The sequence below is a fragment of the Perca flavescens genome, chromosome 12 (genome assembly GCF_004354835.1).
Source record: "Perca flavescens isolate YP-PL-M2 chromosome 12, PFLA_1.0, whole genome shotgun sequence".
NCBI classification, from domain to species: Eukaryota; Metazoa; Chordata; class Actinopteri; order Perciformes; family Percidae; genus Perca; species Perca flavescens.
Genome location: NC_041342.1, coordinates 17,273,810 through 17,415,056, shown reverse-complemented (window position 1 = coordinate 17,415,056; position 141,247 = coordinate 17,273,810). Strand labels below are relative to the sequence as shown.

The window sequence follows — 141,247 nt, the reverse complement described above, 5'->3', positions numbered from 1 at the left end:
ATAGCGCTGCTGCATGTTCACATAATGCTTTTCAGTTTGACATGAACCCTGATGTGAATTATGATGTTTACATTTTCCACCACATTCTTCTCTTCACTGGAGCGCACAGTGAAAGGTATTGGTCACAGTAGGGTAGGTGTCGGGTGTGGCCAAGGTCAATAAGAGCAGATTAATAGCAGAGAGTCATCAGCATATTGTTTAAACTTGTCCGATTGAGTCACTTGGCTTTGTTTTAAATTCCTGTCTACTACGTAAAAGTCTTACTTCAAGCATTAGAACCAATGAAATACTGTTGGTGCTAAAATGGATCATACATTTCACATCTACACAAACTCAGAAATATACCTATACAAAAGTGCACACTAATTATTACCTTGCTCAAAACTTACATAGCTTTCTCTTGCAGCTTTTGACAGATTTATTAAGATGCATCTAAAACAGCTTGAAGGAAGAACATAAGCACTGAAGGTACTTACATGTATATGACAAGCTGTTTACAGAATTTTGCACGCAAGAGAAAGAAATGTGATTCTCCCCTTTTTTATAGTTTTCTTAATTTGCATACCCTATTTACATTGATGTAAAGATTAATAATGACTTGATATTTGTAAAATATTTTAATCTGAATTTAATCTGAATATTTCTCTCATCTAACCGCTAAAAAGAAGTTGGCAGGGGCTCAGTGTTTTGGGTCATGCATTGGTCCCTGTAGGTTTTGTGTTTCTTGCTGTCATGCAACTTCAAAGTTTTAAGATTAAACTTTGTTGACCTGGTAACAAGTTTAGAGTTGCTTGCAATGGAAGGTTGTGGTCGACAGTACTTTTTCTTCTTACCTGGCTCAGTCGGTCTCTGCCTGCCTGTACTTTTATTATAAGTGGCATCTGAGTTAGAACCTCTCATTGTCTTTTTCTCCCAACCAACCTCCTCCTCTCCTCATTTTGCCTTTTAAAATATGTATATATATACTGCTTTATTCTTGGAACACAGTAACAGTTAAACGGATTGTTTCGTAAAGTTCTACACTGCTACATATGCGCTGTGCAACGCTACATACATGGGTATCACACATGGGCATTGTGTTTAGTGCACCATGTGCCGGCGGGGGAAAACACACTAACAACTTTTACTAGAGATTTGAAAAATAAAGGATATCTACCCCGTGCCCCTTGCCAAGCCTGACCACAGTCTGTCCTCACCTGTCATGGCAAGGTCTTCAATCTGTCCTTGGATCAGTGTATCATGGTGCCAGCCTGCTTCATAACATCTGTTATCATTCCGGTCCCCCGAAATGCAGAAGAGTACAAGCCTGAATGACTTCTGTTGTCATGAAGTGCTTTGAAAGAGTCATCTTGCAACATCTTAAAACTGTTACTGACTTTCCAAGACCCTCTGCAGTTCACATACAGAGCAAATAGATCTGTGGATGATGCCATAAACCTGCACTACATTCTTACAGCACCCTGAAACACACACACACACACACACACACACACACACACACACATATGCCCACATACTGTTTGTACGGTTTGACTAGGCTTGACTTGAGCAATAGAGCTGGGCGATAAAACGATCACAAAACGGAATTGCAATAATATTCAGGTCGATAACAATGAAACACTTATTTACCCGATAACACAACTGCTTCTACACTACACTAATGATTGTACAACGGCCAATGTGTCAAACTTTTTAAGTTTCTGGATGACACCACTATTTCCTGAGACAACTAAAGAAATTTAAACTGAGGAAGGACTACTGTATGCCACCTCCACAGCTTCTTCCTTAGGCCATAACTCTCATAAACCCCCCCCCCTTTTCCAATCTACAACTTGCACTCCAATACACAGACTGACATGTCAGTGTTACCCATCACAATTCCTTGATCTCCTCCATTCCCTATAATTTGCATGTTATGCATATTGTACTATTAAATAATGTTGCACTGTGTATTAATATAAACCTCTGATTGCACTGGACTTATCTGATAACATTAAAGCACACTACTGTACATATGAACATTACTTTCTCTGTAAACTTAGTTGTATATATTTATTTTGTGTATTTGTATATTATTGTGTAATGTTTATTTTTTAAGTATTTACAATTGTTGCACAACTTTTTTTTTTAATCTCCTTTAGCTATCTAATCTTATTTTTCTTATTTTTTTATTTTGCTGTTCTGACACTAGCACCTAAACAAATTCCTTGTGCACATGGCGAACAAAGTCCGATTCTGACTTCGTAAATTTGTTCTACAATTGTAACCAGTATTTGACAAAATGTCTCAATGATCAGAAGACTTTAAAATAATTGCTGTCCAGAGATTACGCATGGAGAAAAATACATGAAACTGAGCCCTTGTTTCATGGTCTGCTGGTTAACATGAATCATTTTCTCCAGAATGTTTACATTCATTTACTTCACTGCCATGTGGTTGAATATTATGACATGTATTATTATTATTATTATTATTATTATTTTTAAACGTAATCTAATTCAGGTGACAAAGATAGTTTGCCTAACTAAAATCTGGTCAGTTAGATGTTGCTGTCTCCACTCAGTGGTTGTACACACAGTGTAGGGCTAATGGAGCCCAATCGCCTCTGTTTAAGTGTTTCCATATTGCCAGATTGCCTTTAGGTCATACATTTTACATTTGACCTTTCTGCCTTGCCAATTCACGTACCATTTAATACTGGGACAGCTTAATGTTTCTTGGCACTAGAACACAGATAGAATAAAATGGCTCCATTCTTATTTGTGAGCATGCTGCCAGAATATCAGTGTGCTTATGAATTTCAATGTGCAGGCCTGATCTTGATGATTTATTGACCGCTCTATGCTTCCAGCGACATTGTTTATAGAGTCCTTTGAGGATTTCTCATATACATATTATTTCAGTATACGGGTGTGGAGCTACTGACGTGTAAAACCAGAAGAAAAGGCAAGCTTTCCTGAGTGATGCACAGATGGACACAGGGGTGATAATTAGTAGAAAAAAAGAAAACATATTTTTTACATGTTTTACTGGTAGCTGGTAGCTGCTATGGTAAACTTTCATTTAAATGTTTGCCGCAGGATAGCTGCTGGTGGGCCACTCAGGATTAAAACCTAATGGTAGACATTAAAGGGAAATTAAGGGGCCCACTTGGCCCTTTCACTGACTTGATCTCCTAGCTAGCCAGCGACTTTGGTCTTTACTCAGAAGAAATTTCAAAGTAGAGGACATCAGAGCATAAGCAGCACAGATCCATAACTGGGAACAGAATGAACTGGAGCCACACTACTCCCACAGCAGCTTGTTGTTTCTCTCTTTATGTTTTTACTGCGCCAGAGTTTATTTGATGAATTGACACATTGAAAACAGTTTCTTTGCAAGAAGCAGATGGTGCTGAGCTGAAGATTTCAACACAAAAGGCCCCTATGTAGAATAACTGCAGCTGCCACGGCAGCTAACTGTTTAACTGAAGCCCAAAGATGTGATGACACTTAATCTGCAATACATTTATCCTAAAAACTAGATGCAGAGTGAAAACTGACTGATATATTGTGATGAAAATAACTAGGCTAAATACTAATGCTGTTCCTGTTCATACATGGAACCTTTTATACTCACACTGTCAGATTATCTGATTTGAAGGAAAGGCTTTTCAGATGATGAAGGGTTAACACCTGTCTTGTTCACTTGTCAGTGTAACAGTACACCGGTTTATGACCTGTTGCTGACATGCTTTGCTGTATTCACTGTAGAATCTTAATTAAAAGGCATGATATGACATGAGCAAGTGAAATTTGGGCATTGCTTGCAAGACAATATTTAACTGAATCCATCCAATCCAATAAAATCCAATAAATCCACCAAAACAATAAAAAACTATGTTTCATAGCAACATGGAAGGCAACATTTTGCAATGTTTTTTTATTTTTTTTGTTGCTAGTTTTTGCAATTAAAACTACTCAAAACTGACTTAAACTTAAAATTGTTTTGCTCATGATTAATGGAATTTGTAGCGAAACATGTTTAATAAAGACCCTGTGTGTTTGTACCCATCATTATTTCCTTGGGCTATTTTTGTTTCTTTAAAAAACTGAAGATACATTTGCTGATTGTTTTATCATGTGGTCAATGTGATCAGCCTAAATGCAGTTTACTTTGGTACTTTGGAATGAAGATTCAGTTATATGTTTTACAACATAAAATACTACAATATAATTATTTCATCTAGGTTGTGTGATTTAATTTGATGTTCCTATTTGCTTCTTTCATTTTCTTGTGTAACATAAGAAAAACATAAGTTTCATGAAAGTGATATCTAAATTGTTACAATTATTTTCATTAAATAATTATTTAAGTAATGATGACCACACCTGTTCTGTTTCAATAACCTTATGCTTTATGAATGTATCTGTGCCAACTGACTTTACCAAAAATTGAGTCACTGCTAACAGCTCATCTTGAAATACAAGAATAAACCACATAATAATCATCTTATTAAAAGGGGTGTGCATAGGAGTCGGTCAAAAGAGCAGAGCAGATGTTTCTTTTTATGCTCTTGGTACACAGGTACCCAACCTTGCTTTAACATTTATAGGTGGAGCATCCTTTCTCCTAAGAGGCTTAGTCATACTGTGAAGTGAAGACCTGGAAATTAACTGGACACCTCAGTGCTGTAAAGTTCCATTAACAAAACTTTAAGAAGTGCTGTTGCGGTTTTAAGAATCATTGTGAAGAGGCACCTGAAACTGCTGATGTGTGTGTATTATCGAGTTGTATCTCTTGCTAATAACCTGACAACAAAACAGGACTGTCACAGTCTCATCGGGAATTGATGAGTGTTTTGTTGTCAAAATCTGAACATCAGCCTGATATTCGAGTAATGGTAGAAAATAATCATCTTGCGAGGACATGTAAGAAAGTTTTGCATGGCCTAGTTAGGAAGTAATTTTTGGAATTACTGTTTGTATATGAACATCAAGATAATGTGTGTGTCTTCATAAACTGCTACAAATCCTTGTTGAAAAATAATTCTGTTGTATGATGTGACAATGCTATGGTTAAGGTTTGGTTAGGTTTAGCAATAGATTGTTATTTGGGTTCAAATGAGTAAGACGTTAAGGTTATGGGGAGTTTTACAATCAGAATTTGAACCATTCGGTTCAATGCCATTTGGAAAGTCTAGAAGAGCCGTACTAAATAAATCATTTTATCCCCATTTAAGTTAGCCTGAGCACTAAACCGGAAGTAGCCGGCCTCGGCCGGTAGAAGTCACTAGTGCTCCTGTTCTATGGGCCGCATAATGAGAAACGTTGCCGATCCTCCAGGTATTTTTACATGCGGCAGTTAAACTTTTTTGGCTTCATTTACCACTGAGCAACTCTCATAGAAATGAATGGGGCTCCAACTCCCAGTTTTTATTATACATCCATGATCTTACCTGGTCATGTTCCGATTTGCAGTCATTGGTCCTGGGATGTCCTAGGGCGGGGGGAGGGAGTGAGGTTTTTTGCCCTTTGTTTTTTGATTGTCAATTGCTGTGGCTTGTTTTATATTGGTTAATATTGTACATTGTCTTTTTCAAAAATGTTGAACACAAACATTTGATAAAAAAAAAAAAAAAAAACAAACAATGTTGACTCAGTTGGAAATAAGAAACTATTAGAGGTCTCCTTTGTTAAAGTCCAACGTTTTGTTGACCTATCTGCAGACTTTGGCACTCTATAATAACGCTTTATAATAATAACTTGCCACCATAATAACTTGGGCCACTAGAGGGCTTTGTCATTTGAACATAAACATACTGTATGCAGTTTTGGGGCATTAGCTATAACAACTTATGCTGCTGTTTTTCTTGGGAGAAAAGTCTCTTTTTGACTAGTAATCACAGAATATGTGACATTCACAGCCACATATTCCTTTGATGGAGTTTGGAGGCACTAACGCCCTTTAAATCTGTGGTTCCCAACCACTTGGCCATGGCCTGAAAACACAGGGATTGCATGACAGTAGTTTTGTGTTCCGTAATGTGAAATCATTTTAAAGGCTACCAAAGTAAATGAAAGAATGTAAACACAGTCACTGTGGATAATATAATTACAGCATTATTCCCATCATGTGCACAAGGTGCTATCAATGGGCGAAATGGCAGGACTCCCGTTAACTCCTTGCAGTGAAAATAAATCCAACTTTATTGTTTCAATTAGGCAGCTAACATTAATAAAAAACAAAAGTCACTGAGAGTTTTTCAGAGGAGTTAGGGGAAATGAAACACATGGTGTGTAATAACATTCAAACATCTAACCTACTTATAGCCTAACCTTATTTCAGTCATGAAAACACCCTCCTACCTCATTCCTGTCAACCAGTCTGCAAAAGCATTGTCAGTATAAAAATAGTCTGGATCAACGGAAGTACATTTCCAGGATAGTTGCATGGCTGACAGTTGCATGGCTGTCCCTCACTTTCCACTTTCCATGTTTTGCTGTTCTCAAAATCCCTTTGGGAAACAACAAACTTCAAGCTAGCAAGCCACATGCTGAAAATGAAAAAGTTTCAAAGAAAATTTGGATCGTGCAACAAGGCAGGCCTGCTTGGTTTGACTCTTTTTTTTTCTCCTATCCTGGAATGTATGTGTGGTGTAGCCAGAACTTAGTCCACGACGCTGTGGAGATAGGTCTGGCAATGCGAAACTTATATAAAAATGATCCAAGTTGCAAGAAAGGTTAAGGATCCCAGTTTTAACTGTTACTTTGTAACAGGGAAAAAAAAAAAAAAAAAAAAAGTAATATGATGCTAAATACTAAAGTTGGTTATGTAATCCTATAATTTAGTATCAAACAACATGTTAGTGGTTTTGAACCCATTTGACACCACAAGCATTTCAGTAAATCTGATTCTCCTCGGAGCATGACACTTTCATTTTGGCATTTCCGTAAAAACAAAAGCAAAATTTCACTTGGTCATTTGCATCAGGAAGTAATGCAGAAAAGGAATGAGAAAGATACTCTTACAGGACAATACAATTTTTTTAAACAAGAAAAGAAAAGAAAAGAAAAAGACCCTCAGGGTGTTCACTCATCACTATATGAACCAATCAGACAGTTTTTCTCAAACACAGACAATGCATTTGATTTCAAATTTGTATTTTTGTGAAGATTAATGAGCTCCAAAGACAAGCCCTGAGGCTTTATTTTAAATGAAACCGAAAAAAAATGACGCTAGTACGTATAACCCCCCACCCCAGCAACCATCAGTAGTATTCTATGGGTCGAGCTCAGTCATGGCAGATACAGAGCGACAGAGAAAGACAAGGAAAGAGCGCGAGAGGCAGCGATGGGATCCCTTCTCTTCCTTTGAGAGGAGTGACATTTGGAACAAAGAGGCCAGTTATGTGGGCAATTCTGACTGGGACCGGCAGACTGACAGAGGCCAAATACTCCCGGCCCGCCAAATCAACCGCCCACGTAGGGTGGGGTCACTCCGGGATGACTCATTCACTCACACACACACACACACACACACACACACACACACACACACACAGTATATACTGTTCATACTCAAAACTTCATTAAAAACATCCGTTCTGTCAGCCAAAGATGTTCAACTGTGCAAATCTGCAAGGAAATGTTTAATGGAAACGTCAAAGGAAATACATTTCTTGCTCTCATACATTTCTCCCAGGACTTTTGTCTGCAGCACAGGGGAAAGTGTTCCTGGTAGGACTGCCTGTCTGGTTGTCTTTCTCTTGTCACTGATACTGTGTGCGTAGGTAGTCTTTGTTTTCACCTGCCATCTAGGCAACCTGCCAGACCAAATAAGACTTTTTTTATACTTTGTTTCTAGAGTCCTCCTTTGTGAGCTTGCACCTTATATGGCTCCTTGGAAAGGCTTTGTCAATACTTCAACATCCATTTAGTTACAGTAAATTATGCCAGCCAGACTAATAAACACTATTTACTATAGTTTGTGAGGCTTTGGTATCACTGATGGCCAGGTGAAGTACCAGCGGCAGCTTTTGCATCTTTTCCTGGAACATTACTTTGTTGTGTCACAAGCTCTGTTAAGAGAGGAAATGATGAGATTTGGCATATATGTTGCTGACGCTCTTGCTGGGCTGTTAATGTTAATTTGATAAGTTCTATAGAGCCGGATGTTCCCTAGCAACATAATATTTGGCCATAAATAGAAACTAATGGACAAACATCGCCCGGCTTGGCTACCTTCCAAACACCACCTCTGGTTTCAATGTCAATTTTTATGAATGATTACTTCTCAAACGCTTGCATGTATGAACTTTGCAATAATTGTGATATTAACATAAGCCAGAAGAAACTCACTGGAAAAGGAAATATTAAACAGCCGAGGAAAGGAGTTGTTTGTTTTCACACCTTAGCTACAAAGTCGTCAGTGTTGAGTCTTCCTTGTTTGCTAAAGTATATAGGAATATTCAATGCTGAACTTCACTGAGACTTTAAGTTGAGTTTTTGCAACATTATAGTAGTAGGAGGATGTCAAATTACACACAACTACAAAGAGTCAAGTAAAAGATACTTATATTTTCGGCTCAGTTTGTCTGTTTGTTGGTTTGTTTGTTTTGTCTTTGTTTGTCTGTCAGCAGGATTAAGGCAAAACTACTGGCCAGATTTTCATGTAACGTGGTGGAAGGGTGGACCAAGAAAGAACCCATTACATTTTGGAGCAGATCCCAAAAACTTTATTTATTAAAAAAAATATTTTTCACTTTTGTTAACATTGCAAGAAAGGGCATGTGTGCTACATTCTTGTGGTTTCCGAATAATCGGAAAAATTACTTCCCGACTGGGAGAATTCACACTGCATTAACATTGTGAGATATTAATAGGGCATGCCTTGGCAGAGGTCTGCGCTCTCCGAGTGCCCTATAAGTTCCATTGTAATCATTGATTTAAAGCTATTAAAAATATGCAGGAGTCAAGGTTCTTGGGTGACATGGTAACAAACCAACACAATTTATGTATACAGTATATACAAAATCAAAATCAAACAAAATCCCTCCAAGTCAAGTCATTAAACCTACCTTTTTCAAAAATGTACTGGCTACTTATTATTTTAATGTGTCTAAGGTAACTTATCCCTCTGCCCCACAGAGCTTGATTGATTTCCGAAAACTATTAAAACACATCAATGTGCCACAGTGTGACACTGAGTGTCTTTATTATGATGAACATGGACACTGTACTTTATTTTGAGGCAACACCACATACACCATGCTGGTGCTGTATATTCACTAGAGCGCCAAATGTGAGTTAATCTGTCACTAAAAATAGTCCTTAATAAAAATTGTAAAAGAACTGCATTTATACAGCGCATTTCTACACAAAATTATATATTCAAGACCGATTTTTAAAGATGTACTTCCTCAGTAGGAAGAAACAGGCTTCCCACAGACAGGGAAGGATAAACAGAAAGTATCGAGAGACTAACACATTGTTGGTTTTGGCCTTTAATGGGATTTGTTGAAGATAATGAAAATATAAAACATTGCCAACTCTATCCTTTAAGGGGGAAACATTTAGTCATTTTAGACAGCAGGAATTGTTTTAAAGACATGGACTAGTTTTCCAGGAAACGTATTGTTCCATGTGAGTTTTGATGACTTTAATCCAAAGCTGTGTCGAACTAAAATCTATTTAAAAAAGGTAGAACGTGGCACAAACACTGCCACGAATAGGGGTTTGATGCCCGCCAAGCCCTACTTTGCACTCAGCGCATTGTAAAACCCCTTCAGATGAAAGCAGCCACCAAAGGGCCTTATGTTATGTTATAATAAAGTGAGATCAAATAAACGGCAGGGGCAGAAGAACTGCTCTGGGATCGCACGTGTTTGATTATGCCTACATCAAACAGATGTAGGCATACTGTATGATTACTGCATTATAGCATGGATTGTATACCCACTCAGACAGGAAAGAGATGACAGCTGTTAGCCATCAGTGTGGAGGCGCAGGCAGCCCCAAAACTTTAGGCCACTCCCGTGCCTACAAACACACATTAACATATGCACATGTTTGCAAATGTATACGTCGTGCAGCCGAATGTGCAGACACAGAGGAGCGTGTGGAGGCACGAACACACACACAAACTAATCCCTTTTATCTCGGTAATCCGATGTTTAACGTCAAGGCCCACCGTACGCCTACCGCCATCTTATAAAGTACAGAGCGTCTGCCAAATAACATAAACATCCTGAAATGACCGCTGCTCTGCGTCATAATTTTCTTTTCATAACAAAGCTTACTGCCTGGTGATTTCAGGGCCCTGGCTGACCCAGAAACCATAAGTTTCCTCACTCCTCCTCTCTTGTTATTTAAGGAAAACTTCAGTGTTTCCATTTCTGCTCTGTGTGTGTTTCTCTCTCTCTTACTGGGTGTGGTTTTCAAGAGGCAAACTTGTGTGAATGATGTGGACTCTCTTTAGTCATAGCTTCGGCTCAGTCCACACCCTTCCACTTAAAGAGGAGTTTGGAGGAGGTGGAGCAAAGCAACGCTCGGAGCACAGTTTGAGCTTGGACTTGAGCTTGGACTTGAGCTTGGAGGCTTTTGCAGGCAGCATGTCCATACCCTGCGACCTGTGTTGTCTTTGAGCTGTACTCTGTGAATTTTGGATCTCTTCAGTTTGAGCGTGTAGAGGCATCAGGTTTTTCTTTAAGTGTCTCTACTCAAAGTTGGTTTGAGTTTGAGAGCAATTTCTGCTTCAGTAAAGTTTCAGAGGTGAGTGAAGTTTGCATGTGGTGGCTGTTGTGAATGTGAAAATGAAGGAGTTGAGGGAGAATCATGTGTTTTGGAGAGTTGTGCTAGTTTAAAACTGTTTATATGTGTTTTTTATAGTGGTGTAGTTTTAGGGAGTTTAAACAGTGTAATTGCAATTCTGTCACTTCATATTTTCATATGGATTAGAGAGAAAATCATATATATCTTATCCCCAGACTTGTCAAAATGAATTTTTTCAGAGGTGATTTATTGTTTTTAGCTGGACAACCTTGATATATCTGCATATTAATTCATTTATTTTTTTTATTTTGTTTGTTGGTTGCTTATTTCACCAGTAAACACGTGCGTGTGACTATCTGTGAGGGATCAGGACCTGATTTTGCACTACACAATAGAAATTAAAGTTTAACAAACTAAGAAAACTTACAAAACCATTTTGAAAACTGTAAATATGAATGGGTTTCTCATTTCATACTGCTTGGTTGTTCTGTAATTTCTGTACTGATATAAACTGGGAACTAGCAATGAATACAAGAAAGCGAATGAGTGAGGCCCATTTTAATGTTGTCTGTAACTAGATGAGTAAATAATCAGATCCAAGGTGTACGTGGCGATTGTTCTTCTTTTTAAGGCTGCTAAATGTCTTTTGTTGTAATGTTCATATAAATAGCTCTTACATTCAAAATCAGAATATATTTTTGGCCCTGTTACTGTTTTTTTTTTTTTTTTACCAAAACAGAGTTTCAATTGGAGTGTAATTGGCTTCTCCATTCATAATTTTTTTGGCCATCCTCAGCTTTCCTCGTCAATAAACAACTTAATTTTTTTAACAGAATCTGCTGCGTTTCATGTTCAGTGTTTAACTGGAGTGACATGATTTTTCAAAGGTAAATTGGGTACTGACAAACAGAATAGGAACCATGTGGCTTCTCCTCTCTCACTTTCTTTTTCTTTCTCACTCTGTCTTCCTTCCTCTCTCCATACGTTAAAAGTTGGCACAGACGGAGGAAGTGTTTTCCACCTGACATCACTTAGCCATTACACACATGTACATACACACACACAATGGACTAACCCAATTCACTGCTGCCCAGTTGGCTTTACTAGTCTATCTGGGTTTCCTCAGCAAGCAGTAAAAATCTAACTGATACTGTCCAGAAAACCAGAGCAAAACACACCAAACTCGGAGTAAAAAAAAAACACCTGCCTCAGTCTATTTGTCACAGAGAGTGTGTTGAGACTGTCCAGAGTTGGTTTAACTTGTCTAAAAGCAGTGTACAAAGAACTAATAGAAGCAGAAGCATGCAACCTTGACAATTACTGTTGACATGAAAATATGTTGTAATGTGACCTTTGCGTTGTGTCATATCTCACATAAATGTTGATTTTTAAAAGCATGAAAAATCCTTATTTTTTTTTACAATTTTTATGCCAGCTGTGATACAAAGGGGAAGGTCTTCCCCCATCATGTTACGGCCAGTGTAGTGAATCCCAACTGAATGTTGACAAAACTAACATTTCTGATTCTCTCTTACTACAGTTTATCCTCTGTAATAATACACTTTTTTTACAATCTTATTTTATGTTTTTATTTGTGTTTTTCTCAATGACACACAAAATAGAAGAAAAAAAAATGTCTCTGCAGCATGCGCTGTATGACTGCTTTACATCAGCTTTGGATCTAATAAAATCTAACACATCAGTGGCAGTGTTCTGAGACAGTGTCCAGGCCTTGCTGATTGAATTTTATTGAGGCTGATATTTAATGCACAGAGCAAAACCCGGGAATAAACGCTCCCAAATCAAATATGTCATGAGGCTCTTTTATGGATTATAGACGTTTATAAACACCAGCTCAACATTTTTTGGGAAATAGTGTGATGTTCAGATGCAAAGATTTTCACAACTAGAATCCAACAAGAATTCACACGAATGTAAATAAGGAAGAATAATTTACCATTTAATTTAAATAAGTGCAACTCACAATATATTCTCATTAATAGCATTCTTTAAATCTGTCACATCCTGTTAAATATAATCTTTATAATTTGTCACTACAAAAACTAAATAAAGCTGTACCAATTTTTTAAATAATAGTAAAAAGTAAAAACTGCATCATGAATTTAGGGCAAATAGAAGAAGTACATTTACATCAGCAAGGTGCTTTGTGGACAAGTTGGGGAAGGAAGAAATGGAGAGCGAGAAGGAAGAAAGAGTGACAGACTGGAAGAAGAGACAGAGAGGCGAGCTAAGAGAAAGAAAGCTGAAAGTCAAAGATCCAAGGTGGAAAGCAAGGCAAAGCAAGGGGTGGGGGGGGGAAACAAAGATGAAAGGCTTATTTTAGGCGGCAGGAGAGTGTTGGACGAGTGTGAGAGGATTTGTTCTCCTCAGTCTTGTTTACAGGAAGTTCTTTTAAAGTTCCACAGATGGCTGCATTCACAGAAAGGCTTTTAATTGCATTTTTCCGAACCACATAAACTCCCTATACCTTCATTTATGTGTGGGAAAGTATGATTGCTGCTGCTGCTTGGCTCAAGGTTGGTTTCAGCTTGAGTTTTCATCAAAGTGAATTGCACAGAATGGCGACAGTCATCACCTGTGTGTGTGTGTGTGTGTGTGTGTGTGTGTGTGTGTGTGTGTGTGTGTGTGTGTGTGTGTGTGTGTGTGTGTGTGTGTGTATGTGTGTGTGTGTCTGTGCGGCATTCACACACTTTACGCAACAAGTTAATGGGTTTCTTAAGGTCAGTGCTTTTAAGAACAAACAAGAAAAAAAGAAATGATGTCATCGTCCGATCGACTAACGCTGTCACACTTATAGCAAAATACACAACCACTACAGACATCAAACAACACAATGTTAGAGCTGTGGTTCTAGAAAATAATTCTGCATACATATATATATATGATGTTGGCCTAATTGTGAAGCCTATATATAACGTCCAAATATGTGACATCATTTCTTAATATTAAGACATTTAAGTAATTACATTTTTAAAGTTATATGTTATATATATATATATATATATATATATATATATATATATATATATATATATATATATATATATATATATATAACTAAATGATTAATGAATAATGTAATAATAGCATTTTTCCTTTGGACTAGATCAAAAACAAAAACCAATTAAAACTGGGATTTCTTTTTTTTTTAACAAAATTGGCACACTGAAACTCCCTTCTTATTATCATTATCATTACCGCCAAAACAATTAGACCTAATTGATTATCGTTTAAGTATTTCATCAAGGAAACTTAAGCTACCAAATATTTGCTGGTTAAAGCCTCTCAAACATGAGAATTTGCTGCTCTTCTTATCTTTATATCACTGTTGCTTAAATATTTTTAGCTATTATTTTAAAAGTTTTAAAATAATGGTTTGTTGTACCCTTAATTTGCATGTAATATACATTTTAATATAGAATATTTATAGGAGGTATGAAACCATCCCTGCTTTGTAGTATTTTTGGACATCCCCTTTTGTTGATGTATAGGGTCGGTTTGGTTCCAGAGCATTAATTTGGTCTTCCAGTCCAGGCCTGCTCCCACACTGAGCCCACAGAGGGCCCTTTAAAAGGTGCAAAGGCCTACCTTCCCCTAGTACCATGTTGAGAGGTAAATAAAGTTTAAGGGCTCTGTCACCTCCCGATGTGAGTCGAATGCAGATGTGAGTTGCGCATGCTCAGATTTAAATGGTTTACGGCATAGCGCCAAGGCTGTGTCATACTGAAATTTGTGAAAACCATAAAATAATAAACTTTTCTCATTACAAACAATAACAGAAGATGGAAATCATTTCAAAAACGTTTTAGCTATCTATGATTGTTTGATTGCTAACGTTAGCTCAAAACGCCATTTAAGTGACAGCCTTTGTTGTGTTTGATTGCTAACTCGTTATGTAGGTCCATTTTTATTGTATTGACATAACAGAAGTCTCTTGTTAGCAGGTTCTTGTAGGCTACTTCAGCTTCTAATCTAGAACGGACATCAGGGATCATGCCGTGAAAATGTGATGCCTTACGCTAAATATGAAATTACTGCTATGTAACGTACCTATCTCGTTATTCTGTTGCAAAGTGACGCATGCGCAACTCACATCTGCACTCGACTCACATTGGGTAGTGACAGCTCCTTAAAGGCTGTTTTGCCTCCAGATTGTTTGGTCTGTAAGAGATTTAGTGGGCAAGGAGTTTCTGCAGAAGTGATTTGGCTGCAGTGGCCAAACCTCAACCAAATTATTTTTGTTGATTTATTTCACAGGCAAATGTAAACCATCCAATGGTATGTAATGAGGCTTATTTTCAGGCCTTTTTATTTCGTTTTATACATATGTTGACGATTGAGGCTATATCTTGTAAAAGATATATACGCTTTAGGTTATGTTTGGATGCTTGGTGGCTGAAAATCTTCAAACAATTGCCAGAGGACAACATGCATTTAATTATGAAATCATTATGTTCCATTTGGAGTATAAACATCAGGAATGTTAAGAAATGTCTCCTAACTTTTGATTTAAATAACTAATAATAAGGACATGGAAGACTTTGTCCTAAAAAACAAAAGATCAAAGAATATTTTTGAGCTGTTTGTTCTTCTGAAATACTCAGTAATCACCACAAAGTTATTGTTTTGTCAAAGTCTGTCAGATGCACGGTTCATATTGGGTAAAAATGTAATACTGTAAAATGACATTAAAATGACTACATAGGATAATTAATAGTTTCAAACTTGTGGAAAAAGAGGACATACAGCATTATTCATTATTCATTGTGATGACTTATACCAACTATGCAGTTGCCAGGGGGTACGTGGAAAGATTGTAATGTAGCTCAGCTAATTTAATTAAATAGATGTAATAATAAAAACTAGGATTGAAAAGAATAAAAGAAAATCCACATATTGAATCAGCTACAACCCTTGATAATCATGAGTTGCAATCAAGAGTGCATTAAAATAGTTAAAAGTAATGTATAAACCTTTAAAATAGAAAATGTCAAATTAATGTCAAATATCCATATTGTGTTTCCCCTAAATTCATTCTGCAGCGCAAAACCGCCATGAACTGCAGCGACGCACTGCAGTAAGTCCATGAACAAGGCAACAGTCTGTGGTTAGTTCACATCTGTAAAAGCAGCACAGTTGAGTATGTTATCTAAAACTGCTTAAGTCAGTAGAAACATGGTATAGCCTACCGGTTACAAACAGGCACGGTAAAGAACGACACGCTAATGTGCTGATATGGATTCTGAGTCCTTCTGTTTTTAGGTGAGCTGGACCAGAGAATATATGCTGTTTTGCCTTTATTGTTGTCCATGGAGTTAGCTGGAAGTGATGTAAGGTAGCATTTCATGTGCGCCAGACTCCGTTTAGAAAATAGCCTTCTAAATGCTACATTGCTTGTGAGGAAATACTGGGAGTAACAGGCGAACCAGCTTAAAGTGATGCACTTTCTTTTTTAATAAGTGCTGTGCGGTGGATCTAATTGATGCCATGTGTGTGGTTCATGTGCATTTCGAAAGGTAACTGAAAAAATATTTAAAGGAACTTTAAAGTGTTAAATTGAGAACAGAATTTGATGTGGTGGTAATCCAACACATTACAGACAGTATAATGACATCCAATGACTGGGCGACATGGAGAAAATCAGATATCAGGATATTATTGACCAAATACCTCAATGTCTATATTGCGAAGATATTGTAGGGTTGACAATTGGTGTTTTAACAAAATATTTCCACAATCAGATTTTAGATAAATAGAAATGGTCATCATTAATGTGGATATATTGACTAAGTGGTTAAAGGCAAATAATATAGCAGCAAGAACGGTCTGGTAAATTCAGAAAATAACATCACTTAACTGTAATGCAACCTTTAAAACCAGGAAAAGACAACACCTACCATATAACGATATTACGATATCCAAAATCTAAGACGATATCTAGTCTCATATCACAATATTGATATAATATCGATATACTGCCCAGCCCTATGACATCCAAAACACAACTTTCACTTTTTAAAACTGTATGTTTTTTATGTTTGTATATCGAAAACCAGTTGAAACAGCTGAAAACAATGGATAAACAGTTAAAATAGTTTGCTAAAAATGATGGCTAAATGGTTGAAAAAGCTGTAATGGTTGGATCATGGTGGGTGGGGTCAGTGAAGGGTACTTGAGTTCATCTGGCAGGGCTGTGGGGGTACATCAGACAAAAAGGTTGGGAACCACTGGCCTACAGGATGTAGAAGTCAGGGTTGGTGTCTTCGGCTGATATGCACATTTTCTTCTTCATTTTACTAACAAGTCATGAATAGTCCTGAGCAATGCATGCTGACTTGTCAGTGGTTTTGGAAATGCTGTGGAAAAGTAGCTCCAGGTTATCTGAAGTTAAATCTCCCCGTCTCGGAAGCTCCTCTGTTCAGGGCTGTTAAAGTTCTCACTGTCTGCTAATACGTCATGTCTCCTCACTCTGACTTCCCTCTATTCTCTCTTCCTGTGTCTTGCCTCTCTCTCTGCCTACTCTCCCCCCTCTTCCTGCCTACAAGTCTGTCCCTTCTTTACGCATCGGACACAAAGCCATCTCTAGCTGAGGGAACCCTCCCATAGGTCCACGAAAATGAAGTGTGTGCTTTGTCCACACAGACATGGACACTGTGGTGCCATCACATGAGTCACCAGCTCTGGAGCGAAGATTACGATGTTGACAAGAGATCGATTTACAAAGTCCTTATCCTTTGAACATTATGAGCAAAGTGGCAAAACTGATCCAAGCATCCAGCTGTTTTGTCATTGCAGTTGTATTACCTCAGGTTACTGAACGCCGCAGGTCAAACTAGGATAAACCAACTATGTGTAAGCCCCAGACAGACCCTGACCAATCATGTGTGCCCTTGGCCTGGTCCCAAAAAAAGCGTCTAGCCAAAATACAGCGCAGCTGAGGCTGTTAAAATCACGGGGTAATCACAAGAGAAGGGCCCTGGCCGTTGGCTTTCCATAGAGTGAAAATGTAAGCTGAGGAGGAGCGGAGATTGTCTGGGCTCCCACAGATGAGGCCTATATGTGTGTTGAGTGTCAGGTTAATGCATTCCCAGGTTGAGGTGGCAACTGCTGATGTTTGTGCCTCAAAAATCGCAGCACTCTGTATAAAAAAAAAAAGAACATGCCAGGACTTGCAGTTATAGCGATTCAGTTATTATTTTCTGCTGAGATAGCGCAGCAGACATGCTTGTTGCAATCACCATGTTTTTGAGGCTCTTAAGTGAAAAAAACTTTTGGGAACAGAGTGGATTTCCTTTCTCCAGAGCTTGTCTCAGAAGAACACTTGTAACCAGTGGTGGAATGTACTGTACTTAAGTTCAAATTTGAGGTACTTGTACTTTACTTGAGTCTTTTCTTTTCATGCCACTTTCCACTTCTACTGCACTACATTTTTAGAGAGAAATATTGAACTTTTTGCTCCACTACATTAATCTGACTGCTTTAGTTACTAGTTACAAATGAAACTTTTTGCACACAAAACACATGTAGTTTATAAAATACAATGTTTTATTATAAATTAAACTACCCAACAACATAACAAGTACAGCTGAAATGATCAGCCAATTAAACACTGAGTTGATTGACAGAACTGATCGTTTCCAGTTTCTAAAATGTGAGGATATTTCTGCATCGAGTACTTTTACTTTTTCCTGATGATACTTGCATACTTTTACTTAAGTAACATTTTCAATGCAGCACTTTTACTTGTAAGTTAACAGAGTTTTTTTACAGTGTGGTATTAGTACTTTTACTTGAGTAAAGGATCTGAATACTTCTTCCACCACTGCTTGTAACTGTCATGAGATGCCTCCATTTAAGCTCTGAAGGCTGATAGGCGATTCATTAACTGAGCAGAGCACTCGTTACAATTTGATAAAACAAATATGTCATGAGGTGAAGGTTAAACATATGTCAGACCCTAATTTAGGCTTGTTATGCTCCATCTTCTATATTTTGTCATGTGTTGGGATGGACAGTATTTGCCCCTACGGTCTTACTTGTAACGTGAAGAAGAAAAGATGGAAAAAAAACAGAAAAGAAAAAAAAGAGAGTGGAGGGCCTAAGTCATGTATGTTTTTGAGTAGCCCGGCAGCCTGGAGCTCGGCCAGGCCAATTGTTGCTCATTTAGCTGTCAAACAGCCATAGCCCGGAAGCAGCCGCAGACGAGGAGTGAACAAGCTTCATGGTTGAAACATAAGACTTTATTTTAATGTCGTCATGCGAGTGTGTTTTTTGGAGACATGTAATCGACTTGGATTTGGATTCTAGCTTTAAATTGTCTCACTTTAGGTGCATCTGTTTTTCGGTTTGTTAGTGTCCTAAAAAAAATCCTCCAGATGGACGTACAGGCTCAACAAGCCCCTGTGTGCAGGTTTGTCACTCTTGCCAGCACTAATGCAGTACCCCCGTACTGCATAAGTGCACAGCACTATCTAAAAATACCACTCTGTTGGCGGTTAAATAGAGAGAGTGAGATGGAAAAGTAGATGCAGACAGGCAGACAGCACCGAGCTATTGAGTTACCGTGACTGGCTGTCAAAGTTGAGCCTCAAAACAGACTAGCTTGGGGCTATTATTTTCAGCCAGCTGTGAATCCATAAAAACGTGAGAACTACTGCAGCACTGAAACCAAGAGAGACAGACATTGATCGCAGGATGCTTATCACTTGTTTCCACTAAAGTAAGCAATTAAATCTGCATTAACAGATTTTGGGTGGATAACTTGTTCGAAAACAGTTGCAATTTCCAATATTCACTCTCTTTTTAACTGTTTGGTCTCCACCAACTCCTGAGGGAAATATCTGGCTCTATTATCTCCACTATGTTCACCAGCTAGTCGCTAGGTAATAATAATAATAATAATAATAATAAAAATAATATTATGATAACGTTTTTATTATGTTTAAAGGTGTTGGACCACCTGGTTGCCATTATTTACCTGTTTAGCTTAAACAGAGTGTGTGTGTGTGTGTGTGTGTGTGTGTGTGTGTGTGTGTGTGTGTGTGTGTGTGTGTGTGTGTGTGTGTGTGTGTGTGTGTGTGTGTGTGTGTGTGTGTGTGTGTGTGCTGAGACAGCAGTTTCTTCCCAAAGATCACTTACCTACAGTACCACCCACCTCGCTCTGTACATAGATTAATAGCAAACTCTCTGTGTGATTGAGTGAATCTGCATTAGCAATTCCAAATGTAATGCCGAGCAGCAGCAGAAACACGAGAATAAGTGAGAATATCAGTGTCAGAGGGAGAGGAAGGCTGCTGTTTATTCTGGATCGGCATATTTTCTGTTCTATCAAACACTGTGTTGAGATAAATATTTGCAGAAGCCAGCCACGTGGACCCCTTGACTCCTGTTTCTGGGTTGCAGGTTGACAGTGTTTCCTAGTAGTCAAACCATATTTTCTCCCCTTTTTGTGTCTTCTCATACCTAAACAATGAGGCTGTGGTTGTCATTGTCAATGTCAATGACGAAAGTCAGTTTCAAAACCTGTTTAAAAAGAATAAAGAACTCCTTTCTTACATAATTAGTTGAAAGTCATACTGAGTAATGGATGCCCTTTTGCCTATTTGACGTTGCTGCTGCATTACTGCATGAGCTCTTCTATACTTCCCTCTTTTTCCTTCTGTCTGTCTAACAGCTTACTCAAGAGCTTTGTGACTGGAAGCTTGTGGTGCCAAATTCAGGGACACCATACGTCGCTTTATTCTGCACCGTGTGAAAAGAAGAGGGAAAATCCTAGCCCTAAAGTACCTCTGATAAAAGAGGGGACTCAAAGACAGAGCTATAAAAACAGTGGTTAAGGATATACTATGTTATACAATCTGTTAAATGTCTAATAGTCAGTGGGTCCCAACCTGGAGGTCCCCGCAAGGGGTCGCAATACAAATTGTAGGGGTCAATAGAGGATTAACAGGATATGAGAGCAAAAAAATTGTTTAATTTCTTTAGGCTTTCCTCAATTTCTTGTTGTTTTTGTCTTGTTATCTACTCATTTTACTTTGAAAACATTATTCAAATAAAACAAGGAAAAACGATCACTCTTTGGTTGAACTCATCACACGAGACACTGCTTTGTTTTAAAAGGGATCACAGTGAACGTCAACAGTAATGTACATCACGTTTTGGATCAAAATAAAATCAGTTTTAGCCTAATATTACTTCTGTGAATCCCGTTAAGTTTTACAGATATCACACATAGCTAATGAACAATTCCAGATACATCACACATTTTGCAATGTGCATCTCACATCACATTTTCACTCACTAGGACCACTACTACTGTCATTATTAGACATTGTGCCAGAATATGAACAAGAACATCGCTGTCAGTGGGCTTATTTGCTAACGACAGCTACCGTTAGCTCCCAAAAAATCTTGCAAATAGACGGTACCTAGGTACCCTTAGTGTCTCATCTGGCATCTGATAAACAGTAAATTCATCAAATTCGGTGTCAATAACGCTATTTTCCAATATACCGTAGCTGTCCTATTTCACAGGACGCCGTTTGTCATTCAGGCATTGCGCTGTTGTTTATTTGGTTGCTATAACTTTGCGAGTGATGACGTCCTGCCACTGTTCCAGTTGCTCACCCTCAAACCTGTAACTAACACAGTCCTGCAATGCTCCAAAACAGATGTATGTATAAGCTTGATTGATGATTCACACACAATCTCACAAGCAAACCAGCCTACGTGCCTACACTCAATGACAGCCTATAGATTTCAAATACTTTTGTAATCCAGGTGCGTCAATGAAAGAAAGACAACTCGGTCAATTCCGCTCAGAAGCATGCGCAGGGTGTGTGTGTGTGTGTGTGTGTGTGTGTGTTAGAGAGATTGAGTGTGTGTATTTCCCATAATTACATAGTGATGAGGGAGTAAATGTGCTTTGCCACGCTGTGTGCTACTATCTTCCTCACTCTGTCCTCACCTTCGACCTTCTTTCACCACAATATGCCTCACAATAAGTCATTTTCTATTTTTTCATTTCTATTTGTCATTCACTCACAGTCCCCTTTTCCTCCTTCTCCTCCGCCGCCTCTCCGTCTTCCCAAACATACTGAATGGTTGGTTTAGCTGGAGGGATTCCTGGCAGAGTGATTTGTTTGTGATGTAATGTAAATCACATTGCCAGGGATTTCCAACCAGCTACAGCTGAAACCCACACCAGTGTCCAACACCTGACGGCTGCTCGGCGACTCCTAAATGTTTTCACACATCCCTTGCGACATAATCTTGCTTTTTGAGCGCTCTACATTAAATAAAGCTACCGCAAGCAGCTGGTTAGCTAAAGACTAAGACTGGATATAGACTGGAAACAGGTGAGAAACAGCTAGCCCAGCTCTGTCCAAACGTAAAACGATTCACCAACTAGCATATCTAAATCTCACAAATGAACACATATCTTGTTTGTTTAATACTATCAAATAAAGAAGCGTAAAAACCAAACGTTTTGGTCTTATGTGCCAGACTATTTCTTGGCCAGTCGCAGTAACTTACTGAAGTTTTCCCTGGTTATTTAACAAGTTATAAGGTGTTAATTATTGAGCTTTAGAGGTTCTGGTAGGTGGACTTTCTTACCTTTGGACAGAGCCAGGCTAGCTGTTTCCCCATTTCCAGTTTTGCTAAGCTAAGCAAAACCAACTGGGTGCTCATGATACACAAATAAGAGCGATATCAACCTTTTCTTCTGACTCTCAGCAAGAAAGTGAATAAGCGTATTTCCCAAAATGTTCAGAGTTTGATGGAGGGGCAGGACTTAGCTCGCTCCGTGAACAGTTCAGTGAAAGCCTGTGTTCACAGTGGCTAAGTTCCGCTTCTCTCAAGCCTTTCCAGCATTTAACTCGCACCGTTATATCAGCTGGAAGAAGTCAACATGGAAGCAAAGGTTTTTATGAATTTGTGTGTAACACTTTTGTATAACTATTGCTTATAAATGGTAAATTGACAGTTAATTAAACTCAAGTTAATAGTTATTTTACTGTTAACAAACAGTGAAATGGTAATTAACAATGTTTACTTATTATTAGTAATGCTATCATTTATATTATATTAACAGTTTATTGTTGCACACAGCAGACAAGTTTATATTATATATGTATTTGTTAATTATTACCAAATGATTTGCAAACTATTAATAACCAACACTTGGATGGCTATTTTAAAGTTGCAACTGATGATTATAATACCTTGTTAATGGTAAATAAAAACTTTGTAAAGCATCAATAAACATTAACATACAACATTAATTAGATGGCTATTATCACTGCAAAAATAATCATTATTAATCTTTTAAAAATCACCAAATAAAGATTTATTGGGGCCAAATTAATGTTACTTGAAGCTTTATAAACCCCTTATTAATCATTGCCAATTATTATAAGCATTAGTTGCAACTGTATAGTATACATCCAAAAATTGTGTATACATGGCTTACAAAACAATGATTGACCATTGACAAAGTATTAACTACCTATCTAAATTTATAAACTAATAATTTTTTATTACACTAAACTATTGATAAAATAACAAATTAAAGCAATACTAATAATTAGTAAACTGCTCATTTCATTGTTTGTTAACAGTAAAAAAAAAGCTATTTACTAGGGATGCACCAAATCCAGAATTTTGGGGTTTGGCTAAATACCGAATCCACTGGCTAAGATTCTGCCGAATCCGAAACCGAATCCTACTCCCATCCTCAGTCCATTAACACAGTAAACACATTAACGAAGTAAACAACGTCCACAGCCTCTAAAATAGTTAAATGTAACAACTTAATGTTGAATTCACACGCTATTTATATCGTGGGAAAGCACATCGCTATCGCCAGATGAGTGACAATTTTGTTTGGGAAATTTTTGCTAACCAGTGTATGATGATGGCATGTTGGGTGGGTGAAATTAGAAAGCTAACGTTAGCTAACAAGCAGCAGCCGGCTGTTCGGTTGCTCCGCTCTCACTGTAGGGACACTCATTTACAGAGAGAACGGCTGAAAGCCCGGGAGAGGCACTGTCTGGTTAACACAAGTTTTTAGCTGTGACTGTCCTTCCTTTTGCCGTACCTGAAGTTGCTGCATTTTGGCTGCTGTCTGTAGATTCCTTCATGCACAACTCATATTCTTTCGGATGTTTCATACGCAAATGTTTTAACAGCGGCGATGTTGTGTATTGTTTAGGGTCCTTGCCACAAATCGGCATTGCAAATTGAACATGTAGCTCGACTTGAATCGCCTTCTTTTGACTGAAAGTACTGCCAAACACTTTTTCTGCTCACGAGTTCCCTTTTCACTTTCTCACAGCCTACTGCATTGAACGGTCCACCTACGTAAACGCCTTCCCGTAATCAATGGCGGCGTTTTACGTCGACCAGCGTAGCGCGCATAGTGCAAGTTTGGCAGAAACCGAACCCTGTCAAAAGGCCCAATATCCCGCCAAAGCCGAATCCTAGATTCGGTGCATCCCTACTATTAACTAAAGTTAAATTAACTATCAATTTACCATTTTGTAATTTTGCTTATTATAGTATTCTAGTGTTACCAAATCACGTGCTGCGATCCACCATACAGAATTGTAAGCGGCTTAATTTCGAGGAGGTGAATACAGAACATATTGTTGGGTTTAGTGGTTCATCTTCACACTCACCAATAACGAGAATGGTAATATATATACACACTGTTTAATTGAAATTTTGGTTGTGTACCTGACTGATACTGTTGCAGAGCATACAATGTTTCCTTACAACCCATTCATGTCATGGGAACAAGCATCATGGTTATATACTGTGTGTATATACACACACACACACACACAGTGCATGCACTCTCTTTCTTCTTTGACCATCCCTTTTGTCTTTTCTTGACATCAGATGGAGGAAAAACAGCATAGAGAGAGAATAATTAGACAAGGATCCTGCAAAAGAGAGCTGGGTAAGAGAAGGTGGCAGGGAAGGGAGGGCTTACTCATACAGGAAGGAAGTACAGGAAATGTCCCATCGGGAAAACAAGCAGCAATTTAATTGTGATTCCTGACCTCATTTACTGTCTGGGTGGTCGTGAAAGCAAATCACTGATTGTGTGTGTATCCATGCGTGTGTGTGTGTGTGTGTGTGTGTGTGTGTGTGTGTGCCATTATCCATGTATGGTATGGAAGGAAAAAAGTGAAAGAAACTTACATACTTTATTTCTTGATTGATTTTATTACCTTATTGTTATGCATGTTTAACGTCATACTGTCTTACTATGCTTTTATATTTTTAATCCTGTAAAGCACTTTCTTAAATTCAGGTTTTGGAAAGTGCCAGAAAAAAATAGCTATTATTATTATTATTGTTTTAAGTCTTCAAAGATAACAGAGCAACAACGATTTAGACAAACACTGTCACATCAAATGAGTTAAATAACAGTATAAATCCAATTGCAGAAATAAAGAAAAAACACAGTTCACCTAATTTACAAAAGGAATTTTGAAAAAAGAAGTGTAATAGTGGCCATAGTGGTATCTAGCTTGCGTGTTTTAAGATAGCGTCTCTTAGATTTCAGCCTGCTCCTCCCAATATACTGTACGTGGCTAAGTGAATGGAATATGGTGCTCACAATGGTTGTGTTATGTGGATTATTTGGTTACGAATAGCTTGATAATTAAAAAAAAGATGAATGTATTACACTTTAGGGATATGTGTAAGAAAGACCTTTTTACGTATCCAGACTTGGTGTGGCAGTATAAAAGGTTGTTTTCATTCCTTGTGGTGAAAGTGAGGTGGTGCAGGTGCCTGGGCTCAATCTCCTGTGCCTACTGAGCTGATAACAGTTTGATGTTAAACAAACACTGGCTCAGTTCAGCAGGAACCGGAGTTAGGCCCTCTAAAAACACGGATGTGATTAAAATTCAAGATGACATAATAATATAATTGCTATGTGTCTATGTTTGCCATAATACTGCACATCCATGAGATTTGCATCTGTAGCAATATAGATGGCTTATAAGTTGGGTTTGGTATCGTTTGGAATTTTACAATTCCGATTCCTAAACGGATTCTTGAAAAACTGAAAAATGTAAAATTTTGTTTACTAGCGATCACGTGCAGTGAATGGTTAATATGCTTTTTAGTGCTGTCAGTTAAACGCGTTATTAACAGTGTTAACGCAAACCCATTTTAATGGTGTAAATGTTCTTTTTGGCCTAGCAAACTTTGTAGTTTTTTACTAGTAACGTTAGAAAAACAACACCACACCGGATCTAGCTAGACCGGAAACAAAACAACAGGCACGCCGCACGCACTTGTTTGGGCTTGCGAGCCGGCCAAAGAGTAGTAGGCTAATGTTACGTTTTGAGTGGATGGCGAGCACGAGACGCCGAAATGGATGCCAATAAGATTCTGAATGGAAAGCTTACTTTTAAAAAGTTGCCAAATGGTTCCATTGACAAGACCAAAGTGATCTGTGTGTTTGGTCGTTGTGAACTGAGCTACCATCGCAGCACGTCCAGTCTGAAATACCACTTGATGGCCAAGCACACAGCTGATGCGAATTCTCCGCCCCCTCGTCAAAGCCAGGCAACAATGGATGACTTCAGACCATTGACTATAATATTAACAGTCTATGCTTCAGACAGAAGCACATGGATACCACAACTAAGAACAAAGTTACTGCAGCCATAGCTAAATGGGTGGCTACTGCATGAAAATGAGATAAAAAAAAATTAAATGAGAAAAAAAATAATAGGACAAAAAGAAATCAAGGGACATTTCGAATAGAGTGTGTAGTGTTTGATTAATTGCGATTAATTGCGAGTTAACTATGACAATAATGCGGTTTTAATCGTTTGACAGCACTAATGCTTTTACGTCCGTTTTGGTAAGCCCAGAGGGAAAATATGGCATTTTAAAAGTAGACTACATTTACGGTAGCTAGCTAAAGGTAGACTACAGAGAAAGTGTGATATTTTTACGTCCGTTTCAGAGTGACAGAGGGAAAATATTTCAGTCGACACACTAAGTGGAACCGAAATAAGGAACCGAAATTTGCGTTCTACTCCAGTCCGATTCCATAGTGGAACCGGGTTTCGGTACCCAACCCTACTTATAAGTGTTTTCTCCTACTGAGTGTTTCATTCTTTTTTTTTTTACAGTTGTAAAAAGGCCTTTAGACTTTTCCCACAAAGCCCCATCAAGGCCAATTCTCCAGAGCTGAGGAAGCACAGAACTCACATAAACGTAGCCACACATCCTCTCTGAATTTAGACCTCTCTCAGTAAAGCTTGTGATGGAGGAAATCTGCTTCTGTTGGTTTTGTGTTCATAAAAGATCACAGGAGCAGAGTTTTTCCAGTTGTACTCTGCGTCGGACTGCACGAAGGTTCCAGGAAGACTCCTTTGGGTGTAATTGAAGTCATGTGTTGCATTTCAATAATAGTTTGACGAGCCTTCATTCAGTTTCTTCCGGCACTTCTAGCAGCATACGTCAGACTTGCCCTTGAACACGCCAAATCATCGAGAATATTAAATTAAAATTACTCAGAAGAGTTACATTTATAGATAAATCCTATGTTTATAAACATCACTTTGTCTCTGTTGTAAGTGAGTTATAAAGCATTTATTTACTTTTATTTCTATTCTCAACTGTTAATACATTGAAAACTTCTATGTCATATCATTAGGATTACAACTGTTATTTTATCAAGCTTTCATTAACAGTTTACACCCATTAACAGTTTACACCCAGTTACCAGTTACTGATGATTTATAATGCCCTAAATATCTTTATATATCTGCTACATCATAGTGTGTGATAGTGTTTTATCAACATGTATTACCTGATAAGATACTGCTGACAACTGAATAAGGGGGATTTAAATAAAGCGCTATGTTATGTATTTATGAGTAATGTTTGTATCAACCGTTACAATGCAAATAAAGATTAGGCAGGTGATGTTGATTGTTCAAGATTATTTTCCTGCTGTACACAGAAAAATGTAATCATGATCAAGAAATATTCAGTCTTAATTCATCTTTGAAAAAACCTGATTAAATATTCAGTGGTTGGTGGTATATTTTACTTCAATTCAGACCATATCTCATCTAGCTGAAAGGTGATTTTATCTCCTTTAAGTACTGTAGAATCTTTTTGGCTGGATTTGTCTCTGCCATCTTCACACTTTTGTTGTCTTTGGCAAGCATTATTTTATTCTCTAAAATGAAGCAGCCCATCAATGTTGCTATGATTAACCCCAGAGCATTGTTCCAATCTGGACACTAACTGAGTACTGTAGGGTTGGGTATTGTTTGGGTTTTTTCCGTTACCGGTGCTAAAGCGATACTTTTAAACAAGTTTAAAAAACAGAAAAAAAAGAGCACAAAACGACATTAAAGAACAGCTTGTTTATTGCTTAACTTATTTCACCAGTAAATTGCTGTTAAACAACACACACGTGGCCAGGTTGGCTCAGTGGGTAGAGCAGGCGTCGAGGCTTATGCCTCGATGCAGAGGTCCAGGGTTCTTGTCCCCCTCTCTCTCCCCTTTCTCACCTAGCTGTCCTATCAATTAAAGGCGGAAAAAGCCCCAAAAAATAATCTAAATAAAATAAAAACAACACACACAACCACCAGATGGGAAAAGGGTATTTTACAATAACTTTGAATGCACCACGAGGCTTAGGCTATCAGTTTCAGTCTGTGTTGTTTTTACAACAACGGCAGCTGCAGACTGTTAACGTCCCGCTGTTTGAATCCTCTACAGTGAAATACAGTCACACTTCACAACGTTTCCCGTTTGCTGTCAGCATTTTAACCGCGTTTAATCCAGCTACTAGCTAACGGTAAGCTAACGTTACCTGCTGCCAAGTGTAGTCTTAACTAGCGTCATGTGCAGCGATGCTTCTGTTGCCTGTAACCTCCATTTTGGATCATTAGAGATTTAGCACAGGCATTTCAGTGGCACCGTTATGAGGCACCGAAATCCGCGTTGCTATTCGGTCCAGTAGATACCGATCGTTAGGGCACCAGTGCCACATTAGCACCGGGTTTCGTACCCAACCATATAACTGAGCCCTGTTTATTATTTATAAATGCCTGGTCATTATGTAAGAGCTTCTTTGGACATCACAATACAGCACTTAGTACTAGAGACTGCACCTCCTTATTGCTCCGACCAAGATTTTATTCTCCAAATATACTGTATACTGAGAACGGGTTGACGTAACACTCAAAACGTACAGCAAAAGACCGTGCAAAACATTTCAGACCGTCCTGCCAACCTGTATTCATTTTAACATAAATGTACGCTGTAACGTTTTTTTCACTCTAAAGTCAATGAAAGCGACTGCTGTTTCAATACTGTTGTCTCTCTGCTGCTCAGTTCCCCCCACGACTGACGCACACACACACACACACACGGTGGATGCAAGATTACTGCAGATGAGACGTACAGGATGACCTAAATTGAGAACAGCTACGCTCTTTATTGTAAGTGCAAAGATAAGTTAAAGTCCAATAAGTACTTTATCAAAACGTATGAATGTGTGGCCCAGGCCAGCATAGGAATTTAACTAACAATGTAAAGATCAACCAGCCACTGACACATATGTTCAAATTTGATTAATTCAGTAAATTATTATTTTTTGTCTTAAATCCACCAGCCATTTTCATATTATACCAACATTTGCAGCATCCTGAGCCTTTTTGGTTACTAGGAAAACTCAGCCCTCAGAGTAACTTCATTCTCCCCAAAACAAGTTTCCTTTTTATTTTTAAAGAACTATCAACAAAAACAAAACAAAAATTGCAACTTTTTTTGCAACTTTCACTGTCTCTCGCAACTTCACTGCAACAAAAATACAAAAGACATCACAACTTTTATCACAATTTTTTACAAACGCTCCCGCAAAATTAGGCATTTTGGGCTGCAACAATCTCTAAAAAAGACCTCGAAATCCTGGAGGGACTGGCCAATGAGTCATGTACCTGTTTTGTTTGGCATCTGGCCTATTGTATCAGAACACAAATTCTTCACTTTAATGTCTACACACAAAAATGTATACACACCCACATCCACACAAACTCCACTCTTGCATAACCTGTAATTGTTTTGTAGTTATTTTTTAAAGATTATTTTTTGGGTTTTTTTTTCTTTATTAGATAGTGACAGTGGATAGACTGGAGAGAGAGAGAAAGAGAGGAAGAGAGGGGATGACACGCAGCAAAAGACTGCAGGTCTGATTCGAACCCGGGCCGCTGCAAAGGACTCGGCCTACATGGGACACACGCTCTACTGGGTGAGCTAGAGGCCGTCCCCTTATACTGTAGTTCTTTACAGGTACATGCAGTTTACCCAGTCCAACAAGCTCAAACTGTAGATTCACGCCAGCTACATACAAAAGGCTCTACATTTTTTTTGCGAGTGAAGACAGGAAAAACACAGCACTAATGTTAAACTGAAGGTGAAACCAGTTTGCATGACAACAGATCATCTTCCCTATGTGGGTGAAACCACAGCAGCAGCTGTGTGTGTGTGTGTGTGTGTGTGTGTGTGTGTGTGTGTGTGTGTGTGTGTGTGTGTGTGTGTGTGTGTGTGTGTGTATCTCCAAATGTGTGTGTGTGTGTGCATGTGTTGGTTGCAATCTGTGTTCACTACAAAAATAAATCATTTGAAAGCGTGTGTCAAGCTTGTTTGTGACAGCCTCAAAGCCAAACCCAGCATGAGGTCTCAAATTTCGATAATTAGAGTAGACTCACACACAACACATAATACTTTACTGGTTCATTTCAGAAACCATTTCTCATATGAAAATTAACTGGGCCAAACCTGTCAAATATAAAAAGTGCTATGACTGCTTTTAGACTTAACAAATATGGATTTGGACAAACCCAATGAGACCGATGCATGCTACTTTTTTAACATCTGAATGTCTAGTGAAGCAATCTTCTTTTCCGGCGGCACCTGAACAATCGTGGAAATAAAATGTTGTCGATATAGACTAATGGCTTTCTGACCTGAATGGATCTGTACACCAGAGGTTTTGTCTTCTTAGCTCTGTAAGCTGGGTGACCTTTGTATGTTTTACTTGTTTGTTTTAATGCTGATATATTTGAATTCAAGTTCATAATCATGGTCAGGCTTGGGGTTCTTACTAAAATGGAAAAGAACGCTGTGAAAACAGAGTGTGCGCACAATTGCTATAGCTTAAGCTCTGACTTTATTACTCCCCAAAAGCAAACTACAAGCTTAGCACAAAATAAATTAAGGAGTGATGATACTAACTTTTTTACTCTTGAGGAATGCCTAGATGGATGCCAGGGTGAAGGATTGGGCTTACAAAATATGAAGAGATATATACATACAAGCAGCAATGGTAGCAGCAAGTGATTGAGAGCATTTAAATGGACATGAGTATCCAGTGTATGATCAAGTTTTTGTATGTTTTCATACGTCTTGTGTATTTATGTAACATGTCACTAGTTCAGAAACTCGGATAAACCCTTATCCCGGTCTTATACTGAGCCAATAGGACCTACACCTGCAACCACCCTGGGAAAAATGTCTCAAAAAACCCTAGGCCAAAAGCTGAACATGATAATTCATATTTCACCAGGATCTAAATCATCAGTGTGTTAACATCATACTGCATGTACCAAAAGAAAAAAAAGAGCCCAGTCACAATTAACACCAATGCACATAGGTTTTTGACAGCAGCATAAGAGCATGAATTAGCAGGAAGACAGACGCCATGACACCTCGATAAGCAAATCAGTAGGAGAGCCATAAAACTAAAACAGGCAGCCGGATCAGCAAACTCTTGACTAGCTGGTATTACCAAGCACAGGCACCACATATCAGTTCACAATGTGCTCCTAACCACAAACAGGGAACACTTAGTTAAGCATGGTGAAGTGAAGCAGGGAGGGATCACTAAAGAAGCTCTTTTGAAAGAGGCGCCTTTGCCCAAAACATCGTCCGACAGCAGGACACGAGGAAACATGCATCTGAAGCTTCAAGTGCATGTTTGAGGCTTCAAAAGTGTGTTTGTGGCCCTCTGATATGACACAATTATTCCTCCGCAAAAGCTATCCTAAAGCCACATTACTGGACTGTTGGCAGGCGAGCACGCTTATTAAATGCTATACAAACAACAACATTGGTAGCTAGCAGCAAGTGATTGAAGCAGGTACAGCAGAACGTTATGTGCAACAGCAGAGCAAAAGAGTGTGCAAATCAGTTTAAATAGGCCACCTCATTGCAAAGGGCGCGTTTCAGATATAGCTAGGCCTACGGTAATATATTTTTCAGGATTAAAAAAAAAAAAAAAAAAAAAAAGGTAGTAATATGATATCCGAGGAGATTAGTTCTGGTCCCTGCATTACAGAATGATCCTTCAGCTAATTCTTGTCTATTTGTGGTGTCATTAACAGTAAATTCATCAAATTCCATATCGCTATTTTCCAAGCTAGCTAGCTAGCTGTCATTATTTGCGGGACCCACATGAGAGTGGTTTCCATGCTAACACGAGCCTTAAGCCTTAGTTTAACCACCACTGCCAACTCTGTTTTGCTCAACGTAACGTTACTTTTGAACAACCACTACGCAAATCTGCATTAAAAGCGGTAGCGGACTTACCGTAGAGCTGCATGCGACCCCCGTCTCTGTGCTGAATCTCCTAAGGACCCTGTCCTTCCATACTTTCAGGCATTTGTGTGAGGTCTCTCTCGTGCATGGCGCATGGACCAACGGTGGTCAGTGAAGACGTTCCTCAATACTGAAAAAGATAAGAAATGTTCTCACTTCCAAGATCATCTGGAGGCTGAAGTAAGTTAGCTAGTGGTCCACTGACAGCCACACAGGTTCCGCGAACCAATGATGACAGGGCGGTGCTCAAGCCACAGGGCTAATGTTAGCTTGGCCTTCTATCTTGATGTCGTCCCCTTCTCCTCCCATAATTTTGGATTCCAAGTTACACGTAACTTTATTTTTCTCTGTTGAATTTCCTTGAGCCACTTTCTTATATCCATGATGATTATCAACCATACATTAGCCTATTTGCTAATGCTAGCTCCCAAATTATTTGCGCTAACGTTATGTTCTCTTAATACATCGATGAACGTTACACGTTTAACCCCACCCTTGACCTCACGGGTCATCCTTTATCTCGCAGTTATGTGTGAGATTTATTGGATAACTGCCTTCCTCCTAAATCAGACTGCTAAATCCCCCAAAACACATATATTTTACAATTTGTGGCATACGGTTTATCCTGCTGTAATATTATTACCATATCCACACAAGTTTCAGCTTTGTCAGCTGTTTATTCTAAACATTATTATGCACGTAAGATGCCGCGCACATTAAGGTATCCAAAGCAGCACAGTTATCAGTTATACATTTTTTCACTGTGTCAGAAAATGTAGACGTGTTGTGAGAGCTGTGAAGTGTCAATGGTGTGGGAAGCCATTTTAAAATGTAATGAACAATACTTCTATCTGTAATTACATTTTAGATATTCATAACAGCATTTCTTCTTTAATTGTAGTCAAAACTTGTCAAAAATGCTTGCTCTTGGGGGAATTACTAGAATTGTTGGGACTTTATAAATTATAGAGTGTGGTCTAGACCTACTCTATCTGTAAAGTGTCTCGAGATAACTCTTGTTATGATTTGATACTATAAATAAAATTGAATTGAAATTGAATTGAAAACTACATTTAAGATACCTTTAAATCATTTAAAAAGTAGGCTATAAGTGGCCGTTTTTACATGTATCGCTAGACTGGATATTTCTGTAATTCAATTCTTCCTAGTCAAAAAGACCATTTCATGACATTCTGGACAAATTACGTCACTTTTGCTATTCATGTGTATTGGGCTTTCAATTTCAGATATCCAAAATTATATTTTTCCAATCCAGAATGAACATTCTGAATATCTGCATAGATTTCTTACCAGGAAAAACTCCCATTTCAGATCCAATTATAGTCATAATTTTAATTTCAGCTATCAAACAATGATTGTGGATTTTTATTTTTATTTTAGATATCTGAATTAAAATAATGGCTAGTAACAATTGGATTGTAGATAATTGAAATGGTAGTTTTTCCTAGCAAGAATTATTTTGCAGATAGGAAGAATGACATTGTGGATATCTAAAATGAAAAGCCCAATACACACATGAATGGCAAAAGTGACGTAATTTGTCCAGAATGTCATGAAATGGTCTTTTTGACTAGGAAGAATTGAATTACAGATACCTGCAATACATCTACAGTCCAGCTATTAAATGTTGCCATAGCCGACAGTATACACCAACTAGCTCTGCCAGTATTAACCACGTCACCAAGCTTCTAGCACCATCTTTTTTGGGAGGAAGCATGGAACTTCACTGTGCTACTCTCTAGTGTGACCAGACACCAGAACTGTGATGCTTGGTTCCTACCGTGTAGCAACAATTGCACTGGCAATAAAACACACTCCTCTACTTATTCATCAACCTACTTTTGTAGCAATGACATCAGTCCCCTCAGTGTTTCAGTGCACTGGGGTTTCTTCACCGGGTGGGGGGGAGGGGGGGGAAACAATCCTAACTCAGCTACCATGTTACCTGGCTCTCTCTTCACTATGGAGGAGCAATAACTCTGACGGCCTTCTGCACTGCTGAGCTCCACAGATAAAGAACCCCCTGTGGAAAGGCTTCATTTCAGCTTTAATGGCCAAGTACGTAAGTGTCAACACTGAACACATATAAGGAATTTGAGTGACAATGAGAGGGATCCAACATCACTTTGAAATAATAATAATAATAATAATAATAATAATAATAATAATAATAATAATAATAATAATAATACAGCACTCCAAAAATAAAAGAAAAACATATTCATTTAAAAACCAGAGCTGAGAGATAATTATCTGTGGGTTCATCAGTCCTTAGACATAGTCATTTGATCTTCTTCAATATAAAAATATTGATTTAAGCAGCTTGAAGGCTTCAAGTAAAATCCAGGCACAGACGCAAGGTTTCACATGACACAAAAATAAAGTCTGAGGAGCCTGTTTACACTTGGCATTAACATGTTCTGGGTGACCAGATTACAAATTGCAGGTGTGAAAGCACCCTAGATTTGGTGTTTGGTGTTTGGTGCATTTTTGGTGCATTTTGAGTTTTAAAGCTTTATCCAATATGCAAATACACACAATAATCCTCTTCTCTATAGCAGCACAACCACAGATAAAATGTGCAATGGGGAAGCGAAATCTAATCCAAGCGTGCATGAGATCAATTTCATACAAGTTGTGCTGCCGCCTGTTTGTGATGAATTATCTACAAACAGTCAGGATATGTGGATACTACATCTCATAGGGCCAGAGAGAGAGGGAAAACAGACAGACAGACAGACAGAAGAAAACGGGAGACAGTTTGGTGTCTTAAATTCCAAAGTAGCTACATGTGAGATGAAAACAAAAGACTTCAACACCTCACTCTTGGCAATCGGCTTGATACCAATCCCCACACAAAACTGGATGATGTCCTTATCTGTCTTCATACCCTGGAGGACTAAAGACTGATTGTGTTGATTGCCAAAGCTGAGGCGGTGATGTCATCTGTTTTAATCTCATCTGCATGTATGAGCAGTTTTAGACCATGAAAGGCAAGATTTACTCACTGCAGCCTCCTTTCCTGTCTGTTTTTGTCTTCCTGTCTGTCTATGTATATATCTATCTGTCTCAGTCTGTTTCTATGACTCACACACTTCTACTCTGTAGAACTAACACATCACTACTGAATGAACATCGCACAGTAGGGTCACAGGGATATCTGAAACGCAAAAAAGCCTCTGACTTTAACGTTTCTTAAAATTGGTTTCTTATCTTTTTTCATTTAGGAAATTAAGTTAATTTCCATGATGCACTTTTCAGAGAGTTACTCGGTTTAAATGTGTCAGCTAAAAGCCAGCAACTATACTGTACATTCATTGCAATTTTCTGTTTCGACTTCAAATGTATTCTGCTCTTACCTAAAGAAATAGTTCAACATTTTGCTTATTTGCTTTAAGAGTTGGATGAGAAGATTGATAACTCTCTCCGCATAGCTTGGCCTGGCCAGTGAGTTATGTTTACATTCCATCACTCACCAAAATGCATTGTGTGTCGCTGTGAGGTCTAACACACGTGTTGAATGCATTTCCTTCCTAATAAACATTTGCAAAGCTAATTTTAGGAACATTTGTTGTTAACATTCATGTTTACTAGCTCGCAGTCTGGCACATTGCTACGTTTCTTCTCTTCCTGTAGGTCAGTGGAATAGTGTGAAACCATTGGCAGAAATGTGTATCGCATTACCCACTCTTCCTGTGAGTGTATGAAACAAACAAAACAGGGACCCAACCCAACCATTAAAAATACTACTATAGCACGACTAAAGGTCAAAAACTCCACAGGAGGAAAGGAACACAATATATGGTGTACAAAAACACAAATGTAAAAACAACAAGTTGTTGCTTTACTTGAGGCTTGTTATGTGCTGGACTATTTCTTGCAGTGTCTTCCAGTGCTGGTAGGCACATATTTTACCTTCAAGTCTTTATGTTAAGCTAAGCTAAGCTAAGCTAACTGCCAGCTGGCTGCAGCTTCATTTTCACAATAGAAAAATGAAAGGGGTATCGTGATTTGTAATGTGCATTGCAGTAAATCCCTTTCACTGCTTAACATTAACATACACAAAAATATTCCACCTAAAATGACTCTTTAATAACCTCAAAGTTAGCTCAATATTTTTTTCCACTCTGTCTGACTAAACCTATACTGAAGGAAATCCAAAGTGACATTTTCTTGGCTACTTTAAATGGAAAATGATGTATGCCTTTTTTTTCTTTTGATGACATTGCCCTGTAATTCAGGCTGACATATTTGCTATTTTTTGGAAACTGTGGCAATTTGAGCTCAAAATAAAGTTCTGTGTGTTCAAACAGTGTTTGCCTGTGCAGTTTGAAATGAAACCAACAAATGCTCTATTGGGAGATGAAGGACTCCCCCATGAGGCAAGGCAAGGCAGTTGTATATACTGTATATAGCACGTTCATTACAGGTAAGCTCAATGTGCTAAAGCAACAGGGGACATGATGAGAATATAATGACAAATACCTAGGTCGTAAATCATCCCATGTCGAATCATGACGAGAGATGAGGAATTTTGTTTTGAAACAAAATTTTGAACTGAGCCATGTTGGTTTTTGAAAAAGCGGACTTTTCAGGATGAAACGGATCATCTTAGTCGATTAGTTGACTAATCGGTTGTTTTGATCTTAGTCGACTAAGATTTCTTTAGTCGATTAGTCATTTTTTATGCTTATTCATGCTTAATTACTTATTTCCAAGAAACTTCTGAGCACATTTATGGTAAACACAAGATTTAAAGTGGTGCTTTTGCAGGATTAATTGTGGAGAAACTCAGTTTTACAGATGGTTAATTAACTACATTTATATTGTGCTTTTCTAGTCTTAACCACCTCTCAAAGCACACAGCTCTGTCAATTAAATCAACTAATCGATTAGTCGACAAAATCGTATAAGTGTTAGTCGATTAAGAATTTCTTTAGTCAAGGACAGCCCTACAAATACCAAACCTCCAAAAGATAAACTACACAGCCATGCCACAGCAGTGTGGGAATAAATTATTGTACAACTTAAATACAACTACTGTTTAACCAATGCTTTTGCTGAACAAAAGATAGTTCAGCAATGGGCGGAGTTTAAAGCAAAGACAGTTTCCTGCTCTTTATCGCGCTCTAACTCTATTTGGTAACCTATTAGAGAGCACCCTCTAGTGATTTATCCTTTGAAAATGTAATTTCACTACAGGTCTACTACAGCAGGCAAGCTGCTCTCGGTCATCTTAACTCTCACAGTCACAGCTATCTGCAAAAGGTTTATGTCCAATTTTGAGATATTCTTGTTCGATCAGAAGGAATTAATTACAGTGTTTTCTCAAATCAAAGCCCCCTGAGGCAAAGTTGTGATTTTTGATACTGGGTTTTATAAATAACATGTCTTGCAGGTATACAGTGAATTAACGGTTTGTGTAAAACTATAAATCAAACAGATGGCACCATTAGTTGGGTGTTTGCCTCGAAATGCAGATTTAACCTTAGCACCATTTTTTTTATGTGGGCTGCAGGCTGAGTCAGAGGAGAGTGAGTAATGATTTAGTCATCCATGTGACCTTTTTTTCTTTCACTTTCACACAATACACATACACACAAGTATCCTTTAATTGATCAAATTTATAACATTAACCATTTTGTGGGGCGAATTTTGGATATTCATATCAGTGTATGTTATCCTCGTGGCAGTCTTGTATTGAAAAAGGCTACAGTATAAAGGCATGTCGGTGTGTGTACTCTATGTCTTGACAAATTAGTTCTTCTGAAAACCCTTAAATGTGCTGCATTGTAAATGTAGATGGTTTAGCAGTTTTCTCTGAAAAGCTGAAACAATGGTTAAAACAGTGCAAACAAACATTCTGTGGAGATGAAAATCCTTTCCTTTGTTTAAAATCAGAATTATTCAAGCTACTTTACTAACTCAGTTTGATTAAAATGTGTCTTTTAACTCCTAAAACTGTTCTCCTGTGCCTTTGATTGATTGGTACTGCACTTTTATTTCCTTCATTTTATTTTTATTGTATTTTTAAATATCGCTAGCATACATGTCTTTGTCTTATTTACAAATTGAATTGCCTTTGTCTGAAGTTGCTAAAAAATTTGCTTTGCTTGCCTGCTTTATGAAATAATGGACGGGATGTCCAGTTTGTCCTTCAACTTCTGTATAGTTATATTCCCAATACAGTCAGTGTGACTGGCTTATATGACAAATTAACATTACATACATTTTATCTAAGTTCTTATGCTTTCAAGCTATTTTATTTTGAAAATAAATATATGACTCATTTTTCTCTTAACCCCTTTTATTTTGAAATCAACAACCCGGAAACCTCATGCCACTTTTCTTCATGTTGTTTCCTCCTATGGTTTTCTCGCGTACTTTTTCATTACGAAGAGCCAGAGACCGTTTGAACCAGAACCCAGGCACTCTTCGTTATGGCTCAGGCGGGACAGAAACTCATTGCAAAAGTACCAACTTTACTCGGTGGTAAGCTTACTCGCCCTAATTCCCACGTTGTTACAGCTTGTTAACAGCTGCACACCTTTAGTGTGACCTCTGGTAAGCTCAGGTGTCAATACACGAAACAACCACTGCAACAACAGGTTGTTAGAAACTTGTGATTTTCCAATTTTTGCTGTAGGCTAGAAGATAGTTGTTAGAGAAATGCGAAATGGCTCTGTGGCTTTTGACTTTGCTGCTCCTGTGTTATTCACTTTGTGTTTGGATCACTTACAGCCGTTGTCACATACTCCAAACCCCGACTGGCGACCTTCTGGCACTATGCCCGGGTGGAGCTTGTCCCACCGTCCCCTGCTGAGATCCCTAAAGCCGTAGAGGCAGCATCGAGCCTCATTAAGAGCTTCCGGGCAGGACGCCTGGGACAAACTACAGTAAAAGTGAGTCCGTACAAGTTTGATTACTTTTCTTGTCGTTGATGTGTGTGTAAACCCTGTTAAAAAGTCACCAATATCTGAATAAATTGGGTTTTTTGGGCTAAATTCTACAAACGTATACACATGCCTGAATTAAGAACAGATACACTATAGTTTGTTATAAATACAATACGTTTTGGTCTGTTGGGGGACATAAAGGTATATATATATATATATATATATATATATATATATATATATATATATATATATATATATATAAATAAACTATGAAATGGCAAAGCCAAAATGCCAGTTTAAATTAGTTGCACACTGGTTACACAAAAATAACGTTATTTTACAGAATAAGTAGTAGGACTGTTAAAACTAATACATCTGGATGTGACTGAAGTTGTGCAGGCCAAATACAATATATGGTTAGCCCCTTGGCTGAGATGTCCAATCTTCTGTGTGTTGTATACACCAGTTGTAGGGTTGAGTTTATCTGCATATACAATAGAAATGACTGAATAATTGGATAAGACAAAAAAAAGTTAACTACACGTGTAGGAAGATAAAATGCCATCTTAGTTAGTTCAATGGAAAATCTGTGGAAAAACACTCCCAATATAACAAAATCAAGTTATTTGTGGAAAGATGTCAGACGATGTCAAAAGTTAACAATTACACAAACTTTATATACAACAGGTGAAATAAAATGTGTGTGTGCGTGCATGCTCATAGTGTGTTGTCTGTGACAGGTAGTGGGTAATTGTATGCATGGGAAGGGACTCATTTTTGCACTCTACAATTACTCTTTCATGTTACATTGTCAGGCCTCATTAACATATAAAACTATCATAATTCGTTATCTAATTCTATAGACTGTCATTAAAGCAACTGTCTCGAGTTAAATTAGATTCTTTTTTTGTTTTTTAGGATGCCTTAAGGAATGGACTCGTGGCCACTGAGGTGCTGATGTGGTTCTACATTGGAGAGTGCATTGGCAAAGGAGGCATTATTGGATATGATGTCTGAATGTTGTACTGTTCTTTCTCCTTTTACACTTTTAATTGTCACATTCTCAGCAACCTGCACCAAATTTTCAAAATAAACAATGTCTATAGTCAAAAAAGTATATTTAGTGTCTCTTGAGTACTACTTTCCAGTAGCCTGACAAGCCAGACCCACATCAAGATGTTGGGTCTGGGAACTCACCATTGACAGGGCTCAATGCGAGGGGCGGGACAAATGGTTGTCTTTCAAATTCCCTCTGCATGCAATAGGATAGCGCTACAACCAAGCAGAGCAACGAAGAAGGTAGCGGAGCTAGTTGATAGATTAAACTTTTGCTGTATCTGGTCGGCAAAACTCCGAACACATCTTTCTTTTTTAAGAATGATTTCAGTGCTGTACTTTTCTCAAAGAAAAGCTTAACTCCAAGTCTTCCAGAAGACCACTGTTCCCAGCAGCAGCAGCCATTAGCCCGCCCACCGACTCTATACACGATGTGATTGGCCTGACTAGAGTTTGGTTTTTCCAACTCGCAAGTCAACGGAGAGTCCCTAGACCCCCCCCCTGGCTGCAAATTAAATTTGCTGCCACCAGGGTGCGTCTAGATTTCTAGGCTAACTTTCCGGAGAAGGTTAGGTCATGTTTTATTCACAAGACACAAAATTCAAGACCCGACACCCCCCCCCCAAAAAAAAACATCAAACAAAACCTGTAGTAAAAATTTTTTGTAAAAAACATTGCCAGGGGTTTTGGAAGATTTCATCTACAGCGGACAGCAAAGATGTGTAATTAATAACTTTAAAATGGGAAATGTTGATGAATGTCACGTGAACAGAGATTGCTGATGACAAAAAATGTCTTCATTAAGCTGCATATTTTATAGATTTTGTTGTTATGTAATAATGGACATCTCCTCTTGCTCTCGGCTTTCCGACATTGTATTTATAACATTTCCCAAGTATTTGCGGAAAGCTCGCCCCACCTCCTCTGGTTCCTCCTCCAGGTTGCAGTAAATAAGTGGCAGTCTGGCCAAATGTGAGGCTGCATCAAAAAGAATGAACATGTTAGCCCAGACATGGTAATAAAGCATACAACAGCTTTGGGATTCTTGCAGTGGAAATACCTAAAGGCAGCCGTCCATCTTCTACTTCACTGCCAGGCTTGTGGTGAGCCACGAGTAAACACTGGTTGTCCTGCAAACCTTGAGAGGAGATGAACATCGAATGCCACGTCTCTATTTCTTTGAGGTGACTTGGAACGTCAGGATTAAAAATGATCACCACACCGCTGGATTCCTTCATCAGTGCAGGCCAGCATGATTCAAATCTGTATGAAGAGAACATATTGTATATCTACATCTGGGTATTATACACCTAAACAAAACCAATTATAAAAATATTGGAAGTGTTTGATATTAACTTACTTAAAATCTCCTGAGCAGTCCCAAAGTTCAACCTCGCATTTTGCGTAGTCACCACTGCCTTCAGGTTGCGATTCAAATTCCAGTATCCTTGAAACAGAAGAAAACCGCTGCATTTTGTTTTTCTAACTTCTGACAATAATACCTCTCATGGCAAAATAGATACATGATATTACTTCAAACATCTAATCATGAGTGTAATTGATTACAAAAAAATGTAAAATGATGCTCCAAACATTCTGCTAGATCATATTATTTCCATCTTCTCTGGGATTTGATAAGTTTGGGTAAACTGTGTACCATGAGAAAAGCAGTAAAGTTGATAAAGGGTTTGTACCTTACTCCTTGAGTAGGTCTGTATTCACCTCCAACATTTTCTGGTGCTGTGTCTGAGAGAAAATTAGCAACAACCGTTTTCCCACTCTAAAAAAAACCAAACAGACAAATGATTTTAAAAATAGTCAAATCCGTTACAATCAGAACATAAACCATCTTTATTATGATTTCCTACTTTTGACATGTATGTTAATTTTACTGCTAATAGGCCTTTTTTTTAAACAGCAGACATTTTGACTTGTCATAGTAGGAAAAGCACAGGTGTTACTAATAACAATGGATGCATTCTGTTTAAATGTTCCAGTTGCAGGGCTTGTGTAGGAAGGTACACTTTTAATGACGTTTTTTTCTTGCAGTGGAGTAGTGTTTTTTTTTTTTTTATGGCAGCCTTTTTAACACAACAGGAAATTCATAGCTCGCTGTATTTAATAACCATAAGAAAGGCTACATTCCAGTTAGGTGTGGTTGTGCATACAGTATGGCTTATTGAAACACCCAAAGGGAACAGAGGGTAGGCTACATCTCAAGTCTCTTAGTCACACCTGTGCTTTTCCTGCAACACAGTAAGCAACACACACAGGCAGAAGTATGGTAGAAATAGTACCCAAATGTACCACAAGTAAAGGCAGAATTACATCTTACATCATCTCAGTGTTATATGCATTGTAATATCAGATAATTATTAAGCAGCATTTTAATGTTGAGGCTGGTCGAGGTGGAGATAATTTACATATTCACATAATGTTAGCCAGGTAGTTTAATCTATAACAACATATCATCGCTGTTCATATGTTTGTTTATGTAAAATGATAGCCTGCAAAGTCACATAAACGTAGTGGAGTGAAAAGTATAAAGCACAACAGTTTAGGGCTAAGTAAAGTAACGTTAATGTAGGATTACCTTTAGTAGAGTAGCTAATAATAGTAAATGTATTTAACACAAGTTACATTCACGTTCCAAACAGCACGCTTCTCAGTCAACACACACACACACACACACACACACACACACACACACACACACACACACACACACACACACACACACACACACACACACACACACACACACACACACACACACACACACACACACACACACACACACACACACACACACACACACACACACACACACACACACACACACACACACACACAAAGCTAGTCAACTTTTAAAACTACGTAGGAGCTCTTTATGGTCCAACCAAGCATAGCTACATTCTGAACATATTAGCTAGCTAGCTAACGTAATAAAACATGTCTTTTCACTGTTGAAGCTATTATCTAGCCAGTTACCAGTAACATAAATAAATAGGATACGCTACTGTGGGGGGAAAGGCATTTACGTACCTCAGTGGGTCCAATAAAGAGTATTTTTGCTTTGAACATTTCCACTCGCCGAACATTAACGCTAACGTTAGCTAGCTAGCTGTCCAGCTAACTTCGACTGAAGAAGCTCTGGCAGAGCTAAGGTACGTTACGCCACCAAAACAAGTTAAATAACACTGCGTTTTAAACTGAGTGTATATCTGAACAATGCTATGCTGGGTTTTGAGTTTCACTCAATGAAATGTACAAACTGTTACTAATCTTCGTAACTTGAGGTTACCCAAACATTGTTTGAGATAGGAGATACCAAAGAATTTCTAATATAGGGAGAGGAGATACCAAGGCAGCAAACTCGAGTAAACTTCCTTTTCGTTTCTATGGTTTCAACCAGTCCCTTTGCTTTCTTTTGTTCATTGGCTGTTCGCAACTTAAATCAAACTTAGTTCCGCCTACTTTATCCGTGGGGGACAAATCAGCAGCGAGAAAATAAGTACGTTACACTAGAGCTAACCAATCCGGTTCGACCTTGTAAGAGGGGGCACTTCAGTTTGGAGTAGCGTTGTTCACTCGTAACCGACACAAGGTAAGCGCAAGTAATATTTACATTGTTTTGTTGTTTTGTTAAGGATTGCTATGTTTTAGTTTTAATATCCATAATGTAACGTTAGATATCAGAGGCTTTGCATGGTACAATCAGCATAATGCTTGCTTTCTTTAATCCAACGTAAATTTAGCAGCCACTTCCTGTCTGTTGCTATGGAGTGGGCTTAGTTAGCTTGCTTGACAACCTCATTTATACTCTCACTGCCCTTCATAATAATGTGCAAGCTAGGCTATGCAGTGTAAATAAACTAATTTTACCTTTTCTTTTCCCTGTTATCTGTATTTTAGCACTAACTTGTACTGTATGTTGTTTTGTCAGTAGTAAGAGCTATGTCTCCAGAGGATGAGCTCCTAAGCCCCCCCCTTGGTTGCAGCTCTACCAGGGAGGATGTCACTCTGAGCTGTGGTGATTTAGCTAGCTCTCATGAGCTGGGGAGAAGGAACAGAGCACGCAGCATCCTCCACACAGAAACCCCAGAGGCTGACATTAATTGGTGAGGTCTTAGTATGCATTAACATTTGAACATTTGAGTAACAGCATGACTTGCGGGGCTAAACAACCACTCACTAGTAGCCACAGCCAAACTAATTTACTCCCTGTTTTTCATTTAGTCATGGAGACTTTGCCTATGGAAAAAGTCCTTTACTGAAAACACTGATGGATGCAGAAGCAGCTGCCAACTCTGCTGCCATACAACTTGTGTCTTTTAAAGATGCCATTGAAGATGATTTTGCTGTATGTTTGTTGCTATTTAAGCATACATCAAGTTTGGTTCAAACATAGGTACTCCATGTAGGAAACCATTCACGACCCGTTATTCTAACTTCTTCTCTTGTAATTTAGGATTCAAGACATTTGGCCGTTGATAAGCGCAGAATTGCAAGGCAAAGAGGACTTTTGCTGGAGAAGTTGGAGGATTTTAGACGAATAAATAAGTCTGTTCGACAGAAACTGAAACAGCTCCAAGATGTAGAGGTTGGTTACAATAGTTCCACCTTGCATATTGCTCAGGATACTTATCCATTGGTCTATATTTGTAGTAGTACTGTACATTAATTTACTTACAGTTCATAACAGCACACAAAACACTCTGACTTAAATGCTTCTTAGAAATGTGTGAAAATGTGTTTTTCCATATAGGCTGATCAAATTGAAGCCAACCACCAAACTGACATCTTATTGAAGAAGATCACACAGGCTGAGAGTGAAAATGAGGTGATTGTATGTAATGACTCAAAGGAAAGAACTTAATTTAAGTGTAAGCGAATTAAGCTTTGTGCTTAAATTGTGGCAACCTGGTTTAGGTTTAGTCTGTGAAAAGGTTTATTCTTATGTACTGTATTCTGGTTTGAATGGTTCAATTGGTAAGAACTGGTCAAATAAATATTGAGGCCGTGTCACCCAACACCCAACATTGCCACATTGGGTAGTAAATGAATGTGATAACTGAAAGACATGACGTAAATGCATCTCCTGTATGAGACTGAATGCACTTAATTGCAGAAGAGCTCTGAAATTATGCAAATTCTCATCTCAAATCATCCTGTCATTTTTCTCCTGAAGAAATTAAAAAGAGATTTGAGTGAGACAGAAAGAAAAGTTGAGGAACTGATGGATCAGCGGAGAGAAGAGCAGGTAAGCACAGCAGAAGTGACCATATAGATGTGCTTGCAGACTCTAAAAATGCAAAGGATGCAGAGTGCATTTTAAAGCTTCTGTCCATACTTGTCATCACAGGAGAACATAAAGAGTGCGGTTCACATGACCAAGTCTGTGGAGGCGACTCGTGCTCACCTGCAGGGGCAGCTTCGCAACAAGGAAGCCGAAAACAATCGCCTGACCGTACAGCTACGGGTACAAACATCTTTATCAGCTTGTTACTCTCTAGACAAACTGCTTTAAAGAAAATGTGTAATTTTATAGCATATCTCTTTTTTTTCCTTTTCAGACTGTGGAGAGAACGCTGTTCGAGCAAAAGATGGAGATTGATGATTTGAAAGGCTCCATCACCTCTTTGACTGAGAAGGCAGCGCAGGACAAAGAATGTCTCAAGAAAGCCACCCGAGCACAGAAATTGAGAGCTGAGAGATTTGAAGCCGCTATTGAGAAATGCTATGCGCAATTGAGGGAAAAGGTATGAAGTCAAAATGGCTAGGATTTGATGGTTTTAAAAATAGTGTCTTTTCCGTACATCGTTGCATCGTTTACGATCTTGCTTTGACTTTCTTTTCTCGGTTGGCATCCAGGATGCTGAGCTGGCCAACGCCCGTTTAGAAAGAGACTCCAGGAGACGGCAAAAAGAGCGGGAGGAGGATGAGAAAGACAAACTTGTATCTTATACAGAGTTGTTGAAAAGGTTGGTCACTTCTCTTTTCCAAACATTACTCTGTCACCAGAATTTTATAGTGGAATGTCAATACACACACACGGCAACTATTTCACTGACTCATTTTTTAATTTGTACGTGAAATGTGTATTTCAATGAAGTCAAATTGCAGACATGACAGCGAGGCTGCAGAAGGAGAAGGATGAGCTCACCGCAGCTAATGAAACTGTGATGCAACGGCTTGAAAAACTCAGCACTGAAAATGGAGACCTCAACGTCAATAATGCAGCACTCAAGGTACAAGTTGCCAAACAGCTTGCGCTTGAAAATCGTTACTGTGAAAGGTATAAAAAAAGTAAAAACCTTGCTGCATAGATATGTTGTCCATAATTATTCATCCAGCCATTTCGGCACGCTGACAGATGAACAACTGTAACATTTGTCAATTTTGTCGGGCTTCTTACGTTTGTCCATATTCATCCTTAATCCATATCATCCAATCATCCATATCCTTAAAGTTTGAAAACATTCTCTCAGATTTTTTTTTATTTATAACACTAAAATGATAATAAAATGTTCGTGTGATTGCAGGTATCCATTGCTCAGTTTGAGCAGCAGTTGGCTGATAGTGAGTCCGCCCTGATAGAGGAAAAGGTTGTGTCTCAGGAGAGGAAACATCAGGCCGAACAGTGCCAACATCAGGTAGACATCAGCTCAGTAATTTTAAGAACTCTTTATAGTCAGCTGCAAATATGGCTTGACCCCAAAAAAAATCTAACAAAAGATTTTTCAGTGGTTTACAGTAGTATCAGATGTATTTAAAAACATACTAAAAGTTTACCAAAGTTTGACTTCAAGAAAGGCCCCATTTTCAAAATGGCAGCCGCCAGGTCCTTAAAAGGACCATTATTCCTTTGTATTCCTATTACACCATGAATACTAGTACCTTATACATGTTTTAGCCATGTAATATTCTAATTAGCATATTTGTATGATAAATAACAGATTAAAAGCACAATTATATATTAAAGCAATTCGTTACAAGCATATTTATGCAAAATATAAGGGCAAATACAATTACAATTTAATAATAAAATTTCCCTTAAGTAATTGCATATTTCTCATATCGTTTTGCCTAGTGTTGGTGGTTTCTGTCCATTAGCTCCCTTCTGATGAACCTCAGAGCCATCTCTTAAGTTTTTACAGCAAATGGGGCAAGTTTCTTGGTTTACAACAATATGACTCATGGTCAAAATTGCATTTGGAGTGTACTTTTTCCTCAAGCTAATCCAACAATGTCATCCTCTCTTAATACACTCACATTTTTGGCCTTTGTCATGTGTTAGAAATCTTTCTAATGTTCTTTTGATACCCCCATAAAATGACACTGAGCATGTGTCTGAGAATAAGACATTTGTGCTGTAATATACACTACCGGTCAAAGGTTTTAGAACACCCCAATCTTTTTAGTTTTTTATTGAAATTTTATCAGTTCAAGTCCAATGAATAGCTTGAAATGGTACAAAGGTAAGTGGTGAACTGCCTGAGGTTAAAAAAAAGTAAGGTTACCCAAAACTGAAAAATAATGTACATTTCAGAATTTCACAAAAAGGCCTTTTTCAGGGAACAAGAAATGGGTTAACAACGTAAAGCTGTTCTGCAGCAATGCAGGTTGATCAAGCTTTGAAAGTTGGTGCTACCAATTCCCACAGGTGTTCCAACTGGTCTGGATTACTTACAACCCCCTCTGTTTGTATAAAAGTATTGTTGGAACACACTGTGGTACCATACCCTAGTGAGCATTATTTGAACAGTATTGTACTGCAGAAAGTAGTGTTGCTATAAAAATGGCAGGAAAAAAGGCAATTAACAATGGAAGAGAGACAACCCATCATAACACTTAAGAATGTTGGTCTTTCCTACAGAGAAATTGCGAAGAAAGTCAAGGTGTCAGTGAGTACAGTATTCTTCACCATCAAAAGGCACTTAGAAACTGGGGGAAACTGTGACAGGATGAGGTCTGGCAGACCCAAAGCCACAACAGAATCAGAAGACAAGTTTCTGAGAGCCAACAGCTTGCGTGATAGGCGGCTCACAGGACAACAGCTTCAAGCACAGCTTAATAGTGGTCGTAATAAGCAAGTCTCAGTTTCAACTGTAAAGAGAAGACTTCGAGCTGCAGGTTTGATAGGTCGAGTTGCAGCAAGAAAGCCATTGCTAAGACGTCAGAATAAGAAAAAGAAGCTTGCCTGGGCCAAGAAACACTGCCAATGGACTACTGAAGACTGGAAGAAGGTGTTATGGACTGATGAATCAAAATTTGAAATCTGTGGTTCATCACAAAGGATTTTTGTACGCCGTTGAGTAGGAGAAAGGATGATTTCTCAGTGCGTGACATCAACTGTCAAACATGGAGGAGGAAGCATGATGGTCCGGGGCTGTTTTGCTGGATCCAGGGTCGGTGATTTGTATAGAGTGAAAAGCACCCTGAACCAAAACGGCTACCACAGCATTTTGCAGCGCCATGCAGTACCCTCTGGTATGTGCTTAGTTGGTCAGGTGTTCATCCTACAGCAAGATAATGACCCAAAACATAAGTCCAAGCTATGCCAGAATTACCTTAGCAAAAAAGAACAAGATGGTAAGCTTAAAAACATGGAATGGCCAGCACAGTCACCAGACTTAAACCCCATTGAGCTGGTTTGGGATGAACTGGACAGAAAAGTGAAAGCAAAGCAACCTACAAGTGCCACACATTTATGGGAACTTCTGCAACAGAGTCGGGAAGAACTTTCTGAAGAATATTTGATTTCCATTGTAGAAAGAATGCCACGAGTGTGTTCAGCTGTTATATCTGCCAAAGGGGGCTACTTTGATGAGTCAAATATTTAGAATACATTTTGGTTTATAAATTGATTCCATGATTTCTCTTTTAACTTAAATTGTTATTTTTTATCGCCTCAATATCGATATCGAGGTATTTGGTCAAGAATATCGTGATATCTGATTTTCTCCATATCGCCCAGCCCTAGGTGTGGTGGTGGTAAAAGTAATTTAAGTTACTTTTGGGTGGAATAACTTTTACATTGAATGTTAAGTCTGTGTTTTAGCAAAGAAAGGGTATGTGTCCAAAAACGCGTACTGAATAGGAGTTACATGACATAGGCTAAATTGTTTACATCTCTGGTTCACCCCAAAAAAGATAAAACCTTACAGTAATCTCACTAAATGTATTCCATAAGTATGTCATCATGTCAGTGCAATTTAGACCAGTTAGTCCAATGGATTCATAGACCCAGAAAACATGTGGTTAGACACCAAGATTACTTGGCTAGGTCAAATAATGATGGAGTTAGGATATTTTGAGGGCTTCCTGCCAATCTTGGACGCCATCTTGAAAATTACACTTTTATAGTGGTCAAACTTTGGTAAACTTTTAGTATGTTATTAAGGACACCTAATACTACAAAAAACAGCTGAGAAACCTTTTGTTAGAATTTTTTTAGGGTTAGGTGTTTTTTTTTCATATATGCAGACGCCTATTACCTTTTCTTTTTCTTTATTTATTTTTTACAGCTCCAACCTGGGAGATTATGGTTCCAGGCAGAGTTTTCCATTTGAAAAATAAAGATATTTCACTCTGTAGTCAACAAAGACTTCCCATGCAAACATTTTGTTCATAAAGAGCATCTCCAAAACACACACACACATAATGAATATTACTAGACAGCTAACATTGTACTGCTTAAAAGACATCAGACATCTGGCTAGGGAACACAAAGTGAAATATTAACACGTTTTCAGACTACAAACTTAATCCTTTTATCCTTTTTATGCCATTTCTTTTTTTTTTTTTTTTTTTTTTTTCTAACATCGTTTTCCATTTGTCTTTTGAAAAGTGCTTCACCAAAAAAGAAGATGGTCACAATGATTATATCCACTCATTCTAACTAGCCTTTTAATTACAGCCGAGCGTTGAATGTGCTCTGTTCAGATTGCTGAATGAATGATTGATGAATCCATGATACTAGTTTGCAGTTGTAGGGAAGGACACAGCTGGTTTGATCATACTGATCTGTATTTGTTCTAGGTTGCAGAGTCTCAAGCTGAGTTAGATGATCTGAGGATAAAATATGCAAATCTTTTAAGGGAGACAGAGAAGACACGAGCTGGAAAAGCTACAGAAGTTGAGAAGGTAACCTCTCGTCTCCATGTAAATGTTTTTCTTATATATTATGAATTTTCTTATATGTGCACACATCCTAATAAATACCAGTTTATTTTACAATATATGTGATATTTAAGATTACTAATATTTTTCTTTTTTGTTCTATTAATAACCGTACTATTGTGCTTTTTCTATTATATTCAGCTCCGCAGCACTGTCTCCTGCTTTTGAATGGCCAGTCAGTGAGCTTTTAAAAATCTGTAGCCCCTGGACGGTCTTTGGTGTTTTTTGCCCCCAACGGCTCCTTCTAGGCAGCGGTTATGTTTAGGGTTAAGGTTAGGGTTAGCTGGAAGGCGCCGTTGGAGGCAAAAAAACACCATCGAGCCCCCTGGACCTTCTAACTACCCAACTTCCTACACTAATTCTGAGCAGCAAAACACATCAACTAACAACTGCCAAATCTCAGTCTAAAGATGAATCTGGGCACATTCTGCTCGCATAGCATGCACATCTAAAGCATGCACATCTGCTAGCATCTCTTAGGAGGTGTGATGAATCTTTATGCTAATATATTGTCACCCCACTCCTTCTGCCATCCTCTGGAGCCCAGGTGAGACAGGAGCTGCAGGGGCGTGTGGACGAACTGAAGTCTTACCCTGAGTTACTGAGTGCAGCTGAGCAGAGTCTCTTTGAGTGCCAGGAGAACCTGCGACGCTCGGAGAGGAAGTGCTCAGAAAAGTCAGAGTCCGTTAGGCAACTGCAGGTTAAGGTGTGCAATGTGAGCTGTGGTGGTCAGAATGTAAAATGCAGTCATTTTCCATCCATCTGACCACTAGGCGGTAGTACAACCCCATGTGTCTGTCACCGCATCTTGTTTTTTGGTCCTGCTGTGAGTTCGATGTTTGTGATATTAAAAAAAAAATTCTTTGCCTACCATTTGTGAGTGTAGTTGTGCTGTGTGAGTCCTTTTCAATCACCCACATGTTTCTATCAGAAATGATGATTTGGTATCTAGAAAACTGCTCATTTAGTGTTTGCCAGATTGTAGTATTTATTGCAGTTTAGAATGTGATGTAAAACCCTTTTTTTCTGCTCCAGTCACTTGTAACTAATACAGGTGGTTCTGAACTTTACATTTACATATACAGATGGAGAGTCAGACACAATTGCTGAGATCATCTGTGGAGATTAAGGAGGCCACCCATGATGCCAATTTACAACTACAGGAGAAAGTGAATTTTCTCCAAAAGTAAGGCATCCTCTCGTCTCTGTTGGCTAGAATCAAATGTTTGTGTCTCATTTTGTACAAATTGAGAAATAGAAAGTGTGCGCGTGTGTGTGTGTGTGCGTGTGTGTGTGTGTGTGTGTGTGTGTGTGTGTGTGTGTGTGCGCGCGCGCATGTGTGTGTGTGTACCTGTTTTACTATATTCGTGGGGTCCAAAAACCGGGGACTACAGTATCCTTGTGGGGTCTGCACAGCCTTGTGGGGACCAAAATGCTGGTCCCCACAAGTTTAAAGGGCTGTTTGCGTGTGTAGGAAAATGGACGAGCTGCAGCTGGAGAACCTGGAGCTGGTACGGAGGCTCGCAGCACAGGAGGAAGGTCTGAGCTACAGTAACCGGCAGCTGGAGCTGCGCTCGTCAGACTGCCAGGCCCTCAGCCGGCAGCTGGAGGCAGCTCTATCAGACGTCAAACAACAGGTATGGCTCAGAGACAGTCTAGGGACATCTGAGGAAGAATTGATAGTCAAAGAGATCAACAAAAGATGACAAAGCAGCACCCTTAGGTGCAAGTGTTTTCCCACACTCTACCTTACAGTTTAAGCTTTATGAAAGTGATCGTTTATGACCTCTTCATATAAAGACATATCTGTTCTGTCACTGATTGATACTATACCTTACCATGGAGCCCATACGTCCAGTTCCTGAAACCGTTTATATTTTCTGTATTTGCTGTTAGAAAACACCAAGTCGTTGATACTGTAGGTGTTTCCTTTATAGATCTGGCACACAGGAGGTGATGTGTTCCACTCTGCTGGATAATTTAACTTTTGTTCCACTTGTCCAGGTCAACAAGGTAAAAAACAAGGCTGTTGGCAGAGAAGAGGCTCTTCAGACCAAAATCTTGGAGCTGGCAGCAGACAAGAGCAGAAGGGATAACGAGCTGAGGCTCCTTCGCCAGAGCAAGCTCACCGTAAGTATCATGCTTTTCTTGAGCTAATAATAATAATAATAATAATAATAATAATAATACATTATTAGGCATTTCAAAACACCCAAGGTCACCTACATGAGAAAAATGTGACACTAGTTTTAAAAGAAATGCAGTTGTGGAAAGGGAATTAGTGCATTTTATAAATTATAAATTTTAGTTAGTAAACCAGTTTAAACAGGTGAGTTTTGATGTGGGATTTGAATGATGGTATGGTGTCAGACTGACGGATGTGTGGGAGCAGGGAGTTCTAGAGCCTGGGAGCAGTGCAGCTGAAAGGGTATGTGCTGTGGGTATGGTTAGGAGACCGGCAAAAGAGGAGAATTAAGCAAATGAATGTCATGGCGCATGCTTAGACCGCACTGAATTCAGCCTTAATGCAAACTGAGATGTGTTGATGTCAAGCGAGGAAATTCATTGCATTTTAATTTGCAGGCAGAGAAACAGTTTGAGGTGCGTCTGAAGGACCTGCAGCTCAGCCTGGACCAATCAGAGAGCCACAAGCAAAGCATTCAGAACTACATTGATTTCCTCAAAAACTCTTATACGACAATGTTTGATGAGGGATTGCAAAGATCAAGTTTTGGATCGTCATATTTTCTAAAATGATTAAGGATTTATTTGTATTCATTTATTTATTTTTTGTGTACTGTAATATGTATATGGGCTTTTTTTTAAAAGGAACGGAGGCAATAATTTGGTTATTGACGTTCTACATTTAGCTGACAATAATCTGGGACTTTCTTCCCCCAGCCCCCACCCCACCCCCCTTGTTGTGCAAGGTTTTAATATTGTTTTTTAGCTGATGGCCCAAAAAACATTACATGATATTCTTACGTGTGTGCTAATATTAGACTAAGAACTCTTGGTGCTACTGTCTCTTATTACCATACAGCAGCCAGTTGCAAAAAAAAGACAAGTCTATCTACTTGTTGTTATAGCAACATATGTGATGAGCTGTGAGTTGGTAACCTAAGATTTGCTGCTTTTCCAGGGTTTTTTATCACTTTAAAGTGAATACATTTGGGTTTTGGACAGTTGGTCAGATAAAACAAGCAATAAAGATGTCACGTTGGGCTCTGAGTAACTGTAACAGGCATGTATTCACTATTTTCTTATGTGTCATAGTCTAAAATAATAAATCAAAAACATAAAAGGGGCTTCCAGCTGGAGAAAAGTAATGTGCCACTAGGTGGAAGTGTTTTGTTAGCCAATCTTTTCTTCTGTCAAGTGTCTCATTTTACCCACAATGCACTGTGCATCAGTCTTACCTAAGTCACTGCTAAATGGGATCCATTCAACATAAAAATGTTTGTGTCTGTTTGAAGATTGGCTCTATCTTTGTGCAACTATCTCCAGAACAAACTGTTGGCCATATTTTGAAGCTGTACCTACACCTCATTATTAAAGCAATTGTTAACCAACACAAGTGGTGCTTGAAAACCAAATGTCAGTGGGTGCCTATGTCCATGCCATGTTTACCTGTGGTAGAATAAACCACGTTTTCCATCATAAAATATACTCCAACTTTGTTCCCAGTCAAGCCATCATCATTTTTCTAATGTGAATGATATGATGGGGAAATTCGGAACCACACTCAAAATGCTACCTTCACTGTTCAAACTGAAACAAGTTTCTATTTCTGTTGTAATAAAGTGTGATATATATTGAATGTGTTTATGTTCTGACTTTCAGCTGGAATGAGATGAATAATGCAGAAAATCAATTATGTAGCTGCCAGTTGTGAAGCTCATGCCTTTCGGGCTTCAAACATAATTACTGAAATGCGTGCAACACTGGGACATTTCCAAACCACTTTAAAATCTGTTGCTGGTTTGATCTCATGCTTTTGTAATGGAAGTTTTTATATTATTGAAGCATAGAAGCACACAAGAACACCGATATCTGCTGCAATATCATTTACCTAACAACTGAACTATGTCTTGTACTGTTTCTATGACAATAAACTACTCGACCTGAGTAAGGCTATGATGTGTTCTTGCAGTGGACGTATTCCCCCGAGTGAGCAGTTCTCCTCTCAAGTTCATACAGACAAAGCTCTATTGTGTTCTCCGTCAGGGGATGGAACCATTTCATCTCTTCGTGCGTCAGAACTCCTGTTTTTCCTTTGCTTTTGTTCTCGCTCTCTTGGTCTTATCCAAATACGTAATATTGATCAAACTTTGGAAATTTGCTTTTCTCTTTCTTTAAAAATAAGCTTACATGTTACTTCCGGCAATTTGTTTGGCATCACGATTCAGCACCGTGATGGACACACCCTGAGTTTACATGCTTATTAGACTCAAATGAGCGGGATGGCCCGTTTGTCTTTTTATTTATTTATTTACAAGTTGTGTAAGTGGCTTCACTATTACATATATTAAATGGATTTTCTGAAGCTCACAGACAGTAGTCTAATTCATGCATAAACTTTGTTGGATGGAGAATAAACTCTAAATATTTGCATTTAAAATATTACTATTGAGCAACATAACAATTGTGCATGAAGGGATTGTCCTCTGTTCTGCATGTTATATATATGTATGTATATATATATATATATATATATATATACATACATACATACATATATATATATATATATATATATATATATATATATATATATATATATATATATATATATATATATATATATATATATATATATATATATATATATGTGTGTGTGTGTGTGTGTGTGTGTGTGTGTGTGTGTGTGGAAAGTTTAGATTATTCTCTGTTACCCTATAACTTTTTCATAGAACTAAATTCTGCTGCTTGTGCCCAGCATCTGTCCAACAGCAGGGAAACCACTCTGAGGTTTACATTACACTCATTCCCTAAAGTATTCAGTGGCATGTAGGTCGTCTCAGAAGTGGGTCAGCCAGATGCAGTTGAAACAGTATAGCTCATTTCCTAATGAAAACTGTTACAACAGACAACAGAAAAAAGGAAAGTTTTATGTTTTATTTTTGAAAAATTAAAACATCAAATTGACAATTCTGCGGTTAATTGGCCAAGATACATACAGAGTACAATATATTTCCAGCCTTAAGTTATATTAAAACATTTTACAGAGGCAAGAAGATGTCAACCAATATTATTGTACAATATTCATGATTAAGCATAACAATTAGTGAAGTATGAAGTATTAATCCTTATACAGTGAATCAACAGAAACATGGCGACATATGTGTAATGACGGATTTAGTAGCTGCCATAGTATTTACAGTCATTAATGTCATGTTGTCATGCTTCATGTCTTGTCAATATGTTATTTATGTGTATCAAATAAAATAAAAATTTAAACTAGAAAAATAAGAATTTTCACAATGTTAAAAAGACAGCTTCAAAAAGAAGCAAACCACAAGGCTCCAATGTTATGAAGCAAACTTATGAACAATACAGTTCAAGAATTTCCTCCTGCAGATGTCTGCAACCTCAAAGTGCACATTTTTTTATTATTATTATCAGCCAACACTTAAGGGGTCTTCTGTTCAGAACTTTACATTTTCAGTTTATGAATATCGTTCAAAAGTCCGTAACGGGCAGGATTCTTTTCATTGCTGCCATTGCAGTTTAAGTTACATTTGCAAGACTCAATCATCATCACCATCCTGCCGATGATCTCTCCATGTTTGCATCGGAAGTGGACAGGTAACGTCTGGGTTCGGTGAGGCCTGCAGCATTGGCCATCAGAGCAGGACCCACAGTACCTTGGTTGGAACTTTTTCAGGCTACGGCAGCCTGCGTGGGACAGTTTAACTGGACGGCTGGCCTTTTCTATGTGGTTACATTTCTGACCTTTCTGTTAAAGGGAAGACATCAAAAGCACATGTAAATTGTAACATTATTCATGGTTAAAGCTATAGTGCTTCTGTCTCCCCCATGAGGAGTTCTAAGTAATGACAAGTAATGTGGATGTCGTTGCATCCACATGATGCAAGCCTTCCGTGATCGCACACCACCCACACCCAAGGAGGACACGACACGGAGGATTAAAAAAACATGACGGACACTTCAGAAGAGGTAATTATGTTCACTCGAGCTTCTGCGCGCAAAAGTTGCCGGACTACACCATTTTGTAAACATGCCATACTGACAAATATAGAGTTTTGTGAAGCTGAGTCTTAAATTAGCTTTGTATCAACTCATTAGGTAATTGCTTGAATGTAACGGATGCCCATTATTATAAAAAAAAAAAAGTTACGAAACTAAAGCTTTAAGATCTAAGACACATAATGCTTACATGAGATTAAGGTTACAGACCACCATCAAATGAAATAAATAAATTGTATCATGCTAAAGAAGAAAAAAAAGTGTGGAATGTACCTTCAATCTGGTAAAGGTGTTTTGGTTGCATGGTCGGACTTCACAGATCCGAGTCTCTTTCACCAGTTTGCACTGAGTGTTGCTGTTGGTCACCCTGGTGGATACTCCAGTGCCACAGGATTTGGAGCACGGTGACCAAGCTGTGGTTTGAGACACACACTCGACTCCTCTGACCAACATGTGGCCTATTGGGTGACTCCGGAAAGCTGCACAGAGAAAAAAAAAAAACAAGGTTCAGAAGAGTTTAAAGGCAAGACATCTCATGCACATGTCTCTACGTTAGTAATCTCACATACATGTCCTTACATATTTGTCTCCCTCTTTAGCAATGACACCAGAAAGGATACAGTGCAAAAAATACTCACCAGGTAATGAATTTGATTCTCCTCTCCACACAGGAGCCAGCTCGTTCTTGTTGGTAAGGTCGTCTTCAGACGGTCTGTTTTTGTCTTGCTTTTTGCTGTGTTTCTTCACCACAGAGCTCTTTGTGTTTGCCTCCTCAGGGCAGATGAGTTGTTCACAGCACCGTCCCTGCACCTTGACCCGCTTGGGCTTGGCACAGCCCATTTTGGGCAGCGTGAGCTGATGTGGGCAGAGGGAGACACATCCAACAGCACCGTCCATGCAAGTGCACTGGTGTTTGCAGTTTGGCTGGAATATTTCCCCATTCTGGTAAATCTTGTTGTTGTACTCACATGTTCTTCCATCTGATTTGGCTGCTTTAGAGAAACAGAGAACGTAGTGAGGTGGTTTGACATGAGAGGAGCAAAAAGACAAAGTGAGTAAAATAATAAAAAAGAAGAGAAGGGAACAGAGCAAAAGTCATTGTACCTCGACAGATGCCCTTAGACGAGCCATATCCCCCTCCAAAGTTGCACTCCAGTCCCTTTGTGTGGTCACACGGCTGTGTCTGGCTGCAGTCTTCAAAGAGCTTCCGTGCACAAACTTTACAGCATCCACATCCATCCAGCACGATACTGACTCCAGCTGCACATCTGGGGTTGTCAGGGGGACATTGACAGTCCTTTGGACATGAGGCTGACACCTGAGATAAAATAGACATTTCTAATCAAATGTTTGCTTCCAAAAACGGTCCTCTTATAACAGCTAGAACTTATGAGCTTATGAAAGAACAGTGATTATTTCCTCACCAGTGTAACGCAGAGAATCACAAAGGCTTTCCACATCTTCAGAAGTTAAAGTAATTTTTAGGAGTAAAATCTTTCCTGAGTGAAAAACAATCTCTCTATCAAACACAAGACCTGGCAGTGAGTCGACAAGTTCTTTCTCTCCCTCTTTTGGAGTCCCCATCTCCTTTTATTCACTCCGAGCAGATCTGACGTATGCACGGGCTGAAGAGGTGTCCCGAAACTATGGGAGGAATGCGTCTCCACGAGTCCTCCCATAAGAAGTCCCCCCCTCCTGTTCTCTCACTCAGTGAACCAAGAACCGTCTAGCTTCCATTCTTTCAGGGCTTTCTCGCTAATGTAGCCATGTAATTATCATTTTATATTTGTTATGTAATCATGAAGTTACTCTTCTATCATAAAGTAAACCAGTTCCTTAAAATATTATTTCTATATAATGAAACACTACAAATACAAGTGGCTTAATTACATCTTCTGTCCTGAAAACGGAATTGTATGCTCTCCAAGCAATGCATTACATTGTTTGCTGCTATTATGCACTTTATGCCTCTATGCATCCTAATAGGACATTGTATGTCTGGCCCTACTTATGTGGTTTGTGAAAGTTATTTATTAGAGGTGATTTTGTATTGTATGCATTGTTGTAAGAATGTTTTTTATGTCACCTTCTTGGCCAGGTCTTTCTTAATCCCAACTTTACATGATAAAGGAAAAGAAAGATAGAAACACCACTGGTAAAATGTAAAGGGAAAACAAATACTTTTTGTTTTCCCTTTACATAACCATATTTTATACCTGATACCTGATTTTTTTTATCACCAGCCCCATGCATGTGAGAGCAGCCCCAAAGAAGGATTCAACATCGGGGCACCACAAGTTCTGACATAAATATTGAAGAAAAGCTACATATTTCTATGACCAACTGAATTTCTATCTTGGCCGAAGCAGTGTTTAGACTGCTGCATGTAGTCTGTGATCAGTGTTTGTATTCTCTAACTTCGCTAGTGTTAAAAGTCACAGATGAAATTCCCTTCAGTCACCTATAAGTGCTTGGATGGATTAGAGATTGTTTGACTTAAATATTTTTAAAAACGAGTCAAGAGCCTTGTGGAATGTTTGAACCGTAAGAATCCTTTGTTTGGGCTGAATAAGAGACACACCGAATAAGAAAAAAAGAAGAAAGAAAGAAAGAAGAAAACTTGAGAAATGCCTAGAGCAACATTCCACTCAGAATGAACATTTAAGGTTTCTTTGAAATAGCTGCCAGGATAAAAAGCATCCTCTTCTATCCACATCAAAGAACAATGAGTTATCAGGGAGAAAATGCCTTTCCTTTCATTATAACCTGTGAGAACAAGAGGCTGAGCAGGGCAGACTGGCACAGCCTCCCCTCTTATCTAACGGAGGTTATACAACTGAGGTCTGAATCAGCGCCAGGCAGATGAAGAGCGAACAAGCGTGAGCACGGTGCATCCACACATGCATGGAAATTGCTGCTGACTTGTGGTTTGGAGTGGAAACTTTTCCCTCCAAAGCTGTATTATAAAGAATTTGCAGAACCATGTTAAGTAAGGGAAACATATCAAATATAAAACATATAAAGCAACTGGACAAGTTAGAAAGGATTACAGTTGCATGTTCAACTGACCTGTTTGACAATGTTACACTCAATTTCTCCCAATCCCACAGAACAGCATGTGAATGTGTCTTGTATAAATTATAGTATTGATGTAAGTATAAAACTAATTTCCGAAAGAGAAATCCTCATTTATCTTGCTTCTTTCTCAACGTCAGAGGTCGGGGTAAGTGGGCTATGCTCAATGGTACGTTAGCCAAGCCTATTTTAACATTTTGGAAAATTTAAATTTAATTAGATTGAAAATTTCTCTTTTGCTAATTTCAGGCATCCATTTTTTTGTTCAGTTATTATTAAGAAATAACAATGAGGTGAAACATGGCTATATAAAAAATATAAGCATTGTGGCTAATGTTTTGCTACATTACAGTGGCACTATTTGGAGCTAGCTAGTTTTAAATCTTTACTAGTGTGAGAGTCCTGTGGTAATGTAGAAATTAATGTTAAAGCTTGTGTGTGTGACTCATGAAGTCCAGCATTTATTTTAAAATTCAAGCATCTATATTTTATGTATCTGCATCAGAGCCTTTGACATCTGTGTTTTTACACGTGTATGTAAATGCTTGCTTGGACAGTTTACATGTATGCCTGGGTTGACTATTGTTTTTAGACAATAAAATCAATGGAAAATGAAGGTATATTATCAAGGTGTCGTTATGTATCAAATGCAATATGTATAGCACCTGTATTGTGAGCTTGCATATGTAATTGCAGACCAATGCTGGCTGGTTGAGATGGCTCCTGTTCTGCCTTCACTTAAAATGACAATGAACTGAATTTCCTACTTAATGAAACTGCAAAAACCTACAAGGTCAGGGACTTTCAACAAGTCTAAATTAGGAAAGGGTAGAAGGACTTGACAAGCTGAATAATAGCAGAATAAAAATTATAATTACGACTTGGATGTTGACATGAGTGCCATTTACAAATCGGAAAACTTGAAACTCTGTTGTGACATGAACGTGTCCAAAAGCCAGGAAGAAAAAAGGACAGCTGGCCAGCTCACACCACGCACAATAAAATCCATCCACAGGTCTTCACAAAATATGTGCTTCTGGAGGCTGATGGTCAATTGGTAAACTACTGTAGCGAACAAGCTAACTGCTAAAGTGTTAGCCAGCAGAAAACATGCTAGAGCTGGTCAGTCAGTCACAATACCTCCCACAAACAAAGAGTTTTTGAAAGTGGGAAAAACCTAGCAAGCTTGCTAACTGTCAGCAAAGATCCTCTGCTGTCAGTTAGCTCAATCGCTAACAGGACACTAAGTTAAAGAATTCAAGAACGTATTTGTACCATCAGCTACTGTCTCATAACTGTCAATCTTTTGAGCATCACTTCCTTCATCCTCCAATAGAGGAGATTAAAAGGAGAAGGTGCAACAACAAAGCTAATATGCTAGGCCTCCATGTTGGGCTCTCTGGCTCTCTGCTCCCTCAAAGGACATCACTGTCCAAACAGCATCACTCAAAAAAATGAATGTAGATTAACTTTGGCCCTGTAAGTGAATCCACCACCATGAACTGATTTTCAGCAAAATTGTAAATGCTGGCCTGACCTGAAGGAAGTCATTGCGCTGTTGTTTTGTCAACAAATAGGGTTACATGCTGCCAGTCCGACATGCCACCATTCCGACATGCTTCTATTCCGACATGCCGCTATTCCCTAACCCTAACCCCTAGCCCTAACCCTAATGGAAACAAATATTGTTGGAGTGGTGGGACGTTTTAAAACAATGGAAGTGCCGCCACTCCGACAATTAGACGTCAATGTCGGAGTGGGGGTATGTCGGAATGGATGGCGGAACCCAGCAAATAGTTAGCCTACACCATGTAGGATATAGCTTCCCATAGGCCTACAACCATAACATTGCCTTTACATGTATGTTTGTGTATGCATTAAACAAAGATACAGCTTGTTAATAAGGGAGCTTTGAATGTGTCAGTAGGCATATTTTTGAACTTTGAACAGTCTGGCCTGTTTCCATGCTTTATGTTAAGCTAGCTAATCATCTCCTGACTCAAGCTCCGTCTTCTCATCTAACTCTTGGAAAGAAAGCAAATATATAAGCACATTTTCAAACTATTCCTGTAACAGCCATAAGAACTGCACATTTTCACTGCATTGAGCATTTTAAACTTGCTGCCGGTCATCCATAGCAACTGTAAAGCTGGATTGAGCTATTTATAAGAAATGTTATGCAACCCATCGTGGAGATTATCCTGATTATCCAATTGGAGACAATACTTTTATATTTTTTTACCCACTTATTTTACATGATACTTGATATTGTGCAGCATCTCACTGAAATCCCTTGATTATTTTAGTTCATTACATAGATACCCCCTTGAAGATGACATCTTAAGGGAGAGGTTGGTGGGCAGCAAATACATGATGAGATGGTGGATAAAAGTAAATGCTAAATTACAAATGAAAGAAACAAAAATATAGACAAAATATGGGATTCAAATTCTGTGTGGCATGAAGATCGGCTACAGAGAATGGAAAGGCAGAAAAACCTTCCCAGTGCTACCCAGTGTAAAACCACAATAGGTCTTAGACAAGCTTATTTTGGCTGTTATGTGAGAGTGGGTCATACACGGTACGACAGACAGTAATGTCTGTAAGGGTTGTGCAGATACAGTATGATTGCATATCCAGTTCATTACATCATTTTCATGAACAACTTTTCCTTTTCTCTGTGTCTGAGTCACTGTAGAGGCCTCTTACAAGTCCGTACACTGGGTTCTTCTGAATCTCTCACCGCTGATTCAACATTATTTCCAGGCTACTGCTCTCTGCTGTTTAACAGGAATGATGTGAATCATCATAACGCTTTTGCGGAGAAAAGTGGGCATGCATTTTCAGTTTCTGTGGATGCTTTGTGGCCATTTAACAAAGAAATATATTTATTTTTATTGTGTAAAGAAGCTGTTGCACATACAGCGGACAATCAAAGGGTATCTTTCGGCTGCCAGAATTTGCTGGGATGCAAAAGCCGCCACGTAGTTATGGGAGCCTGTATGTCCCCACTATTTCAAACCATTATCATTACACTGAAAAACCTTTGAGCAAGTAACAGAAGGTTGTGGCTTGATTTACAGTTAGCATGGCTTGGTGTTTTCGAGCTGCACAGTGCATATTACATCGCTGGACATGACAAAACATGCCTGACAACAATCTCCTCAGGGAGCACCCGTTCTTCAACAGTTTGTGGCACATCATGATTAGAGGGAAGTGAATATCATGTGTTTGCCATTTTGCAAATTAATGAATGTTTACTGGAGTGTTATTTTTTTTTTTCTCATGCACATGACATAAGGACACTTTGTTTTCTAATGCTTAAAAGTACTCAGTAAAGAAGAATGACAACTGTAAGCGTTATATAACCTACTAGTACATATTGTTAGATTATTCTTGCTGACATACTGTATGTGTAAGTAACATTTCACTGATGTATAGCTGATTTCAACAGATTCATATACTGTTTTGTCAGCCTGTACACTCTTCACTATGTTTGTACTGTGTATGATCTCGTGGGTTCATAACTGTTGAATTTTTTTATACCAAAAATCAGAAGCATATATTTGTACTGTGTGAACAACAATAGAACTTTAATGAAATATGTGTGTGTGTGTGTGTGTGAGAGAGAGAGAGAGAGAGAGAGAGAGAGAGAGAGAGAGAGAGAGAGAGATCCAACAGCGCCACCCAGTGGACTCAATCGCAATAGCATTTCACCTACAGCAGAAACATTTTATTTCACTTGAAAACAATTTACACGGATAAACACGAGGAAAGTTGGACAACTGTAGCCTAGTCTGCTGTTCTGAGAGACGTTTCATCTTAATTTTAGACTTTTTAAAAAGTACCTGACTACCTAAATCGGCTCATCTTTGTTTAAAGCCGACGACTCAGCTGTCTGTAACCTTACTTCTCTTCTTCTGGTTTTCAACGTAAACCTCGACAGACACGAATCAGGAAGTCCGGGGATTTTTCGAAACAAAAGTTGAATGGAGAGTGGATGTACGCCAACTTTTAACGACAAATAATGAAGAGCCACATTTGTTAACTCTTACAGTTGATGTATCGATGTAGTGCGTTTTATTATTACTATATTATTAACTTATCTTAGTCGTCATTCGTTACCCGGAACACCTGGATTTTCACTTTACGGGTGAAAGGGATGGATGTTCCTCACCTCAGTGAAGATGAAATGGCAGAGATTAAAAAAGACGTGAGTAGCCTACTACAATTCAACCAAATCATGCTTCCGAATAAATAATACTTCTGTTAAAGTAAGTTATGTGCAAAATACAGACAGATATTGCTCTACTGACACTTCATTTGCACCTTGTTTGGCGTTAAAGGCCCGGGAAAGGCCGGAAATAACATTACCCCACACCCTACCTTCTCTGTGCCGACGTCAACCTCCATATCTCTGTAGGATTGGACAACAAAACACAATATTGAACACACAGGCTGGAATTTGAGTGCACTTTTTTGTAAATACAGCCAGTATTTGCACAGTTGTTAAAGCTGACTTATCAAAAACACTAGCAGAAGCTAAAACAGGGATAGACAACTGGAAAGCAGAACGAGACCAGGTTAGAGAAGTGATTTCAGACCACCTTCTGTAGACTTTTGAGTAGGCTACTGTAGAGTGAAAACCTGCAGATTCTCAGCCTTCCCAGACCTATATGCAACAAGTTACCCCTCCTGCTCAGAACCTCTACAGCTCACTTTGTTCTCCCTTTGTGTCTCCTACATGGCTGCTGTGGATTTCCAGGTGCTGACCAGACTGCGGCACTATCTCTGTGACAAGATCAAAGCCGAACGCCACCTTGACTACCTGCGCTCTCGCAGGATCCTGACACGAGACGATGCAGAGGAAATCAGCTGCCGGACCACACAGACCAAGAGGACGGCCGTGCTGTTGGACATACTGGCCGAGAACCCCCGGGGCCTGGATGCCTTGATTGAGTCCATAAGGGAGCTGCGCTCACAGAACTTCATCATCACTAAAATCACAGATGAGGTGCAAAAGGCGAAAAACGAGAAGATCGAGTCTCTCAGAGGTTAATAGGCCAAGTCACAATGAAATCTGTTGTGTATTTCAAATCTGAGATGTTATTGATGCTCTAATTCAACTCTCCTGACCACGTTTCCCCTTCTCATCTGTCGCTCCACAGCTTCCAGTACCTCGTCTGACAGCAGCCTCTGTGATCCGAGCACAACCAGCGACATCTCCCCGACGTTTTCAAACAACTCCACCCTCCTCTTTCACCCAGATGGAGAACGCAGTTTTTCAGCCTCAGACGTAGCAGGCTCGCTCAATCTGCCATTGTTACAGAAAGGTGGAGACTTGCCTTCTGTGGCCGGTGCTAGCATCGGCATAGCTTCCTCCACAACCTCCTCCAGCCTCCCAAAGCCCGGAGACCCCGGAGCTCCTCCGCTGCCGGAGGAGGAAATGGTTCAATCCCCTTCCAACATAGATGCCGGAACACCAGGGTGCACCAACAGCGGAGGGGACCCAAACTTCCAGCCCCTCCGGTCGCGCTCTCTCACTCCGACATCACATAGGAACATCTTTTAATTTCACATAAGACACTTCTCATGCAGTTAAAGGGACAAACCAACAGAATCTGCAGCCACTCATAAACAAACACTCTCTCACTGTTGTCTTGCACTCTTTTTGGTGTTGCTCATGCCTTTTTTCTAAAACCCCCTTTTTTTTTAATTAAACAAAATAAGGCGCTTTGTTAAATGTTCTTTAAATATAAGCAGGTGTACAATAACTTGGTCTAAATAAAAACACAGTTTAAAAAAGAAGAATATGAATTTGAGCAAGCTTTCAGTACTTAAAGGTGCAGTAGGTAAGACTTATAAAACTAACTTTCTGTTATATTTGCTGAAACTGACCCGATGTTTGAGTAGAACTACATGAAGCAGGTCATTTAAAAAAAAAAAAAAATCTGGCTCCTGTGGCACCACCTACAGCCTGTAGTGCGATTTGCAAAAATCCACAGCTCCCTGTTCGGATACACCAATCATGGCCAGGGGAGGTGTCGAACTGTGTGTATTAATGTTTAATTCCTATGTCATGAGCTAATGAAATCTGACTCCCACTCTGAAACTTTCTACTCCTCTTCTTTGACCAAAGGTGTGCTTTCCTGATAAACTGTTTAGTGTGAAAACACGGCAGCTACAGTTTAGGTGCGGTGAGAAACTGTTATACACTGGAAGTAACTAATTGAATTGAACTAATGAGCCAGTCGGATCTCATAATGCGCTGCCTTTGACCAGAGCAGTGTAGCTCCAAATGATGCTTTCCAGTTCATTCAGTGCAGCATTAAGTCAACAAGAAGTCGCTTTACATTGTCGTCACTACAGAAGTCTTAATTCACAAAACATTGTTGAAATAACTGACCATGTCCCGCTTATTCCTTCATTCACTGGTCATGTACAATAATCTATTGCATAAAGGTTTTCTAAATGAATTCCGCTCAGGCTTCCTGTCTTCAATGGTGACCGTGTGGTGGTTTAGAAAAAAAAGGTTAAGTTAACTAGCGGTGTCAGTTTCTGTGTGTGCAGAGATTCTGTAACTGTTTTGGAAAAACTGGAAAAGCTGAAAATGACACAGAGGAATGACGTGACATGTCATTGTTGTCAAGGCTGGTATGGTGACTGCACTGTCTGATCCTCACAGACAGTGGACAAGCCCCAAGTGTTACCCTAGTCGCTCTGTGGCTCACTGGTGCAAAGGTAATTCATTTATCATTATATATATATATATATTGACTTTTTAGTCAAACTTGGTGCTTTTACTATCTGTACTAATTGTATATCCCAACAAGGGGTTGTAAAAATATTGTATAATTACACTACAATAATATCTACAATGTAAGTGTCTAAATTTCTTTCATTACTGTTTGCTGCCATGATTTTTGCAAAGATTTTAAATTTAATAGCCTGATGGGTAAAGTAGCCTAATTGTAAAAGGTAGTAGAAGTCTGCATTTGCTGTCGGTTACATGCTCGCTGTTGCAGGTCTTCTACTAACATCTATGGTTGAGCTAAAAATGGCTTAGTGATTAGAGTGATTAACACTTTTTTCGGTGTGTTTTTTAGAGCCTTATAGTCTATGTTAGCGTGATTAGTCTGCACTACTAAGATTTTAAACAGAGTTAGAGAGAATGACAGCAGTGAGCACACGCAGGAGAACCAGTTAAACATCACAGTGACTGGAATGGTTAAACCCTTATCTTAAACACATGTCTGACATGTATATATATATATATATATATATATATATATATATATATATATATATATATACATACAGTACAGGCCAAAAGTTTGGACACACCTTCTCATTCAATGCGTTTCCTTTTTATTTTCATGACTATTTACATTGTAGATTCTCACTGAAGGCATCAAAACTATGAATGAACACATGGAATTATGTACTTAACAAAAAAGTGTGAAATAACTGAAAACATGTCTTATATTTTATATTCTTCAAAGTAGCCACCCTTTGCTTTTTTATTAATAAGGGAACAAATTCCACTAATTAACCCTGACAAAGCACACCTGTGAAGTGAAAACCATTTCAGGTGACTACCTCATGAAGCTCATTGAGAGAACACCAAGGGTTTGCAGAGTTATCAAAAAAGCAAAGGGTGGCTACTTTGAAGAATCTAAAATATAAGACATGTTTTCAGTTATTTCACACTTTTTTGTTAAGTACATAATTCCATATGTGTTCATTCATAGTTTTGATGCCTTCAGTGAGAATCTACAATGTAAATATTCATGAAAATAAAGAAACACATTGAATGAGAAGGTGTTTCCAAACTTTTGGCCTGTACTGTATATATATATATATATAGAAAAACTCTCAAAAACAGTGAAATTCTATTATGTACTGGAGTATGACGGAGGACTCTGAGCAGCTGTTGGCCTCCCGGCCAGAGGAGGGGAGGCTAAACGGCCGCTGCAGATGGAGCACTCCCACTCAGACCCTGCAGTCCAAGGTGGTGGAGGACTTCAGACGGAGGCTCAAATACTTCTTCATGAACCCCTGTGAGAAATACAGAGCCAGGGGTCGCAAACCATGGAAACTGATGTTACAAATATTAAAAATTGCAATCATCACAGTCCAGGTACTACACAGAATTCTTTACTAATTTATTTGTCACAAGGCATAAATGTGCACAGAGAGTAGATCTTGTTTTTTATTTATTTTTTTAATCAAATGTATGTTTTCCCCCCTTCGCTTCAGTTGGTCTCTTTCGGCCTGAGCAACGAAATGATGGTCACCTTCAAAGACGAAAATCTGATGACATTCAGACATCTGTTTCTAAAAGAATACAAGGATCACCGGCTGGGAAACTACGCACTGTACACGAAAGCAGATGTGTATGATCACATCTACTACATTATCGACAGGGTACCGAAGTTTTATATGGAAGATAAGAGTTTACCTTTATATCACACAGGGATTTGATGTATGAAAACATGTGTTTCACCCTTCTTCTTTTCTCATTTTTTTCCCCCAGTACATTAATCTCCAAAACTTGACTGTAGGCAATCTGGCATACGACAGTGCTGATGGCAAGTACACTCCTCTGTCTGTCTGTCAAGAGTTTTACAGAAACAGCAGCATCGATCCTGGAAATGAGACCTTTGATATTGATCCACATATTGCTAAAGGTACAAAAGCACAAAATTGCTATAAAAATACATACAAAATAATGTAATCATCAAATAGAGTCATAAGTAGCTGTGGAACTTGTGTATTTATGTCTACCATTAGTTGTATCCATATTGTTTGATGTATTTATGGAAGCTGAATCACTGCATGAATGGAAAATAATCACAGTGTGGATTTACTTGTGACTCCATGAAAAGAGGAAGTAGTGTATTCAGAGGAATGAATGCTAAGTAATTCCTCTGTTTCACTATCAAATTAAATCTAACTATTTTTTTTATTGCCTGTATTTCCTCTTCACAGAATGTATTTCCATATATCCTGTGCAGTCGTTCGACAACCATAGCAGTTTTGCCACACATGTGAACTTCTCGTTAGATTTCAAAAGGTGAAATCTGTGGTAAACTGAAAATGCTTCTGTCATGCTAGGTGGTGAGAGTGATGCCTGCTAATATATGTTTGTGTGCCCAGGCTGCTATCGGTGAACATCTACCTTGCTCTGAAAACAATCAACCTGCAGACTGTGCGGCACCACGAGCTACCAGACTGTTATGAATTCCATATAATGGTTGGTGACAATGTCTGGAAAATGGCACACCCTCTTCTGAGCTTTTAGGATGATTTTACATGCTGATACATTGTTTCTCTTTAACTTGCCACTCACTCAATCTTTGTTTTGATACAGATAAAGTTTGACAATCGTGCACACAGCGGAAAGATAAAGGTTAAGGTCGAAAATGATGCAAGAATTTATGAATGCAGAGACTGGAATGTGGAAGGTGCATGTAAGTTCAACCCAAACTCAATTTCATCCCACTCATTGATATATATTATATTATGACCGAGCCTAACAAAAAAGCTCATACTGGTTATTACTTCAAAGGCCAGCAGGGGGCACAGTGACATTATTCTGTCCCTCTTGATATACTGTATGATCTAACTTTGCATGATAGCTGACCTGACTATTACAAGAAAAACAACAGTGTGTGTCTCAGCTTTGTAGCAGCAGCAGTAACAAAAACAAGCTGTTAATGCAACCTGAAATCTGTGGCTCTGGTTTCTAGCTGGTCAGAACGACTACCTCCTCCTGTTATTAGATTCTGTGGTCATCCTCGCCTGCTTCATCTCTCTCATCCTCTGCATGCGATCCGTCATCAATGGCATCCAACTCCAGTTTGTAAGTTATGAGAAACAAGTCAGTTATTAGTGTCACCATTTTTTTACTAAGGCCAATTATTCAGTAATAAATGATATAATCAGCAACAACACATAATATGAAAACCAGCATCAGATGCAGGACTGTAGGTGATGTCATGTCCTCCCTTGTATTTATTTATTTTTTAATCTTGTTGGGCTTAACAACTTGGGGGGAGTTTACATTATACACTTAAAAAGTGGGTATTTTATAGACTAATTCCAGTGTTTTAGACTCAATATATTTAAATTGGACTACCTATAAACAAACAATACATAAACAAATGAATAATAAATAGAGGATTCAGTTTTTCCTTGTCAGTGTGTATTCATACATTTGTAAAATGTAAAAAATGTAACTGAAAATAATCATTCTTATTTTTTTTTGAGAGGGTTGGGGACACACAACCTCAGTATTATTGATGGGACAGAGCCGTAGCCAGTATTTTTATACTGATCAGATGATACAAGAGTCATCACCTCCTCATCAAATAAAACGTACAAACTTCTCATAAGTTAAAACGTGAAATCATATAATGTGGAAATTGAGCAATCCACCCACTATGTGTTTATGGTATGAATCCTGGTTTGTCGTGTATTTATTTTACGATATCTGACTTTTCTCTCATGCAGGAGTTCAACATATTCTTCCATGCCTACTACAATAAAATTGTGTCTTGGTCAGACCGCATGGAATTTGTGAACGGCTGGTATATCCTCATCATCGTGAGTGACACATTGTCCATCACTGGGTCAGCGCTCAAAATTGGAATACAAACAAAGGTTTGTTTTTCATTGTGCTTTATTAAGTATATTTTAATTAGATTATTCACTGTAGGCATGTTGGACTTGGGGTAAAGGCAGTGGGTAAAGAGTACAGGCCCTTAACTTGTACTTGATCTCTAGTTTCTCTAACTGTACTCTCTTTCCTCTTGCAGTACCTGACAAACTATGACGTCTGCAGTATCTTGCTCGGTACAGCCACAATGCTTGTCTGGGTCGGCGTGATTCGTTACCTTGGTTTCTTCAAGAAATACAATGTAAGAATTCCCATGCTCTTCTTTTATTTTTCGCAGAATACATCAGCCAACCTGTTAAAAGTAGCAAATGCATATTCAGAGGAACTGACAACCTTTATTCCTCTCTAGATATTAATCTTAACTCTAAGGGCAGCATTCCCAAATGTGATCCGATTCTGCTGTTGTGCAGCCATGATCTACCTCGGGTACTGTTTCTGTGGCTGGATCGTCCTTGGGCCTTACCATGACAAAGTATGAACATTATAATCATAATTAATCTTTTTCAAGTGTCATCGTGGCCTAATAAATCCGCCTATGCATCAGGGAGCTCCTTTATGGTGACACTGAAGTATTATAAAACCTTTTTTTTTCCAGTTTCGAACGCTCAACAAGGTGACAGAGTGCCTCTTCTCTCTCATCAACGGGGACGACATGTACGCCACCTTCCTGAAGATGAGACACAAGGGCTACATGGTGTGGCTGTTCAGCAGACTTTACCTCTACTCCTTCATCTCCCTCTTCATCTACATGGTGCTCAGCCTCTTCATCGCTCTCATCACTGACACCTATGAGACCATCAAGGTCAGTCTGAGTCACCTGGATTCACCATACTGAGAAATAGTCTTTGATCTTGCTGTAAAGAGATGTTTTTCAGGTCATAGTTTTTGTTTATTCTTCCACTTCAGTTGCCTAAATGCTTTACAATGATTCCCCCAACCCCCCCCCCCCCCCCCCCACCACCCCCCCACCCCAGCATAACCAGCAAGACAAGGTGCCAGTGTCCCAGCTTCAGGCTTTCATAGCCGAGTGCAGGGATCAGCCTGAGTCTGGAAGATACCAGACTGATGAAGAGCCAGCTGCCTGCTGTCTCTCTCCATGCTGCTGCTTTGGATGACGTGAGAAGATGGTGGCTTTTATCTTTGTGTGGACAAAGAGTTTGCGTATCATGAGACTGAATAAGACCGCAAAGAGTCCTGACTGTCTGCATGGATAATTTGATTATACTGATGCCTGATGTGAATGCTAGAATATCTTCTTACTCAAGTAGAATTATTTTAACTTTTAACACCACTGAAGTAAATGCTCAGAGGACCAGTAAGTTATATGGTCACCATTCTAACAACCTGATATAGTAGTAGTAGTAATTTCAATATGAATATACACTTACAACCAATACCTCCTCAGTTCAGTGACGCATTCAAACGTGGTTTTCAACTCAACTTTTCTTTACAAAATAGGTTTCTCAGAGATTACCTGAAGAGGAATTTCCTTCTGACTGCACAATAACAGCATAACTGTAGGCTATGTGTCTTTTTACAAGCATTTGAACATACGACCTAATTAAAAATTATGAAGTGAAAGTAGATTTACTGATTTTCAAATCTAGTTTACCCTGAATGTACTAGCCTATATAAAGAAAAAAAGGTATTCAATTATTGCAAAGTATCTTGTACTGTGCCTTTTTTGTCTGTGTAACTAAATTGATATAGGCCTGTTTGTCTCAATGGTTTTACTAGCCATTTATGTACTGGTTCTGCTGCTCTGGCCAAATTCTTTTTCGTTTTTTACCGACTTAGTTAATTCTGAATCATTACATTCTACTCTTTGTCTTTAGCTCAACGTTATATTTCCAATGACAACTATTAAAACAACTAAACAAAATGTATCCCGGTGTATCAAACGTCTCTACAAAGTACAATGTACTTTTTGTCACAGCATAATGCAAATGAATGTAAACTGTGTGTTCAATTTATAAATGCAAGTTAATACCTTAATACTGCCTCCTCCTCTTGCGTCGACACCTGACAGCTTCTCTGATTTGCATAATCGTCCACTGCACACGTGTATATCCAATGCACGGCTCAGATACTGGTTGCTTAACAACGCTGCCTCCAATAACAATAACGTATGGTTTGAAGCCAGCGGAGGAATATATTTAAAAAAAACACTCAATCAGCAGCAACCGTTCTACTGTCTGTCGGGGCATCTCTGCTTTCAGATTAAAGTAGGTGAAATTTGTGCTTGTTTTTGCTGCCGATAAGGTGACGACTGAACTCGACGCGAAGGTTTTTGGTGTTTTAGATAAAGGAGCATTTTATTAATGTTGACAACATCACTGAACTCGGCAAGTGTTGGACTAGCTAGTTGACCCATTTCACGCAGCACCCGTGAGTATATGTTTAACTTAGCATAACGTTCCAGCTAATATCTTATCCAGGCTTATTCATTTAACGTCTTGGTTTAAATTAAATTCATGTTACAAATCAGGACGTTAAGCTAAGTTACCTCGCTGAAGTATACTAGGAAACAAGCTAACGTTAGCGAACCTTGCAAACGTTAACGTTACCATTGTAGTTTAACGTTAACGCGATTAAGCTAACTTAACAGTAACTGTTATTTAACGATACTAGTATATAGCGATATAACGTCAAGGTAAAACGACTACATTAAGCCAAAGTGCACTTGACTTATCTCTGCCTCAGTTGGTGTAACTTTAGATAAAAGTTGGGCATGCCTTCTGGTTTGTTAGATAACAACATTGCTAATAACCGAACCAAATAACCGAACCAAGCAGGGATGCACATTGACGAAAAGCAGACACTTCTATTGACTGGTAGTAAGGTCCTCACCAACATGGTGCTCTCAGCTTTTACTGTTGCATTACTTAACATGACTCCCTTTTGTCCACACAATGTGCTTGACAGCCCCTGAACACTAGTTGGAACATTACATTTCAGTGCATTGTAAAGTTGTGGGAGTGGTAGGTAGCTGGTTCATCTTGTTTCACAGCATGTCGACATCATAATGTCCTGGAGGCACAACAGTAAAGAAACTACTATACTATATTATACTATACTTTTGGCCTTTTGCTGAGATCATTTTACCCCCCTGCAATTCAGTTGCCAGTGGCCAATAGGAGAGCCCCACTGGCTCTAAACCCCACTGGCACACATCAGCAGTTAATCCTGTGTGGGTGAAGCAGCAGCCCAGATTATCTATTACTGGTCTATCTCATGGCTTGATGCTCCATTGCAGAGCTCATTTCCAGTGGGAGCCTCTGATCCACCGCCGAGTGCTAATCCGCCTTCCGTTTGGTAACCCATTACCTCACATCCGTGTGTCCTGATGTGTCGGTGATATGGGAGAGTGGTGGACAACTGTGCCAGTAGGGACATCTATGGGTAAGTTTCTCTGCTAATGGGATGTGTTTTGTATAATATGTCAAAAATAGGTAGACTAATCAGCTGTGCTTTTTTGGGATCTGCTAGAGGTGACCCATATTTTTGTTCTCATTTTAGAGCAGCAACCTAATTCAAGCTTCTCGGTATAAGAACGTACAGTAGATGTAATGTGAGTTGCAATAATTTCCCCGTCTCTGTTTTAAGGAAACTATGAGATCTCCAGCATATCACATGTGACAATGTCTCCCTCAAGACAGAACAACCTTGTGTCAATGCAATCTTCTTTGTCCCTGAGGAGCTCCTACAATGGGATTAGTGCCTTTTGCACAGAGGATACTATTCCTCAATGCATTTCATACATCAATCAGGTACAGAAATGTCCTACTAAATGCTCATTATTGCAATATATTATTTGCACTTGACATTTTTAATTTCTGTAGAGATCATTCACTACAGTGGTGACATAGCTCCTCTTTCTTCACAGGAGCTTGACTCACTGGGCCTTTCCTCCACATGTATTGAGGCCAGCTCACTAGAGGGAGCCGACCTGAAGACAGTGCCAGCTCTGAATGCCATGTATGAGCTAATGCAGATTCACAGACGCAATATGTGCACTTTAGAAGAGCTCGAGAAAGAACAACTGAAAAAATCCAGCACCTTGGACCACATGCAGATGAACAACTCCAGACTCAAGGTACGTATGACGGGGGCATCTCATAACCCTTAAATTGCCTCCTTGACTCCTTCACTTGCCTCCCTTCCTCGCGTCTTAGTCCCTCCCACCGAGGAGGCACGGGAGAGACGTGAAAAAAAAAAAACATGAGAGGAGAGCGGCAAAAAGTGTTTTAGAGGGACAAGACGTCCTTTCCTCCGAAGCGTCACATGCAGGGTCCAAAATATTTACTTTTTTGTCCACCAGCCAAATGGCTAGTGAATGTTCAAATTTTACCAGCCACTCAATAGATTACCATTGTTTTTTGGCTGGTGAGTGAAGTAAATCTACCAGTCACTTGTATATTTTACCAGCATTTGGCTAGTAGATGGTGCTAATTTTGGACCCTGGTCACATGAACTCGTCAGCTGTTTGGGCAACTCCATCAGCTGCACAGCTTCCGGGAAGGCTGCTCTCGTGTATCGTGTGCTCATGGCTCCTCGTCATCCTTCCTCGATGCTCACTCCTCTACCCTCGGGTCAGAAATAAGAGCTTTGAGACAGCCTTCACTGAGGAGGGACAGAACATCTTCCGGTTCAGCCGAGGAACGAGGAGTAAAGGAGCTGTCAAAGAAGCGTTATGAGATGCAGCCAATGTCTTGTTATATTCCTCTTTGGATCCAGCTCTGTGTACCCACAGACTGAACAAGTCTGTGAGGTGCAGTAATACATTGGTAACCACTAGAGGGCAGAAAAGAAATATACAATTCTGTATACAGGAAATGTCCTTACCTCTCCATTTTTCCAAAAAGAAATTAATGACTGCTATACTACAGAAACCAAACAAGGACAAACCTTGCAAAGTACTGTGCTCTGATGTCTCACTATTTACTATCATTTTGAATAGCACAATGATGGTCATGATCCTTTATCTCAACAGTTGTCTCTGCTTGCTAGGCGAAGCATACATATTCTGTCTAAACCTACCAGTGAAGAAGTCAAGGGTATTTGTATCACAATAATAAGTAATAATAAGTGTAGAGGTAGGAGTGGTGCAGGGGGCACTTTAGTGTACTAAACACTTCTTAATAAAAAAAAATTGAAAAACAGCGAATATGTGGCCCACGTGTGTGAATATTGTTGGTGTATTTACAGCCTGTCTTATTAAATCTTCAAATAGCACATGCTATCAAATTTTTAGGATGTGCCATTCATGAATCCACTCTTGTAGCTTTAACCCTGAACTGATTGCTTGTGCAAAATGTTGCCACCTCACTGTGCTCATAAGTTTTTAAGAGTGCATTTCCTTCCAGGATCAGTTGGAACTGTCCATAAGGGAGAAATCGGGTCTACATGAGACAGAGAGGCAGCTGCACCTCAAAATTAAGACTTTGCAGAGCTGCTTAAAAACCGAAAAAGATGAGGTATCATTTTACTGTATCTTTATAATGACAAACACTCAGGTTTACTGTTTTTACAAAATGTACAAGTGCATACATTATGCATGAGCCCACCCAACTCATGATTCAATCATCCTCGACAGGTTCAGAAGCTCCAGAGTATCATTGCCAGCCGGGCCTCTCAGTACAGCCATGATGCCAAGAGAAAAGAGAGAGAAGCTGCAAAGCTCAAGGAACGCCTCGGCCAGTTACTGGTCGACAGAAGGGATAGAAAACTGGGTATGTCTACTATTACTCTTTATTCTGTTCATTTCAGAGCAAGTTAATGAAATTCTATTTTTCCCAACTAGCTATCGACGTACTGAATTGTTTGGGACGTTCAGATGGAAAAAGGAGCCACTGGAAGACTACAAAAGCGGCAGCCAGGTATCATGAAAGCCATCTTCTCACTTGTTGACCATATTTTCAGAATTTGTAATCCTCAATCGGATAACCGTATTTGTAAAATGCTTTCTGCAGCCATGAGGGTGAGATGTACACGTCCTTGCTCAAAGACTACGAGGTGAGTCAGAGGTCCTTGATGCTGGAGAACGCTGAGCTTAAGAAAGTCCTCCAGCAGATGAAGGAGGAGATGATTCATATCTTAAGTCCTCGCCGGCCCTCCACCAGAGGAGACAATGCTGATGCGAGTCAGGAGCAGGTATTTGTAACTGTTTTTTTATCATAGTACTAATGCACAAAAAGAAACTTGATAAATGGGTTTAGGTACTAGTTATTACCTGTGTGTCAGATTTTAATGATATGATGCGCTTGCCCGTTAAAGTTGGTTTTGGCTGTTTTGCTCAGGCTGATTCAGATGGAGAGGAGAAGGTGGGTGATTTTAGCAGGGAAACTCTTGACCAATCCTGTGAGCATGCCAGGGAACAGCTCACCAACAGCATCCGCCAGCAGTGGAGGAAACTGAGGAACCACATGGAGAAGTTAGACAGCCAAGGTACCTGCAGCACTGTCCCATACCCTGAAATACTGCAAAAGTAACTGAGGTTCTTGAACTTAATGTTAGTTTATTAAAAAGTTGGGATTCTGGGAAAATTTGTAGCTTGTAACAGACACAGTATGGAATGAAATTTTAGCTAATCAGCTGCCGGTGTATTTGTTTGCCAAGCCTTGCAAGTGCAGAATCAGCTGGAGTCCAATAAAGAGGTGATACCAAGGGAGACCCACGAGGATGAGATGGAGAGGATGAGGAGTGAAGTGCAGCAGTGCAAAGAGTTCATTCATGCACAGCAACAGCTCCTCCAGGTCAGCTTCTGCTTGTTTACATAAGAGCAGAGATGATCAGTAGGTCTGTGAAGGTTACACATTTGCTAAGCAGACTTTTATACCAATATAAGAGGCTTCTCATTACGAGTGAAAATTAAGAGATGAAATTGCAGATAAATGCGCCTTTGTTGTATCTTATTATTTGGGGAAAAAAGTAATTCAGAAAGGATTAAAGTGTCTGTCCGTTTCTGCCCATCCAGCAACAACTCAACACATCATTTGATGACGAGACGGCAGCTCTTCTTAATGACTGCTACACACTCGAGGAGAAGGAGCGTCTCAAAGAGGAATGGAGGCTCTTTGAGGAACAGAAGAGAAACTTTGAGAGGGAAAGAATGAACTTCACAGAGGCTGCTATTCGCCTGGGGCGAGAGGTACTCAAGTCGTCTGATGTACCACAATTTTATTCGACATAATGATGATAATAATAATAATAATAATAATAATAATAATAATAATAATAATCTTTTCTTCTCCACAGAAAAAGGCCTTTGAGGAGGACCGTGCCTCTTGGCTGAAGAATCAGTTTTTGAACATGACTCCCTTTACAGACCATAGGAGATGTTCCTCTTCTGACGGTCAAAGTGCCTTATCAATCAGTAAGTGTCTGTGCAATTGAGAGAGGAGATGGTGACGCAGACAAAAATTATAACATCATTTTAGAGAATGCAAAATTTGTCAGGAAACCCCAAGGACAAGCTGCATGTAAACACCAGTGACTGTACAAAGCTTTTTCATTGACTCTAATTTGAATATCCGCTGCATTTCAGGAAGTGAGCCAGAGATGAGGAGGTCTTCCACGAAAGCCCGGCTGGTCACATCGTCAACCCACACCACGTTCTCCACTCCTAAACCTACACAAAGTGCTACTGTGCCATCCACAACAGAACTTTATCGGACACTCCGCCTCATACCAGACAGCAGGTATTATTCAGTCACTTGATATTACTAGTGCCTGTATTTTATTTTTTTATTTTATTTTATTTTTGCAGTGCTGCGATCAGACCCTTTTTGCTGGTAGGTTTGGTACCAAGTTACATTATTAATCCTTTTTTTTTCTTTTTTCTTTTTCTTTCAGTTCTTCCAGACATTCAAATCGAGGACGATGGCAAGAGTCCAGCAGCATTGAAGATGGAGATATTCGGGTCAAATCAAGAAACCGAGTTCGATGTGGAGACTTGAGTATCTTCTCTTTTGGTGAAGATGAGAACAGCCTCACTTGAAGAACTTCCAGTGCCTTTTTTGATATAATTTTTGCAGTTGACTTTAGCATCAATTCATGGCTGAATTCAATTACCGCTGATGAACAATACATTTGCTTTGCAGCATTTTTGTGTTGCTTTGTTATGGAGATGCACATATCATTCACCAAAGCTGATCAAACAAGAAAGCACTTTAATGATTGTACATTTCCTTTACAAACAAATCAAAACTGACAATTCAGATTTTCAGTTATATTCAAAGGTGTCTACCGAGTAGTGATTTGAACATATTGAGTTTTTTTTACATGTGGGTTATAAACCGTCTCTGATTATATTCAATATTTAAGTTTAGAATTAACATGTTTTCATATTCTAGATGTATAAATTATGATTTTAAAAGGAGCATAAATTGACATCAGATTTATAATTATCTGCTATGCTGGTATAACGGCACAATAAAGTTATTTTAACAAAAAGGTTTTATTGTCTTTAATTTGGCGCCAACTAGTGGGTTTAAATGGGATCTGCAGTAACAAGTTTTGTACAACCAACCGGAATCCGGATGTCATCATCTTTGCTTTTGTCTTAGCATCCAGCCTAGAATCCCACCCACCGCCCTGCGTTTATTTTTCACAAAAACACATCGAGAATGTCGGGGTCCTCTAATCTTGTAGCTATGAAAAAAATCGTACAGCAGCTCCGTTTCGAGGCGAGCATTAACAGAGTGAAGGTAATTTATGTGCTTATTGTTTTTCTTCCAAATAACTGAGCGGGAAATGTCAATCGCTAACAACGCTAGCTGGTGCCGGAGGCTAGCCGCTAAAGTTAGCCGCTAGTCAACAGGCGTAGCAGGGCGTTTCTTGGACCGAATGGAAGTATTTAAGCCTGCTACATTGTTGAGATTAATCACTAAACATCTGACCGAGTAGAGATAATGTCGAGACCTTTAGCTTGTCACAGAATCTGAATATAAAGATTGCCAGATTCGGGTTGTAACTTAACTTGACGTTACCTTAAAGTAACGTTAAAACGGATGAACTTAAACGTTTTCTAACGTTAGCCACTTGAACATTAACCTGCTTAATAACCCTCTTTAACGCCATTACTTTTCAGAAGTCAAAAGCCATTTTCCCCCCTCATTATTTTCACCAGATAATACTTACATTACCTTTTTTATTTCGTAAAATAAAGGTACAGAGCTAACTAACAAGACAACTTTGAGAAGTCGATTGACTAGATCAATTGAACCAAGTAATACGATTTTAAACAGACCGATAATGTGGGTGTACTCAAGATTATGAATCCAGAAGGTTGGTTTTGAATATTCGGATATTACAATAGTTTTGCTTTTATAATTAGAGGACTCGCAAGCGAAGGGTTAAAAAGTCTAATTGAAGCAGCAGGAGCCCTAGATATGCTCAGTCAAGCTTAATAAACACTTCCTACAATTTCCATAATGTAAATGTAATTCCTGATGCTGTCATCATGGTTATTTTTCAGACTTTGAAAAGCTCCCTCCCGATCCACAGAAAACATTATACAACTGCTTTCAGTGGCTGAGTCCAGGTGTAAAATCAATGGACTTTACCTTTTTAATCAGTCTTTTAAAGACTCTTAATACAACCCTATGTCATGGTTTACATTGTGGTAGGCCCGATACGCTTTTTTGCTTCCCGATACCGATTCCTATACCTGAACTTGCGTATTGGCCGATACCGAGTACCGATCCAATACCAGTGTGTCATATATTTTATTATGTTATAACAACTGTATACTACTATCCCTGTATGGATGTGATATGATTTCTATCTTTGTTGTCTGTCTGGCTCAGGTTAAACTCTTTGTGAAACATGAACAAACACAAACAATGAAGGCCACAGAACTTTCTTTTATTATCCAGTTTGATAGTCAGTTATAATGGAAAAAGAACATAAAAAAAACTACTTTAACTTAGATTTTCTTTAGGGCTTTATTGAGTGGTATCGGATCGGTGCATAAACTCCAGTACTTACCGATACCAGCGTTTTAGGCAGTATCGGAGCCGATACTAGTATCGGTATCGGAACATCTCTACATTGTGGTTCCTCTTTTGTCACCAGGTCTCCCAGGCAGCTGCAGACCTTCAACAGTTTTGCATTCAGAACGCCTTGCAGGACCCTCTGCTCACCGGTGTGTCCTCCAGCACCAACCCTTTCAGGCCACAGAAGGTCTGCTCCTTCTTGTGAAACCACTGCATTCATTGGTGAGTCCGCCACCTTGTTTTCCCATTCAGGCACACACTTGTAAATACAGCACATGCAGTTTTTGCGATTTTTGAAAAGGTCTGAAGAGTAGCTGATGTGCTGGTTAGAAATTCCTTAATTGCATTTTGAAAAAGAAAAGTGTAGGGCTGTCCTCGACTAAAGAAATTCTTAGTCGACTAACGATTTTGTCGACTAATCGATTAGTTGATTTAATTAACAGAGCTGTGCGCTTTGAGAGGTGATTAAGACTAGAAAAGCACAATATAAATGTAGTTAATTAACCATCTGTAAAACTGAGTTTCTCCATAATGAATCCTGCAAAAGCACCACTTTAAATCTTGTGTTTACCATAAATGTGCCCAGAAGTTTCTTGGAAATAAGTAATTAAGCATGAATAAGCTTAAAAAATGACTAATCGACTAAAGAAATCTTAGTCGACTAAGACCAAAACGACCGATTAGTCGACTAATCGACTAAGAGGTGGCAGCCCTAGAAAAGTGTTCTCTTATGTGCATCTCGAAATTCAGTGTTTCAGTGAAATAAAATTCACTATCCCACAATAAAACAGTGACTGAAAGTCAAACATATTTCACGGGGGGGGGGACATCTATAGAAACTTCTCAGATGACTCCAGCATAATGTTTCCTACAAAATTATGAAACACATGTTACTAACTTGGGAACAATATGGATGTTTGGTAATCCAATCCTCAACCTAATCTATTTTCTATTTGTGCCCCTGTTTTTATTTTTTATTTTTGTCCTGCAGGCCTTCATTTTGATGCTACAGGGAAAAGTTGACCTCAACACTGCTCCTCATGCCAAGCCATTATACTGCCACGGGATCTCTCGAGTGTAGAACACATTGGAATCATGTCAGGAAGATGACCATCTATTTTCAGCCACAGTAGAAGAAAGGAGACAGTTTTATTTTTAATGGCACAGTGTGATTTTCGAGGAAATAATCGTGCCTTTTCTATTGTTCTATTTTAGTCATCACTGTTCTGGACTTTTTTGTATTTAATGAATTAAAAAAAAACATTCTTTACTACTCCAATGTTTTATTGATTGGCATTTTCAGTTTTTTTTTCTCCCCTGCAAATTATTTGACATCATTGCATGATAGACATAAGTGGCCACATTATGCTGTCAGAAGTATTTTAGTGTATTCTAGAGGCAAGGCAACCGTAGCAGGTGATGTATAGATTATGAAATGGAAATAAAATGCATTTTCTTAAGTTTTATATTTCAATACAAAACAAAGAAGAGGGATTTTAAAAACTATTTTTGGGCCCAGCTGCCTAATCAGTTTGTGATCCAGCCAGTGTAATAAATGTTAGAAAAACATTTATTACAAAAATTGGGTTGTAGGGGATCATGAGCAGTGGTGGAAGAAGTAAGTATTTCTACTTTGTAAAATATACTTAATAGGCCTTTTTCACAGAAGACATTTTGACATGTCACAGTAGGAACGATGGCCGAATTCCATTTAGCTGCTTCAGTGTCAGGGTGCCTGCTGGGGACTTTCACACTGTCATGGCTTACTGTCTGGGACACTTAAATAGAGCCGGTACTAGTGTTAAGAGTAACACCTGCGACAAGTGAAAAGGGCCCATAACTAACTAAGTCTTGCATTCTAAATTGCATTTAAAAGTACATGAGCATAATCCGTTAAATAAAAATGTAGTATTAAGTATAAGTGACGAGGAAAAGTGACTTGTAATAAATTTACTTGAATAAAGGTCTTTTGGGAAAATAACAAAAACAATGAATTAAAGATATACTCTGTTCAAAACAAAGTCCTTTTAAATAGTCTGGTTCAAAACGATGAAATAAGATTTCATACTGGGATTAATTATCCCCCAACAATGTATCCCTTTTTTCTTTTTGCTGTGTAGCTGTATTCTATCTATGCTTGTGATTATTTCGTAATTTTTTACTAAATATGAAACACATAGGGCTCCATAGAGTAGAAGTATACACTATCATAAAATGGAAACACTTAAGTAGCTAGAGTACAAAGTACCTCAAAATTCTAAAGTACAATATGATCAAAACAAGATGTCTATTAATTAAAATATCAATTGTAGATTTGGTCGGTATACTAATGCATATGTAACTGGTAGTACTTATATGAAGCACACATTCATACAACATTCATCAATTAATGATAAAATACCAGTAATCAAGTCATCCATTATTGAGAAAACTATCGCATCGTCATCCGCTATGGAGCCCGTGATCATCCCTTTCATCCGAAAGCGATTGGTTTGGCTCTCGCGAGAAGTGAACCAACGGACTTCCATGAACTCCGGGGGCTGAACGGCTGAACCCAGGTCGGTCTTCTCGTCCCGCTCCTTCAGCGGTTACACCACAGCTTGTAAATTATAACTGCAGTTCGACCAGCCGAATGAAACCGTCCTCTCCTCACCATTGTGAAGAATGAATTATGGGACAACGTTACTGTGGAAACGACGGTAACTAATTTTGTTAACTTAGCATGTCAAATACGATAAGCTAACAAAAGCAAGTGGTTAATGAGCGCCGATATGTCATGTGCAGGCATTATAGATATGTTCGCTGCATGGTATCTCTTGTCTCGCCGTTGTTTGTACCCGGTTTCAGCCACCTGCAGGGGAATGGTTTAACGTTACGTGATGCTAACGGCTAAACAAGGTGCTCATCCTTACTGATGTAGCTAGCTAACGTTAACGCTAGAACCATATAACTGTTAGCTGTTGTCAGCTTTTGTCATTGTACAATCGGCTCAATGAAGACCGTTAGTTGACTGGCTCAATAATCCGCTGCAGCTGAAAACAATACAAGAGTGCATACGAGAGTGAACCACAGCTAGCATGATGATGCTCCAGCATGGGTCGACGCAGCTCATTTGCCTCACAGCCAGCAGTGGGGTTCCTCTTTTCACAAGGGGAGCCTCCAAACAGCTGCCCTTCTCTGTCATCGGCTCCCTGAATGGTGTCCACATGTTCGGGGGTGGTCAGGGAGTGGTGTTGTCTTGCTGTGAGACTGAAGGTGGGGGTAAAGTGGTGTGGAGAGTTTTCCAGGACAGTGTGATGCTCATCGCTGTGAGCGGAGGTGAACAAGGTGGTGCGTGCAGCAGCAAAGAGGAGCAGGTCCGTTTACAACGGCTCCTGGAGAATGTGTGGAGCTGCATGGTGCTCGTGTTGGGGCAGGATGAGCTGACCAATGTCAGGAATGTTGAGAGGCTGAAGAGGGACTTGCGATCCTGCTTCAGCCTCATTGATCAGCTGTTGGAGGAGAGACAAGAGGGCATCATGGGTAACCTGACGTACTGCGCTGATTCACTGCTGCCTCCAAACCCCACTCTTCTTCAAGAGGCTGTGGATGGCTTTGCCCAGGCTGCAGACAGTGAATTTAGCTGCCTCATCGTCCATGGACGGATAGCTGCAGCAACTGAGAAGTGGTGGCGCCTGGCACCGCAGGAGGTTGTGCTGCTCTCTGCTTTGTTGCGGTCCCTCTCAGCCTCTGGATCAGCCTCTTGTGATTACCCAGTTTTCCTTCCTCAGGGCAGCCCCACCGTGGCCCACCGCCTGCTCCGCTTCCAGCTGCTCCCTGGCGCAGATGTGTGTGTGCTGTGCGGCCCAACCCCGTCCCTGCACAGAGCCGAGAGTGGGCTGGTGGGTCGTTTCTGGACACCCTTGGTGGAGACCCTGAGAGACTGTCTGGCTGTTGGAGAGCGCTGCTTACCAGGATCTGTATCCCTGCGCCCAGATGTGCTGGCACTTCTTCTCATCAATCGTGAAACGCGACGCTCCGTCTCCTGTGTGCGGACTTCCACTAATCATCTGCTCGGTGACCCTCTTTTACCCTCCAAGGCCCGCTGCTGGGAGCTACTGAAGCTCTTCTACATCTTCAGCACGACACGCTACTTCACCCAGGAGGAGATTTTGTGTGCCTTGCCAGAGGAGAGGGCTCAGAGAGGCAACACTGAAGACTTTGTGCTTGGATTCTCCCACCAGCCGCTACAGTGCTATCTAGTTACAGAAGAATGCAAAAGCTATGGACTTCAGACACCACAGCACCAGCTCTTCCTGCTCATCCCACTGTCAGTGCCCACCTTTGCACTGCGTACGGTGGCCACACAGACTCTCTCTGATATAGTTGCAGCCACTGGGTTTTAAGTTGTTTTTTTTTTAAGTTTACATTGTTACATCTTTATTTTTGGTAAACTCAACATCTTTGTCCTAATACTATATTAAATTACAGGTAAATCATTCTAATGTGAATTTAGATTTTGCTTATATTAATGACTGCAAACACATATATGTTGACTAACCGATCTAGAGACATACAAATCAGCTTATCTCTTTTGTACAAAGATTAACAGACCACTGGTAAGAGATGCACAATAGAAAATGATATCACTGTTAATGGTCTCACTGGGTATTTTCACCAAACTACTGCTCAAGAATTGAATAGGCCTACTGATGACACATTTGAAAATGTCATATCAAAGTGAACTGCTTTGAGCTTTATTTTGCATTCAAGAGTTAAGTCACTCTTGCACATTTGAGTCTTACTTCACTGGCTTCAAGGCTGTCCCTCTCACAGTAATGCAAGCTGGTAAGACTTACTGAATAAATACTAATATTATCACTAAGATTGCACTGTAGCCTATTTCCCAATGTATAAGAGACACGTGAAAATGTTACACTGGGATAAATAAGTGCCTTCTGTTTGTCGTTTTGGCATTTTGAATCATTTGGCGGCAATTTCTTGTGGTTTTATTCCTAAATATAGTTAATTTATGTGGGTCTTTGTATCATCGAGTGATTCATTAAAATTTTTCCTTATGCTAATGTGATAATGATAAAGTTTAGAGATGCCGCGTTCGTGTTTTTTGATGGTTTTTTTTTACCGCCAATGCCAGTTGCCGATCGTCAATGAGCCATATCGATCGATAAACAGCCGATACGATTGTTTTGTTATAACGGTTGGTATAGCTGTATGACAGTGTAAGTTTAACTGAAGGTAGTGTATTAGGATCTCCACTAGGTGGCAGCGTAACCTAAACTATAGTGAATGTGAAGTTGCCGTCAGGCTGTATTGAATTTTGGTAGGGGGGGTGCCATCTTGTGAGGAGCTGTTGAACTGTGCCTGCAACGGTGGTTCCCTGCTTACCTTGTTTCTCTTGGGTAAAAAGTTTAAAACTGTCAAATCTGATGGAGAAGGGAAGAAAAAAAGTGCAGGCACAGGTAAACAGATGGCGCCCCCTACAAACATTTATGAAAACAACTATACATTCTCTAGGTGCTGTGCATGATTCTACAGTATATTAAGATATTAAGGATCACAAAAAGTCAATCTTGTCTTCAAGTGCCTTATTGACTGACTCGCTCAGTAATCCGCTTGTTGTGCTAACCTTTGCACATGTTGCTAACAGCGTAATGTTACAGCTAGCTAATATAAGTGTCCGATTGGAACTCATGCTTGTGAACTGAAAACGGGCAAATCTCAACAAAGCTAGAAGTTGACGTCAGCATCCCAGGACCTGTACCTTTGTCACACCCACGGATGTATTAAGAGAACGGTCACGCCCTTTTTTTACATGCTACACAACTGACCTGAGATCAGCTAGTCTTCAGAATCTAGGTCGCGCAGATCTCTGCTATTCCATTACAAAATTCCCTTCTGAAACTTTTTTAGGCAAGAAATACAAAAATTCATGGCTAATTGCAATTTTTTTTTTTGACTGTGTGTCAGAGTTCAGCAGCCGGTGCTGCTGGGTTACTACATCGCCGCCCTGCCTGTCCTCCTTCACGAGACCTCTGAAATTCACAAAAATGCATTAAATTGAAATCCGAAATCGGACAAGTGTTAGCTAAGCTTTGTAAGACCTCGGGGAACCTGTAATATACATGCTGTGATGAAATTCAAACTGTAAATATACTATAGTTATACTGAAGTGTAGCTAGCTAGCCAATTTTTGTGAAACGGCTCATATTTGAGCTTTATATAGTTGATTTCTCGCATAAAATTCTCAGAAGTGAATTTGGTAACGAAACATTGCAGTGTCTGGAATATGAGATTCTGTCGTGTCTCTGATGTGTATGGGGAATCGCTTAACCAATCGGCAAGCAGCTCATCTAGATATTCATATAAATATTCATGAGCATACCATATTTGGAAGAAAAGCTCTTGTTACAAATAGGGCCAAAACACAGGGATGCATAAGGGCCAATAAAATATCAACCAGGCTATTTTCAGCCCAACCAATGTTACATACTCCAACAGTGTGAAATACCCTATATAATCATTCTATCAGATATCAGACATTTTCTTAACAGTTATGAGGCAGACACTTGAAGGAGTTAAGAAGTGTATTCAACTATAAGAAAATAAAAAATCAAAAGCATCTGCTCTAATCTCATACTTATGCAAAACTATCTGTATTCCCCACCACATAATACTATAATTATAGTGACAGTGACTATTGACAAAATACACCCTTATGAACAAATACTTCATCTCATGATAATCCCAGTGTTTTGTGTTGTTTGTAACAGCACTGCTAATTCCAAGAAATGTATTGCAGTCCTACTTTCAGTGTAAATACATAGTTTTACTAGAAGTCACACTGAGGTTCAGTAAGATCGCAGTATGTAGTTCCTAATTTTTAGATGCTCTGCATGCTCATTTTGTGTATTTAAGTTCCTTTGTTTATAGCATGTTTCTAATTATTGTGATTGCAGAATTCTTACAGATTTTGTGAAAGGAATTTGCATTAAACCACCTTAGCAGATAGAGGAAAGTGGGCTTCAGTCCAAAGAGGAGGGGCATTCTTGCACCAAGAAACCTTCAAAGTCTCCACCCAAAACGCATGAGCACCCGGGACAAAAAAAAAAGTGAGGTGCAGGGAGCTCAAGACAAAGTTGGAAGCTGCACCCAGTTCGCTGATATCCCTCTAAACCACGTCTGCAGTCCAAAGCTGTTTCAGCTCGGTAACCGGAGAACCGACCCTGATTGACAGCGGTGCGGTGCGTAACATAACATAACCAAACGGAGGAGAAGGGGGTGGGATGACGGTTGACTTGAAGCCACACAAAGGGGAGGGATAGCCTCCGCTCGCTGGCTGTGGTGTTACCATGTGTGCACGGAGCGATCATACCCAAATCATTTCAGAGTCGAACGCGTAGGGCAGTGTGCGTCGGTGGATGCAGCCGGATCTTTAGAAACTTTGATTCATTTGGTCGAAACCGCACTTGTACTGTAACTTCTGAACGGTCCAAAGGTCTAAAGGCTTAACATTTTAAGCAGCGCGGAAACGCCGCATGCACAATTTTGATTTCCCTCCTCTCGAGTGAAGCATCCGCCGTGGTGCGAGTCGCTGTGCGCCGCAGAGGCTTTATAAGCTACCCAACTTTGTTGAAAGAAGGCCGTTGTAACATGTCGGCCACACGATTAAAGTTGCTGTCACACAGAAACGTCCCGCTTTTAAGCCGGGGTCCAAACGAATTGTTAGCCGGTGGTGGTCCCAGAGTCCGAACACTCACATCTCCAACTCTTTCGTCATCCTCTCCCGGCAGAGCTTTATCGAGTCTGAGCGCGACTCGGCGTGGGCTCCCCAAAGAGAAGATGTCCGAGAATGGAGTGCTGTCCCGGGCCAAGGTGTTGACCATCGACACCATGAACCCCACGGTGAAGAAGGTGGAGTACGCCGTGCGCGGGCCCATCGTGCTGCGGGCTGTGGAGCTGGAGAGGGAGCTCTCTGAGGTTTGTACAGGCCGTCTGTCCTCCGTTCATACCAAAACAATCCTCTATGGACCATACTTTGTGTCTACTCTCTTATTGAAAGCCCCACTCATCTGCTTTCTGTCTTTCATTAAATCAATTAGGCTATAGGCTCATTCTATCTGTCAGACTGTGGTAAAAAAGTTGTGTACCTTTTTTGTAGATCCAAATAAGTGTGTGCCCAATATCAGTTGACATTTGGTACTCCACCTAAAAAAAAGCCATTGAACTGAATTGAAAACTGAAGACAAGAATGGACTTGCCATAATGATCCGTTCATATTCGTTTGAATCTCTTTGAACTTTAACTGTTACTTGGTCTTTTAAAGAAAAACCTTATGATACATAGCAGATTTGATTCAATTTAAAGGGTGCTCTGTAAGCACATTTGCTGCTGGTTAATGGTTGTGCTTTTTGGCTGAGTAGGAATTAAGTCCGCGTCTTTTCATGAGACCTAATTGCAGAACAGCAGGTTTCCCTTCCTGGTTATACTCTCACTATTACCACATTATCCCAAAAGTGAACTCTGTGTGTTATCACTTGCTGTGCTGATTACACACCGTCTAATCAAAGTCCATCAGGTAGTCCGTAATTCCTGAGGAGCTCGCTCATGTCAGAAAGTCATTAGTCTAGGATGATGTTAATGTATAACCTGTTTTTAAGCAGCTATCTCTAAATCACAGTTGCTTCTGGGAAGATCTTCAGTGAGAGGTTAAGGTCCACAGTGTCACTGTCTGACCTATGCACATACATGATGCCTCACTTTACCTCTGATATTCCTCAATGTTCAATATGTCCTACTTCGCTGAACTGTCCACGATTGTACCTTTTTAACAACTGGGCAAAAAAACATCGTGTTATCTTTGTAGTGACTGGTCCTCTGAAGAGTAAAAAAATAGGCTCTCAGCTCTTGTAGCATTTTAAGTCAGCTCTTCTAAATCCATTGTATTTGATTTGTTTTTATCAAAGATATATAGGCCAGTTCCAGCTTGTTGGCATTACACAGACCATTTGTGCATTTCTTTTTGTTTTTATGCTATATTCGATTCCTTCCTCTCACACAGTTTATGGTGATGTGGCAACCAGCTGTTATTCTACCGAGTGCAGTCTGGTGTGAAAACTGTCCTCTTTTGAGTGCTTTGCTCATGAAGGGATGAGTATTGCAAACAGGTTCTTGCACAGGTAAAAGGGCCAGCAGGGACTGTAATGACAGGGGCACCAATGATTTTATGTTCTGTTTGCTTTGACCAATGCTTGTCCGCAGCTGACCAATGATCAAATTGATATTTGCATGTTCAAAAAGCATAATAAATTGCTGGTGGATTCAGCTTGTAAAATCTAGTCAATTACAATACCTCTTACAACTGCTAAATAACTTATATTCATCACATTTCTATCTAGGACAGGGGAAGCACTGCGATTTCTTTGTTTTTTTTTACTGCAGACTGGCCCGCTGCCAGTCTTTTCAATAGTACAGCACCCAGCCAGAAGGTAAAAATGTACCCTAAATCATCTACAGTCCTCCCAACTTTTTAGATTTTTTTTTTTTACTGTTGTTCTTTTGTCAAAAACACGTTCCCCTTCATTTTACGAACTCCTCCCTTGTGGTTTCAATGGTGTTGCATTTCTTTGGGAAATGGGTCACAGTGCTACGCACACACACATATGAACGCACACTGTGATACCCTACTCCAGTTTCCTACACACACCTTGTTTTTTGGAACTGAGGTCTTGCTCTTCATTTGCAGTACAAGTGCGGCCTTTTTTCTTGTTGTATACAATATATTTATTTTGTTAGATTTTCCGAACAGGGAATGGAAACAAGACAGACTTTGAGCCATCTTTATGCACCAGTTAACAAGTGCACAAATAAAGGCTTCACATGCAGTTATTACATTGTGTTCTTTTTTTTTCCTAATGAGCTGCCAGTGAATGGGGTCCTTTCTGACTGTCGCTATAGGGACAGACCATAGATTCACCAGGCTAGTTTTTTTTTTTTTCAAAATTTTTCCACATATTCTGCCAGAATAAAAGGCAATATGCAAATCTCCAAAAATGTTTTCCATTGTACAAATAATGAGTGTATTTAGTCTTCGCTTACTCAGAACTTGAAAAATTAGATTTTTTATATAGTTTATGATTAAGTTAAACATGTATCAGCTTAAGTCACATTATTTACAATGACTTTTACTGTTTTACGCATTAATGAAATGTTTTCTTGGTCGAGCCTTGGGAGTAAAAATAAATACTGCCTGAGATTTACATCAAGAGCGCAGTTTTACCTTCTGTATTGTTTGCTGGACAGTTTTATCAGCGATGGCGAACAAAAAGCCACTGGCTTTTCGAGTCTATTCTCAGGAGCAGGGGTCAGTGTGTTTCTAAAAGATCCCCATAATGAATGGGCGGTACTTTTGACCCAGGGGTGTTATTCTCCCGGTATAATGTTATTGGTACAGACTGAGAGACGCCTCTTAACGTGTGACCAATGAGAGAGCCGGAGACTCAAGCAATCATCTGAACTGGATTGGACAAGCCAAACAAACAGGTTGTTTTGATTTCCACAGGGTGTCAGCATGAGGTTCCAGCTGTGGCTTTTCTGCAGTGTCATGCTGTACCTAACATCTGGTGTTAACAGCATGTTTGTGTGTGCGCGTGTTTGTTTGTGCACGTGTTTGCCTGCATTGCTGTTTGTTGTCTGTCAGTGGTCTCAGTTGCTCAAGAGATCATCTTTCAGAAACATTATATTAGTGGCCTGGAAGGCAGTAAATGAATACCTTTATTTTGGTAATACAGTATATTATCCTAATTATTTTTGACCTTGTTTACTGCTTGCTGCAGTCATATATCCAGTTCTGTTTCAGGCCACACTAAGGAGGTTAAAAGTCTCTGGGTAATGTGTGTCTCTGTGTTTGTGTGTCAGAAGGACAATGCTATCAGTACGATAAGGTAGTTTGCACAGGTCAAAACTTAGTTGCCATGTTTGTACCTACTATCTGCATCAAGACTGTTGCAAAAACACTAAAGTGCGTGTAAGAGGAATGGAAAAAAAGTGTAGAGAATGAACCACTGACACCTTACATTAGCTTTCCTGAGTAATCATGAAAGTGAATTGTTATTGGGGTATTTATGGCACACACTTACACAACATACTTTCATAAATGCACACAATACAACTACTAACACATTTAAACCTCGTGTGTGTGTGTGTGTTCGTGTGTGTGTTCATGTGTATTCGTGTGTGTGTTCATGTGTGTTCGTGTGTGTGTTCATGTGTGTTCGTGTGTGTGTTCATGTGTGTTTGTGTGTGTGTTCATGTGTGTTCGTGTTCCTTGTCTTTGTTGTCAAAAACGCCACAGGCTATATTCAAATGGTGCTCTCCTCCTGAAGAAGAAGAACCACATTTATTTATTATTTGTTTTATTACTGATTTGATTGATTAAATCAAATGAGAATTGACCTAAAAGTACAAACGTTTGAATTTGAATTGTGTTTTAATGTACCTAAACAGTGTTATGCTAATATATAGGTAAACCTGCCTGTTTGGAGGCACTTTACTTTGGCCTGGATGTAGGAGTAGCTGTGAGTCTGGAGTCCAGAAAGGCTAACCTTTCGGACATGATACAGAAGTGATGGCTCATAGTTAATTGAGCACCTAAGCTTGGTGGATATTTTAATTTCCACCATTTCTTTATGAACCTGCAGGGAAGTCACTGGTTCAGTCCAAGCAACAGCCAATCTAATCTATCCCACAAAGTGGTTATTAGTAAACCACCAAACCCGCTGTGCACTCAGCAGCTGCTGGGCTCTCAGCCTCTTGTGGAATGACTGTTTATAGAAACGTATGTATGTGTTTAAGCTTGTGTGTGGGCGCAGTGTCAAAGGTGTTTAGGTGCAGCGGGTGTTCTCAGCCAACCCCATTCATTGGTAATTCTAGTCAGCTTTGGTAATGGGCAGTCACATTTCTTGTGTACAAAGTGAAAAGATTCTCTCATTGTTGTTTACACTTTTGTCCATTCTTCAGATGTATAATCTTTTTATTTATTTTTTTGTCGTGTTAACGCTCTGCAGGGAATGAAGAAGCCCTTTTCGGAAGTCATCAAGGCCAACATTGGTGACGCTCATGCTATGGGCCAGCAGCCAATCACTTTCTTCCGACAGGTCTGCTCCTAAACCTTACCCCTACCTCTTATCTAAATTTAGCACCTCACTTCTGACTTTGTCTGTGTCTATGAAACAGATTTCCTCCTTAATGAAGTTGGTGTACTTTTACAAAAAAAAATGTCCTGTCTTATGCAGTAATCTGTGCAGGGTTTAGCATATTGTCCCCTCCACCCTTCATCCTCACACCTCTCTTTGTTTCAAGGTCTTGGCGCTGTGCTCTTACCCCGAACTGCTGAATGACAGCACATTCCCAGAGGATGCTAAAAGTAGAGCACGCCGCATTCTGCAGTCCTGTGGAGGGAACAGTATGGGTGCGTTGGTTTTCTGCACTAGCACAATGAGCCTTGTGTAACCCCAGTTGCTAATTATCACCTTTCTCTTTGTGTTAAATGCAGCTTTCTGCTGGTTTGGCTTGTTATATTAAAGATTAAAGTTGTCATAGCAGCTTGCATTGTCTCCATCTAAATCTCCCTCAGGTTCCTACACGGCCAGTCAGGGCATAGACTCTGTGCGTCAGGATGTGGCCCGCTACATTGAGCGAAGAGATGGCGGTGTGCCCTGCGACCCAGACGACATTTATCTCACCACAGGGGCCAGCGACGGCATTGTGGTACAAAACACCTCATCTTTCAAACTGACTTTGTGTCTCTATTGTACTTTTGATCATGTGTGTTTTGTAAGTTAAAAGTTACCAGATGTCTCAATCATTTGTAAGGTAATTTATTAACATTGAACCGACAAAACAAATGTATTTTGGAGTGAACCCTTCATGAGTGGGTTAACTGTCTTTAAAGGACACATCACACAAGCTGCAACTAGCAGGAAAATAAACACCTGCGAGAGAAAAAGTAGCATTTATATAAGATCAACAAGAATCAACAAAGAAATGTGGCTCGTAACCATTTAAAAACCTGGTTTAACATACTCACAACTCCTTGTACTAGGTTGTCTATGAGTTTAACCCTTGTGTTGTCTTCCCGTCAACAGCGAAAACAAACTTACTTTTTTTTTTTTTTTTGTCAAATTTGACCCGAGGAAAACATGAGGGTTAAGAATGATGTTCCCTGTTCATACTGTTTCAATTCAAGTAGTTTACAGAGTCCTGATGAGTTACAACAGAAAATGAAGCACACTTTTGTATAGCAGTAATGTTTTGTCATCATCAAACTGTGCATGATGTGTTCTTTAAAAAGAGAACTGACTGCATGCTGTTATGACAGTTTAATGCCAAAACATAGATGCAGAGCACTCAACACTCTTTTCCTTTTCCGATCTTTAACTCAAATTTGTACGCCTATAAAGTGTCATGCAGACAAAGCTACAATGTGTATATATAATTCTAAAATATACAGCTGACATATCTTTCTTATACTCCCTATCCTGCACTATAAGACCATGCTGAAGCTGCTGGTGTGTGGCGAGGGTGCGACCCGTACAGGCGTCATGATCTCCATACCTCAGTATCCCCTGTACTCGGCTGCGTTGGCCGAATTGGGCGCCGTGCAGATCAACTATTACCTTAATGAGGAGAAGTGCTGGAGTATGGACATCAGCGAGCTGCAGCGCGCCCTGGATGAGGCCCGGCGCCACTGCAACCCCCGAGCGCTGTGCGTCATCAACCCTGGAAACCCCACCGGTGAAGTTTCCTTCCTTTCTTTTTGTAGAAGTGACTAGATTGTTAGTAGTTGTCAGTATTTCTACATATTAAATCATCTCGTTCAGCACTCTAGATAATCAAGTATAAGTTTAAGGAGATAGACAATTAAAAAGGACTTGAAAGTGAAAATGTCAAATTAGGTTTCAGGTCTATTTGCATTATCTAATGTATGTATTCTTCAAATTTTAAATGATTAAGCAGTTAAGCGGAAAAGTAAAATTTTTCACTTTGGAAACTATTTAGACAAAAAATTATTAAAAACCTCTATCCACCGAGGAAGACTGCAAGATGTGGTTAAAAGCCTAAAAACTTTGAGTCAAGTTTTTGTTGGGGGGTCAGTTTACCACACAATGTAGTCAGAGACAATTTGGCCTCAATTTTAAAGACCAATAGATTATTGGGGGCAATTCTTGGAGAGTTTACAGAGATGGGGACAGGAATAAAATGTAATTGGCTGGAATTAATGGGACGTTGCCGTGTAACCTGAAACTATTAGGTCCACCAGAAGGCCCAGGAATGAAAAAATTAGATGCTTTTTGCATGAGTTGCACACATAATTTTGTATCTCTGTAGCCACACATTCCATGCACTACTGAAAGAAGAGCCACTAGATGGCAGTAAATGGACATAACTGCCTGGCTAACCACCACTTCAAACCTTTCCCCTTAACTCCTCCTTCATGTTCACAGGTCAGGTTCAGAGCAGACAGTGCATTGAGGACGTAATCCGATTTGCAGCAAATGAACGTCTCCTCCTCATGGCTGATGAGGTACCGTCTCTCCGCATCTCTTTGAACATCTGCCTGCGTTATTGTTTTTCTGTACCTGATGTCATTCTGTCTTCATCTCCCAGGTGTACCAGGACAATGTGTATGCTGAAGGTTGCCAGTTCCACTCTTTTAAGAAGGTTCTGTTTGAAATGGGGCCAGAGTACTCTGATACAGTGGAACTGGTATCTTTCCACTCCACCTCCAAATGTTACATGGGAGAGTAAGCAATTCTACTCGACTACATGCTGGGATAAATCTGTCAAACAAAACAAAAAACTAGTTGTAACTTGCTCTCAGTCTTTTTCTGTCGTTTTCTTTCTTACATTGTTTTTTGTTGTTGTTGTGTTGCATCCTAATGTTTTCTCTCCCTCTCAGGTGTGGCTTCCGTGGAGGCTACATGGAGATCATCAACATGGACGATGAGGTGAAGGCCCAGCTGACCAAGCTCGTGTCTGTCCGTCTGTGTCCTCCTGTCCCTGGACAGGCTCTAATGGACCTGGTGGTCAACCCCCCTCAGCCTGGGGAACCCTCGCACGACAACTTTATCAAGGTACACACTCTACAGCCCATAAGCAGAAGGGGTTTGATTTTGATTTGATATTGATTTACACACGGACACCAGTATCATTATTCATTATCTTTGCAATACGCAATCACTACACTGCTATTGATTGTGGATTTTACCTAGTGATTTATTTATTTATTTTTTGCTTTAATGGACTCTTAAGTTTTCTCTTAAGCTAATTTTAACACACTCAAAACATCTGAAATACTGTGATAATTAAGGTGCTAGTTCAACCGTTTGATAGTTATGGCTGCTTGACTTTAAAAAAAAAAAAGAAATGTCTGGTACATGTACATGTTGCTATGTTAAACATGGCCTCGACTGTATGCCTTTTGTTACTGTTACACTGTTTTATCTCAAATCTCCGTAAAACTGAATACAGTCAATATGCAGTATTTCCTGTTATATCCCATTATACTACTGTTCTATGAAAACTGTCATTCCTGTAGTTCATTTTTAAGATTATTTTGACTGACTGACTTGTTTGTAATGTATCACAATAGTGTTGTATCGTGAGTTACACCATGCACAAAGCTGCTTTTTGAAAATCTTTATAGTAGCATAAGTGATTTATGAAACTCCCTCATACATCTTATTATCAAATGATCTTGCTTTGTTTACCTCATGGCATTCATATGGTCCATGTTTACACTTACGGTAAAATATCTGGCATTACCATTCATCTGTCTCGTGGAGCGTACCGAAGTCTGGAGAAGTTTTTAGCAGAAAACTTTGTTAGAAAAGGCCTGAGACACAGTTGGCCATCGCTTCACTTCCAACTAATAATCAGAATCGCAATCAAATAAGGGTTAATTGCCACAGTAAGTCATTTGCCTTGAATGGTGCATACATACACAAACAAACATATTAAACATAAATAAGAAATAAATTATAAACACAGAAACAAATATATAAAATAGCTAATTAGCCTAAGAAAAAGGAGGCTGAGGCAGGGGATGACTTAATGGTACTGAAACATAAACTTTTCTATAATGGGTCATTTGTTGTCATTTGCTTTAGGATCTAAAAAGAAGAAATATCACCAGAGAACCGGAGAGTCTTGATAACATCTCTTTGGTTTACTTTCTGTTCTCTCTGTCCTCTCTATTCTATGTTTCCTCTATTCTCTCTCCCACACCCAGGAGCGCACAATCACCTTAAGTGCCTTAGCAGAGAAGGCCAAGCTCACAGAGCAGGTTCTGAATACTATTCAAGGCATCAGCTGTAATCCTGTTCAGGGCGCTATGTACTCCTTCCCTCGCATAACCATCCCTGAAAAGGCCATCCAAGAGGCCATGGTATGTCTGCTCTTATAAAAGTTTCAATGATTGAAGTTTGACTGTGTTGGCGCTCCAAGGAAATTACATTGATGAGGATTAAATGGATGTTACAGTACAAGCTTTTCTACTCATCTATCACTAATCGATTAATCATTTGGTCTTATTATTATTATTATTATTATTATTATTATTATTATGTTTCTCCATGGCCTTAATAGCCCTCATTACTCATGTTCCACTTGTACACAAGACCAACATCTCATACTCTACACTATGCTAGATAGCATAGCTCTTTAGCCAGGTTCAGTACACTGGGCATTCACCACCCTGTTTGCTAAATGAAACCAATGATTTCCAATGGCTTGTGTTGTCAAATCTGTCCCGAGGTTCTGTTCAGTAGGAATTTCAGGGAGGGCTGATGAGTCGAGCCACTGAGAATCTGATTTGCCTTACAGAGGATAAGGTCAGAGTACAGCTGACCCACCGACACCTGATCAATCCCAGTGACTTGCTCACCATCTTGATCACACACACAGTCTTAGCATTGCTTAGTTTTTGCCTATGTTATTCCCCAAAACAACACATGAAGACAGAGCTTCTTTGACTACACACAGCATTACCTTTGGCAGTTTGAATAGAACTTCTGTGCGGTTTATTGAGCTTGTTCTTGATGTCAATACTCAGCTACTTCTAAGGCTGAGACATTTGAAAACGGATTTAAAAAAATTAAATAAAAAAAGCAGTTTTGCAAAAGCTTTTGCTCCAGGAGATGAGTCACTTAAGATTTATTGTACCTCAAATAGTACTCCATCTTTTTCAATCTTAAGTTATCTTTGTACCACCACCAACATGTTTTGAACTCTGAAGGGCACCTGTGAAGATAAAACCATGAAATTGTTGAATACAGTTATTAACACAGTAAAAATGAATTAACTTAAAGAGCTTTTGAGGAGTTTTTTTTTTTTCCCTCAGAAATATAAGCACTGTATAATTATTTGTGATTACCCATTTTGATGTTGGAAGAACATCAATGGACTGTTACCAAAAAAAAAGCACAATTAACTGTTTCTGCTTTTCATTTGGTCCGATTCTGCTTTAAAGGGATTCGATTTTCTACAAATAAGAAAATGTTAAGAATGTCAGTGTTGTGTTGGACATGTAGCTACAGTGGTCCACTACTATTGGCTGCACTTGTGTGTGTATATAAATTAAAAGTAGCTACATTTTTAAACAAATACTTGAAGTCATCTCATGCCAGCAGAATATTAAGCCTCCCATGGTGCTTTAAGGTGTCATGCCCTCTCTGTTAGGACAAAGGTCAGGAGCCAGATATGTTTTACTGCATGAAGATGCTGGAGGAGACGGGGATCTGCCTCGTACCTGGAAGCGGCTTTGGTCAGACAGATGGAACCTACCACTTCAGGTACAGACCAATTATATACTGTGTATTTATAAAATAAGTATATCTCTAATATTTATTTCTTCTAGAATTGCAACTAACAATTGTTACCATTATCTGCCGATTATTTTTGGATTAACATTACATTTTTTGATCTTTTTAAAAATGTCAGAAAATATTGAAAAATGCCAGTCACAGTTCCCTCGTGCCCAAGTTGATTTTTAGTTGAATTGCAGTCCTCAAGATTTCTTGATTATCAAAAGTATTCTGACAATTGATTGATTGATTGATTGATTGATCGTTTCAGCTGTAGTTTCTTTTGTGGCTAAAAATTCCTTGGCCAAAGTGTCTGAGCTTGTTGTAAAATAAAAGTAAGTTTGACATTGAAGCCCCTTTCAGACATCCATCTCTTAATGTAAATCTGACTGCAATTTAGTATGTTGGTCTCACTTTGAATGAGCGCATGGGTTATGTAAAAGTCAGAGGTTACAAAATAAAAAATAAAAAATTATAATTTGCTTCATTGCCAACTGCTTGGTTGAAATATTGCGCGTGCATCGTGGTTCTTTCTGTAAATCATATCCGTAAGTCATATCTGAATGAAACTATAAGGAACATTGACGTAAAAGTCACCTGTAAGTCAGAATGTCAAAAAGGGAACACTTTGGCAGATGGGTGAAGCCATCAATGTTACATATTCCATGAAAAGGGCTTGATGGAAGACACTCTTTAGTTATTGAATTACTTTACAAGATGATTTTTAAGCGATTCTTCAACATCCATAATAATATTCAACTCTTAGCCAAGACATCTGCTGTTAATACATCACTCAGTTACGCCACTAATGTTTGTCTTTCTTTTCTTCCTCCCCGTCCCTCCCAGAATGACTATCTTGCCACCGACAGACAAGCTGACGATCCTGCTGAACAAAGTCAAGGAGTTCCACCAGAAATTCACACAGCAGTATTCTTAAATTGCCCCATCTCTTCCTCTTATTACCAAGGGAGGAACCCGCCAACCACAACAAAAAGAACTCAGCCAATCAGAATTCATCTGTCACTAATAAGTGCCTTTTCTACCTACGGCGGCTCTGGTGGTCTCTGTGATGATGCACTTCAGCCTCTACAGCTATCTCATTTGGACATTCGCAGATGGTACACAAGGCACTGTTTTGTGTTAGCAAACAAAAGAAAACTGGAAATGAAGAGATTAATTCAGAGGTGTGTGGGAAGCTTGGTATGAAAATATGGTTTTAACTTTGAAGAATATATGTAGTAGGTCTGTGTATTTGTGACTATGACAGATAGATTGTCTATGTGAATACCAAGATGAAATAAAAAGGTACAATTGAAGAAAAAGGTAATGAAGCTTTAAATCTTTTAGAATGTTTACAACTGGTTATAATATTGCATTCCTGCAGGCAGTACTTGACAAGGAGAACATGCAGAAAAGTCCCTCTTTGCATAACAATTCAGAAAGGATTTTGGAGAATGAAAATAAATGTAACATGCAATATTATGTCTTGTTATTTTTGGAAAGAGCTATCAGATTTGTTTAGAGTTCTGACAAATAGGTCGTTTTCCTTTTTAACCATGAACATTTTTTCACATTTCTTCATATCATACTTTTGTCTGTCCTATATTTGAAAAGACAACTTTGAAACCCTTTTTAGCCTCAGTTTATGCAACATAAACTTACAGTGAGTAGTCATTTTACATCTCTGCATTCATTTACTGGAATAGTTCATTCGTAAAATGTTACTCATTTAAGAGAACAGGAGGGTTACTGAATGTAATGTTTGACAGAAAAACAACCCGTTTCCTCTTAATTCATAAGCAATAAAAAACACACCCTTGCTCAACTCCTTTGACCCAGGGATGTTGCTGCTACTGCCTTGTTTGGTCTGCTATGATGACCAATATCAAAGTGTAATTTTAGCGAACTTGTGATTAATATTGCGATGTAACTGACATTAGTGAGTCACTTGGCTTTACTTTTCTCTCATATGGAGCTCAGCGTAAATTCTTTCAGGAAGACTTCTAAACTTAATCACTTCTCTCTCTCTAAACTGAACAGATTTTAGAGGGGTTTACTTTTCTTTTAACCAATCAGAAGCGGCCATGAATTTCACGAGCCAATCACAGCATGACATCCCTGTTTTAAACCTGTCTCTCTCTGCTGCGCAGTTTTCATTTCAGGCTAAGAGCCAGACCCTTTGCTCCTCCGGTCTTCATCATGCACGGCTCCTGGTTCCTCCTCCTCCGGCAGGTCACTGCCACTGTCTTCGGGCTCCTCACGCCACCATCAGTGTCTAGACTCCATCGGGGGATTATCTTTTGGCTTTCTACCCCTTTAAAAAAAATATAATTTCATAACGATGGAGTCTAATCTCCAAAGACTGTACATTTCATATCGTGCATACGTACACATCTTTGCATATCTGCAACGAAGTCTCTCCTCATTGAAATGGTACTCAAGTGTTTTTATTACAAAAGTAAGTCAAGAAATGAACACACTGTGCCCATTCCATGAGCGTTTATTTAGAGTGGTGTTTCAGGCCAACTCATTAATGTACGTCCAATATTCACTAAACCAATATATGGATTAATTCTCATTGGGAGAGGCTGAACTCATAATTAGTCAAGTCATGTGGACCAGTGATTCTTATAGTGGGGTCCATGGCACTCTACCAGGGAGTCAGTGAAATGCCTTCAGATTCATTAATTTAAATTATCATGATATCAACATTTGTATTTTTTTATATATTATATATACAAATCTATAATTCAGAATCTGCAAATATGTTTAATGTATGTCTAACATCTTTCTAATATGTTCTTTTGTGTTGTTCTTTCACATAACTAAGAATATAGTTTAAAAACTAGGTTAGGTCAAATTATTCCAAGGGGACATGCATGAGGGAATCCCCAGTATATTATCTATGTTGTAAGGTGTTTGTGGCTGAAAAAAGATTGAGAACCTCTCAATTTCCACTAGCAATAAAGAGTCGGGTTGCTCCTCAGATGTCACACATATGTTTGGGAACTGTCACCTCAAATATTGTTGTTCAGCTTGATTTCAGGCTCAGAATGTTGAACATGTAGAAACTGCATATATTAATCTGTCATATATTTTATTGCCTAGTTTGCATTATCCAAGCAGGCTGGGATGATGGATGGTAGGTGGAGGGTCTGTGTGTGTGTGTGTGTGTGTGTGTGTGTGTGTGTGTGTGTGTGTGTGTGTGTGTGTGTGTGTGTGTGTGTGTGTGTGTGTGTGTGTGTGTGTGTGAGAGAGAGAGAGAGAGAGAGGTATAGACTTTGAAAGACTATGTAGAAAGTGTGTTAAAATGAAGCATGTAGTTTGAAGGTGTTTCCTGCTCTCTTCCTCTCTTCTCCACAGTGCCTGTCAGCTTTAATTATCTTTGACAATGGGCCTCCTGAATCCTAATTATACTGAGCCTTGTCTTTCCTGGAGCTCCTCACCATTCACTCCAGCAGCATGACACGCTCCAACGTTCCAGTCCTCTTCACCCTAAATTAATTGGGTGCGTTTGCATTTTTTTTTTTTATCTCATCTCCTGACATCTTTAGGGAATCAAAGGTCATCATTAGTTTGGGTGAGGATGGTGGGCGACAGAGAGACAGTCATGCATCAGGCAGTAGCGCTGTCATGTGGCTATCCTGATTATGAGAATGGCCGGTCTTTATTCACCCTGTACAGTCACAGTCTTATATGACGAGATTCATATGACTGACCTAAACACCTTATTGGGACTCCGTAGTGTTTGTGATTTAACAATTATATTGTGTGCAATATTCTGTTTGTGTGGACAGGTATGATCATTAGAGTCTTTTAGCTGGTTCAAGTCTTAACTTTGGCTGGCATTTAACATGGAAAAGGTGATTCCACAGAAAATGTCACAGAAGACTCACACCAAAGGTATTCAATATCTTAACTCTTAATTAACAATTTTTCAATTAACAGGAATTTATCATCAAAATTGACAACTGAAACCCAACACATTTGTTCCTCAGGAAAAAAAAGTAATTAGACCGGCAGCTCGCGGTGCTCTGTACCCAACGCACAGTCACTTATTCTGGTGTAACTGAACCACCAACTACCACTGACTTGATAGAGCACCACGACAGCTGCACGAAGCACTATAGTGGCTTTTAAACAGCTAGCAACCAAGGGGGTAAGCTTCTCCTCGGAACACGTAGCGCCTATGGCGCCATTTTGATGCTAACAAGCCATCGCCTCCCATTAACATTCCATTGACTGCCATTCATTTTGGCGCCACTTTGACAGCAAATAACATCTGAAGCGTTTAAAGACTCTATTTGTCCATTGTTTATTTCTAAAGAAACATGACGATGTATAAAAGGCTCCATTACCTTGTACCTCACGTTATGGCTCCGTAGCAGGCGTTTTTGTAAAAATAGGCTAACGATTGTCTCATAACCACGCGACTTACTGTCGCACAGTAGAGAAATTACCATACAGTACAGGAGAAGCTCACAGGCAGTTTTGACTCACATTAGTTATTTAAGTTTAATTACTAATGTTAACTAGCATTTTAGTTAGCAATAATTAGCCTATGTTATCTCCTTACATATACCTACGCTCTCCGTCTCTGCAAGATTCGGAATGATTGAGATTTCTCTTGGCACAGCTACCAGAAGACTTACAACTTTCAGACAGGTTGCTCACGTCACATTTACATCGTCTCTCTCAGTTGGAGGCTGCGCAGTAACGCTCAGCGCTCACCGGAAAAGTGCTTCTAATATCCTTCACTGGTCTCAATCCAGAGCAACAGGATCTGTTGGTCCAGTTTATATATGTCAATGCTAGCAACTGCCGCTCTGTAGCACAGAGCTTTGTAGCCAATGACACGTGACCAGTCGGAGGTCTCCTAGTTTTCTAATATCATACGTTTTAGTGTTCATAACTTTTCCTATGATATACGAACCCGAATGAGAATGTGTTGCAGCTGGGACTACATCACAGATTTTGCAACAAGTCTACCAAAAGTATTCAGAAATCCTAAATGATCCAGGTCTGTTCTATCTGTGTCCTTCATGTTATCATTATGCTGCAAAAAATGGATATAATGCATAGTGTAAAGGAGTCAAAGGAACCATCAGCATCTCCAGTCAACAGAGCTGCATTGTTTTCTTGACGGTACGTGAGGTGTGGTTACTACTTATGGCTGAGCTAAACTCTGTATCTGCAATCACTATGTTGAACACAATGATTTGCAGTTAGTTGTTGTATAATTGCAGATCTGAGGAATAAAAAAAGATTTCTTTCCCCCCCTATCATGTTTCTGAATGTAAGACTGATTTGTGTAAAGATACAGGATTTCACATCATCTTCATTTTTGTTTCTGAGTCCTTTTCTTTGGAAACACAAACATAAACTTAAAAAGTACAACAACTTTTAGATAAAGAGGAATTTGAGAGGTGAAGTCCCTCCCTGTCTAGTGTCTCCTATGAAAACAGAAAACAATATGTAGCCTAATTGTGCGTTCCATTTGTAGCCTACTCGGAAGTCGGATTTCCGAGTTGGGAAGTTGGAGAAGGTAGTCAACAAATCATTTTTTTGATCCCATTTGAATTTTGCCATAAATTAAATTTTTTATCAATTTTAAATAAAATTTGCTAAAAGTTGCAGATTGTCGTAGGTTTGTCAAAGTACCATTTAGTTTTGTGTGAAACTGCTCAGTGAACTATCTATCCTCTCATAATCACCTTGTTTGCTAGCTAGCTAAGTAACTTAGCTACTTCCACCTTCAAATGTAACATATATATCTTACCTGATGCATTTTATCCAGCGTCTATTTATCACTTGGGAAGCAAAGGAACTAACAAGACCCGTTGCTTGCGTGAGTAATATTACACCCTGGTACTAAACACAGGCATGACACACTCAAGTCAGTCAATGAAGAAGGGCAGCTTTAAAAATAAAATAAAAAAAAACAGTGAGGGGGAGGGAGTGATGATACAGAGATTGGGTGATAAATCTTGTTCTGATCAGGTTTCTTTGGTGCCCTCACACCTCAGTGTCTTTCTTGGGGTAATTAATCAATCCCAGACTGGAGGCATTGATCGGCCTCCTGCGGCCCTCGGTATGTTTACACTCCTTGATTGTATTTGCCACTAAGCCCCTCGCTGCCGCTCAATCTCATCGGCAGAACTGCAACACTCCGCCTGCTGACACCATAAGCAAAAAGATGCATCGATTGACATCTCGATGAAAATCAGTCTACTTATTTTTTTTTTTTTGACGCACGGGGGATTTGGTTTTGTTATAATCCTTTGTTGTAATCCTGTATTCCAGGTTGCAATGCATAACATGTTATCATAAGCAATCAAAACACTCCTGGAGTGCAGGGTCGAGCATTTCCCCAGAGACAGTTACACACGCCAAACATCTACAATATTATTTTATTTATATGTTTCTCACAAATATAAAGCCATAAAAGAGACTGTTTGAAGTATATCTATAATTTGCAATATATCTGATGACACTGACCCTTTAAGTATGGTTTGCATGGTTTATCAGACAGTCCTCAGATTGCTTCCTCAAGACAATAAAAGAAGTATCAAGATCCTTTACTTAAGTAAAAGTAGTGTCAGTGCAATGTCAAATGCCTATTAGGTGCATTCAAATTTTAAGTTAAGAAAAGTACACAAGTATTATAAGAAAAATATGAAGTATTAAAGGGTCAAATGACTCATTAAGCTGAGGCAACCCTTTTAGATTTTAAAATGATATAATTATTATTAACATTAAGACATAGGCAGCATTTTAATGTTGGAGTTGGTTGAGGTGGAACTAATTATTACTATATTGTGTCATCGTTAAATAAAATGAAAATGTATCATATTTCATTAGACAATCATGTATTTTGTATATACAATTGTAAACTGCAAAGCAAATGCTCTTAATGTAGTGGAGTAGAAGTAGCATACAATGGAAATACTCAAGTAAAGTACAAGTACCTCAAAATTGTATTTTAATACTTGGGTAAATGTACCCAGTTGCAGCTTACCATTGTAAACCATAGGTTATTCAATGTATTCATCATTCTTTGAAGTTTATTTTTTAATTTTCAGGGTAACATGTGTTACAGTTACCCCTATAATGAAATTGGTGTTATGGAGAGCTTCTAATTGGTCTAATGTGTTGAGAGAGTATTTCAAACATAATTTGCATATCAACACGTGGTTATCGGTGATTCAAGTTTGAAAATGTTAGGATCAGTCTTTAAAATTCTACTTCTCATAGTTAGCTTTTTCTCATATGTCTCTGAGGTGTATTGTCATCCTATTTTATCTGATCATTCTATAACTTGTATTTAGGCCATATCTGAACTATCTATATGTAGTTAGAAGTGATGAACTTTAGCCTACTTTCAGAGGACACCTCTCTGGAAACATCTGGAAAGTCTTATCAATGGGGCCCCCAAGATGTTGAAAAGAAGGCCAGTTGGCTTGTAGCCATTGGTCAATTATTGATCACACCCCAATTTATCAAATATAGATATGCAGTTTGGAACAAAGAACTTCAGAGGACCACTGGAAAATTGGGGAAAACAGGTCCTCTCCAAGCTCTTCAGAGCTTGTCAATTGATGCTGATTTCTTTGATGTAAATAAACCTTTATAATCAAGAAACAGTGTCGGCAGATTCCTCACCACACAACATTACAGCATCGCTACCGAATACATTGCATCTCCTAAACTGGTAGCTGGAGAAGTGCCAGTTCACCTGCATCAAGGTGCCCTTGAGCAAGGCACTGAATATTCAACTGCTCAGGACGCTCATCCATGGGCAGCGCCCTCATCTCTCCATTAGTGCATGTATAGGCCCCATGCATGTGTGTGTATTTCTGGTCTGTGTGTAATGTGTGTAAAAACTGCACTAACGTGAAAATGTGAATTTCCCCTTGCGAGATAAATACAGGCCTGTCGTCTTCTTTTTCTTCTTCTTCTTCTTCAAGGGAAGATGAGTATATGTCTGTATTACTGATATCAATTTTGTTCAATCTATACATTATCATCCTGAAGCTACTAAAATTGAAGTGACCTGAACTGTAGCCTACTTGAAGCTCTGAATAATCTTTGTATCACTCTGTATTTGAATCTTTGCTTGTCTTATTTTTACTTTGTGTGGAAAACTTTAACTATAAAAGTATTTTGAGACCTTACACAAATCAGAATGAAGTGATTTCGTTCAGAAATCCACATCAAGAAGAATGAAGAGCAGCAGCACACCAACCAAAGGACATGCACACAAAAAGTTTTTGTTCGTCTGTCAACTGGAAGCAAATCATGAAATAAAAAAAAACAATCACTTTGATTTCCTACTGAATGAAAATGCCTTCTCTCTGGTATGTTTCTCATTTGTTATTCAATTCAATTTTAATTACCACACTCTATAAATCTATATTATTACATACTGTACATTAGCACAACTGAATCAGACTCCACATTTAACCCATCAACCCTATCAGGAGGAGTGGGCAGCCATGATTGTTATTGCTTCTCCATCTTAAATACAGTACCAGCTTTGAGTGGGTGGTGTGGCAACGCATTCTGTTGAAAAATAAACACTCAAATTCTGAAAGAGCAGAAGGTGTGAAAAGTAAGGAGGGACATTCATCTTATCACTGGCTGGGACACATGCTGTTTTATGAGTTGATAAACACTTAGGTGTCAATGCTCACATAATATTTCTGTTTATATTCCTGGCTGGTAATGAGAGATCCATTCAGCTTCCTTTCCCATTCACCACATACACTCTTTGACAAACCTGTCTCAGCTTTGATTGTCATAAACACAATTGAATCCTGCTTAGCCACCCAGGTCAGGCTACATAAATGCCATACATATTTCATACAGCATCAAGCTTTTCTGACAGAGGGATATTTTTTTGTGTGTGTGAATTGAATTCACGCCTCATATTTCATTAGACACTCTGAAAGTCTTCTGTCTGTGGTCAGATGGGCTATATGTTTTATTCATGTCCTCTGAACATCTGCTTGTCCGGTTGTCAAAAATCATCAGGCTCCCCCAGGACTCCTGCTTGACTGGCTGTAAATGAACTCCAATGTCGAGATTTAAAACAACCTGTCAGAGCTCTTCACCACCAGAGGAATCTTTCAATACGGCAGCCGAGGTGAGCTGACTGACTAAGATCTGGAGAAGAGTGATGAAAGTCAACTTTGGACACATTTTTTTTGAAACAGAAATAAAAAGTGTGCACTCTGATTCATTTGGTGCGATACTGTTAAAAGCGTTCTAATACAAGTTGTGTTCTTCCCACAGCTTTTGGTGGATTTTGACACTGCTGTTCACTTTGGCTGCTGGTCGACAAGTCTCCCTGAGTCACTGGAGGCTCGTGCCAACTAGAGGGAAAGAGCCTGACCACTAACAAGTGCTCAGTGACTCATAGCCACCACAGTATGTCTCACTGTGTTGGTGCTCGTGTGTCTTTACATATTATTCTATTATATACTATTCTATTTCTCACTTTACACTCATCCCACAGAACAGGTGAGGGCTTTTATAACTGATAATGTATTTTAAATCACATGTGGGGCCCTCCCAAACTAGTGTCAGCTGTAACCAAGGGGGTAAGCCAGCCTCCACAAAGCGTACCTCCTATGGAGCCATTTTGATGCTAATAAGCCATCACCTTCCATTAGCATTCCATTGACTGCCATTTATTTTGGCGTCACTTTGACAGTGAATAACTTTACATCTGAAGCGTTTAAAGAATCTATTTGTCTATTGTTTATTTCTAAAGAAACACGACAATGTATAAAAGGCTCCATTACCTTGTATCTCACGTTATGGCTCTGTAGCAGGCGTTTTTATAAAAATAGGTTGTGTCATAACCACGCGACTTTCTGTCGCATAATAGATAAATTACCGTACAGTACAGGAGAAGCTCGCAGGCAATCGGGGGGACGTGGAGGCATACAGTCAAAATAACAAAATAATTAATCAGAATACTTACCAAAAGTTGCTCCTGCTCCTACGTTCATTGACAGCTCCTACTCACGCTCTCCGTCTCTGCAAGATTGAATGATTGAGATTTCTCTTGGCACCAGAAGACTTACAACTAACCACCATCCATAATGCTAACATGCTGATGTTTAACAGGTATCATGTTTACCATGTTCACCATCTTAGTTTAGTTAATTAGCATGTTAGCATTTTGCTAATTAGCAATAAATACAAAATACAGCTGAGGCTGTTGGGATCGTCATTAGTGTCACAGGTCATGAACCAAGTAGACTACTGGACGAATTATAAATTTGACCCGATGATGGAGAAAAAAAATTAAGAGATTAAAAAAGTTATTACAATTCATCCTGAGTGGCAGGGGCGATTCTAGGATCATACTTTTAGGGGGGCTCAGGCCCTAATGAGATTGTGACACTGATACAGTGCCTTACAATAGTGTTAATCGCCAGTATTACTGCCATCGCAGTAATCTGCTGAGTGCGACATGAATGTAATGGCATAGCAATCCATCCAACAGTTATCGGGAGTTTTCACTCAAACCTCATGGTAGCGCCAGAAGTAAACACCTGAGGAAGGCCAAATTGTGGACCGAAACGTTGTGTGCCTTATTTGCACTATTAAAGTATTTTTTCGGACCATTTTAAGCTGTTGTGCGGACTTTACCTTCTTTGAGCGCCAGAAGTAAAGTCAGGGAATCACCATTGAGAATAGACAGTTTTCTGGGGACCACGAGTGTCTGTATGAAATTTCAGGGCAATTCATCCAATCAGTGGTGGTGTGTGACTTGGTGCCGTGAAGTGTTAACGCACTTGTCCTGGGATATGGTACCCGCTCACCAAAGTTAAATAGTCCAAGAACAGTTCAGGGCGCAAAGTGGGAATGACAGAGGCACCATTCTCCCTATTACAAGTCAGTGTACGTCAAAATGATTTTGACGTACACTTGAGTACATGAGTTATTTTAAGCTAAAACAGTCAAATAATGCTTTAAGAACCAACAGCATACGTTTTTTGTACATTGGCTTTGTTATAGTTAGTTTTTATAGCTTGATTTTAAATGTTTTACAGTATACTCCTACATCTGGTGTTAGTGGCCCACTGTAATATGGTATGCTCATTTGACATTGACATGACCAGGTGGTATGTTATTGTTAAACATTCTCTCTTTTTCATTGTTGTTGTCTGCATGGTTATTGTCATTGGGAAATAGGATAAATGTATAAAAAAAGTCTTGAAAGAATAATAATTAATAACAGAACTTGGTTGAGTACATGAGAAACCAGATGAGATCCATTGCCATTTAAGAGGCTTGTGGCTCTGAATAAAACCTTTGATTTGAGTGTGTCTTACTTAAAGCAAATACATTTACACCTTGCATATACACATCTTATGACTTTTAACAATTCTGCTGTGATAGAATAAGATCGTCAGTATTTGTAAAGTAATACAGCTCATTATTTGTTCATTTACAGCCCTTTTAACTATCTTTTTAAGAGTGTCAATTCTGTATGGCACTTTTTGAGATCACAATTCAACAAACACACACAGTTACATTTGTGACTAATAGAATCTCATTCTGGCTGCAATCAAAGCCTCGCTCCTCCCAAAGAAACAAGGCTATCTGTGGTTTTCCTTCCTCTTCATCTATCTCTCCACCTGGCAGTGAGGTGCCATCGACACAGAGTGACAACCTCTGCATTCATGAGCACATCATCATCTGTCCTCCTCGCCAAGAATTAGGTCTTCATCACTCAAACCTTACAAACGCTGTTTTATGTGGAGAGGGCATTTTGTTTTAAATCTTAGAAATCAATATGGTTTGGATCATTTTAAAAATAATGGAGAATTCAGTTGTACATTTTTACGTATTACTTATTTAGGCTAATATTACAACCAGCATTAACCTACTGGTGAATTCCCATTAGTAATTAATTAAGTAATCTCCCCCTATTTTGCTTCTAAATGCCTCAGCATTCAGTCATTTCACCAGTATATTTATGTGAAGTCATCCTTAACTGCCAGCTTCTAGTGACTCCTTCCTTTCAGTGGCTCTATAGATTTTCTCCAAGTGATAAATTGGATATGGGGAGCCACTGAGGTGTGACCAGGTGCCAAAAGACTATAGCTTTTTGTCTTTAATGGGCCTCATTATGCTCAAGACCTTTAGAGCTGTTTGGATAAGTAACAACGTGTTGTGGGAGGTAACGTTACAGCCATCAATAGAAAAAGTAATGTGTTAATACCCAAGTAGTTTTCTGACCCCACAAACAAATACATAAAATAGATTAATCACGTTTTAGAGCTTCAAAGTTATGTATATTTTTTCCCTTTCTCTCTTTTGATTTAAGAAATGCACGGATTCTATCCTCTCCATCACCTCCACCCCTCCCCTCACTCTCCAAACACAGAAGCGGTTCACTTCAAGCCCATTCTCTCCTGTGGCATCGTGGTGGGCATAACTTGTGCAGCTGACTGTGTGCTGCATAACCACTTAACGCAGATTGTGTACTTTTTCCTCTCAGAAAGTCGTTTGTTGTTATTTTTCTTGCAGTGAGAAAGCGGAGATGAATCAGTTGGACGGATACTGCAACGCGTAAAAGTTGTGGATGGTTACTTTTGCGCATACACATGTAAAGGACTATTTTATCTCCAAAAGTTGCGATACAAAACAAAAGCAGGTGAAATTCTTCCCTCTGCAAACATATCGCCCACAAGCAGGCTGGAAGACCATCCACTCCGGAGAACACAGCGAATCCGCAGAGCGCAGATGATCGCAACTGGTGTTTGTGGTGTCGCGCTGGTGCTGGTGTTGGTGGTTCTGATCCCGGTCATGGTGAACACCGCCGGTACTCCTGCCCGCTACGAGATGCTCGGGTCTTGCCAAATGGTGTGCGACTCCCACGGGACCGCGGCCACGGCCACGGCCAAGGCAACCAACACAATCAAAGACAACCGTCTGGTGCAGTCGCTTCCGACTTTCATCCAAGGTCCTCAAGGAGAGCCGGGACGCGTCGGGAGGATGGGTCCGAGGGGTCCGGTTGGCGAGCCCGGACCATCTGGACCTGCTGGTCCGCCCGGAGAGAGAGGGGCACCGGGTCCACCCGGAGCACCTGGAGCAAATGGGCCTAACGGTGCCATCAGCGCTGCCACTTACAACACAATCCCAAAGATTGCGTTTTATGCAGGACTGAAGAAGCAGCATGAGGGATACGAAGTGTTGAAATTCGACGACGTAGTCACAAATCTGGGCAACCACTATGACCCTTCTTCAGGGAAATTCACCTGCTCAATACCGGGGATTTACTTCTTTGTTTACCATGTGCTGATGCGAGGCGGAGATGGAACCAGCATGTGGGCTGACCTCTGTAAAAACAACCAGGTAGGACGCTTCATGATATATAATTAGGCTATGTAACAATCTTTTTATTTGTTTTAGCTTTACTCTTTATAGTCTCTGTTAATAATATACAGTGCATACACCGTCTGATGAACACATTTTGCATTTTACGCACCCGTGTCCGTAGAAAGAGACACATTTAGCCTAAAAAATGGATGGAGCTGTCCGCGGTTCTGATTTCAAAATAAAGACACGTATCATGTCAACTTTCCCTTCTAGGTGAGAGCCAGTGCCATCGCCCAAGACGCCGACCAGAACTACGACTACGCCAGCAACAGCGTTGTCCTGCACCTCGAGCCCGGGGACGAGATTTACATCAAGCTGGACGGCGGAAAGGCGCACGGGGGCAACAACAACAAGTACAGCACCTTCTCCGGCTTCATGTTGTATGCTGATTAAAACACGGAAAAGGATCTGCATATAGCTCGCTTCACTGCTCATCAATGTCAGTTGGATTATTAGAAGCACAGCTCACCATTTCCATATTGCAAGAGTCCAGAAAGATGTGGAGGACGTCATGCAAGAAAAAGAAAAGAACTGTACTTTGCAATAGCAAAGAGCTTACAGTGTAATTACAGAAAAGTAATAATGCATTTTAAAGTGTACAGCTTTGAATTATACCCATGTCAGATTGATTAGTGTCACTATTGCACCCTGAATGAACGGTTTAGCCTTACAAATGAACTTCGCTATGTCCACCATACTGTACATGCTGCTGTGGGAGCACATACTGAGTGTAAACTGGAAGTTCAATGTATTGACCTCCAGTGCTTAATTAGATACTGACATAATAACCACTCTGTTCACAGTGTTATTAGTCCATGTGTGCTTTATTTTTTAAAACTATTAGATAGTTGCTGTTTTTTGAGTGAAAATGTTAAAAGCCGTAGTGATGCATGATTATAAATATGACGTAAACACCGTGCAGCATCAAAACACTTCAAAGAATGTGTCAAAGGCCATTATAATGTTCATATTGAAGCACTATCACAAAATGATCATTGTAATTCATTTTCTCTCAATAGGACAGCTGGTTGGGGCAACAGGGTGGTCTGGTGGTTAGTCATCATCACCAAACTGGACAGTCACGCTGACATAAATGTTTCCTCGACATACATCGATCTGCCTGCTGATTGTGAAGACTGTCAGCTAATGTGACATGTCAAATTAAATCTTGTAACTTTTTAATCCTCTCGGAAGATTAATCAAAGTTATATTGTTTTTTCACGGCGCACAGTCACTTGTGGCGATCATGCCATTGATCATGTGGTGAAGTCACCCTGTAAGGCCACCTGTTCCCAGATGAGAGGAGAACATGTCCTTCATCCAGTCAGCCTCCCATAGACACCCACTGAGGGGCAACAGGACAACTCATCCAACACAGCCGCATTATGTTGAGAGCAGAGCGGCATACTGATTACTACCGCGCTCGTTATTGTCCTTGTCATTTGCAGAAATGCCACTTACGAATACAAAGAAAGCAACATTGAAAAATCAATTAGCACCATATTTGTGAGCAGTGAGCACCACTGTAGACAACACCTCCAGAGAAAGAGTTTTAGATTGCATTCACATTTCTGCTGGCAAGAAGCTATTTTTGTGTGACATAAATGGGACCAAAACAAGACTGCTAATGAGAGGCACTGTGATCCTGCGAGACTCCTTCATATTATTTGCTTACAAAGTGAATAATGTATAATCACACATAAACTCACATTTTAATTAATTAGGGCCTCTGTAAAAACTATTTAAGCTGGATGAAACAACAGCCTGTAATTACAGTATTTTCCATTGGAAAGACAAAGTTATAAAACATTTTGCTTTGCTGAAAAATGTAAGAACATTGACATTAAAGACAAACTGATGCACAAACATTGAACGCTCATTGATTTGAGGGTCCGAAAAAACATTTATAAATGAGTGGGGAATGTGATTATTGCAAAGAATCTCAAAGTATTCATTGTGGGGTGTTTAGTCATTATCTGGAGATAAAATAATTGCTACATCAAAACGCTCTTTTTTGCGTTATTTGAAGGTCAGCCAACATTTTGGGTTGTCGATGAGGATCTTATCCACCTGGTTCTGCGAGATGCCCCTCATCAGCATCTTCGGCACAATGTTCTTCAGGATGTGAGAGTAGCCGTGGCCGCCGTACTTGGTGAGACGGTTCTTGGTGTGGATGTCGTGTGCAACCACTATCTTGTCGTCGTAGCCCTCCTTCACGAGGAACGCCAAGCTGAGCGTGAACAAAGAAACAGGGAAAAAACGAGGGGCCTTAAACACAACTGACAATTTCTGTTGTTAATCTCGTTTTTGTTGTATGTGCGGACTAACATGTGGCCAGTTATTCATCACCCCTCTCTCTCCACTGCAGTGGGAGAGCAGCGTCTCGCAGTTTCTGTGACAAACTGTAGGACACGCTCGTCTCTCCACATATAGTAAAACACAAAATCAGCATTTTTGCTCTAAATGATATACACCGGTTGTGGACTCTAGCTCCATTTACAATCTCAAATTTGAACACTGAGGTCTACACTGAGGTCTACACTTTAAATTTCAAGAGTGGAAACATCAACGTGGACACACTTGTGTTCACTCCTGGCACGTCTAATCACAGTGTTACTCACGTCTTCACTCTCTGGCTGTCACTGGGCATGTCCACCTCCAGGTTATACGGGTAGTTCAGCATCTCTGTTCCAAAGAGATCATACTCCAGATAACTCCCCAGCTTTGCAAACTCAAGCAGTTCACCATCATCAAATATAGTCCTGCAGGAAGAGAAGAGAAAATAAGTGAAATGAATGCCATACATGTAGAATTTCAAAAGAGAAGGTTTATCCAGTTTATCCAGTTTTCCAGTTTAAAAAAAAAAAGAAAAAGAAAAGTGAAATATATTTTTTTATGTAGGGGTAAAATTCTATGCAATTTCTGTAACTTTTCTTAAGAATGGAGAATAACAATGACCAAAATAGCAGTGACTAAAATAATTTGTTCTGAAAGCAGATCTAAGAAATATTGGGATCATATGTGGAATGATAAAGCTATCTTATCTAACACCACCTTTGGGTAGCTTTAGGTAGTTTTTCACGTTGTTTGTTGTTTTTTATTCTTAAATTGAATGTATATCATAACTCTTTGCGGCCGTTTTAAAATATTTGACTCATAAAACCACTCTACAAATAAGGGTAATCGTTTTCGGTTTTCCCTTATTATTTATCGTTTACTGTATTTTCACCAAAAAATAACCAGATTCAGCCAAGAAGAGCACATCTGTTTAAACTGATTTCCACTAAGATATGATGTCCTACACATTCAAAAGTTATGTTTATTGCTGCAAGAGGACACTGATCACTGCTATTTACAGCAAACAAGATTCCCTTGCAACAAGCACAGCTCAGAAAATGTTTCCAGTGAGGAAAGTGAAGATGAGAAAAAAACCGCAGCCTGTAACTGCCATCAGGTCAGAATTCCAAGGAAATCTGCTGAGAAACTACAGGTTCGCATGAAACAGGAAGAAAACAAACATCTGAGGATGAAGAAGAAGGGTGATTTACACGAAGACGGCAACAAAAATGTACTGCAGAGGCGACGAAATTTGGGAATTTCTGTCGGTAAGCGTTGACAATGAAATCGCGAGACAAATTCAAGGAACGTCAGAAGACTCTGTTGTTTATGACCAAATTCCGAACTGGCTACATGACCGCGACATAATCCGCTGCACGCTCTACCCAGGCGGCCCCTCTCGCCTAAACCAATCTGAGTATTTCCAGTAAGTAAGAACTCATCTGACAGACAATCTCCTGTTGTATGCTACATGTGTGAAAGTGTACAGTACATGTTGGGACCAGATTCGTTGGACATTGTCCAGATTTCATAAGTGAAAACAGCTCTACAATGTGAATGCGGTGTGAATTTTCCCAGTAGGGAAATCATTTTTTCAAATCATTTGACACCACGTGAATGCAGCACAAAGCGAAAAATACTTTGTGTATCAGCCCTGTGTGGGTTCTTCCTTCGCCCATGCTACACACTTTCACCAAGTTTTATGAAAATCAGGCCTGTAGTTTTTGGTAATCCTGCTGACAGACAGACAAACAGACCATCAAACAGACAAGACAAACCAAGCCAAAACATTACCTCCTCGGCTGAGGTAAAAACTAAATCCCTTTATTCCCCTCTACAAATGGTTTTCAGGGACTTCTCACCTGTCCAGGTGTGACATGACAGTTTTGCTGATGTCACCCCCGGCCTCCTGAAGAATCCGGACGATTTCAGCCGGAGCGGCAGGATTCCTACCGGGATGGATGATGACAGGGCAGCCGAGCTGGGTCTGAGCATGAGCTGTGGCCCTCAGCATCTTCGTTTCACTCTCCGTGATGGGCCAGCTGGTGCCGATCTCTCCGATCACGCCACAGCGGATGTCTGTTCCGTCTGCGCCGTGAAGCACCTCGCTGATGATGATGTCTGTGAGCTGACGGGCAGAAAATGAGGAGTGAGTTAAAGGTGATCTAAGCGTTGTTGGGTGACGGCACTTCTTGTTGACGTTCGAAGTATTGTCAAACAAAACGAGGCTAGCTCGCCCTTCCCTCCTCCTCATCCCGTCCCCTACCCCTCCTTTCCGCGCACTAACCCCCCAACCCCCACCCCAAAATACTTCTTGTCGATTATTGGCTGGAATGCTGGAACTCTGTTATGTTTTGTGGTGCAGGTTGGCCAGTTTGAGTTTGTTTTTGTTGCCGTCTGTGGAGCCTGGGCTGTCTACAGAGACCGCGTTTTTTTACAGTGTGTTCAGGGGACAGGCAGCTGGCAGATAGTGAGGAGATGTTTGCTGTATGTGACAAAAACATTTGTAGCCTAGAAAACGCGTGACATCGCTTAGAGCACCTTTAAATCAGGACAACATCACTCTTTTAGACTAGTTACTGACATATCTTCTGACTTCTTAGTTTTGTCCCTTTAACAGGCTCGATGCACATGAACAGAGCATGTTAGGTTTGAATGATAATATCTAAACATCCATGAAGATTAGGTGCACATTCTCAGTGCATGACTACTAAAGGGCTATACAGAGCAGCCAGAAACCCGTTCAAATCAATCAAAAGATACAGAAGAAATCCTTGAACATAAACACAGAACGTGCTAAGAGAATTGGTGATGTATCAAATGGATGCAGGATGTTCTTCCTGTCTTATGACTGAGACATCCAGTGGCAAACTCCAGACACGCACATGCTTATTAAGTTTCCACAATATAATTCAAATTGTTTCAAACTTTGTGTGAAACACACATGCCAGATTTTGACCTGGCTGTTGCCACACGCCAGGCTGAGCCTCACCTTCTCCACACTCATTCTCTTGGTGGCCTCCGTGTGGGTGGAGTCCACATAGTACCCTGCCCCTGCGACGACGTGGACCCCGGTGTCCTTTGCTAGCTGCTTGAGGGTGGGCAGGTCCCGGTCGATGCCCGTGGTGGTGTTTTCCACTATGGTGCCCCCGCCGGCCTTCCTGTAGGCCAGCAGCTCGTCCCGCACGGCGCCGGTCTCCTGCTGCAGCAGCAGGTTCTCGTGACAGCTGTAGGGGTTCTGTCTCAGCCAGTGCATGTGCTGCATCTGGAACGGGTTCTCCGCCACCTCCTCATCGCCTGGAGGAGGAGGGAAGTAGCAGCACTCAAAGGTCATGGTCAGGTGCTCGTGGGTCATGGTGCGGCCCAGCTGGTCTGGATCCACCAGACCCAGCACGGTCTGGACCTTCCCACTCAACTCTGACATAACTGGTGTTCAGGGTTTCCAACAACCTGAAAGGAAACATATTCTTATTATTTCATTTATAAATGAGTCAAATAATAGGCCCGGTAACGTTTTGTAAACATGGTTTCAGATCAGTGTGTTTGCAAAAAGAGGCTCTGACAACTCATTGACCAGGATGACCTAACGTTACAGTGCATGCAGGAGAGGGACCTTTGGACTGCAGAGTGACCTGCTCTGAAGACCTGATCCTTATTACGACCAACCATAGAGTCCGTCCATAGATATTGGGTCCATCTAGGAGTTGAGGTTATTCCTTACTTAGCTACTTGCTCGCTTTACAAAACATTAGTAATCACTGCAGAATGGGCGATAACTTAAAAAGAGCAACGTTTTGTGCTAGTGCAAAGTGTAACGGTAACCGAAATCAGCCGAAAACAGCGTGCAGTAAACTCTGAGCTGCAGCACGAGGTGGGCGGAAACTTTAAGTTCATCGACTTAAATCCTAAAATGTATCTAAACTGCTGACAGTTTTCTGACCTTGTTTTTGATTCTTGCGGTCCACTTCGACCACCAGCCGAACTCAAAGCAGCTACTCCGATTAGCAGAGCCATAAGGTGCGAGAAGTGTGAATCATCGCGAGAGATCACGACAGTACAGTTCAGCTGACAGGACGTCAGCAAAACCCAATAAAAAAAAAGGCAGTGTCACACACACTTTATTAGTGATAATACATCATTAACTAAAACTGTATAGATGCGTTATATGTCATTAATAAGAACAAAAGTTTGTTTACAAGGTTGTGAAAAATAACAACAACGTTTCCAACGTTTTACTAAGTCAAAAGCGAAAATACGTTGTTAATAAATATTTAACTAATAAATATTTTGAGGCAGTTTTGGTCTATACAACATAATTAACGATTAATTGCCATTCAGAAAGCAAATATTACATTTTTAGGGAGACCTTTTAGAAAACAAATATTTCAGACTTGTAGGCACAAAATCAAGTCTTAGCCTATTACACAAATGTAATTATAAGCATATTTAACATACATATAACTGTGACTAGCTGTCATTTTAGAAATTGGATGATCATAGTTTGGGAGAACATGTGAGGATGATGCAGGGTTTGAGAGACAGGCTGTGTCTCCCTCTGTTTCTGTTCTCCTCACTGAGCAGATGGTCTCCACAGCAGCATTTGTTCTGCTGTAGCAAATGACCATCCACATACTGCAGAGCCTATGCCATCCATTTGGCGGCAAGATGACTACTCTGTAGATCAGACCAGCAGTTCCACGCTGGATAAATTGTCTCTTTTTCTTTATTGGCTGAGCAGAGGAAGATGAGGTCAGGGCCATATTCAATGACAATTTTTATTTGTGTCTTCATTTGAAAAAATATATATTTACTATGGTCAAACTAACCTTCCAGGAGTGCACCCCCATATGCCCATTTTGTCTCAAGCTGAGATGTAGATGATTATTTCTGAGATGAGACAGAGTTATTTATTTTGTCCTCTAGATTACTGTCACTCTACTTTCACGTGTTTTAGCAACATATGTCCTCAGGAGGTCAAGAATGCTGCTGCAAAGCCTTTGACCAGGTGCTCTAAAATGACTCTGTTCTTGATTTCTTTACACTGGCTCCTCATCAAATTCAAGTCAAGATTATTTTGATCACTTTCAGAGCTCTGCCTGTTGGCTGTTCCTACTGTAGCTCCACTAAAGGAGACTGACTGTACTTAAGAAGTTGTGGCTCCTAAACTGTGAACGCTGTGAACACCTTTAGTAAAAAGCAGCTCAAAACCAACCAGCGTTTCTTAGGTTTTATATAAAGTTTTCTATTTAATTTATAACCCTTGTGTTGTGTACTGGTCTATATACTCTCTTACTTATTATTACAATTAACACTGAACCACAAAACAGGACTTCAAGATAAAGATACTGTAAATAACAGACACAGATCACAAAGTTCACTGAAATAAAACTGGTAAACGGTAAGTAAAGCACCACTAATGTGATAACAACAACTAAACAACACAAAACACACACAATTCAATACAGTCAGCCACTGTGACTGCAACAAATGGAAGAACAACAAGGCAACAGCGATGCAAAATGAATTTACCAACTCAAAGATAATACACAGAGAGGGTGGCTGTGATATAAGTGGGAAACTTACTTTAAAACAATCACACTACTCTTAAAAGCATGTGTGTTTCTGTTCGTGGGGTGACTCTTTTAAATAGTTTGGAGGACAAAATCAAATTGAGTAAAGATGTCTTACTGTTCAACATGAAATACAAAAGAGCAATTCTGGATAGGTACAGTAAAGCGAAGGGAGGTTTTAACTCATGAGTAGAGAAATTATTGACGGTAGTGTATTATTTTGTATGAACTTCAGTTCAGTTTTGTTCTGATCTATTTAGAAGTTAATTGTGCTTGATAAATGTACTGGATGGACAGTATAGCTCAAGTATGGTAAATGAACAAATGATTTAATTAAGGAAATTATGGAATAGTAACTTCATTTATTGAATTGATCGTCAAATGTTTTTTGGATGTTGACAATGTTTTCGGTTATAGGGTTGTATCGTTGTTCATGGACCAAAAATAGATTGAAAACACTTTGATACGGGTATGGAAATTTCAAAAAAGGTAGGACCTGAAATGCATTTTGCTTCTTCCTACTCTCTTTGGGACAAGAGTATTTACTTATTTTGCTTATTCTTGCTTTTTTTAAATAGTAAAATACTTTGTGTCTTGTATTTTAAAAAAAATGTGTATGTTGTTTGGAATAAAACTATTGATTCATTCATTAATTTATGGTAAATGAGTTTTGCAGTGCTATTCCTCATAAGCCCAGAGCACCATCCCACCGCAGGGTTTCCTCATTAGTGGCAAGAAAAGATTGTCACTCCCATTCATCTCTATGGCTGCCATGTTTTTAGACGGACACGACCACAGGGAGCTTCTCAAGAAGAGGGATGACTAAAAACCAGCTCTCCCCTGTGGACAGACCTCCTGAGACACAGCTCAGACATTAACAAGACTTCCAGTTTGATGCATGGTCTGTATACAATGGAACTCTGTTATCATGTATTTGGTTTTTAGGCCTGTTATAAGAGCAATCAAATTCGATTTGGACATGTATTATAATGGCCTAAATGCTCTAAACTCACCATTTAACTCAATTTAAACACTACATTTTCTTTGTTCCTTTCTGCATTTACATATTTTCTTCCTTGATGAATCATACCTCATCAAGGCAGATGCAACCTAAACAGAAAGAGTCTGGCTATCACTGTGACTGCCAGAGACCTGTCAGGATTTTAAGGTTCGGCCGAGTGTTGTGGTCTGGTGCCCTCTGCAGACAGAGATGAGGCACATATTTTGCAGTTTGATGTGACAGTAAAACATAAGGGTTTTCAAATGATGGAGGAAGTATTCGGACCTTAAGTAAAAGTACTAAAACCACACTTAAAAAAAACTCTATTACAAGCAAAAGTCTTGCATTGCAAATGTTACTTAAGTCAGCCTGATCAGGAAAATGTGAGGTATTAAAAGTATAAGTAATCAATCCAGAAAAATAGCACATGTGAATGTTATATTTTTGATTACTACTTTTTATGCATTTATATAATAGCAGTATTTTACTAATGTAGTTATTTTGTATAGGACAGCAGCTAATGATTATTTTTAATATGGATTCATCTGCTGATTATTTTCTTGATTGGTTGTTTGATTTGTAAAACTTCTGAAAATGCTCATCATAATTTTCCAAAGGGACATCTTCACAATGGTCTGTTTTGTCCACCCAACAGTCCAAAGCTCAGAATTATTTAAAAAACTAAAGTTAAATAAATAAAAGGAAACTCACATGTAAGAAGCTGGAACCATGATTTTTGGCATTTGTGCAAGAAAAATGACTAAACAATTATCAAAATAGCTGCAGATCAGTTTCTGTTGGGCCAATTAATTGATTACTTTCAGCTGTGTTTGCACAATTTCACATGTTTTGTGTGCAAAAATCTTAATTTGTTAAGCAACTATGTAGTGTAAAGTACAATATTTCCACCTGAAAGGCAGAGTAGAAGCATAAAGTGGCTTGAGGGAAAAAGTACCTCAAATTTGTAGTTGAGTACAGTATTTGAGTAAATGTATTTAGTTACATTCCACTACCACGTATAGCCAACTATTGTACTTTCAGTAGAATATGCACATGCTAAGTTCTTGCCTGAGGGGGGACTGGTATGCTTTCATTTAATTTATATGATATGAATGACAATAAAAGTCAGTGGATAGTGTTCTGCTTGTTGTCTTTAATCTAATGTTTACGCTAGTTAGGCTGTCCAGAGCCTCAAGCATTGTTAATCAATAGACATTTTTGGGTCAAGAAATACAGTGAGATAATTCTATGAAACTGTGATGGATTGAAAACCTCACCCTTACCAACTATGATGTTTATACAGAGACACATGTTTTCAAAGAACAGGAGAACAGACAAGAACATGTGGTCAACATTACGCCTTTATTATAGTTTTCAATCCAACATCAGCTACAATGAAGAGGGCATCAATCTGTTAAAGTTGATGAAAAATATGCCTCAAAAGCTTTTGACTTTAGGTGAAACTAACAAAATAACATATATACTTCATTACCAAAAGTAAGTGGACACCCAAATTGAATACTTGTAAACTTTATTTTTTAACTCGATATCTTTGGGTTTTGGACTGTGCAATCGAAACACATTATCTTTGGCTCTGGGGTAAATGTGGGTACATTTTTTTCTATATTAGTTTCTGACATTTTATTGAACAAACAATCAATTAAATAATAATTCCTGGTTGTCCTAAAACATCCTATATTATTTTGGCCAAAACAAAGTGATGAGAACATAATTTGTCATTATTTTTTGTTTAAAAAATGACAAAGAGTAATCATTTAAAGGATTAACTCCAATTGGAGGATAAACAAACAAATGAACAACAACATAACACATTTTGTTGGTACATTTCTGAAAGTAGAGGGTTAAATAGTTTTTTTTTTTTTCCCAGAGCGCTCTGCTGAACTCCTGAATTCAGGCTGTAGAATCCAACCCCGCTGGTGTGAAAGATACCATGCAGTTCATGTAAAGTGTCCTGCAAATCACTTTTCCACGGGTCCACATGACAAGCCAATGGTCTTCAAGTTGTTCCTTGTCAAGCAGTCTTCTATATAAACCCTAACCACACAAACATACACACAGCCCCGTGAGAAATCTGGAACAAGAGTTCACAAAAACTTCATCATGGCTGTGAGGATTTGTGTTGTGGCCTGTGCTCTCTTTTTGGGAATGTGCATACTCACAAATGGCGGACCAAGTGACACAACCCACGCCTTCTGCAAGATTGTCTGGTAAGACTTCATCTCTTTGTGCTCAACTGTTAGTTCGATTTGTACCCTCAGCCAATGTTTCATGCAGTGTAAGCGTGGGGGTGCACATACAGATAAGATATTATGAAAACTAAAAACAAAAAGTGTATATAAATACAAAAAAATAGATAGATAGACAAAAGACATTGACATATTTAACTCTTTCTGTTCCCAGGCTGTTTGGATTTCCATGTGATAAAGTTAGTATGGCCATCCTGACTCAGATTAAAGCAATGGGCTCATACAAGGTGAGAAGCTTGAAGAGAAATTTAGTTTGGTGACTAGTGTACTATATGTTTATAGTTGACACTGATTTATTCTTTTTGTGGTTGTAATCCAGCTCGGCCCAGTGACTTCAGCCCTAATTCAGGCCAACCACACCTCTGCAATCGGCCAGATCGAGACTGTTAACTTCACCATGATCTCCACAGCTTCGGGCCAGGGCTGCCACGTAGATGTGAGATAGTCACTTTTGTATTACTAAATCTTAATTACCATCAGTAAAAATTATATTCAGATATTTAGAGGAAAAACAAATAAAGAGTCTATGAACATGTTTTATTTGTTTGCTGTCCAGGGTTCATCTGTGTCTGCATTCTGGTTCAGCCTGTTTGATAACGGCACCAACTACTGTAACCTCCACAACGTAATACAAGGTAGGTGGTTTACACACTCTGATTAATTATATTATTGTTGACTTTACTTTGAAATGAATAAAACACCCTTTTAGTCAAAATGTCAGCAATGCTATTACAAAATGTTGTAATCAGAATCAGAATTCAGTCCTGAAATGTATAAATTGAGAACCATCTCTGTCTGTAGATTGTTGATTATTGTCTTTCTGTTTCCCTTTTCTGTACAGGAAGTGGACTTACCAAAGCTCCAGGCTTCACAGAGTTCACCAACGAGTGGCTCTGCCTTGGAGTTGGAGTTGCTGCCTGCAAATAATTGTGAAATCTGAAATGTCATGGTTCTGGTTAAAATTCATGGTTGAAATTTCTGTCCCGTCATACAGATCTAGAGAATGAATGTTTTTGTAATAGCACATGAACTCACCATCCTGTTCTGAATTAATGCCATTATTTCTGTTTTTTAATGATCAGTTCACAGTGTCTGTGGGACACATGTGATATCATAATATGATTATTATATGAATGTGAAGCTGACTTATAGTGGTGAGACCTGATTAAATCTGATGACAGTACATTGTTTGTGAACTAAATTGCAAAATTAGAATTTACAATTACATCTCAGCTGTCTCCACACAAGAGAATGAACATAATCAATAACAACATAGTAGTTAATATTTGTCAAATATGAAATACTCCTCAAGGAAGTGACTCACAGTTTAAAGCATATTAAACAATAAAGCATGCAGACAGGAAATATTACTGCTTGACTAAATGTGGGACTTTGCACACAATACCATTCTTGTTGCCAACATCTTTATCATCTCTTTAACATCTCTATCTTTAGGCCACCCAATAAATGACTGTAAAGTGATTATTCATACACAAGCATGATGCATAACAATCTGCTTTTGGGACGCTATATCCACAAGACTTGTGAACACTAAAACAATTATTCTGCTCCATTTTCATGTAGTGAAAGGAAATACAACCCACAGGAGCATTTTCCGTCCCTGTATCTAAACGTAGTCTCACATTGCCAGACACACCACAAACACATTTTAGGATAGGTGAAAACAACGCTCTGGGTTGTTTACATTTCTTTAAGTCAATCACAATCATCTTGGACAGCGCTACTTTCTGGACGCAGAAACGGTGGCTATGCAAAATGGTCTCAGGAAGGAGCTTGTTTTGGTGGAACATTTGCACCCCACAAAAGAAAATGCCACATAATATATTAAATGTTGCGAAACGGTTATGTTTATTAAAGATTGTGGTTTTGGCTTAGTACAAAATTCTGGACCCTGTACAAAGGCACTCTCTATGGACCCCTCCCAGCATCCACAGCTATTCATTCAAGAATCTTTTTGGGCCCTCCTCACACGAGGGCCCTGTATACTTAGTCCCCTTCCCCCACCCCAGTCCAACGTCACTGGGTTTCCATTAAAATCATGGATGTATAAGGTTAAAATTAGTACATTTGTTACTTTACTTCACTTCCATTCATCATGACGTAATTATACAGGTGGTACAGAATGTGACGTAGCTCCTTTTGTTACGAAAGTTAACATAACTTTACACATTTGTGTTTTACACATACAAACACCGCTCTCCTGGGTGAAAGTCCTGTTTGTTTGACCGGCCCGCCCTAAATAGACATCCTCTGTCTTAAAACCACATTACATGACTTCCTGCTTTGCTCCCGTCATAATTACTACGGCCAGTAGGGGACGCCCCCTAACAATACGTACGCATACAATTCGTTAAATATGTAAATAGTTTTAAAAAAGAAATTGTGGGTTTTTTGGGCATGTTTCCAGTGTATCTATTGTTGTTTTTATTATTTCCACACTGGTTAGGTTTATTTTGTTTGTAATTAAATATAATTTAAAAATGGTCGTTTTTTATTTTTTAACAAAATACAAAACATACAACTTGCAACATGAACAAATCTATATATATATATATATATATATATATATATATATATATATAATATAGAATAGTATATACATCTGGCAAACCGTTTATATGACATTTTTTGCCCCACCCCAGCCATCTCACAAGCCCACTCCTACTGGTTAGGTTTCTTTTCTTCATTATGTCCAGTTATGTATGTCGAAATGCCTTCTGGGGATTCTCTGGTCTGAATGTGGTGTGGAAGGTGAAAAAAAAATCACTGAATGTTACAAGTCACATGTTTTATTTTGCTGTGGAGCATTTTTCTTTTTTTAGACACCCACTGCTGTTTTCTACAGACTGTCAACCCTCCTGATTCTGTGATGTTCTACTTTATAGGCTATGTCCAGCCAACTAAGTAAAGTCATCTGACTTTTCTGAGAATGACCATCATGCAGAACTTAGTGATTTCACAGAATATAAAAGCGGTGGAGAGACTTCAGTGGATTTATAATCTGATGACGCAGATGACAGTAACATCTTTGTCTACATCAACAAACATGCAATGACAGACCTAAAACATTCTACGTGCACACATGCTTAAATATAGATCTTACTTTTTTTGTTTAATATTGAATCACATTTTGTCATGAATTGTATATTAAATAATTTATTACATGGCTTTGTTAAATACTTGATTCTGATTGGTCAATTACGGCATTCTACGATCTATTATATCTAAATAGCAGACCGCTGCTAACAGCTATCCAACCATTGCTATGGACACAGTTTTGATTATAGACTCTGGAGGAATTGAATTCAATACTAATAATAATAATTATTTTAAAATAAATAGTTTGTGTCAAATTATTGATTTCTTTAGTAAGTAACCGTGTAATAAGCATAAATTAGAACGGGCCAGTCATTATTGCAAATGAAATGTGTTATTATCCCTTACATAACTAAAAGCTTGTTCTACAGGTGGCAAATCCGGAGCCAGGACAAGCCCATTCACTGTCATCTCCATGAAGCCCCGTGCTAAATTGCAGCCACTTTCTTAAATCAAAAGATTAATTTGCATAAATAAAAAGAAAGAAAAAACTATGATATAGGGCATTTATTCCTACCCCAAAAATACATTACATTTTTACAATTAAATGATATATGAAAAAGTAAATTAAGTGTAAAACATAAGGTTGTACATTTGTTACGTTACTTCATTGCCGGTTACACAAGGTTACATTTTGGCCTGGAAAAAACATGCATGGCCATTTTCAAAGGGGTCACTTAACCTCTCACTTCAATATACTGTATGTGAATGAAAATGTGTTCTATGTTCTTTTTTTTTTACAGACATGCCCACTTTATGCTAATCCCATCCAGGTTTTGGCAAGAAGCATGCATTTTCTTTGCATGCAGTACATGTATAATTTTCCTATTCTAAAAATGATGTATTTGAATATTTCTGCATACTGGGTCTTGGAGTTGCATAAATTAGGGATGACTGGGAAGTGGAGACTCTTGTGGATTTAAAGAACCCAACTTTATTCATGTGTGATGATATTAGCCTCCATAGTGGCCATTCCATTATAGTGAGAGACCATTTTTTGGAACATAACCTCACTGTAAAAAAATGGCCTATTGTGACCTCAAGGATAATCACAGTCTCATGAAAGTCGTACTATTTCTTTATTCAGTTTAGTTTAGTCAACTTAAGAGGCCATTTACTTGGAAAAGATAGCCCTGCATGTAAACAACTCAAAGCATGAAAAATAGTTTGAATGTCTGTCATCTGACCGCTAAATTTCTTACAATTAAATCGGTGTTAAGCGTGTCATCTTGAGACTGCCGAGGAGTTCTCAGAGCCTCATCTACATTGCCCACTTTCACTGGATGACATGCTGTTCTATCAAGTCCCCCTTGATATCATGTCACCACTGACTAAACCCAGGTAATCCTTTGCTGTCCTTATGTATCATGTTATGCCAATGTTTAAACACAGCCTAAAGGAATTAATTTACACTGGAAATTTCCACTTGCCCCCAAGTAAAACCAGGCCCTTATGTATCAGCAGGATGTGGAATGAAACCCCATGCGACACTACCCTGTAAAAGTACATGTTGTAAGGATCAGAAGAGGGCACTAATGCAGTTAAATGCTGAAAAACATGCATGCTCTTGAATAATACAATTGTAACTTTTATTCAATATTTTGATCAATCAAAAATTCCCAAATACAAATGGATGGAAATGAGATCATTCCAAATTCATGCTTAATACAGGTTTATATTTTAATAAAGCAAAATAAAAGCATGCTAATGTATAATCTGAAAATTGATTATCTAAAATAGTCAGATTTTAAAATTATAAAAGGAAAAGCATGCATGGCTGAGACAATTCATGTTGTCAAGTGATCCTGAACTCACCTGACAGCAGGTTGTAGAGTAACTGAGTCCACCTGGAGAATCCAAGAGAAGTGAACTATGCCTGTTAAGTAAGAAAGTAAATAAGCCTAATGCATGCACATTTATACTAAGGTTTATGCGCTGTTACTAATGACTTTATTAGTGGGTTTCAACACATTTACAAATCAATAATAATACTTTGTTGCCAATTGTATATATATAAACAGTCAAATAAAAGTAAACATTTGTCATTAATTACTATGAAATATATGCTTTATATATTTATAATTGCCCCTGAAATGACATTTTACCAACGTACGACTTCAAGAAACAGTAAACAAGTCAGTTTTCTTTCAAAATAAGGTACTTATGTAGAAATTAGTTCCAATGAATATTGATCACAGTAAGGTCCAAAGAGTTACCAGATTTATCAGGACATGATGTCCAGAAAGGTGAACGGACACCTTATTGTTTTAAACTGTCTCTTTCTAGTCTCTTTGCAACACCTTGTGCCCAAATCAACACTAAAGTAATTCAACAGATTCAAGCCTTCAGCGCTCAGTGTATGGTAAAAAATGCTCTTCTGTTAATGTAAATTATGTTTTAGAAGAAAAAAGAACAACAATCAAATGTTATATAATTATGAAAGAAATTAATACATTTAGTGTAATGACATGTTGTTTTCTGTTGCAGCTTGTGTCAGCCACCCGTCTCTATATCAAAGCTAACCACACTTCCAAGGACAGCCTGGAGGGACAGGAGAGCATCACCTTCGCATTGAGCCCCACCCTACTGACCCTTGGCTGTCGTGTGACTGTAAGTATCAATGATGCTCATTTTTTAACAGTGACTTTCATTGTGTATAAAGTTATACAGCAGTTAGTGACTTTTTTGATATTATAGTTATAGCTTTACAACAGGATGTGATCAGAAATGATAAAAGAATCTGTGATAAACTGTTTGATTGCAAAAGTAAAGAAATTCCTTTGGTTGGTGTATTTTCTCTGCCAACAAAGCAGACGTTGTCATTTTAACTTTCTTCGATCTGCAAGATTATTATTGTTATTATTTTGGACAATAAGCATTTACATTATAGTAATAACTGACAGATATTTACTGTTATTTTAATGTTTAATTTAACTGCTGGCTTAATGGCTTCTCATGGAATATGGGATTTTTTTAATGCATTAAATGTTATAATCTACTGATTCTACCTATAAAAGACAAAACATATATTGGCATAGATAGGATTCACAGTACAATAACCAAATAAATCCTTTAAGATGATATGTGATCATCAATCAACTCAGTGTTTAATTGGCTGATCATTTCAGCTGTACTTGTAGGCAGTTATATTATTGGTTAGTTTAATTTAAAATAAAACCTTGTATTTTATAAACTTCATGTATAAACAGTGTATATATATATATATATATATATATATATATATATATATATATATATATATATATATATATATATATATATATATATATATATACATATATATATAGGTATATACTTTTTTCCCCCTTGATCTAATTTCTATCCATCTGTGTTTGTGAATGAATGTTGTAGTTCATGGGGACGACCAATGAATGGGCTTGCCTGGGCTATGGACTCGCCACCTGTAAAGCATCATTTTATGATTGTGTTACATTTGAATTAGAAACTGTTTCCACCTTAGACCCATGTAGGCCCAAATATGACTAATACTTGGTACCCTTGCCTATAAACTTAAAAAAAACACAATAAAAAGTAGTAATTTCCTTATGCTTTCCGTATATGTGTGTATTTTTGCAAATGGGCATGGAGAGCCCCAGCTCGTCACAACAAAGTCTCAGAATGCCACCAGTCCAAATGACTATACTGTACTTCCTACTCTACAATCTAATTAATGGTATGAGATTTTTTTTTATACATACTTATAGCAGTTTCAGAAAGAACTCTGAAAGCTGTTGTGTTAACTAATGTGTGTTTGTTTACTTTTCTGTCTGTTAGAAAGTTAACTGACTCATGCAACAGCTACAGAGAGATTTGCAATGAGATGATGGGCCCCACAAAAAAATCAGCAACATGCAACAATGAAAAATAAAAAAAATATAATTAAAAAAATAGGTCCTGCATGCTGAGTTTTCCATTATGCAGGTATACATATCAAGGATTTATCTGTATTTTTCTAACTATATAAACACATATGTTTTCTAAGATTAATGCTTAAAAAATTTAATAATTTTCTTCATGTAAAGTATGGTCAATTGCTCCTGCTTTGTCCAGTGCTAACAAAGTTAAATATATGTATTGTGCAAGAATTATTCAAAGTTTCCTAATTATACCTTGCTTATTGTAGTGCATCTTCAGGCTGTCACTTTGTTGGAGAAGATTACTTGAGGTAATGAAGTATAAAGCTTGCTTGTGTGTGAGAGCATGGTACGAGGAAACACTCATTATGCACTTGTTTTATTTACAACACACAGCATTTTCTTTATCCATGAAATGAATGGCCCATTAAAAACAAAATTCTCCCAAGCAGACAATATACACTCTGTCTTTATGTACATATTATGCAATATGTTAAATTCTCACACACTATGCCTTGGAGTATATACTGCATGTATCTGTGTATAAGATCTTGACTGCAATGATCTCAAAATGCTTCCTGTCCCTTCCGCACCGTTGCCTATCTGGTGTATCGGCGGCTGTCTAATCGTCCCCATCTACTTCCTTTAATGACACTCCAAATTAGCCCTAATGTTTAGAAGTGTGTGTCAAGGCAGACAAAAAAAGCTTGGAGGAGTCTGGAGATAAACAGGGGCAGGTCAGAGCATTGACACTTCCCGCTTACACTCAGTCCACATCTGAAATGTCAGGTATCTCAAGTGATTTTAGTGTTAAAAAGAGCATTTTAAATACGTAACCTTTTCAAGTTTTGATTTACCTCTCAAAGATGGAAAAGCATTTGCACCAGATGAATTGTTTGTTGTTGAGGCAGCAACAGAAGGAGGAGCATTACTTAGTAGTGGTATAACTAAAAAAAAAACTTGCATGTCAAACCCACTTTATCGACAGCTTCTTCCCCTCAGTACAATGCAATGCAAGATTTGAGGTGTTGAATGCAGAGGAATAAATATGGCAATAAATACAGAACTGACTCGCCATACTGGCCTTCATTAGTTCACTCTTGCTGGAGCCATCAGACCCTCACCACAAACACACAAACTGATAAGACATCAAACACAACACTGAGCCAAAGATTTTTGCTTCCACCTTAAATTATAGATGTCAGGAATCAACATGGACAGATATGCTCTGCAATTCAGCACTCCTTTATGAAAAGCAAAGATGCTCCTGCCTTTAAAATGTCTACATGTTCTTTCATCAGTTTGATGGATTGGAAGAGGGAGGACCGGCTGGAAGCCGGTAGTTTCACATGGTTTATAAAAGATGACAGTTTGGATCTGTCTATGCATCCAACAGAAACCTGCAATACTGATCAGTCACTTCATCTAACCATAATGGGAAATAGTCAGACTGTTCCATTAAAGAATGACATCTTGGTTTAACGACGACATGCATTGCCCTAACTGTAAGTAGGTTTGGTATGAAGTTTTTATCCTGTATGAATGATGACATGATTAAACCACATCTAATCATGGTCCAACCCATTTAGACATTCAAAATCTCTTAAATCCTTCTCTTATATGGCATAAATGGCATTGCCTTGATATCAACGGAAGATTATGTCAGATATCCTGTACAGTTGATGTTGAGGACCATTTCAATTAAAAGTAACAAAACCAAGGAGCACACATATATATTTAAAAAAAATCATATCATGAATGCTCATAGACAGGTCATCTGGCAAACTCTGAGAAACGCTACACCAAACAACCATATTGTAAATGTATGCAGCAATCAAAGGCAATTATGATGCAGTCTATTTCATTATGATCCAGGCTGTGTATTGCATTTACAATACAATACATGGCGACAGAAAAAGTTCCAAGTGAGATTAGCTCCATAGACCCCAGAGAGAGTCTTCCTTTTGTTATGCTTTATATCAGTGGTTCCCAACCTTTTTTCCTTGGCGCCCCCCCCTACTCATGTCTAAGAAAAGCTGAGCCCCCACCCAAAACCGAAGTTGAGGTAACTCTCGAGATAGAGCCTCTCTTTCTTTTTTGATACAGAGGAGTTATCAGCACTGTTTCTCCGGCATGTTTCATTCATAAAATAGTGATGCCGTGGGGCAGGAAAATTGAGGATACAACAAAATATATAGTTTTCATACAGACTTTTGTATACATTATATATTCTAGTGTATTATAATTTGTTTAACATGTGCAAAACATTTTTTTTTACCTCAACCTCAAACCAGATAAAGACTCGCGCCCCCCCTGTGATCTTTGCCGCCCCCCCTGGGGGTGCCCGGACCCCAGGTTGGGAACCACTGCTTTATATTGCTTATTTGTTTCTCATAGTCAGCTGATTAAACTCTTTGAAACATATTATGGTTTATGTATGATGTCATATATACGCAACATCATAGATCATGATATATATTTGAAATATTTGTTATCAGACTTAGTTTTGCTAGTTTTAGTATTCCGATATGCCTGTAAAATCCAATGTTAGAGTAGTTCTATAAACATTTATTAGTAATTTGTTAATAAAACATAAGTATATATATTTTGTAATAATGGATAATTATAATTACAGTGCATAATAGAACCTGGTTCCATTATTGAATGCACAGGTTTAACTTTTTTCCTGACATTCAGAATTCAGACAACAATAAGTTTCTTTATTTATGTGGATTCATTCCTGTTATTGTTTAGACTTGTGTTTTCTTCTTTACAATAATTGTTTCACTTTGCATGTCCTCAAAACCTATTTGCAATACCTTGGTAAGAAGATGGAGCAATCTGGACAAAAGCACTGCTCACTGATACAAGGCTAATGTGCCTGAGGTAACTAGCGATGCAGTGATAATGTCCTTTTAATGAGAAATAGTTTATGTGTCTCATTTTACCCTTTCTGTGTCCTTTGCTATGTGAAATATCATGTAAACTTACAAACCTTGTAAAAAAAAAAAGTTGAGAAGAACAAACAAATATGGATTAGTAAAGCTGTTTAAAATGCATAGGCTGACACGGTTTAGAATATTAGTGCCCAAACCTGGCATGAAAAAAAGGGAAGCAGGATGTTAGCTATTCAATAACTGACACTACAGTACATATATAGTGGGGGTAGTTACTGTCTCTTTCACACACATACACACACACACACACACACACACACACACACACACACACACACACACACACACACACACACACACACACACAAACTAACCTTCCCTTTCTCTCTCATATGCTCTGGTGAGGCAGTAAATGAAAGCTGATAGCCTGCTTGCCATCAGGTATTTAGCACTGCTTAGCACATTTTCAAGAGAAACTGTCCTTAAGGTTCAGTAGGTAACTTTCTTAAATATAACTTTTTGTCATATTTGCACAAACTGTTTCTACTGACAGTAGTACATGAGACAGGTAACCTGTTCCTCTACCTCTTCCTGGTGCTCCTAATGAGATTTGCAAGATTCCACTGCGCCCGAAGGATAACAACCAATCAGAGCCGAGGAGTCTCTAACACAGTGTCAATGACTGCTCTGGAACTTCCATTAAACTATCAAACTAGGCAGCGCTGATAAATAAAATAAAATTTACTATTTAATTTAATTTAATTTTAATAAAATAAAAATAAAAATAGGAATCAAGATTCTTTACAGCATTGCCTATTTTTCACCTCAAATGTTTTCAGAAACTTTAGTGTACTGTTTTGCTGTAGAATGAGAAGGTTTGTGACCTGACCTCCATGTTGAAAACTGTTGATCCGAAATCCAAGCATCCTAACAGTGATTGTGTGTGAGAGACTCCTCAGCTCTCATTGGACTAGAGTGAGGCAGAGGAAAATGATATTTTCACAGATTATCTATCAGGAATAGTGACCGTTTGAGCAAATATGATGAATTTGTTTTTTAAATAAAAGTAACATACTGAACCTTTAACTACTGGTTTTGAAGTTGCATTATGGAAAGAAATGAATGCCTTTATTATACACTGTTTGTATTCCTACTGTCACTCAGTTCTCAGCTTCCACAACAGAGAAACAGAGAGAAAGAGAAGGGAGTTTAAGCAATCTGTGATTAAGGCAGTCTCATAAATATTGTAGAGGTTTTTGGCCCCTGTTTTGGAGATACACTGCCACAACAGTCTTGTGTTCCTAGCTCTTACTTAGAGCTGCTTCCTATCCCCACAGATTACAGAGCAGACGGGTGGATGTGAATACCAATGGCAAAAAAGAAAAAATGAGTATGATGCCGCAATGTTCGATCCATGGAGGAAAAACAACATCAAGCAGTAATCCTCTTTGGGAGAATAGGTCATATTTGGTTTGTGTATCAGTCCTCCACACAATGAATAATCTTTTACAGGGACCCTAAATGAAAAAAAGCACAGCTCAGAGCAATGTAATTAAGAAATGAAAGTAAAGTAGAAGCCTATATCTAATTTGTCCACTGAAGTTAGTGCTAGGGGCTTTTTAAGCGGCGTGCAGAGACGAGGATAGACAAAGGTCCCACTTACAGTAGCTTAACTGTGTCTCACTTAATTGAGTTCATTCCAAGATACAGAAAAAAGTCAGATACATACATATTAGTTGGACACAGGAGATGTGGCTCCCTCACTAATTTAGTTGCGTTCTGCTGATCGTTTCGCTTCCTTGCAGCTTGTTAGTTGAGTTCAAGCAGCTTTAAAATCTGCCAACATGGCAATCCTTATGTACTGTACCCTTTACAGTGCTTCCAATTACTGTACTTAGGGCTTCAAGTAATAACTATACCTCTATCAGAGCTTCACATCCCTTTCTATACAGTATGATAACAGTCCTTCAGACCCACTCCTGCATGGAGCGCTTGCAGTACAGTATGTGGCGCTGTGTGCTCTTCCTCCTGAACTGGAAAACAGTGTAGAGGAGGACCATCATGCAAAGCGCCAGGACACAGGGGATAGCGATGGCCACTGCTTTCTCCGTGCCCCCCGCGCTGTCCAGTTTGATGACAACGTCCACGTCACCATTGTCGTAGTGGCGTTCCTCCGCCACCGGGGGGTTCCAGTCCCATTCGGGGCCGGCAGGCAGACCGTCACAGCCCATGAAATCCCTCAGGATGGACCTTGGGTAGCTAGGCTCCACACGAAGCAGCTGGTTGTTGAATTTCCAGTACTCCTTTCCCTTGTAAAAGTAGGTAAAGCCTGCGGGGAGGTAATGTGGAACACAACAAATTCACTTATAAAGATTAAATTTGCGAAGAGCAACTGTGCAGTAGATGTACCACTTTATCGTGCATTTTTGCTTGAGAAATGACTCTAAGGATTAGCCAAATTGATTATCAAAATAGTTTACAATGCATTTTCTTTCAATTCTAATTGTTGTAGCTCTAGTGTAGTGTATTGCAACATCAGTGTATGCATTGAGTTAATTTTTTTCTATTTTTTATCACTCAATATGTGCAGATGCTCTGATGTCTAATGTGTTTTAAACAGAGATTTAATACTGGTTTAAACATTTACATGAAAATACCAGACCAACTAGATTTCTCTTTTTTATGTAATTTAAGGTGTCACTCTTGATCTTTTTCTATGAATTTCACTGTGTCAGAGTGAAAAACTACTTAGGGTTAGGTCGGTTCTCACTGAAGCTGCCATACCGTTGGCCTTATCCACAAAAGCCCCCTGTGGAGAGTCAGGGATGCCCTTCCAGATGTTGATGGGTTTGGGATAACCTGGGTCCATGGTTCTCATGTCCTCATTGTACCTCCAGTACCTACAACAGGACAGACATAAATACAATCAGTCAGTGATGTGATCTGTCAGACACCTGACCCTGCAGGAACAGTGTGCTGATCTGGGTCAAGCCCAAGTAGGAAGAAATTACACATTCTTGCGAGTGTGCACAAATCCACACACACAAGCACAGATCATCAGCACAGAGTGATGAGAGTTGAATTAATCCAACAACTGGACTCAGTTACCGTATCCATCAACGCTAAAGCCCAAGATCTATTTGTCAGTCTTCTAGAGTATACAAGGGCCACTAACTTCCTTAGTCTAGTCCTGTCAACCACCAGCATTCAAATCATCCTGGTGTTCATACACACAGCCTCTGTAAATGAGAAACACACACAAAGTGGCTTGGACCGAGCCATACAACACTATTCAATGGGAAGGTTCAAGGGAAGGCCATGGACGTATAAACAGAGGGACGGTAAATCTGGCACATGCTAACATTCTGAAGGAGCACCGACGGGTGGGCTGTATTTGTTTAGTTGTTGAGTTGCAGAGTTCACCTTTAAATATGCTATGACACAAAATCGAAATAAAATCAAATATCGTTGTCTTCAATAATGACAATGTAATGATATTTTTGGGGATTATATACATTACTCTGCAACAAAAGCTTACTAAATTAAGAAGATTTTATTTCCTTACTATAATACAGATTTTAAGACCAGGAATCAAAGTAGTATTATGGTACAGCACAGGACTACTGCACACTGTGTTTACAGTTTGCTGTCTTTAACTTGCAGCCAGACTTTAAAAAAAAGAAAGACTCAATCTGACCATTTAGAGATCTGCAACTGACTTGATTCAAACAACCAGCGAAAGCGGTCAATCAATCATCCATACTTTGTTTATCTGTCTGGCAAATCTGTTTCAGGGGGTTGTTGTGATTGATCTACTTCTCATACACTAGCACTCACACACATAAATCTTGCTACACAGTGTCATTTCTTTGAATTAGAACAAACACCACCCTGTCACTGAGAGACAGAGAGAGAGAGAGAGAGAGAGAGAGAGAGAGAGACTTAGAGGGGGAGAGAGAGAGAGAGAGATGAAATCATGTTTGAGACGATGGACAGAACGTCCTGTTTGTCATGATGTGCAGCAGCAGGTTGAGGGATGACATTATCATGACAAAGCATTTTGTCAGCTTTCACCACAGGGCCCTCTGACCTCTTCAGATATGATTGATCATGACAGATGAACAAACATGTGAGTCACACTGGTATACTGTCAAACTTAAGACCCTTGCAACGTACATAGATAAACAACACATCCTCTAATTGAATTGCTTTGGAAAGATTTTACTTCACTTCCAACTGCAGGTAACTGACTTCAACCGTGAATGAATCAATAGATGTATGCAAGTAAACAAAATAATATAAATACTTTACAGAAAAACAAACTCTGAAGTAACATGATCACACATGTTTCAGCTGTTAAATAGGCAATCAGCCTTTTCAAAGCAACATATGACAGCTTAGAGCTTCAAGGATGCCAGCTAATCTATGTCAAAATTGAAGACGCATTGATCAACACACCTGCACAATTATTACATTTCATCATTTAATGTTCCAAACACAGACACACTGCATTGATGAAGAGGAACAGAAGGAAAGGAGCTGACAAATACTTACCTTTATTATTTTGACTGTAGGATCCACTCCTCAAAGTACTGTATTATACTTGTATATACCATTTGGTAACACAGAGTCAATTTATTGGCAAAAGACTTTAATTAAGATTTCAGCCATTGAATGGCCTCATAGTACTTTGTTTGCTCTGAGAGACTCCAGTTCTGACAAACTACTTAACTTCATGTACACAGACCTGTCTCCTTTGAAGAAGTAGGTTTTTGCGACATCCTCCCACCAGACAGCTGTCTCGATACTCTGAGTGGGCATGCCGCTCCCGAACAGCGAGATGTCCTGAGGGTACGAAGGCTGGAGAGTTGTGTCCTTGAAGACCCAGAAACGGTTTCCTAAAATACACACACCAAGTTAGGAGTCTCTGGGACAAAGACATTATCATAAAGATGACCTTGAAAATTGCTCTAGACCGCACACTGCCGGCTCTTAGCTCATTCAAACCTTCTGTGTCTGTTGTTTTTCTTCCAGTGATTTTTTTTCTTCCAGGGAGTCTATTCATTTCTATTCACATGATTTCAAAGGTCAGATGTATCACCTCGTTTACAAAATATCTGTACAGCAGAAAAACTATGCAGTGTTGTCTATAATACAATAAACAGCAAGATGATGCTCTGAAGACAAGGCCACTGAGACTTGTTGTTTTCAGTTTTATTGAAGCTATTGTTGCATTTAATTCAGTTTGATCATAAATGCCTCAGGCAGAGTGAGGGGCGCTGCTGTGGTTGTGTGCTTGCAGGAAGTAGCTAGACACACACACAAAACACACACACACACACATACACAGACACACACACACTCACACACATGCAGTTAAGTCCCCCTGAGTGAATAAATAAAGCATGAGGCACTCTGATCCCACTGGGTGACAGATGTCATGTTAATCTGCCTGATGGACGGATGGCTGTACTGGATCTGCACCCGTTCTGTTTCCTTACAGAACGCAAAACAACCCCAAAGTCACCCGCTCAGTTGCGATAGGATAAAAGATTACTGTATGTTAAAAGAGCTCACAGATACACATGCACTTGTGCTGGTGGTATGCAATCAAAGTGTTATTTTTTGTGATTTGTCAGTTATTACATTATTGTGGTCTACAGTATACATCACAACTCTCAAATCTGGGAATAAAAAAAAAGTATGTTTACATTCAGTGTTTTCACCAAAATGCAAGTCTGATAAATCGGTTGAATGCATTTCAGTTCATCATAAAACATTTGCAAAGCTGATTTAAAAAAAAATATTTTAAATCCTGCGTTGTTTACATCCATGTTTGCTAGCTAGCAGCCTTCTTTTTCGTGCATTTGTTAGTCCCTTGCTACTTGGTGCGTTAGCACTTATTTGTCAATCAGCGAAAAGGCATGAAACCGGTGGCAGAAAAATATGTATCACATCTCACGTACGCTCAAATGTACATGTGTATCATAGTGCATTTGCAGAATACTAACAAAATGGGTACCCACTCAAAAACTGGTGCTCAATAGCTAACTAGTGGCCACAGGGTACCTTTAGTAAATTGAAAACTGAAAAAATATAACCCCAAAAAAGGAAAATTCTCATGCTTTTATTACCTTTGAAAAAGACAAACTTCCCTTCGCTATTTTCATACACAGCATCAATTTTGGGAGGCAAGCCTTTCCAGAAGTGGTTAATCTGCATGGGGTAGCCAGGGACTACTGAGTTATCTCGTACCCTCCAAAACCACTGGTCCTATAGAAATGGATAAGGTAGAATCATCATCATTATCATCATCATCATCATCATCATCATCATCATCATCACAAACAGCTTTAAAACCAGCAGTCATGTTCACTCAGGCTGATGATCTACTCTACCTTGAACACAAAAAGCTCTTGCCGGAGGATGGCCAGGGTGTTGAAGCCTCCATCACAGATGTTGGGTATGGAGTTGGGGTTGAAGGGCTTGGCCCCCTGTGGAGGGCGATGGGGTCTGGCATGGCGGTCATGCTTACGGGGGTCTGAAGGAGGGTGGAAGCGAGGAGGAGGGACCGTGGGTGGGGGCCTAGTAGGCTGCGGTGCTCTATCTGGTGGACCTAAAAAGACAGAAAAATACTGTACAGTTTTTCTGTATTTGTAAGATTTAACTATTTTTGAGACTATCTTCAATGAGGTATTAAATAAGTTTACTGTTTTTTGACCGATGCATCTTTAATGTTGGCACAGATTATTTGTTAGTTGATTCACGTTGGCTGTCCTCTTTAACAGCGGACAAATGCTGCTTACATCAACTAATATGACTGAATGTTGCAGCAGACTTTGTAATACTGACTATATCATTGCAGGGCTTCAGTATCAATAATATTTACCAGCCGCGACAGCGACGCTGGTTTTGTTTTCACCTTGTGAATCTGTGTGTGTGTCATCATGGCAAAATGTTGTCCTGGAGACACCTACTGAAGCGGGAACTACCACAGAAAAAGAGAAAAAGTAGAAGAATTTGAGTAATTTGCTCTGTGTTTATATGTCTGTCTGTCTGCGGACAGATTTTGTCAACGTGACAGCATCCCAACCGTGCAAGATGGAGTCATGAAACTTTACAGGTGTGTAGTTGAGATCAAAAAGAAGGCTGAGTTCAAAGATGGGTGTGATCCAAGCGAGGGGGGGTAAGAGTTAGGCAAGGGCCATTGGCCCTACACTTTATGCCACTGGCCAGATTTGGCTTCATGGCTGATTTGATCCCATTGCAAGATGGTCTCTAGTTTGTAATATGGCTTTAAAAAAAGTGTTGGAACAATATAATGCATATGTAACAATGCTCTAAAGGGCTCTAACTACTTACTAACTGCTAGAATTTACAGAAAAAGAATTGTTTGTCTTTGTTCAACTTCTACATCATATTAACATATGAAACAGAGGGTTACCATAGATTTTCTGGATGCCCTGCAGGTCATCATGAGGTAGTTTGAAGTTCTCTGTGTCCATGTACTGGTAGAAAGGAGCCATAATAGCGGTGGGGTCGTTAGAGTGTTCCAGACCGAGGGCGTGGCCCAGCTCATGCACCGCAACCAAGAACAGGTCATTACCTGGAGCAGAAGATGGTATTGTTAATGCAAAACCACTCAATCATATATGGCACACAATAAAGTACATACAATAAATAAGAGGTGGAAAAGAATAAATGTTACTTATGTGTGCTATGATGAAATAGAAGAAGAAATTATACACCCATTAACACAAGAGACAGGCATAATAAGCACAGAAACATTGCTAAGAAATAAGATTTGTTAGATTTTTTACAATTACTGGGCATCTATATAGACAAGTGGCTATATAGATGCCCAGTAATTGTATCTGTAAATCCATAGTCTATAAATTATTGTTGTTCCACAAGCTGCTATTGTGCCACTGTAACATGGCTAAAATGAGGAATCATTCCAAGAAAGATTAGACATACGTGGGAGCATACGTACATGCTGGCACAATAAAATCAAACATCTCTCAAGTGTTGTAGTGACTACTTGATTAGTCAATCAACAGATGTGAATCATCAGTGGTTTTGATCACCAGTTAACCATTTAAGACATTTATCAAGCAGAGAATGCCAAATATTTGCTCGTTCTAAGGTCTTTCATAATTAGAATTTGCTTCTTTTCTCAGGTTTATATCATTGTAAATTGACTACCTTTAGGTTTTGGACTGTTGGTTGGACACAACTGAGCAATATTTCAACATTGTATGGACAAACCAGTAAACACATTGCTAACAAATAACCGGTTGATTAATCAACAATGAAAATAATCATTACTTGCACATCTCTGGGCCAGACATTGAGCTAATGTGGTGCAATGAAG

General features: G+C 39.1%; 13 protein-coding genes across 21 annotated transcripts in view; 9 read left to right on the top strand and 4 right to left on the bottom strand.

The window, feature by feature from the left end:
* The first annotated feature begins 38,766 nt into the window (after window positions 1–38,766).
* On the top strand, window positions 38,767–40,462 carry LOC114565509 (ATP synthase subunit g, mitochondrial). The gene is made up of 3 exons (XM_028593601.1): window positions 38,767–38,936; window positions 39,186–39,346; window positions 40,262–40,462. Exons 1-3 carry the CDS (start codon window positions 38,885–38,887, stop codon window positions 40,358–40,360), a joined length of 312 nt encoding a protein of 103 aa, XP_028449402.1. The 5' UTR covers window positions 38,767–38,884; the 3' UTR covers window positions 40,361–40,462.
* A 584-nt stretch (window positions 40,463–41,046) lies between these two features.
* On the bottom strand, window positions 41,047–43,818 carry ift22 (intraflagellar transport 22 homolog (Chlamydomonas)). The gene is made up of 5 exons (XM_028592954.1): window positions 43,445–43,818; window positions 42,094–42,179; window positions 41,760–41,846; window positions 41,460–41,662; window positions 41,047–41,377 (listed from the first exon to the last, which is right to left on the bottom strand). The coding sequence occupies exons 1-5, from the start codon at window positions 43,481–43,483 to the stop codon at window positions 41,229–41,231; spliced, it is 564 nt and encodes a 187-aa protein (XP_028448755.1). The 5' UTR covers window positions 43,484–43,818; the 3' UTR covers window positions 41,047–41,228.
* On the top strand, window positions 42,449–54,066 carry LOC114565101 (outer dense fiber protein 2). 3 transcript variants are annotated; one of them, XM_028592948.1, is made up of 18 exons: window positions 42,449–42,603; window positions 43,867–44,006; window positions 44,346–44,520; window positions 44,639–44,762; window positions 44,871–45,002; window positions 45,168–45,242; window positions 45,591–45,662; window positions 45,765–45,881; window positions 45,976–46,161; window positions 46,274–46,383; window positions 46,515–46,650; window positions 46,945–47,055; window positions 50,444–50,548; window positions 51,132–51,290; window positions 51,670–51,770; window positions 52,059–52,221; window positions 52,589–52,714; window positions 53,168–54,066. In XM_028592948.1, the coding sequence occupies exons 3-18, from the start codon at window positions 44,357–44,359 to the stop codon at window positions 53,339–53,341; spliced, it is 2,055 nt and encodes a 684-aa protein (XP_028448749.1). In that variant the 5' UTR covers window positions 42,449–42,603; window positions 43,867–44,006; window positions 44,346–44,356; the 3' UTR covers window positions 53,342–54,066. The 3 variants fall into 3 exon arrangements, with proteins under 3 accessions (XP_028448749.1, XP_028448750.1, XP_028448751.1); XM_028592949.1 differs by lacking the exon at window positions 42,449–42,603 and having other exon boundaries at window positions 43,745–44,006; window positions 44,349–44,520; XM_028592950.1 differs by lacking the exons at window positions 42,449–42,603; window positions 51,132–51,290 and having other exon boundaries at window positions 43,748–44,006.
* A 1,621-nt stretch (window positions 54,067–55,687) lies between these two features.
* On the bottom strand, window positions 55,688–58,475 carry LOC114565102 (protein CYR61). 2 transcript variants are annotated; one of them, XM_028592951.1, is made up of 5 exons: window positions 58,219–58,475; window positions 57,899–58,112; window positions 57,433–57,786; window positions 57,068–57,273; window positions 55,688–56,543 (listed from the first exon to the last, which is right to left on the bottom strand). In XM_028592951.1, the coding sequence occupies exons 1-5, from the start codon at window positions 58,252–58,254 to the stop codon at window positions 56,241–56,243; spliced, it is 1,113 nt and encodes a 370-aa protein (XP_028448752.1). In that variant the 5' UTR covers window positions 58,255–58,475; the 3' UTR covers window positions 55,688–56,240. The 2 variants fall into 2 exon arrangements, with proteins under 2 accessions (XP_028448752.1, XP_028448753.1); XM_028592952.1 differs by having other exon boundaries at window positions 57,433–57,783.
* A 5,098-nt stretch (window positions 58,476–63,573) lies between these two features.
* On the top strand, window positions 63,574–65,779 carry bcl10 (BCL10 immune signaling adaptor). Its single transcript, XM_028592953.1, has 3 exons — window positions 63,574–64,082; window positions 64,635–64,923; window positions 65,038–65,779. Exons 1-3 carry the CDS (start codon window positions 64,032–64,034, stop codon window positions 65,439–65,441), a joined length of 744 nt encoding a protein of 247 aa, XP_028448754.1. The 5' UTR covers window positions 63,574–64,031; the 3' UTR covers window positions 65,442–65,779.
* Window positions 65,780–67,886: 2,107 nt separating this feature from the next.
* Window positions 67,887–71,821, top strand: LOC114565951 (mucolipin-3). Its single transcript, XM_028594295.1, has 12 exons — window positions 67,887–68,009; window positions 68,129–68,296; window positions 68,406–68,559; window positions 68,861–68,945; window positions 69,029–69,125; window positions 69,243–69,342; window positions 69,622–69,734; window positions 70,385–70,534; window positions 70,690–70,791; window positions 70,900–71,022; window positions 71,146–71,352; window positions 71,525–71,821. Exons 1-12 carry the CDS (start codon window positions 67,920–67,922, stop codon window positions 71,663–71,665), a joined length of 1,530 nt encoding a protein of 509 aa, XP_028450096.1. The 5' UTR covers window positions 67,887–67,919; the 3' UTR covers window positions 71,666–71,821.
* A 798-nt stretch (window positions 71,822–72,619) lies between these two features.
* ssx2ipa (synovial sarcoma, X breakpoint 2 interacting protein a) lies at window positions 72,620–79,006 on the top strand. 2 transcript variants are annotated; one of them, XM_028593055.1, is made up of 14 exons: window positions 72,620–72,775; window positions 73,807–73,952; window positions 74,157–74,320; window positions 74,437–74,646; window positions 75,917–76,027; window positions 76,147–76,282; window positions 76,354–76,429; window positions 76,523–76,703; window positions 76,850–76,997; window positions 77,169–77,305; window positions 77,527–77,700; window positions 77,808–77,925; window positions 78,097–78,250; window positions 78,405–79,006. In XM_028593055.1, the coding sequence occupies exons 2-14, from the start codon at window positions 73,910–73,912 to the stop codon at window positions 78,547–78,549; spliced, it is 1,797 nt and encodes a 598-aa protein (XP_028448856.1). In that variant the 5' UTR covers window positions 72,620–72,775; window positions 73,807–73,909; the 3' UTR covers window positions 78,550–79,006. The 2 variants fall into 2 exon arrangements, with proteins under 2 accessions (XP_028448856.1, XP_028448857.1); XM_028593056.1 differs by having other exon boundaries at window positions 72,620–72,938.
* A 72-nt stretch (window positions 79,007–79,078) lies between these two features.
* Window positions 79,079–81,827, top strand: gng5 (guanine nucleotide binding protein (G protein), gamma 5). Its single transcript, XM_028593057.1, has 3 exons — window positions 79,079–79,258; window positions 80,628–80,770; window positions 81,540–81,827. The coding sequence occupies exons 1-2, from the start codon at window positions 79,178–79,180 to the stop codon at window positions 80,751–80,753; spliced, it is 207 nt and encodes a 68-aa protein (XP_028448858.1). The 5' UTR covers window positions 79,079–79,177; the 3' UTR covers window positions 80,754–80,770; window positions 81,540–81,827.
* Window positions 81,828–83,001: 1,174 nt separating this feature from the next.
* On the top strand, window positions 83,002–99,891 carry gpt (glutamic--pyruvic transaminase). 5 transcript variants are annotated; one of them, XM_028593215.1, is made up of 12 exons: window positions 83,002–83,247; window positions 88,339–88,525; window positions 92,611–92,700; window positions 92,906–93,014; window positions 93,180–93,313; window positions 94,096–94,339; window positions 95,050–95,129; window positions 95,213–95,349; window positions 95,505–95,679; window positions 96,837–96,992; window positions 98,285–98,397; window positions 99,256–99,891. In XM_028593215.1, the coding sequence occupies exons 1-12, from the start codon at window positions 83,213–83,215 to the stop codon at window positions 99,344–99,346; spliced, it is 1,551 nt and encodes a 516-aa protein (XP_028449016.1). In that variant the 5' UTR covers window positions 83,002–83,212; the 3' UTR covers window positions 99,347–99,891. The 5 variants fall into 5 exon arrangements, with proteins under 5 accessions (XP_028449016.1, XP_028449019.1, XP_028449018.1 ...); XM_028593217.1 differs by having other exon boundaries at window positions 83,004–83,106; XM_028593216.1 differs by lacking the exon at window positions 83,002–83,247 and adding an exon at window positions 87,601–87,789.
* Window positions 83,258–85,867, top strand: fuz (fuzzy planar cell polarity protein). Its single transcript, XM_028593219.1, has 2 exons — window positions 83,258–83,819; window positions 83,940–85,867. The coding sequence occupies exons 1-2, from the start codon at window positions 83,626–83,628 to the stop codon at window positions 84,931–84,933; spliced, it is 1,188 nt and encodes a 395-aa protein (XP_028449020.1). The 5' UTR covers window positions 83,258–83,625; the 3' UTR covers window positions 84,934–85,867.
* An 11,283-nt stretch (window positions 99,892–111,174) lies between the features above and the next one.
* Window positions 111,175–112,267, top strand: c1ql3b (complement component 1, q subcomponent-like 3b). The gene is made up of 2 exons (XM_028593250.1): window positions 111,175–111,786; window positions 112,024–112,267. Exons 1-2 carry the CDS (start codon window positions 111,175–111,177, stop codon window positions 112,201–112,203), a joined length of 792 nt encoding a protein of 263 aa, XP_028449051.1. The 3' UTR covers window positions 112,204–112,267.
* Window positions 112,268–112,613: 346 nt separating this feature from the next.
* Window positions 112,614–118,197, bottom strand: pter (phosphotriesterase related). Its single transcript, XM_028593249.1, has 5 exons — window positions 118,088–118,197; window positions 117,140–117,597; window positions 116,010–116,275; window positions 114,432–114,572; window positions 112,614–114,040 (listed from the first exon to the last, which is right to left on the bottom strand). Exons 2-5 carry the CDS (start codon window positions 117,569–117,571, stop codon window positions 113,830–113,832), a joined length of 1,050 nt encoding a protein of 349 aa, XP_028449050.1. The 5' UTR covers window positions 117,572–117,597; window positions 118,088–118,197; the 3' UTR covers window positions 112,614–113,829.
* A 16,456-nt stretch (window positions 118,198–134,653) lies between these two features.
* Window positions 134,654–141,247, bottom strand: part of mmp16b (matrix metallopeptidase 16b (membrane-inserted)) — a 13,194-nt gene continuing 6,600 nt past the window's right edge. Inside the window, exons 5-10 of the mRNA XM_028593842.1 lie at window positions 140,318–140,479; window positions 139,272–139,489; window positions 139,008–139,146; window positions 137,621–137,771; window positions 135,658–135,773; window positions 134,654–135,202 (exon numbers count right to left, since the gene is read on the bottom strand). Of these exons, the coding sequence (XP_028449643.1) occupies window positions 134,841–135,202; window positions 135,658–135,773; window positions 137,621–137,771; window positions 139,008–139,146; window positions 139,272–139,489; window positions 140,318–140,479 (1,148 nt within the window). The 3' untranslated portion in view covers window positions 134,654–134,840. The remainder of the gene's footprint in view (window positions 135,203–135,657; window positions 135,774–137,620; window positions 137,772–139,007; window positions 139,147–139,271; window positions 139,490–140,317; window positions 140,480–141,247) is intronic.

Excerpts from the sequence above, each read along its gene's own strand:
- LOC114565509 (XM_028593601.1), top strand. The coding sequence starts at position 38,885 with ATGGCTCAGGCGGGACAGAAACTCATTGCAAAAGTACCAACTTTACTC. Across the intron at positions 38,937-39,185 it reads AGTACCAACTTTACTCGGTG|CCGTTGTCACATACTCCAAA; the intron begins GTAAGCTTACTC and ends GATCACTTACAG. Across the intron at positions 39,347-40,261 it reads TGGGACAAACTACAGTAAAA|GATGCCTTAAGGAATGGACT; the intron begins GTGAGTCCGTAC and ends TTTGTTTTTTAG.
- ift22 (XM_028592954.1), bottom strand. The coding sequence starts at position 43,483 with ATGTTCAAAGCAAAAATACTCTTTATTGGACCCACTGAG. Across the intron at positions 42,180-43,444 it reads TCTTTATTGGACCCACTGAG|AGTGGGAAAACGGTTGTTGC; the intron begins GTACGTAAATGC and ends GGTTTTTTTTAG. Across the intron at positions 41,378-41,459 it reads AGATGGACGGCTGCCTTTAG|CCTCACATTTGGCCAGACTG; the intron begins GTATTTCCACTG and ends TTTTTGATGCAG.
- LOC114565101 (XM_028592948.1), top strand. The coding sequence starts at position 44,357 with ATGTCTCCAGAGGATGAGCTCCTAAGCCCCCCCCTTGGTTGCAGCTCT. Across the intron at positions 45,243-45,590 it reads AGGCTGAGAGTGAAAATGAG|AAATTAAAAAGAGATTTGAG; the intron begins GTGATTGTATGT and ends TTTCTCCTGAAG. Across the intron at positions 52,222-52,588 it reads TATCAGACGTCAAACAACAG|GTCAACAAGGTAAAAAACAA; the intron begins GTATGGCTCAGA and ends CCACTTGTCCAG.
- LOC114565102 (XM_028592951.1), bottom strand. The coding sequence starts at position 58,254 with ATGTGGAAAGCCTTTGTGATTCTCTGCGTTACACTG. Across the intron at positions 58,113-58,218 it reads TGATTCTCTGCGTTACACTG|GTGTCAGCCTCATGTCCAAA; the intron begins GTGAGGAAATAA and ends ATTTTATCTCAG. Across the intron at positions 57,787-57,898 it reads GTCTAAGGGCATCTGTCGAG|CAGCCAAATCAGATGGAAGA; the intron begins GTACAATGACTT and ends GTTTCTCTAAAG.
- bcl10 (XM_028592953.1), top strand. The coding sequence starts at position 64,032 with ATGGATGTTCCTCACCTCAGTGAAGATGAAATGGCAGAGATTAAAAAA. Across the intron at positions 64,083-64,634 it reads TGGCAGAGATTAAAAAAGAC|GTGCTGACCAGACTGCGGCA; the intron begins GTGAGTAGCCTA and ends GTGGATTTCCAG. Across the intron at positions 64,924-65,037 it reads GAAGATCGAGTCTCTCAGAG|CTTCCAGTACCTCGTCTGAC; the intron begins GTTAATAGGCCA and ends GTCGCTCCACAG.
- LOC114565951 (XM_028594295.1), top strand. The coding sequence starts at position 67,920 with ATGAACCCCTGTGAGAAATACAGAGCCAGGGGTCGCAAACCATGGAAA. Across the intron at positions 70,792-70,899 it reads GTTTCTTCAAGAAATACAAT|ATATTAATCTTAACTCTAAG; the intron begins GTAAGAATTCCC and ends ATTCCTCTCTAG. Across the intron at positions 71,023-71,145 it reads TTGGGCCTTACCATGACAAA|TTTCGAACGCTCAACAAGGT; the intron begins GTATGAACATTA and ends TTTTTTTTCCAG.
- ssx2ipa (XM_028593055.1), top strand. The coding sequence starts at position 73,910 with ATGGGAGAGTGGTGGACAACTGTGCCAGTAGGGACATCTATGG. Across the intron at positions 76,430-76,522 it reads ACTACAAAAGCGGCAGCCAG|CCATGAGGGTGAGATGTACA; the intron begins GTATCATGAAAG and ends TGCTTTCTGCAG. Across the intron at positions 76,998-77,168 it reads GGAGAAGTTAGACAGCCAAG|CCTTGCAAGTGCAGAATCAG; the intron begins GTACCTGCAGCA and ends TTGTTTGCCAAG.
- gng5 (XM_028593057.1), top strand. The coding sequence starts at position 79,178 with ATGTCGGGGTCCTCTAATCTTGTAGCTATGAAAAAAATCGTACAGCAG. Across the intron at positions 79,259-80,627 it reads CGAGCATTAACAGAGTGAAG|GTCTCCCAGGCAGCTGCAGA; the intron begins GTAATTTATGTG and ends TTTTGTCACCAG.
- fuz (XM_028593219.1), top strand. The coding sequence starts at position 83,626 with ATGATGATGCTCCAGCATGGGTCGACGCAGCTCATTTGCCTCACAGCC. Across the intron at positions 83,820-83,939 it reads GAAGGTGGGGGTAAAGTGGT|CTGCATGGTGCTCGTGTTGG; the intron begins GTGGAGAGTTTT and ends GAATGTGTGGAG.
- gpt (XM_028593214.1), top strand. The coding sequence starts at position 88,199 with ATGTCGGCCACACGATTAAAGTTGCTGTCACACAGAAACGTCCCGCTT. Across the intron at positions 88,526-92,610 it reads TGGAGAGGGAGCTCTCTGAG|GGAATGAAGAAGCCCTTTTC; the intron begins GTTTGTACAGGC and ends AACGCTCTGCAG. Across the intron at positions 98,398-99,255 it reads GATGGAACCTACCACTTCAG|AATGACTATCTTGCCACCGA; the intron begins GTACAGACCAAT and ends CGTCCCTCCCAG.
- c1ql3b (XM_028593250.1), top strand. The coding sequence starts at position 111,175 with ATGATCGCAACTGGTGTTTGTGGTGTCGCGCTGGTGCTGGTGTTGGTG. Across the intron at positions 111,787-112,023 it reads ACCTCTGTAAAAACAACCAG|GTGAGAGCCAGTGCCATCGC; the intron begins GTAGGACGCTTC and ends TTTCCCTTCTAG.
- pter (XM_028593249.1), bottom strand. The coding sequence starts at position 117,571 with ATGTCAGAGTTGAGTGGGAAGGTCCAGACCGTGCTGGGTCTGGTGGAT. Across the intron at positions 114,573-116,009 it reads GTCATGTCACACCTGGACAG|GACTATATTTGATGATGGTG; the intron begins GTGAGAAGTCCC and ends CTCTTCCTGCAG. Across the intron at positions 114,041-114,431 it reads GACAGCCAGAGAGTGAAGAC|CTTGGCGTTCCTCGTGAAGG; the intron begins GTGAGTAACACT and ends GTTCACGCTCAG.